The following is a 144179-nucleotide window of genomic DNA, read 5'->3' as shown; positions in this document are numbered from 1 at the left end:
AAAATAATTATTAGTAGCTATTAGTACGACAGCAAATCAAATGATCTCAGCAAAAACTGATTCAGCCTCCATCACAGTTCAGTGATTCGGCTGTGCAGCACGTCACACTGGAGGTAATGGTGTGACGTCCCATTTAGCAAATAGGCATCGCGTCACTTCCTTCATCTCATTCTCGAGTCTCTCCGTCGCGTCGTAAGGTGAGATACGAGGTCAGGAGGCGAGGAGGGACACACTAAAGACCTGGAGAGGCCCAGACGCACACACACACAAACACACACACATGGCTGAGGTACAAACATCTGACAGACCAAAAACACAAATACAGACGCGGTAACGTGCATATTTTCACACAACACACACACACACACACACACCATGCATGCAGTATCTCTATTGATCTGTGACCATAGAAACCAGCTGGTCGCAGTCAGTTGCTATGGAGTGTGACTACAGTATGTTGTGGAGATTCTCTCTCTCTATACTCTGGTTTTTTTCTTACACATATAAACTCTGTCTTCTTCCCCCCGCCTCCTCCTTTTCTGTACAAAAAAACAAAGCTGTAACCCATTTTTCATCTCTGTCGGTCGATCATCATCTCCCAGCCGCATCCTCCCTCCTCCTCCAATCTGACACTGTGGACGTAGAATCAGGAGGGGGGGAGAAAAAAAAAATGTTCCTGCGAGGATGACAAGATCTAAGCCGGATCAGAGGAGATGGAGTTTCTGTGAAAGTGTGACAGCTGGTGTGAGAGAGTATGTGAAGTGAAGGAAAGAGAGGGAGAGAAAAGGGGGGAGGAGATGGAGCTGAATGGGGCGGAGGATGACAGGAGGCAGCTTCACTCTGCAGGTCATGTGTGGGTTTAAAATACAGCTTTTTTATAAACCATCTGATCCTCTTTTCCTCTATGAACTGTTACTGCACAGACTCTTTAAATGTAATTAAAGGCAGGCAGATGAAGGAGGGCTGAGGTCAAAGGAGAGCTGAGTGTAAACCGTCTCATTTACCAGACGAGCCTTGAATCCGAGGTGTTTTCCTCCGGTTTTCACGCTCGACACATCCACCATGTTTAAACAATCTTTGCAGTTGGAGGTTAAACAGTCAAAGCCTCTTATTTCTCTGTTTATTAGTCAATATTGCCGCCCTCTGGACCTCCCCTGGTTTAAAAGCTCCTGATTGATTTATATTAACTAATGTTCAGTAAGAGCCTTTAATTGACGCAGTGTTAGCAGGTCACGCTTCCTGTATTTGTCCTGTCGAGGTTCATCACTGATTGTTGATCTCAAATTATCTGTTTATATTTATATCATTTACTATAGATGTTAAATATACATAAACTAATACCTTTTTGCATTTTAAGAGGAAGCTTGTTGAAAATGTGCGTCTGGCACTGCATCCGTTCAGCTCCATGTGTCATTGCCAGTGACTAAGAGATGCTAAGATGTTATGTTAAGATGCTACCAGCTCGTAAAGTTGCACTCACTGATTATATTTAAATCAATATAGTTTAATCTAGCTGGTGAAACAACCTTTGAGTTTGAGTTTTGAAACCAAAGCAGGGCTCTGCAGGTCTTACCCCCCATAATCTGAGGTTCAAGGACTGTGTCTTCTGTGTTCTGGTGACATTTAAAGAACGAAAGTAGCAACAGAAGTCAAATGCAACAGCATTTTTACATCAAATCAGTTTAATCTTCAGAAAACAATGCAGAATAATTCACCCTTTCATGTAAACATGCATAAATCTGCTGCCCTTTAGAGAGTCTGTGCACGGTGCTGCCCTGTTGAGCCTCTCGATGGGGACTGACAGAAAGAAATCAATGTGACAGAATTTACAGCCTGTTTCCTTTAAAACTTCTTCTGAAGTTTATTCAGCAGACCACACACTGCGCAGCGACAGAGACGGGCTGTGATTACTAAAAAAGTTTGACAAACTGGGGGTAATACGGGAGAATTGTGACCCCAGGAGGAAACCGGGAGGGAGCAAGTTCTGTCCAACCCAATAGCAGGTAACACCAATACGATACAGATACTTTGTACAAAAGCTTAATGAAACAGCATTCTGTAGTTGTAAGAATGCAAGAAACTGTTGTTTGAACATCAGCACACAAACTGAAGCTGTCGACAGACGTGAATCACTTCAGTGATGAACTGATCACCTGTATCTCCACCCTCTCTCTCTGGACCTGGATACAAGCAGTGACTGATGGCTGTGCACGTCTTATTACTTTCACCTGAACTTGTATGAAAAATATGCATCATTGATTTACAGTCAATTAATAGTACCCAATGTAAAATATCAGATAGAAGCAACTCCACACATGACAGTGTTTGTGTTCAGCCATCATCATCAACTGCAGCACATTAACAGAGCTGGAGTTTGCTTACGACCATGACGGGTGAAAGGGAAAGAAATCCCTGTGGACCTGTCGGTACTACTTAGACCAGATCCTGGTAATGGTATTGTTTCTTTCCACTGTGTCCCTGTTGATGATAAAATACACGTTTAGCCCAAATTGCTGAGTTTAGGTATCGATCTTTGAATAATTTAGGATCGGATGTATCGATGTTTCTGTAGCAGTCTGCACTTCACTGCTCAGGAGCTGGCAGAGGCAGAGGGGGGAGGTAAAGAGTGAATATTGCACTAACATTAGTCAGATATCCAGAAACACGACCACAGGGAGATGCTCATGTTGCTGTGAGTCTGCTGGATTTGTAAACAGGGAATTGTTTACTAAGACAACAACTTAAATATGTTAGATTTTAATTACAGCTTTTTCTTCCTCAAGTGGCCAAAAAGTCGGTTAATGCAGCTTTAAACTCAGTTAATTTTCAAGGATCAACAGGATTACTGTATAATAATACAGCTGACTGGGATGTTCATTATGAGAGCGTGATGCTAAATCCTTAAAGCTGCAGCTGAGGAGCAGATCTGATGGCTGGACGCTTACAGAGTAACTCCAACAACTTTACACATTAAAGTGGTGCAAGGGCAAAGTACACAGATGGGCTGCTGTCATCTGTCACCTCCAGTGATGTCACTCAGTGGATAGGTTGCATTGTGGGTAATGTAGGCGACAGGTTTTGAAAAGCAGTCTCGTTATGGACAGTTTAAAAAACAAATGATCAGATTGACCACTGAGGGTTAGAAAAACATCAAAACACGGCTGGAAATTGTCTTCAAGATCTCGTAACATTTCCCGTAGTTTGACACTTACAAATATTTAAACGAGGTCTTGGACTTCTCAGCTTCTCGCCTTCTCGCTTAACCTCCTCTCCCACACGTCTACCTCACGATATAAAAGTCATAAACATGTAACGTGAACATGATATGATATGTTGAAATGTCAATAAGGTACATAGTTTTGCAGAAACATAAACTGCCAGCATTTTATTCTGGAGACTGGTCTGAACTCCTTCGGCTGTAGAGGAAAGATGAATGAAGTGAAATGAAATGTTATCGTGCTGACAAATCTCTCATGTCTAACAGATACTTTGAAAATGCAGGAATATATTGATTTGTGTTAAAAACCTGTCCTGCCACGCTGATGGATCGGATCCTGAAGTTCTGTCATTGGTCACAAATGTGACAGATGTGAATATTAATCTCATTCTTCTGTGTTTTGTCAGATTCTCGAGCGGACCGCGCCGACAGACGGAAGCTCTTCAGACATTACACTGTGGGCTCCTACGACAGCTTCGATGCTTCCAGGTGAGACCTCACACCTCAGCCCTGTTTCCACCAAGCGGTCCAGTCCGGTTCAGTTCACTTTAGTTCGTTACACAGAGCATATTGATTTGTTACCTAAAGGGTGGAGCTAGAAACCCTTCAGTCTGCTGACTGGTCGACAGAATCGTCACAATCAAGGAATAAAGCACAAATCCTGCCACAAACCCGCTTCAGTGTGTTTCTCAGCGATCGGCTGCCCGGAGCTTCCAGCGCACGTCCGAGCAATGCAGAAAGCTCAGGAGTGATTTTCAGGAGGATTAAGAACCGCAGCAGTCGAGAGTGTTGCTAATAGATAAAGCTGGAGATGGTTCACATCGCATTAGATATCATGTCAGGTTACTGACGTGGCTGACACACCCGATAAATACTCCGCCTGCTGAGTAAGAGTAAGATCTGTGGTGGAAGCACAGAGCAGAATCTGGGTTTACTGTTCTGATGTGTAACGAACTGAACTGAGCCAAAGCGGCTGGTGGAAACAGGGCTACATGTATATTTATGTGTATATATACTGTTTCTTTAAAGCACTGATTGATATAAGATTTAGTTTCAGGCAGCTGTTTGTCTTTTTAAAATGTTTTGCGTGCAATGAAACCAACGTACAAACAGAATCTACAAACTAATCTGCTGTTCGTCTTTGCGTGGAGCTGAAAACAAACTGGAAACGTTTCCTCTGTTCTTGAGGGGAAAAAAGGATTTAGATGCGATCGTGTCCCGTCTAATGTTACCTGACGTTGAATCCCAAGGTCTCCACCATGCTCTGCTCTTAAGTTATTCTGCTCCACTCGTCTCTTCCCTTCTGTCACATCCACTTCTATACAAGCTTCATTAGAAATGAAGATAGATGTATCCTCCTCTGTTTGTGTGTGTGTGTTTGTGCATGTGTGTGTGTGAGAGAGAGAGAGAGAGAGAGAGAGAGAGAGAGAGAGAGAGAGTATTCTCCATCGTGAACAAATCCTATTTAGAAAGAATCGATCACACAGGTGAGCTGGACGTCCTTGTAGGAGCATGAATATGAATCAGGTTGTGTTTGATTGCACCGGGTCAGCGGACCGACATCATCATTCACACAGCGGTTTGCATGCAGTGGTTTTTAAACCCCTGCATGGAAGTGAGGCAGTTCTGACCTTCCTCCGTCTGTCCTGGACGGAGAGACGGAGCTGCAGAGGATGAAGTGCAGGCAGATTTTACTCCGACTTATAAAAACTGCTTTAATAAGAGATGAGCGGTCTGACAACTGAGCGGTCCGTTCTCATTCCAGAACTTTTAATGATGATGTCACGGCTGTAGCTGATATTTAGTCATTTATATTGATTCATCTCTTTTATTTCCACATTCAAGAAGTGACAAAACATGAAATAAAGTAAACATTTGTTATTTAACTTGTTCACTTTGTGCAGTTGTGTTCTTGTACTTGAGTACACGCTGAAGCACTGGAGTTTTTCCATTCTTTTCCCACTACACACTTCTGATTCACTTTATATTTCAGAGGCTGATATTGCTTTTTACTCCGCTGTATTTATCTGACAGATGTGGTTACTCATTACTTTGCATATTCAGTTTTTATAACTGTGATGTATTGTTAAAGATTAAAGATTAAACAACTGAACAGTATGAAAAGCAGTTTAAAATCAGGCCGCTGCAGCATTGAAATAATAAAAAAGAATCAGTGTAATGTTTTATGATATTAAAAGTGTGCGAAAGGCTTTTGTGTGTAATGAGTTTGTTTATCTTTGATACTTCAGGTACATACTTTTTACTTTAATAAATCATCAGAAGTCACCGCTGACTTTTTGTCGCCTCTTGGATGTGGAAATAAATCAACGTTTTCTTTGCGTCAGACGTGCTCCTTTAAGACATTTGTCGTGTCCTTGTCCGTCCTTTTTCATGATTCAAACCTCACATGTTGGCGGTCTTTCATCAGCTAATGGACGGCTCTAACAGGCTTCCAAAACAACACGCTGATTGAATCTCAGACTGCTGGTTTGGTCTCTGCATGATTAAATAATTTCTTTAGGATCAAAAGTATCAAACATGCTGATTCTGCCTAACTGTATGTGAAAGATTAACAGTGACGAGTGGACACAAAGGTTTTTTTCTGTCAGTTTTAAATGACTACACTGCTCTCTGCACACAGAAAGACAAAATGTCATGTAGTCATATATCACATGTGGACGTGTGGGGTGATAAGGCCGTGAAGGACAGAGTGTTGTTACTCTGCTGGATCTCCTCTGGTCGTGAACATACTAGAAGGTGTTTTTCCAGTCGGTGTCCAGTATGTGGGTCAAGGTGAACCTTCTCCCACCCAGCGCAGGTTGGCTGAATGTGGATTGTGGCTCAGACTAAAGACCCATGTGACATCGGAGATCCAGGGGAAATCTCAGCTGGAAATGAAAAGTGAACCTGGATATAGACTCGTACACGTCGGTCCTGTGCTCTCTGATGGAGCCCACTGTGTCATAACTCGTATTTTTCCAGATATGAGAATAACTGTGTGTATTTCCTTTTGGAAAGCTGACTTTTCCGAGGCACTCACATCACGTCCTTCCTCTGCTCGTTAAAGATTCATAATTGTTTTTTTAAACAGGCAGAGGGTGCCGTTAAATGTTGCATGAGGCAGGAAGTCCCCTGGTCTGTGTGTTGACGGGCAGGAAGAAGGTGCCAAACAGCGGTCTGATCTCCGCTCACTCACAGATTTAAAAGGGAAGATGAGCTGAGCTGTGAGCGCAGACCAAGACTCACTGTGACTCGACTTGGCAGGAAATAAAATGACTTGAGAGCGAGACTTGACTCCGACTTTGGAGGTCAAAGACTCGTGTCGACTTGAGACGTGATGACTCGCCTGCGTTCATTTCATGTTTGAGTATTTGATTTATTTCTGTGGATGGTTATCAAACAACGAGCAGGAACAAGAAATCCTCACACATATGCGGCTTAAGAGCCAGAATCTGTTCAGAACTGAGGGTCTATTTCTGAGAACAGATGGACAGACGGACAGATGGACAGATGGACGATGTGGACTGTAACAGAGTTTGATGTTATGAAGTCTGACCGTCAGTATTTTTCTGCCTAAAAGTGATGTGGAGGGAATCTTTATTAATTATAACACAAATGCAATTCATTGTCATCCTTAAATAAATAGACCAATAATATCATTATCAGACACGTACTAATATCGTGTCTTTTCTCTTTATAAAGATTGAATACTGCAGGTTTGCGCACATGTATGTCCCCCTTACGTACGAAAATAGAAAGGTCCGTCTCAAACAATATAACCGTCACTGCCCACACAGAGACAAGACAAAAGACATTATTTTCGAAATATTGAGCCTTCTCCACAGTGAGAGGAACATTTGGTTGGAAGTAGCGACTCGATCATTCATTAAGTAATCAATATGTTTATTGTTAAATTAAACACATAACAAATTAAACACGCCAAATGTAAAAATACTGGAAAATACATCGTGTAAGATTTAAATTGTAGTACGTAAAGACACGGAGGACATAACACGGAGGACATGGTTTCAGTACATTTTCACAATGTGTCAAACGTTTACGGCTTCCAGCTTCTTTAATGTGAAGATTCGCTGCTTTTCTGACAGTAAATGAAGAGTCTTTGGGTTTTGGACAAGAGAAGTGATTTGAAGACGTCACTTTGGTTTCTGGGAAATTGTGATGAGTGTTTTTCTGATTTTTTTGACATTTTATATTAAAAATAGTATTTTCCTCTCATGTCAGTTTGATGGAACAGATTTGTTTTGGTTTCAGTCAGTTTATTCTTCTACACAATCCAAACTGTGACCAGAGGGTCAATACGAGTGAAAGAAGAGAGCGCTGCAGGATATTTAACTGTCGAGCTTCCTCTCATCAGAGGCGACGAGGAGGCAGGAATCTACTGTAAGTTTATGGCTCATGTTGAATTATTAAGATAAACGATAGCTATCTATAATGATTTACATGAACATACGTCATAATTCCTCCTTCCAGCCAGAATATTTCAAACTTCCATATAGGAGACAGAGAAGTATGTGATGCTTTTGCACACGTTATGTTTAAAATGACCTTTTTTCACATAAAAAACGAACACAGAGTAAAGGTTATGAACATTATGGTACCTATTACCATAATGGATGCAGAGTGTAGTTACAGCAGGCCATAACGCCTCGCTGACAGTTCATTGTGTGCTTACATAAATTAAAACTGTGCTGTGCTGCACCTCCAGGCTCAGAGAAGATGCACAGTCATCCTGACGACAGCGTGCAGCACATGGAAAACTGCTTATATTTGTTTTTTTTTACTGGATTTATCTACGGATCCAGAAAACTCACTGATCCGAGGGGATAAATATCAAAGTCACAGCACGACATGGTCCCACAATGTTTAGAGACACTCTCATGAAAATATTTTGTCATGAGCAGAAAACTGATCTCATTAGTTTTCTTCTTAAAACACATTGTCTTTGCTATAAAAATAAATATAGCAGATTTGTTCATACTGGCAGCGATGTGTTGCTGTCAAACTGTTTGTTGCTGACTCTTTAGCGCTGCGTGTCTTGATGATGGTGTCAGACTAGAAGTTTAGCGCTGAGAGTGTGCACGAGCTCGTCTCTTTTCCATCCGTCTTCAAATCTGACTCGTGGACAGACGATCCCTCCCCGCTGGGTGAGATGCAGAGGGAGGAGAGCCAGATGTGGATTTCGGTACGTGATGCATCAGCTCTCTGCCATCTGAGATAAGATGCTGATGATGCCGGTGCCCGAGGAGTCGTTGCAGAGTCACGTGATTGCATACGGAGGAATGAGAGCGCTCTGCAGAGGCATCCAGAGGTTAGAAGCCCTCGTCCACATGACTGATAGATTACCCTGCATCATTTTCTCCGCCAGCCATCAGTCATGCGGTGTAAGAGCTCGATGACTGTCTAACCACCCTTGAGCCAGACCTCCAAACTCCAATAAAAAGTTTCTCAGCGGGAGATGAATGTCTGACAAACAAACAGTCGTTGCATTGCATACAGAGCCTCTCCTCCAGACTATAAATACACCGCGGCCTCCCACGGTGGAGCCCAGATTGAGGCAGCGTGCTCCCTAGAGTAAGCTTGCACTTTATCCCGTCAGCCTGTCGTACAGCCTGTCCCACATCCTTCACGCTGCATCCACTTTGTTTTGATGAAGTGGACCGTCGTCAGCACCTCGCATCACTTGTTGAACACGATGACACCTCCGATAAACTGTCAGGCCCCTTCTCTGCAGCAGGCTGACCTACTGAAGCTGCCGCCATGCCAGATTTGGGTGATCAAGGTGTGATTACCTGCAGCCGTCCACTATGGACCAGAGGATGTGTGTGTGTGTGTGTGTGTGTGTGTGTGTGTGTGTGTGTGTGTGTGTGTGTGTGTGTGTGTGTGTGTGTGTGTGTGTGTGTAGAGGAATGCTGGGAGATAACCTTCAGTGTGTCAGCAGTGCGGGCCTCCTTCCTCTCTAGACAGATTGCGTTGCTAAGGGAACTGTTGCTAGGATGGCAGTCGCACCTCTCTCTCCGTCTTTATTCTCCCCTCTCTCTGTCTTTTTCTCTCTCTCATCCCACGTGTCTATTCAGTGTAATCCTCTCACCTAATATAAGCCGAGCGATGCACCCTCACGGCAAAACACCTCCGGCATGGAGGAGAGAACTTGGCCTTTTAAGTTGCACCTCTCCTCGGCTCGGTACCCCCGGCTCAGATGACTCTGATCAGTCTCACCACACCAGGCCCGGCCATGATTACTGCAGGAAATGAGAGGCGGAACGTACCATTTCATGCGTGTTCCAGAAAACGGAGACCAGCGGGGGAAAAAAAAAAACTGGGTTAACATACAGGACTGTGAGTTTAGAGGAAGATGTCAGATGAGACGGTCTGATGCTGAGTCAAACTTGGAGAGGTGCTTCTCGTTAGAGAGTAATCCTTCTCCTGTAGCTGCATCACCATATGGAGGATTCCTCACATACACAACTGAAGCAACAACAGTGTGACGACCACAGCTGCTGCTACTGTTAGTCAAAGGCAGGAAATGAGATACAGAACGTCACATGCATTTTTTAATTTTGAAGCCACGGTTGCTGACTGCAGCGCTGTCTCCTCTGTTGTTTAATGAGGATGAATCATGGAGCGTTAACCTGCGAGCACCTGAATTCATTTATGAAATAACTGATCTAAGTTATCAGATATTACCAGATATTTGTTTGTCAGAATGCACGGAGTAAATCTGGATCATACGGCCTCATTTTCATTATGTGTCAGCTGCTTTTTTGGTAATTTGACGACCAACATTTGGGCTGCTTGGTCCCTCGAGCAAATCTGACCCTACAAATCTGCAATCTGTCTTTAGTTGGCCTGTTAAAAAGGGTAACAATTAGGGCTGTAACACATGATTTTTTTTTGGTTATCAATTAAAATGCAGATTATTTTTAAGTTAAGTTGATTAATCGTTCAGTCCAGGGCTGCCCAAAGTGAGGCCTGCAGGCCAACTTTGGCCAGCCATAAGGCTTGTTCGGCCCGACTGCTGTCTGGTGATAAAAATGTCAAACTAACAAAAAAAATGTGAACATTAATCGCTGATTAAGCTGTTTTAATTGTTGTGTAAATCCCTTGATTCCCTGAGATCCTTGCACCACTCTGCATCCTATCATTACTGTGTTTGGCCCGCGGCCCTGCAATCAATGCGGAAGTGGAAAGTTTGTGCAGGAATTAATCTTTTTCATTGGAAGTGGATTTTTTTGTGACCTGAACCACAAAAAAAGAGATAAAGCAAGTGGTGCACGTGTTGCCTTTGTCCCATTTGGCCCTCGTCCCAATATTTATTTTCAGTTTTTGCCCTCCAAACAGAAAAGTTTGGGTCCACCTGGCTTAGTTTATAAAATGTGCTCATCACAACTTCTAAGAGCCCAAAGTGACGTCTTTAAAATTTGGTGTTGTGTTGTTGTACTCAAGATTAGTCTCAAGAAATAATTATAAAGTATAATAAAATAATAAAATAATAGTTTGATACGTACTGTCAGATACTTAATGACGGTTTCTACGGGAAGACGAGAGTCGTCGAGAAAAAACCTGACGCTTGCATAAACCCTTCCCGTCTTGTGTCAGGTGGACAGTAAGACATTGAGAAGTGTTGAATAAAGACAGTTAATTTCAGCTCCTTCCTGTTTGTATTTATTTGCTCTATACGGCAACAAATGAAGAGAATGAAAATGAATCTTTCTTTGTCTTCTGTGGCATTTTATTACATTACATTACATTATTTATTACATTTTATTGTGTATCGTGCATTGTGGGACATGCACTGGTCCCTACTCTGAGGACTGCAGTATACAGCGAGCTCATCGGTCAAATGAAAAAACACTTGAGACACCACTCGAGTCATTTCTTGCACTCTAGCACAATGCATGATGGTATATAATGCTTGGTTAGTGACCATCAGTTGTACACTTATTTTCACGATGCATTGTGGGAAACTATATAGGGAATAATAATTTTCACAATGCATTCAGACAGCACTACAAAATGGCACTTTATAATGGGTCGTGAGTGGTTCCGGACGCAGCCTCGGTCTCGGTTCAGGTGTTCAACGTCCAATTGCTTCTTTTGTCCAAGCAACAGTTCAAAACCCAAATACTTTCCATTTACTGGCAGAAATGACAAAGAAAAGCAGCAAATCCTCACGTTCAAGAAGCTGGAACCAACAAACGTTTGATATTTTTGCTGGAGAAACGACTGAAAGGACCGATTGACTGTTGCTTAATTGGCTGATTGTTGCAGCTGTAGTTAAGATAGGTCACTCCTGTCATAATATGATTTTCTTTATAGGCTACTTTTACCTTCTGTGGTATCCAAAAATATGACTCTCACCCACTGATTTGTGTCTTTTTGTGACAGAGGTGAAAGTTTTTAGGATGAAAGTTTAAATAAAGTTGTTTTACAAAAGTTAAATAAGTTAAATCGATCAAATAATAAATCGATCAATAATCAATTAACTGATCAGTCGATGAGTTCGGCAGACTGGACCATATGACACACACACACACACACGCACACACACACACACCCTCCCCACCAGCCAGTCAGTCGCTTGTGTATCTGTGGTTGCACATTGCAGAGCCGCGCGCACAGACCTCCATCCACACCGACTCTCTGCTGCTCCCTCCGTTGCGCGCTCCCTCCCTCCCTCCACCCCCCCACCAGCCCGGCGAGCCTCAGCCTTCCTCCCCGCCTCATCATGAGCCATTAGCCGCTAACACCACCAGCCCGATGTCGCTTCTCCTCGACGGCGCAGCACTCCCACACCGCCGGCCGGAGCCTCCGCAGCAGCAGCGGCGGGGGTAACCGCGCTGCCGACCCGCGTCTCCGCGCAGGAGAGGCGGCTGAGGGGAGCGCAGAGGAGCGCAGAGGAGAGGAGAGGAGAGGAGAGGAGAGGAGAGGAGAGGGAGGCGCGCCTCTCTCGTCGTCTCCCTCTTCTTTTATTTTTTTTATTTTGGGTCGTCTCTATCTGGAGATGCTGTCGCCGGGCTGTCGGGGCCGCTGTCATACCGTTTGATAGAGATAGAGGCCGGCGAGAGGAGGAGGAGGAGGAGGAGGAGGAGGGGGAGGCGGCAGCGGCGGTGGTGGTGGTGGGGTGGGGTCGGGGTTGCCCTGCCCTGCCCTGGCCGGACTAGCTCTCCTCCAGCAGCATGAACCTCCACTCGGGCAGGGCGTCCGTGGCCATGCTGCGGATGATGGGCTGTGCTAACGGGCGCTCTGCTCGGCATCTCCTCCACAGTGACTGCGTGGTGGACGAGAAGACGGTGGTGCTCCAGAAGAAGGAGAATGAGGGATTTGGCTTCGTCCTCAGAGGAGCAAAAGGTAGGAACATTCACTGACTTTATGTGCTTTTAGTCATTTATCTCCTTTTACCCATTCACACCAGCAGTCACATCTGTCTGTTTTGGCGCTTCCACCACCAACACACACACACACACATCTGCACACTTTGCAAAAATGTACTAAGGTGCATTTTTGTGCAGTTTGTCTCATGTTAGATCATCCTGAGGAGAGAGTGTGAGAGAATGCATCCCCCTCCCCGCCAACAGAAACATGCAAATAACTTCTGCAATAAAAAATACATTGAATGCAACTTTATTGTGAAGCCTCGTGCACACATCACACACACTGCAGGAGCGTCAGATCCATGTGATGTCAGGGATGCAGCTGATTGTAAGAACACCAGAACTTGCCTTCATTTTCTGTGTTTGCAGGAGTTTTCTGCAGCTTTCAGGGCTCAAATAAACATCTGTAACGTGACATCACCTGTTTATCGAGGAAAGGCACTAAAGAAATCCTTTTTTCCTCCCCGCCGCCGTTCACCTCTCCACCACCACATCATCATATGAGTTGTTGTGATCCGAGCGGCCGATCCAGGCAGTTTGATATTTTACCAGGCCGTGAGATTGCCTCTAAAAATAGCCAGTTTGAGCTGCTGCGTCGGTTTCTATGACGATTCTCGCCATGTCATAATCCACGTTGCATTCCACAACTGTGCGGTGCCGTTGGATTGGTCTACGCCATGGTTACTGTCGAGAGGTAAATTTAGTGTATTCGTGCGCCCGTGCTTTTCTTTTTTTAAGACGTAGAGAGAGAGAAAGAGAGGGGGGGAGGCAGAGACGGAGAGAGGGACTGACATGGAGGGGAGAGAGGGAGGAAAAGAGGGATTTGGCTTGAAAAACAAGAGGAATGTTCTAGTCATTCTGACACACTCTGCTATCACCCCGGGGAACTGACCCAGCCGAGCTTATCCCGCACGGGGGTGAACACACACACACACACACACACACACCCACACACACACACACACGAGCACGCAAACACACACCGCCGCTCGAGCTGTCACATAAGCTCACATCCTCTTTTGCTCCCTGCGTTTTTGTTTTTTTTGTGCTCTCCATCCATCCCTCTCTCCCTCCCTGCATCCCTGTGTCAGACACCTAAAGAAACGCAGTCATCACAATCATGTAAATACCCTCGTACGCACTCGTGGACTGTGTCTTCCAGTAGGAGGATGAGTTATAGGAAGTGTCACTTGTCACCACTGGTTTCTCCCAGCCGCAATATTTTTTAACCTCCCCGAGAGCGAGAGAGGAATGGAGGGATGGTGGGATGGTGGGCTGGAGCCATGTGTGGGGGAGAACAGAGTGATACTACAGTGCAGGCTGGATGTTAACTGTGGCTGGAAATGAAAGGGAAACAACATTTGCATTTTCTGTGCATGTTTGGACCGAAACATTGTGTTTATGCATGCTGGTTCTGGTTTCCATCGTGCTTTCTGGCATAAATAACCATCTCTGTTTGTCTCTGTTACTTTCATCACCTCTCTGCTTCTCTTGTTGAACATTAGTGCCGGGTATCTACCCTCAATACTTTATAAGTATCAGCTGAAATGTAGCTCTAGCACTGAGCATTGAAAGCTGTCAGGGACGGAGAATGGTTGGCATTGAAATGTTTGTGTCTTCATTATGTAATCTTTCATCAGATAAATCATAATTTTGCTAAATTTAGACCGTATTGTCCGCTGCTTTGTGTTGAGAAAAGAGACTTCAAACTGTCTCACTTTAGTCAGGGCTGCTGATCGTCTTACTCGTGGACAGACGAGATGATCTCTAAAGGCGAACCCAGCAGATTATGTTAACGGTTAGAGGATCTGTTTGTTCCCTGTGTTGACGGGCCTGGGACAATTAATCTAATCTGACTTTAGTGTTGTTAGCCCAAAACAAAGTTTTGAAAATTGTGAAATGGTACCAGCCCTTATAAAAAACCTTTATGTTCCCTCATGCTCTTCCGTAAAGCACTTTCCTCCATCAGATATCCTGAATAGACACAAAAAATGCTTAAATATGAGCAGAGATTCATAAATATCTTGAAAATCCTATGAAGACAAAGGTTTCCTACTGACACCACAGTCTTCCTTTTAATACATAAGTTATGTTTTATTGTTTAAAGGAACACTTTGACAGAGATAAGAGTGATATTTGCTGCCTGTCTGTGACTTTCTGCGTGTTATAACCAGCTAAACGTAGCTTAGCACAAAGACGGGAAGCAGTATTAAACAATTAGCCTCCATCAAAAGTCGAATAATGACAAAGAAAACCCGTAGAGTCTCTAAAGCTGTCACATGTACTCATAGTAATTCACTAATACTTTAAAAAATCACCTTTTGTTCAACTGTGGCAGCTAGCTAACCTGCTATCCTCTCTGAGGTCACGACTGCTGACATGCTAATCGCGTCCAGCTGGTGGGAATAAATCCAACGTGTGAGCTGATGCTGCTGCGTCCTCACAGAAAACTGAAGCAAAGCTGAGCGTTCAGGCATTTATTATACCAGCTGGTTGTCATCGTCTAATCTGTATACAAAATTAGCTATTGTGTCGTGAAACGTTAACAAGTGACAACAAGGCTCAAACATTTTATTACCTCAGTGGAAAATATTCGCTAATATTGGATTTTATTTAGATTAAAGTGCCAGTGTTGGGTCATAAACAGGAGACACTGTAGCTGTAAAATAATAGTTACAGTCTGCACAATATGACAAAAACTCTAAAGCCATTTCTATTTGTGTTAATTATGCAACATATGAAGCCTATTTATTACTGTTTATTTGTTTGCTATTTAGTTATTTGAGTTCAAATAAGTTCATTCATAACAACGTAACGAAGTAGCTCAAGAAGCACTTCATAATAATATATGCATCCTAACGAAATGTAAAAATGAAAAATAGCAGAGCCTCGTGAAAAAGACTAAACTACTTCACCGTAAACATTGCTTCATGCCTCTGTGCTCAGGGTCAACACATCCCAGCCACGTCTTGGTGATTTAAAATGGTAATAACGGCCGTTTCCACTGCAGATTTGACTTGTTACAGTAGGATCAGGCGTTACTAATATCATTCAAGTCCATCCAGAAACAAAATGTCAGTCGTTTTCTATCCAACTCCATCCTGATGGAAAGCCGGGTGATAGTTCGTAGTCCACAAAACATTTCTGGAGCAAAACAGAGATGCAGCGTTCTCCTGAACAACTGAAGCAGCTGGAGACTAAAAAGTAATCCAAGTCTCTGGAAGCCCTGAGATCCCACATTGATTTGAAGAGACGTTATTTACACCCTCAGACGAGGTGTGCGCTAAAACTTTTAGCTTAGCAGCTACAGTGAAGATTTGAGTTTGTAAATTACGTCTTTATTTAAATCAGTTCGAGATCTGGAGACTTGAATTTCACCAGACGAGCTGTATGGAGCCATTTTATGTTTTGTTGTGCTTGTTTTAGTCCCCGGCCTCTTCACTTGTGTAGGTGCGATACTGTTTTCCTTTCTTCGTCTTTCTGTATTGGTTTATTTAAAACAGCTGTGAAGCTCCAGAAATGTTTTGTGGACGACGAAACTTCACATAATGACTGACTTTTCAATATTTTTGGGTGAAATTTTCCTTTAATTGCATTCAGTTGTAATTGAAATGCAGCCATCAACAATGGTTTGAGTTATTATCTGTTAAACTAAACCATCCTGTCGTTGTCTCCTTGTCAAACCTTCTCCTCTGACGTTGTCTCATCTTCTGTCTGCACCGTTTGTGTTTTGGTTCGTTCTCTTTAATCGTCTCCGTCCTCTTCTGTCCCTCCTCGCTGTGCAGCGGACACGCCCATCGAGGAGTTCACTCCCACACCTGCCTTCCCCGCCCTGCAGTACCTGGAGTCGGTGGACGAGGGGGGAGTGGCATGGCAGGCGGGGCTCAGGACGGGGGACTTCCTGATCGAGGTAAGAGCTGCTTCATTTTACAGATTGATTTTTGTGATATCTGCGTATGTGTTCGGTTGCAGAACCTGGTCCAGCACAGCCGGGAACATGATGAATCCTGAGACTGATTTTAAAGATACTTCTTGTGCTTATTAGCTGGTAAATGTTTCTGGCTTTGGTTTCTGGCTTCAGTCGTTGTTGTTGGATTCTACTGCTGGTTGCATTTTGGTAACCGAGGATGCTGAGCTTCTCCTGCTGCTAAGTCCTTCAGGATGTAAAGTGAAAGGCTCAGCAGCTCTGACCTGCTGCCTTATATTTAGTTTCTGATGAATATTTGTGTTGCTCGTGTGCATCGATAAGCAAAGTGTGAGCTGTGTGAGCTGTTCAGTGGATCTTCTTCAGGGTAATGTGTTCAACTGTATGTGAGTTATTATCATCATAATACTCAGGGGCATTTAAAACGGTTTTAGCAGCTTGTTACTGTGAAATTGTCAGTTTACATGTATGTAGAGCAGCTGCGTCTCCGGCCACCTCTGACTGGAACGTCGACTCGTGGATGGAAGAAAAGATTTTGTCTGATTGGTCACTAAATGAACCGATCCAATAAGATGTGTGTTTAATCTGCCTGAAAGATGACGGCAGTCAGTTAATCTTGAAGTTCTTTTGAATTCTTCAGACATTTTATTGAAAAAGCAACAATTATGTGAATGAAATGTGAACTTTTATTGGAGGTTTAGCAGCTTTACTCTCAGAGGAACGTCTTCTTTTGGATTATAGGTGATTAGTAAAAGTTCCTACAGTGGTCGTGTGTGATACGTTCCCCATGTTTCTGTCCCTCCAGACAGAGACAAACGGATTAAACACGTTGTTATTAGGCGTTAATATTCTCCTGTTGAACGGATTATCAAAGGTTTACATCGACCCTCTCCACCAGTCCGAGTCCAGTTCTGACTGAGGTGTTCATATGAGGCATTTATCAGTCTGACTGGGCCGCGGCAGCTGTTGTCATGTGATGACCGGTGTCCAGAGTGAGTCTTGAGACCTGTGTGCAGTGAGGTTAGCCAAAGCGCCAGTATTTTGGCTCTCGCTGTTCATTAAGCAGCCAGTGATAGTGAAAAGATAGACCTGCAGGGTTTGAGTCTTTTATATATTTATTGAAATGCTTCGGTGTAATCCAGCTGTTTGATGAAACTGTTGTGCTGTTTACATTCACTCCGCTGCGACTTCCTGCCTGTAACAGGAGAAACAGCTGCTAATGAATTGGATAATATAGTTTATATTTAACTGGTTGACTTCACACCCAATGAAAGACACCATGTCAGTGTGAGAAGCTGAGGATGATGAGGAGTTTTAAAGAAGGATTGTCTTTCTCAGGCTGTTGTGTCTCAAAGTAAAACCATCTTTATCTGTGTGAGTGAGACCTCTGTTGTTTTTAATATAACTGATGAATTAGATTTGTGTTTGAATTAAGTACGCCACAGTATTATTAAATTAAAATGAAGAATCCTGTTAATTCATTTGTTCAGTTTATTAGACTCATGTCAGCACCGGGAGCTGTCCCCAGTGTGACGACAGGAGCAGCGTCAGTTTACTCTCCACATGAAGGAATCACTCCTGTTGCGTCACGTTTAGTTTTTATTTTAAGTTGTGTAAAGGTTTGATTTCCCACTAAGGGTCTTCTGTGTGGGGCCACAGTTTGTCAGTAGCTTTTTGTCTCAGAGAAGCTCGTTAGTGAAGTTCATGACGACTGTTGCTCGGGTCTGTCTGAGCACTTACTGCTCATCAACAAAACTAGTTGTTGCATCATGAGGAACGTGATGATTGTTGCAGCTGCATATCCAGAACGGGGGAAGATAAATAGAGTTACACCACTGTTAGACTCTCTGTTGACCACTGGGGATGTTGGCCCGGTAACACCCGCCCACAGAACTGTGTGTCACGGTGCGTCAGACTGGACCTCTCCCTCCATTCATCTCTGTGAGGAACAGGGTGACACGTATCTGCTTCTGGTCATGAACTGAACCGCCATCTTTCAGTTCATGCAGAGTGTAATCGTGTCGACGCTGTTGTGAGTTTGGGTGGTATGGCACAAGATAAGGGACAAAATTAATTCTACTGAGAAGCCAGCAGAGGCTGTTTCCCAGCTCCTGATCTGGCCAATGATAAGCCGGCGCTGCTAACGGAGAGGCCATCGGTGGAAAATGAGACTCGTGTCCAACCTACTAACCCGCTGGGTCAGGTCCTGCCCTGGTTGGACATTAGCGTTCCTCAGCTGGTAGCTGCTTCTGATGCTAGCTACATTAGCGTTCGATCGGGTTTTCTTCCTCTTCTCTTCCTCACCAGCCTCTCGGTTACCAGTGCTGGCTTATCATTGGCCAGATCAGTAACCGGCCTCTGCAGCATCAGTTTTGTCCCTTATCCTGCACCGTAGGGGTTTGACAAAATATTGATACGGAAATATATTGTATTGCTTCTTCTGCAATACGTTATCGATACACTTTTGCCAAATATTGATATTTGTATTAAAAAGAATGCATGAGCTCTAAACAGATGTTTGCCTTCCAATGTATCGCAGAATCACTGTATAGTGATACAATCGTTATTGTGCACAGCGTGTCATTATAGTGTCATATCGTGAGTTACTCTGTGATTCCCACAGGCTCTCCATTGTTCAGCCATTTTGAAAGACGGGCTTTGATCGTAGAGCGCAGTCGATACACTTTATTGTCCAAAATGACATCAGTGCACTGAAATGGTGAACTCCACTGGGACTTTAATAATGATAAATTACCCAAAGCATCTTTTTCTGCATTATGATCTTTAAAAAAAAAGCATATTGGACAACATATACGCCATTACCAATGTATCCATGATTTGGTCGATCGATACTGGAATGAAATGAAAGCAGCGGAGAAGGAAAAAATATTAGAAAATTAGAAAATATTCAATATCTCATTTTGTCTCTTAAACTTTGTGGAAGCTGTTGTTTGCCCACTAGCCACATTAGCTCCTCCACCATAAGAACTGAGACTGGAGAAACATAACTCAGAGTGTCAGTCACAACCTTAGTAATTGAAACATACAATGATTATTTTCACTGTCTATTAATCGATTAGTTGTTTGGTCCAAATAAAGTCAGAAAATAGAGCAAAAAAAGGCGTCAAAACACCAAACAACTAATCGAGTTCAGGATTTCTGTTGTATGTTTACCTTTCGTTGTCATTTTTTGTTGTTGTGACATTTGTTCATTTCCTCTCTCTGATCTCTGACATTGTTCGACAGTTGATATATTTCAGAATAAATCTAATCCTTCATCTTAAAGATAGATTTCCTGCGTTTATCAAGGTTTTTTATGAAGCCTGCACAAATGAGAATTACACTGTGTTATGTAACATTTGATCTCCTGGGTTTATTTTCCAAATGCCTTCATATTAAATACTTTTTTTTTTTAATCCAAATAACTGAAAATCATCTTTAGTGCTGCACAGCGTCTTTATCACTGCTCATGTATCAGGTGAAATGTCATGTGCTGAGTGCGATTGTCAGGATTTCAGTCACTGTTGTTTCCTCGCTTATTACAAATCATATCACAGCAGCTGAGAGAAAAAAACAGTCAGAGGAAAAATCACATTGTCTATTTTGAGCTGCACTTTTTTGCTCTTCTTATACGACTCCATAACGACTGTGTGTCTGTAAGCAGCGCTGCGCTGGGGACGGCTTTATTTTGTGTTTCTGTTAAATGGAGCATCAAATGAGGAGAGCAAACTGTATCTGCAGCTCGCTCTCCCTCAGCATCACTCACTCCTCAGCTCTCATTTGTTTTATCTCAATATTCTGTTGACCCCTTTAATCGTCTCATCAGTCTTCTGCCGACTGAAGTCAAAACTGCAGAAGCATCAGAGAACGAACATGTTTACTAAATGCATCACAGGGATTGAGGATGTTTGACGCTTTCACAGCTGCACAGCCTCTAGCTGCTGGAGTTAGCCGTCCACAGCTCATACTCTCTAATGAGTGTGAGCAGAATATCACGCTGATTACAATCACTGTGGTTTGAATCTGGACCTCAGACTGCAGTTTAAGTCTAAATATTTGTTGAGAGATCCGTCAGGACTCTTACAGTCGCCTCAGAGGAAAGTTTCTGTGGCGCTGTTTGAGTCCGGCCGTCCTCGAGGTGCAGCTCAGCTCCCCGACAATAAATCAGGACCCTCTTTAACGTGATGAACAGCTCGTTCCTCTTCCTTCACGTGTCAGTCCTCGCCAGCTTCATCACTCTCCTGTCCTCGCTCCTCAGCTCCTCCTATTACCAGTAGGAGATGCACGGATATGATGGAGGACACGACACACATGAGCGTCTCAGTCCAGCCTTGTTTTGAAGTGCTGCCAATGAGCTCGCTGCACAGCTGTCTCACCTGTCTCACCTGTCACCGGGCTCCTAATGGATTGTACTGTCGTCATTTAGTGTTGTGATGTGATGTGTTATTGTAATGGCCGCTGTGTTCTGTCTGTAAATCAGTAGACATATTGAAAAATGTGTTGGAGAAGTGTAAAGTTGAAGAGTTATCCAAAGACAGATCAAATATGTGCACGATCTGATACTGCCCTGTTTTTTTTCTTTACTTGAATGTCCGTTTTTGTAATGTCAAAGCTGTGCAACAATGTGAAAGTATAAATTTGATTCAAACCATTTATTCCTGAACCTAACTAAGTATTTTAGTTCCCTATCTCTAACCAGTCAGCCAAAGAAAACTGAAAAGAAATGGAAAATAATAATAAAGTAGTGTTGTTACGATACTGGAATTTCTAACTTAGATCCAATACTTTGAAAAATATCGATATTGGAAAACATGTTCGAGGGCAAAACGTCTTTAGATATTTAATAAAAGATAAATATAACAAGGCTTGTGTTGTGTGTGTTGAGCACAACAGCATTCAGGATAAATGACTTCTGAGCGTTTGTCAGAAGAATGAGAGGAGGCGGCTGCACAGTATGGATGCTGTGGAAACAGTTTCAAATGTTCAGTATTGATATTTTTCCACATTTTGATATATTTTACATCACTAGTTTAATGTTGTGAAAGTACTGTATATATTTGATCCAAACCATTTATTCCTGAACCGAAACCAAAGAGACAGAAAACTGAAGAGAAACAGAAAATAATAAGTGAACAGTGTAAAGATTTGATCCAAGCAGTGTGTCGATCCTGAGTGACAGTCCGGTACCTGACCCACTGGACCACGACAGCTTTTCGTATATTCAAATGATGGTTGTTAAACATTAATTATGATGTTTTAGGAACAACACGGTGATCAGATAAACCTGTTTTATGGTGATCCAGAACAAACCACTTTTTATTGGATCGCTGAATGTTCTGTGATGCTTAAAAGGACAAAAAATATTTCGACACACTGATGATGTGAATCCCTGACAGTGAGATGAGAACTATGATGGATCTGGGGTTCATACGTAGATCACACATGGAGTCACCACGTTTCACAAATGATGAGTCCTGGACGACTCACAGTGGGCTCAGACTTACATTACAGAGACTGATAGTGACAAAAACACAGTATAGAGCATTAAAGACCTGTTTATTGAACCGAACAGCAGAAGATAAACAACTTTAAGTTGTCTTAATTAAGTCTATACTAGATTAATGATAGTAGTAGACGAGCAGCAGCTGACAGCTGACATCTTGCAATCAGTGCATTCAGATCATGGATTTAAAAAAAGTTTGTTCAAGTTTCTGGAGGACTTGTTTCAGCCTCGATCTGTATCTCACCCTCGATGAATGCGTGTTGTTTGTTATAGCATCGTGGTGATGATGCGGTGACAGTCTCACCTCTGACCTGCAGGATTCAGCTGCTGGACAGATTTTAAATGAGGAGATGTTTGTGTCATATTTCTGTGACAGGTGATCTCTTTATCTCCATTAGTCTCATCACACGTGTACATTACATGTCTGGATAATTGATTTCCATATACAGATACAGCATCATCACTCTGAGCTCCTCTTAAAGTCTCCTCTCCTTCTGATGCATTTAATTAAGTGGGACATCCTCACAGATGATGGATTTTCACAACGTGAGTTAAAGGACAGGAACAAAGATTCAGTAAAAAGAACGAGACAGAGGCCTCGACTACCACAAAAGATTTGTTTTATAGTAGTAAAGGAACTGATGTGAGTTAGCATTGTGGAGCTGTACCTGGCTAACGTGTGTATGTGTGTGTGTGTGTATGTTTTAAACATCTGTTTTTGTGTCTGCATGGGTGCACATGTTTCCCTCCTACTGTACATTAGCAGAACATATCCATTTGCATGCATGATTTAGGGCCTGGCTGAGCATCAATCTTTCATTGCCTCTTACAGCTTGGCATGAGGATGCATGCACGCACTTTTCTGCACTCATACACGAGCACTCAAATCATTTGCCTAAATGTGTTTAAGTGGGTGCTTGTCGTAGTCCCCATCAATAACCGCCATGCTTCAGCGGTCTGGGCTTCATATCAATACAGCTCGTTGACTTTGAGTAAGTGAGACGAGTCAACGAGGGGAGGCTGCGGCGTGTGACGAAGGAGGAGGAGGACTCGTTATTGAGATCCTAATCACCTGTCTGTTGCACTCCAGAGGCTGAAAGTCAGAAATCAGAAGATCAGAGGTGATTGTGATGATGCAGACTCGTTCCTCTGCTCTCAGAGATGGACTGCAGCTCAGTGTCCTCTTGGTCAGTGCGTGCTGCAGCAGAGTCGTTCCCGTGGCCACAGGAGGTGAACGGTCATCATAATTACGTGGTGTCCATTGGGATCGTCTCATCACTGCTGATTAAGCCGGAGGCCGAGTTCATGGCAGGACACTGTGGCTCATTTTCTCTGCTTCACGTTACCCCAACATGTTTGTGCAAGCGACAAAGCCTCAGTGTTGCTTTCAGTGTTCAGGAAATTAGAGATCCACAGTCACCGCTCACAAATCCGTCTTTAGTCTTGAGATGCATCTGTGTTCGTTCTGTCTTTAATTAAATCTGACAATAAATAAATGTGTTGTGAATTTGTCTAGAGCTGCGACTCTGCCACTGATTTCTGATTTGATTAATTATCAATTCAGTATGAGATATTTCAGCTACAATACCACATTTTTCTGGGATATGAAAGAGATTCTGAGAGAACTGATGTTGTAGATTGTACGAGGAACCGTCCTGCCGGGTTCAGTATTAAAGAACATTAATGTTTACATGAAGAATTAAATTAAACGGTTTCTGAGATTTGTTGTTCAAATCTGCCGATGGAGAAACGATTTGAATATCGTGATGATTTTAGCTTCTAAAACTGAATAATGCTGTAATAGCACAGTTTCTTATTATTTTGGTACCAACATGTATCCGTCAGTGTGGTGGAGATTTACTCGCCAAAAGAAAAATCTTCCCACGTTTGATGCTGGGGTGTTCATTTCGGACCCTGACGTTCATCCACAGGAAAAGGCAAACGGTAAAAGAAAAAAGATCTGATGAGTTGATATTGGATCATTTTTTAAACCCGGTTTTAAAACCTTTAAATTAAATTTAAATAGTAAATACTGCAGCTAACCGTCTGCGTTCAGTCTGAGCTGATGATGAAGACAGATTAGAAAAAGAGAGAGGAAAATATTTTTGGATGTTTGTTCGTCACTGTGGAGACATCTGTGATTACATCTGATGGAGTGTGTGCAGCTGTTTCTCCGAGTGCAGACGACAAGAGACATTCAGTTTTTAAGAAGTCAAAGAAATGAAGTCAGTAAAAACTTGTGAATAAGAAAAAAAGAAATGCTGAATGAAGGCTGCAGACAGACGTGAGTCAGTCAACACGCAGCTCAAAGTGTTTTTTCAGTTTTTCAGACAAAACTTTTTCCTGTTTTTCTCGTGTCGCTCTCAATAATATAAAAAGGCTAAATGACCTCTTGACAAAGGTCAGATCCATTACACAGCACGAGATAATATTTTCCCTCATTCAGTTTCTTTGTCTGTAAATGTGACAAAAAAACATTTTAGCCTTCGACCAACATAATAAACAGGTGGTGTTCACGACGGGCCGCTGCGCTGATTGATTAGAACCTGACTGAGGACGGATCGTTGAGGCCAAACACTGACGTTGATATTTGAGAGATTAAAATGATCCAAACAATATTAGCAGATATTTAATGTTCCTATACCGTCACATCAAATCTTCATCCAGTATCAAAGTTGCTTATTGAATCAACTCAAGTTAAAAATACTGAAAAAATCAAAAACTCAGGTGAGCTCAGTTCTTTTTGTTGGCAGAATAGATGTGAACATATTTGAGTTCTGGCCTGAATATACACACTTTTTAGATAAAACCTGAAAATGAAATGTTTGAACTTATATTTGCACAACTTATATTTCACGGGATTCGTGGATATTTTAGCGGGTTGTTGGTATATGGTCAGAGAAAACAACCAAATCATTAAAAATTTTGCGATGTATTTTTCAGATATGTTGAAACTTTGTGTTTCTTTAGGTTCAATTTTCAATCTTATCTTGTGACAATGTTTGGCACAAAAATCATTGCTAGTGTTAGAAAAAAGTGTTATTTTGGCTTAAATAATAGTTTTAGTTTCCACAAACACATCTGGAAATTGTCCCAAGCTCTACTTAAAAGCATCAAGTGGCGTCATGGTTACAGATGTTGAAACCCAGCTGTAACTTCACCACCATCGCCTCGACCTCCCGACGTGAAAGTCAGGTCATAAACATGTCATGTGAATTTGGCGACGTGTTTTGTAGAAGTGTCAGTGTGTTCGCAGAAACGTTACCTGCCAACAGGTCTACTGCTGACTGAGCTGTCAGAAACCCGACCTCCTGATTCAGAAGTCAATCAGCAGACATGATATGAATGAAAGTCAAACTGTGAGACTCGTGACCCTGACGTGATGCGATCAGCTGTCTGGTTTCAGTGGAGAGGACTCGCTCTCTGTCAGCCTCACTGAACTACAAAACCACAGTCGGCTTCATCCATCCGCTGCGTTGATGCCTCCGTCTGACTCCATCATTGACCATTCCATGAACCCCTGCAGAGGGACGTACGTACACTAACGGCTCTCCCAAAGTTAAAAATATACGCTCCTATCCTCGCATGTCCTCCCGGCTCAGTGTTGATGTGTGAAGCTCAACCGTGAACCGAAGCACCGACAATGAGCGGGAGGACGTCGGGGCGCTCAGGAGGTCTGTGAGGTCCAATAACAACATGAAGTGTGTCTTTAAAGAAGAGAGCGCTCGTCACAAAGCTGCTCTGATTGGGCCCGGAGACAAAATTATATAGTAAGTGGTTTACTAACTGTACATAACGGGTATAAAAAGTTAACGTCCTGTGTGTGTGTGTGTGTGTGTGTGTGTGTGTCTTCTGTGTGTGTGTGTGTACGTGTGTCTTCTGTGTGTGTGTGTGTGTAGTGTAGGTAGATGGAGTAAAGCACTTAGTTTCTTATATAACACACAACTTTGGCCAACAGAAGGATGTGTGACCAGTGTAACATGCAAATGCATCTGCCTCCCTGTGCCCTCAGGTGTGTGTGTGTGTGTGTGTGTGTGTGTGTGTGTGTGTGTGTGTGTGTCTGTGTGTGTGTGTGTGTATATGTGTGTGTGTGTGTGTGTGTGTGTGTCTGTCTGTGTGTGTGTGTATATGTGTGTGTGTGTGTGTGTGTGCGCTCTTGTCCTTCTGTCAGATCTCTGCCTCTCTGCATCCCTCTGAGGGCTGCAACACAGCACACAACTGTCAGTTGTGCAGTGAACTAGCACAGGCAGTCCTCTGCTCACCATTTCTTTCTCCAAAAGCTCTTAAAGAAAAAGGAGGAGAGAGGAGGAGGGAGGAGGAGGGAGGAGGAGGGGTTGTCTCTTACTGCCGTGCAGCAGGACTAACTGACTCTCTGGCCGAGGCCGAGCGATGATTTTTCCTCCCAGATAACATTTATCATAAGCACATGATGTGAAACACAAAGAGATTAACGTCTTCCACAGTTAGTTTTTAGGTGTTTTCAGCTGAGGAAAATATTCATCTCAGGGATCTTTTAACAATGTTATCATCAACTTTTTGTTCAGAATAATACTCAAGTTTCCTGAGTAAGAACTGAAACCTTAAATGTCGGGCTGCGACTGATCTCTTTTGGTCGGTCAGTTGTTTGGTTAGTCAAACGTCAGGAAATAATGAAAAGTGTCCGTTTTGCTCTAAAATGTCTCGCAACCCAAAGATATTCAGTTTACTGTCATAGTGGAGGAAAGAAACCAGAAAATATTCACATTAAAGAAGCTTTTTTTCTTAAAAAATGACTCAGATTGATTTAATAGTTAATCAGAATATTTGACCATTCATTTAATAGTTGACAGCTTATCAGTTCATCTCTGCAGCTCTAATAAAATGACATGAAACGTGATGCAATGCCAATTTTGAGTTAAAATGTAAAATATATCTACGAGATACTTTACAGAAGTACCCCAAATTTTACAGTACTACAGTAAATTGTATCGTTTATTCTAAATTTTGATACCAAGATTTTATTTTTACTGTAAATTTACATCCAGATATTGGTCATCGTATCAGTCGATCCATAATATCTACAACACTGTCTATGTCCTCGTATGCATGTAGAGCATCCAGTTGAAGCTGTCATAGATCTAACTTTTATCTTGTAATGTCTAACTTCTGTATTTTAAAGATTTATTGTCGTACAAATCTAACTAACAATACTTCATTCTGGTGCCTGACGTGATCCTTGTGACGGTAACAGACATGACGTGCCGTATTCAGAAGTAATCTTCCTCTTAGATTTGGCCAAAATATGCAAAAAGCATTATTTCAAATGTCACTATGTGTCTTTTTCCTCTCTGTGTCTGTCATCCTGAAGGCAGAAAGCTTTAACATGCAGTTAAATATAGAAGAGAAAAGCTACAGTTGGAGTCCGGGGACACGAGCAGACTGTCAAACGTCTGGCTTCACTTTGGGTTTGTTCCTGTCTGACCTCTTTTTTTAGATCTGGATTCAGGTTACATCATCTGTTTCTGTGTGGACAGACTGATCTCACTTTAAATACCAGTTTAAAACAAAATCCTGCTACCTTTTTGTTTCTAACACTCGGCGTCCTCTTGATGGATTACAGGCATTATTGCTCTTGACCCACTTCTGGTCGACTGGGTCGCCCGGTGGCTGGTGGCAGCGCGGCTGACCGGAGGGTTAGAAGGCCAACTGTGGCCGCTTGTTGGCTTATTAAACAAAGACTTCAGTTCCCCTTCGGGATTTTCACCTTCACAACTGACATTTTACTTCTGCTACATGAGCAAATGTTTTAAAATGTGATCAACAATGACTACAGTGACTTTGTCCAGTAATGTGTCGCTACTTGTAATTTCATAAATTGTTCACAGATGTTTTTCAAAACGGCTCATAACAACCTAAATTTTAACTTTTGTCAGTATGAACCTGCTCTACATGGTCAGATTAGTTAGATTCTCCACAGTTCAGTCGTTTAAAGTGGTCATAAAGTCCTAATTTGTGTCCTGTCTCCAATGATTTGTGTTCCTTTAGTCTGTAAGTGTCCACTGATAACAGTTGTGAATATTTTCCTGTGAAGTCCATCGCTCACTGTCGGCCCAACGAAACAGAACTTGTTCTGACAGGACACATACTGTCTCTTCTTCCTGCCCGCTGTGTCGTTGAGTACGTCGGTCTTTCTTTATGTTGCTGCCGACAACATGAAGGTGTCTCCACCTGTTTCTGTTGGCCAGCACTCCCAGTTTGGAGGTCCGATCGGCTCTTTCTTGTGACTTTGCTGCCATGTTCGAACGAGCTGTGATTGGCTATCAACAAATCAATCACACACGACTGTCGCCAATCATTTTGCCTTTCCATCGGGTGTGTCGGTTGCCTGGGAGCCGAGCTATTTTTTATTTTTCCAGTTGTTTTCTGAATGCAGCTGAATGCATGTTTAATAGTCAACAGAGACCAGGCTGAGGCTGTAGTAGAGAGACAATATTACCTTCTTCCATTTTATAATGCTGAGTCGCCATTCTGCAGTTTTTTTTATGACTTTTAGATAATAGTAACTAGTAATATGTAATACATTACAGTCTGGTTACACGCCTGTCTGAGAGGTGCAACATAAGGAGGTGTCGTTCCCTCCGTGATCCGTGACTCCGACCTCGTAAGACTAGAAACCTGCACATTTATTACAAACTGTGTCTAAAGGGAGACGACTGGCAATATTCTATATTTTTGTTGTTGTATGTAAACTCAATGAAAAGACAAAAAGCAAACAATGAAGTGCTGTGTGTGTTTATCAAAGCCTCGTGTATCGTCCTCCTCTGAGCCACACAGATTCATTGTTGTCCAAAAGCAATCAAACCACATCAATGAGCCACACTGTTGCACTGTGACACGATCATTCATTACCATGAACACACACACACAAACACACACACACACACACACACACACCATCCTGCTGCCATGAAAGCACCGAAAACACAACTGAAAAAAGTCCCCGACAAATTCTCTATTTACTCCTGCGTCAGTGTTGTTTGCTCTGCAGCCCCCAGCTGTTTTTGGAAAGCAGCTGGATCTGAAATGAATTATTTAGCCTCTGGATCTGACTCTCCTCCAGTCGCTCCGAGCCAGTCCACCTAACACACACACACACGCGCACACAGGACGTTCAGATAACGAGGTAATAGTTTTTAGAAGATGGCAGAAACGTGACCCGTGATGACTTCATTAATTACAACCGTACGTCCGCTCAGACTCTCATGACTGTGTCGACTCGAGGTCATCCCGAGGTCATTCTGCAGACTGTGAATCATTTCAGTCAACAACATTATGAGCCACTCAAAGTTTCCCCGTCATCCTGAGACCTTGCAGAGAAGTTGGCCTGCAGCTATTACATTTCCTGTTTTCAGAGTTTCAGTGAAAAACCCACAAGAGGAAGTGTCTCTGTAAACATAATATAATGCTGTGGGAGTGATAGAGTAGACTGAAAATCACACAGAGGAAAGATAATAGAGGAGAAAGTGTTCAGAGCGTCCCTCCAGCCCAGAGCAGCTCAGACAGATGGCCAGTGTGTCCTTGTTTGTGTGTAGAAACTGTGCTGTGTAGACATGTTTGTGTGTCGACACTGCATCTGCATTTGTACATTTGTACACCTGCGACCAGGTGTGTGAGTCTGACAGGACCCCTGCAGCGGTGGATTCCCCTCGCTGGACATGGACAGTTTAATGTCCGGTTTGCTTCTGCAGTGTTTGTCTTGAAAGTCCGTCTGAGAGACTGAAGCTGCCCGACCGGTTCCTGTCCCCACGTTTACATTTATATTTACCTGCTGACTTCAGCCCACAGGGATGTGTGTGTCTTTTTCTATAAACTAGAACGATTATTCTCATGATTGATTATCTGCAGATTATTTACACAATTAATTGATAAATTGTTTCATCTCAAAATGTCACAAGACACAAGTTCTCAGAGCCCAACGTGACAACGTCTTTAAATTGCTTGTTTCGTTCAACCAGCAGTCCAAAACCCAAAGACTTGCTTGATAAATGAAACAATTCATGTATTACCAAACATTCTGCAACTAATTTTCTTTTGATTAATTAGTCTGCTAATCGTTGCAGCAAAATCTAAGATGATATCATCTCATACTCATAACTGATTGATCCAGTCATCCAGCTACAGCTGACGTCTTTTCATCCTCTGTGATTTGAGATTTTTTCTGCAAAGTAATAGTGACTGAATGTTTCAGTTTCAAGTTTTAAGGCTGCAGTATTCAGTATGCTTAAATGAACAATGGATGAAACTGTGCAAAGTGGAAGGTGTCGCTTGCAGTGACAAACTCAGAGAATGATCTGTTTTGGTTTAGTCTCACCAGCTTCACCTCCGTCAGCAGTGTTCGTCAGAAAAGCTCTCATACACACCAGTCCCTCCAGGAAGATGCAAATTCTTCACCAACATTTCTGCAAATTCGACCAATCGTCATACCGATGTGGTGTTTGTGAATTCTACACGACGTTGCAATGTTGTCCAGAGATTGGAAACGGCAACATGGCACCGTCCTGCAGGAACCGGTTCACCACCTGCTCAGCACCAAACAACGGGCTCAGTTTAATGCTCGCTGGTAAACAAAAGAAACAGATGATTTTCTCTGGAGTTGATGGAGAGCGAGCTGAGTGGAGGGTAAATATTGTACTTACATTCATCAAGTGGCCAGAATCAGCACTCCAGATGAATGCTAATGCTGCTGTGTGACTGCTGGATGTGTAAATAGTAAGTGTTTGCTCAGACGTTCACCTCATCAGCTGTGATAATCGACATCAACACAAATCAATTATTTACAATTTCTGAAATCATCTTATCGTCCATACAGGATGTTTTTTAGTGACATGACATGTGACACGTCTGAGCTCAGTCAGGTTCATGTGTGTCTGATACTGAGTATTGATTCTTGTTGTGGGGACCTCCGGGAAGGCAGACGGAGAGTTTCTCTGCTGGTCGCATTCACCAGCTTCATCTCAGCTGCCTGTCCCAGTCCAGGCTCCGGCCCGGTCCGTTAAGATGTAAAAACAAACTAACCGATCGAGGCGGCAGTGGACCAGCAGCGCCAACGTTCCAAGAAAAATTACTGTTTTTATCAAAGTAGTCTGGTGGATTTGAAGAGCGCTCAGCTTCAGATCCAACATGTACAGCAGTCTGTCTGTGCAGGGAGCCGTCGAGGTCACCTTCGTCAAATTGTCTTTATATTTTTGTGTCCTTGGTCATAAAATACAGCGTGACGGCATAAACAGTCAGCAGGTCACGAGGTGTGACATGACGTCAGTTTCCTTCAACCTGATTAGTTGACGCCTTCATTTGCAGTGAAAAAAAATCAACCTTGTTCTGAAAAAAGTCACTTTTTTCGCTGTGTAATACTCTGTGTGAAGGTACTCGTGACAAAAACAACACATATTGACGTGCGAATGAATCACACAAATTAAAACACCTCCAGTGTGTGAAGAATGAAGAAAGGCCTCCATCGTCATCATCAGCTCCCCTTTACTCACTCTAACACTTTAACACTGATCAATACCTCTCTGTGGCCTCTTTTACACAACCCTGCAGGAATCTGTTGTTCTGCTGGCAGCTGAGGAGGCAACAGAGCCAAATCTGCATCTGTGTTAAAAGTGTGAGGCGGCGTGCCAGGAGCCGCACCAGACGCTGACACTGTGATGTTACACGTCACGCCTCTTCCTGAGCGTACCTCTGAAATCACACGCTGCAGCAGCATTACGCCGCCGTTTGTTTGGTTGAGTGTAAAAAAGCAAAGCTGGTGAACTGACAGCTCTTCTCTACGGCCGTGTTGCAGGATCTCAGCGTAAGAGAAACTAGTGAAGGTCAGGAAGCTCTCACACATACAGCTGTGTGCACACAAACCCCACAAGTCGACGCGCATACGCAGAGACACGCAGTGAAATCACATGACGCTCCGTCTTAAAATAACACAGAGTGGAAGCGTCGTTTCCTATAAATAATTTATTTATAGGTACAGCGCACAAAGAGCAGCGTGCCTGAGCCCACGGAGCTCAGGGAGCTGCTTTTTATTTTTAAAACAACCACATCGCAGCCCGCTGTGAAAATATGGCATGAGACTAAAACCTTTAAGATGGCTGCAGCAGGAGGAGGAGGAGGAGGAGGAGGAGGAGGAGGAGGAGGAGGAGGAGGAGGAGGAGGAGGAGGGGGGAGGAGGAGGAGGAGGAAATGGGGCTGAGATGTTGACGAAGCGCTCCATTGACAAAAGAGGAGCTTGGTATCAAATGAAGTCCCCCTTTAATGATGAATGGTACGATCCCCCCCACCACCAACACTGATAACATTCTCAGCACCACTCCCACCTCCAGCGGTATCACACGGCAACTGTCGCTTAGCAACCGGGAACATGTTGTGGCTTACTGTGTACACAGTGATAACGCAGCTTTTAAGAGTAAAGCAGAGACTCAGGAGACGGAGAGACTGAGGGGACGGAGGACATGAGGACAGAGAGGAGACGACCAACAGACCAACACGAGTCTGAAGTCTTTGAGCTGTAGATTAGTTGACCCCGATTTTTCTGACGCTGATGAAATGTATTTTTTGTCCTTGTTTCTCATTTGATCGCTTGTTTAATCTCATTGTTTTAATTTGTCTGTTTTTTTTAATTTTTTTGAATGGTGCTGTTTAAATGAAAAGCTTATTATTATTATTATTATAATTGCTTTCCGCTTTGTTTGGCTCTAAACGTATACGTCCACCGCTCTCTGACTCTCTGACTCTCTGACTCTCTGACTCGGGCTCAGGAGGAAAACATCCCCATTCTTAATCCCATCAACTCATTTTGTTGATGAGCAGAGCACCTGACAGATTTTGAATTGCTAATTAAATCAAACTGATGTGAGTGAAAGTTCAGAGGTCTGGAATCGGGTCAGAGCTGGACCTACATGGCGTTACTGTCCTGATGGGGAGAAGCAGATTTTATAGGATACTGTTGATTCCAGGTGTTACCGTCCACCAGCAGGTGATTCTAGCTTTCATTTCAGGAGCTGCTAAAGATGCTGAAGTGCTTTCAACAACAAATCCTAACTGACTGTGCCAACAGCTTCAGTTTTTATGTGCCAGAGCTCTGAGATAAACCACTTCTGAAGTCAGGTCGCCTCCAAACAACAGAGATTAATAGAATTTGTTTGTCACTGTTACTCAGCTCAACTATGTCAATACAGTTTCCACAGTTGGGGTGAACTGACCCTTTGAGTTGTAATTGTAGTGTGAGCTCAAACAAATTGAACACAGAGATTTAAAACAGACTGTGTGTGTGTGTGTGTGTGTGTGTGTGTGTGTGTGTGTGTGTGTGTGTGTGTGTGTGACAGGGTGTGATGCAGACGTGGGTTTGTGCCTGTCGACTGTCTGGATGTGTGCCAGTAGGGCAGAGCGGTAGTTAACCGCCACCAACTATCCATTAGTGTCCTCCTCTGTGCTGCATGAGAGGCTTATCTTACTTCTGTTTGGCCATTGGCTGACGGCTCGGTCACGTGACTCCTCTGGTGATGCCCGAGGAGAGCCAGCAGATTCAACGAGAGACGATACCTCTCAGTCAGACTGTCACCTGGGCGTGATGTTTGTGCTGTAGGAGTGTGTTTCAGCAGAAGGACATGAGATGAGTGTGTGTGTTGAGGGTGGAGCTGATGTGCAGGCCACCACTGAAGAAACTGCATCCAGAGTGTGTGTGTGTGTGTGTGTGTGTGTGTGTGTGTGTGTGTGTGTGTGTGTGTGTGTGTGTGTGTGTGTGTGTGTGTGTAGAGTGTGTGTGCGTGCCCTAACATGTGCTCTCATCGTCCGTTTGATATTCAGCCACATGATTCATCAGAGTGAAGACTCCTCTAAGTAGGACTCTGAGTCATCAGAATCAAACTCTCGTCTCCGTCCCTGCTGCCTCCCTCCTCATCCTGTTTCAATCCTTTACTTTATTCTTCTTTATGTTTCCCTGTGTGTCTCTCTCTCACACACACACACACACACTGTCTGTATATTTCTGTATTTAATGAGCCTGCTTTGATGTACTCCAGCTTCCTACAAGGGGAAAACACACACACAGGATTCAGAGAGCTCTCACCCTCCCGCCTCGATGCAGATCAGCTCCAATGTTTCAGATGCTGATGAACGCTGCTGCTTTCATGTGTGGGTGAAGGTTTACAGCCATACACAGCTACCTGTAACACGCCTGTGTCAGTGTGTGTGTGTGTGTGTGTGTGTGTGTGGTCGCGTGTAGTTTCATTGCGTTTCATCACTTCTTCTTTTTTCTTTTTTTTTATTATTTATGTTTTTTTTAATTTAATTTGTTGTTAAACGTCTTTTCCTTGTGACTGACGAGTCAAAAGACATCAGATGTTTTACGGTTCAAACAGAACTCATTTTGGTAAAAAACTGGAGGATTATGTCTGGATTTTAGAAATACTGACGTTCAAGTCAACGATCCACCAGAAAAATGTGACCAGAAACCATCAATTAAGTCTGAATTCTTTCATTATTTGGATAACATTTCTATTTGAATTTTTTATTTATGTTTCCTAACATGTGTCTGTCCTGCAAACAACTTGTGTTATTATTATTATTATTATTATCATTATTATTATTATTTCTATTAACGTTAACTTTTTGTGAGCTATGGAAAACTATTTTCAGCATTTTCAGTGAGAAGACGTCAGATGTTACTGTTGAAACTCAACTTAATGTGGTTGAAGTGGAGGATTGTTAGACCTTGTGACTGTGTATTATCAAAAAAATCAATCAATCAAGTCTGAATCAAATCAAACACCCAATAATCAGAATCAGATTGTATCAAGTGATCAAGACTCACACTCCTAAAAATGCTTTTTGAGATTCACTGGGAACTATTGGACCATTATTCAAAGATCGTGATATTTCCATGTGACCATAAAAAAACAAAAAGGTTAAAAAAACAATATAAAAACAAAAACACGGTTGCAAAAACTATTCAGATCTTTAATTATTGAGACAAAGACACAGGGGGATTTTCTCAGCCCATAAATAAACACTGATCAGTCCTTGATTTGATTATTCATTTGTATAAAACGGCTCAAATCCGCTTGTAAAACATCTAAAGGAAAGATTTACAGCAGAGGTGACCTCAGTGTCCACAGTGGTTACTGCAGTCATGTTACCATAACATTTAGATGAGTATGGATTCAGTGATCTGATCTGATCCACTGGATCAGTTCGACACTGACCTTCTTAAGCGGATTTGGTATCAGCATTTAAGATCCATAATTAAATACAGCTTCTTCAACAATGTCGTCATACAGCTCGGTGTTTCTGTGATCGGTGCTGCCTGTCAACGTGACCTGGAAGATTTAATTTCCTGGAAAATGGGAGAAAATCCAATCAAGTATTATCTGTGTTTATCACATTTAAATAAAATACAATAACCCAAAGTCGAAGTATTTGACAACCTGGGAATGAGACTGAACAATCAACACCTTTTTCCTGACATAGTCCCAGGCAGGATACAGAACAGGTTTTAATATCTTGATATCTGATCCTGATCTGTGGATAACCTGAGCTGAGGTATCGAAATTTGTCTACAAAAGAAAATATTTCAAGCTGAAGTTAGGACCTGATTCACACTGATCAACAGGTCTGCGGACACTAAACCTTTACGTACACACCTTAAATAAACTCATGATTTGTTAAAGTTTTGTGTAAAAATAAGACTCATGAATTAAATGTGTTACTTTGAGAGAAGACCTCATCTGAGTGGAGCTGTGTGACCTCTCTCCATCTGTTTTCTGGTGACTCGTGATAAAGAGTGACAGCATTAGTCATTTGTTCAAATGCCAAAACACAACCTGTGTTCACGATTATCTGAGGAGAACGAGGTGACGGATCGGTTTGTTGGGAGGACTTGTTGGTTTTCTTCCACCGCACAGATCTGGTTGGATTATGGAGTGAGATCAAGATCCTCCGTCTGCTGCAGCTTCTCCTCCACATGCTTCTGTATCCGGCCTGTGGTGAAGGACAGAGGTGATCTTCAGCGCTCACGTCCTACATTTATCTGACCTTCAGTGTCTCTTCACCTTGTTGTCCCATTTCTCTCAGCTTTTCCATCTTCTCTCTCTCTGTTCATTTGTATTTCATCGCTGACATTTGCTTTTGTGCACATTCAGCTGTTCGGGCCGGTCTGACATTCATCTTTCATTTTATGGTTTTGGTTTACTAAATGTTTCACTTTGAAACTACCAGAAGGTTGTTTTTACAGCAGCCTCATCCTCTGCCAGCACCTTTTCAATATTTAAGCCAATATTAAACCCTAACCCCAAAAAATGTGGGACGATTTGTAAATCATAAATAAAACAGAATGTGATCATTTGCAAATCCTTTGATATAAACTCAATGAAAAACAGCACAAAGACAATATATTTAATGTGTGACCTCATCGAATTCATTGATTGATTTTGTAAATATCTGCTTATTGTTTTAAACATGTTCAGACAGGAGCAACAAAAAACTGAAGTCCACAATTAATTTGATTCTAATTTTAAGGTCACGATTCGATTATTGATTTAGAAATAAATAAATAAATAAATGATGTCATTGTTAGACTCATGGATGAGAAGGATGAACAGATCTTTGGTTTTATCCCCTGATTAATGTCTTTTAGAATTTAAAATGGTTCCTTAAAACAATATTTTATGTATTTATTTATTTACAGCTTGATGTTATCCTGGTGGCTTTTTGCAGGTTAGGTTCAATAAATAAAACCCTTCAGTGACTCAAGAATAAACAACAAAAGATACAAATTCAGTTTGTTTTTTAAATGTTCATTTTCTCAAATCTGTCCCGAGTAAACCCTCTTCCCAAGCAAACCAATAAAGGATCTTTGGCAGTGTTATCTGCTTAGTTCAGTTCAGTCCTTTCTCCACAAGTGAACCCTCCTCTCAGAGAAACCAATGAAGGAGCTCTGGTCTGGTCAGTCGATCGTGCACACAGGATTCGAGAGGGCAGCTGCAGGCTAATGCTAAGCTAGTCGTGTCTTCTTTGACGTGTTCTTACTTTTGGATGCAGCCTTTGATTTAGATGATTGAGACTGAAAGCTCATTTTGATCCATTTTCCGATTTAGAATTGAAATCACGACATCGTGAGTGTGACGGGGGGTCTTTGATCGGCTCAGACAACTCTTTAGGATCAGAGTTGTACATAAATGAAGATTTTAACGGCCTCTGAAAACAATTAACTCATCGCTGTTGTTGTTGTTGTTGCTGTCATCCAGTGTTCTCTCCTGCAATAAAAAAGCAGTACAGCAGGTTCCTATTTGAATCGCAGATTTGGCGTCTTTTATTTACTTGTACTTTTATTGCCTCCTCTTTTCCAACACCACCCGATCCTCAACCCGACAGCAACAACACAATGTATGAATTATGTATTCAGTGAGGTATTGCAGGTGTAAACAAAGATTTATGTTAAATACTCGTGTCTGTATTTATATTGGTGTAGAGAGATGAGCTCAGCGCGGGCTTGTTAACCCCTCCCGGCTCTGACGGGCTGGATTAGCGGCGCCTGTGTGGGTCAGATTATAATTGATTAATCAGATTAGCGACTGTCAGCGAGCGAGGAATATTTGCCTGAGATGAGATCGAGCGATCAGATAGATTCTGGGCTGCCTGTGTTCTGCTAAATGGGCCGGCTGATGCTTAATGTTGTGGAACTATTATAATGGTTATGATAATGATAATGGCTTTTGAATAGGCTCCTTCTGCCTGATCTGACAGACGGATGGCTTTTACATGCAAACTGTACCGGAGGCCCGGTTTATCTTCTGCGTTTTCCATCTTTAAGTGTATGTGTTTGTCTGTGTGTGTGCGTGTGTGTGCGTGTGTGTGTGTGTACTATTGATTAAACTGTTAATGTTCAGGCATAAAGCTGCTGCTTCAGTGCTGTTTCTCTTTCTTGTACTTATTGGTTCAGGAGTGTTTGGGCTGTTTATGGCCTTCAGGCTTCATCTCTCACTCTCTCTCTCGCTCGCTCACTCAATAAACCACACTCATGTGTAACCCATGAGTGTCAGCGTTCGATTGGCTGCGTTCACACCGGTGTCAACGACCGCAGAAGTTAATCAATACCACTAATCGACTGCATGTAAGTGATAGCTGACGCACTGATTTGCTCCCTGGTGGCCTCGTCTGACCCGTCACACACAGCAGAGCTCCATCGGGGGGGCGACTTCTTCATTTTTCATTTCCATTCGTACTATTAATGGTTAAAATGGTAAATGGGCTGTATTTAAGTGCTTTTCTACCTCAATGGACAAAGAACTTCACAATTGTCCTCTCACTCACACACTGTTGGCGTCGGAGGTCCCCTGCTAGTTGCTATCCTGCCCCCCAGGAGACACTCAGGGCCCGTGTCCACATAGTGTCCACATAGTGTCCACATAGTGCCCACATAGTGTCCACATAGCGTCCACATAGTGTCCACATAGCGTCCACATAGTGTCCACATAGTGTCCACATAGAAAAGCACTTGCTGTACGTTTTGGAGCGCTGAGAGAAAAAAACGCTGCACGTGCTTCTCGTCTCTTTAACAACAATATCTTGACAACCGCTGCTGTATGATCGACACTGTCCCTTTTTGCAGTTTACTATCTGTTTGTTTTTTATTTGACATCAGGACATCAGAGCGGGGAGGATGTGGGTGATGACATGATCCATAGGAGACAAAAATACGGCTCTAATGCTGAACAGTGCCGAGAAGGTGGAGGAAACTGGTCTCGCCTGTTGTTCCTTGCTGAGTTAGCAGCTCTGTACTAACTTGCTTGTGGAGTTAGCTGACAAGCTTTGTGTCACCGCTGCTGATGCTAACTGAGCTTGGGTTCTAGCAGGACCTCATGTTGCTGCTGTAGAGAGCAGTTCTGTGGGCCGGTTGGACCTGCAGCTGGCAGCTCTCTGCAGCTCCTGTTGAGCCCAGGAGAAAGAGTAGCTCAGAGGGCGGGGGGCCCTGGAGAGAGAGAGAGAGAGAGAGAACAAACAGCGTTTTTTCCACCAGCACTTTTGGCCGAGTCAAACTGAGCCATCCCGATTTGCTTTTCCATCATGGACCTGCTCCGGGCAGAGCCAAGCCGCATCTGCCCCGCCTCCAAGCGGGCCGTGGTGACGTCTCGCGACTGAGTGTTTGTTGCAAATCAATACTGAACTCATGTCTGTGCAGGAAACCTGAGAGAAAGAGGTTTTATAAAGCCAGTGTGTTCAGCTCTCAGTACATCTGTAGCTGCTAACTGAATCTCTTTAGTTTCTCTCGTCCTGTTTGTTCTTTCAAACATCTGCTGTGTTTCACTGTTTCACCATGTTCACTGTCAGCTGGTTCATGTTTAGTTACTGCTGCTGAAAACACAGCGTTTCCTGTGATGCTGCTTCATAATAAAAGCTTTAAAATGACTAAATAACGGAGGGCTTTTATTGTGAAGAAGCTGAAGGAAATGAACCAGGTTTGGAGCAGAATTAGTGTTGAAAAACCCAAAAGGGGCCGCTGGAGTTTTGTTTTCAGGGGGGTCTTGTGAAGACGGGACTTCTGGGGGACTGAGTTCAGTTCAGAGTCCATTTTGAAATCAACGATGAACATATTAATCCGTGGATCCCGACAGAAATAATCATTAGTTGCAGCCCGAGTGGGCAAGTTTTATAGTTGGGTTCAGTTTCCTAAGTGTTAACTGTGAAATGAAAATCCAATTTTTATGCTTCTATTTTTCAGTGGAAAAAAATAGGTCAAAATATTTTTTTAAAAATGTGGGAAAATGAATTGACAAATGCAACAATGGATTCAGTTTCATATTCTGACAGCTGTGAAGTGAGTAAAGAGAGTCAGTGGAGAGAATCATTCCTCATACTTTCAGATGTGAACTCAGCCCCCGAAGATAAATGTGTTCTCAGTTTTTTGTCAGCGTGTCAGACTCATCTCTCATCCTCGCAAAGGCCTCTCCAAAACCAGTCTTACACCAAATCCAAGCTGGCTTTTCACTCTGAAGTTGGCAGAAGAAAATATTCATGAGTGTGTGTACGGTCACATGAGTGTGTGTGTGTGTGTGTGTGTGTGTGTGTCCATCCTTCACGCGTAGTTACATAATAGGGTGGACAGACAGAGCGGATTACATAAGGCCACCCCCCTATATGTGAACCAGTGTACTGGATGGTATCAGAGAGGCTCGGTGTGTGATGGAGCCCGATGGAGGGAACACGAGGTCACAGTGAAACAGCTGTTGGGGCATTTCTCTCTAATTATCAAAATGTCCGCCCTCGTGACGGCCGGCCGGCGTCTGTTAGATTAAAACCACGAGAGAGAAAATATAAAGTCTTTCTCTGCGTGTCGCCATCACTTCCCCTCGCCGCCGTCACTCCATCGTCCTCTACATTTTCCTCCTCATTCCGCCCTCCTGACATCCATCATTCGTCCCCGTCGCTCCGGGCCGGTCTCTCTTTTCATCCCTCCATCTGACCCCTCCTCCGTTTGTCTGGAAGAAGAGAGGAGGGGTGGAGGAGATGAGAGGAGCGCTGCAGCAGGGTCCATATTAAATTAGACGAGCAGTAATGAGATTAAACCCTCCTCCATGTGGGCACGCATGTACGTGTTGAAAGAGGAAGTATGAAATATATGTGTGTGTGTGTGTGTGTGTGTGTTTAAATCTGATATGAGCATGTGGGTGTGTAGCGTGTTGGGTATCAGCTATATTCAGATGTTAATATACAAGCTGCCCGCTAGTGTCACACACACACACACACACACACACACACACACACACACACACACACACGTCACCTTTAATTATAATCGAATCGTGGCTGAATTTTCAGCAGCAGGATTTTTTTTGGCCACAAACCAACTCGCTCTGATTGTCTTTGAAGGCTGACTGTGAGGGCAGCGGCCGCGGCTCCCTCTCCTGCCGCCAAACATGAATGCTGCAATTATGAAGATTGGCAGCAGGACGGGAAGAAAGAGCTAACACCCAACCAACCAGCACCGTATTTGCATATCCATGGTCAGGTTGAAAATTGCATTTTTCAGGCTTTTTCCTTGAAGTCTACTTAGTGCTGGGAGACATTACCTGCAGGATGAATCAAAGGATAATTCGAACTGTTAAAGTCACAAATTTTCACCATAATGGACAAAAGCCCCTGCGTCCCAATAATCCTCTGCTCGTGTTGTCCAGAAAACCCAAAGACTTTTCATTTACAGCCATTAATGAGAAAGAAAAGCAGCAAATTCTCACATTGAAGGAGCTTCAGCTAATCAGTGCAGCTCTAAAGGTTCAGTTTTTTTACCATGAGACAAATAAAAGTATAGGAGCTGGATTTATAATGACAAATGACGTTTCCTGTCTTTCTCTAAGATGTCAAACTTTTCCTTTTAAAATAAAAAACAAAAATGATGTTGATGGTGTAATTTGTCCAACCCAAAGGTTGGAGGAGGATTAGAGGGAAGTCAATCAAACGGTACTGTGTGACACAATGTTGTACATCTCTTTACCCACCCTCGAAACATTCAGTCAGTGTTAACACACTGTGTGTAATCGGGACACATTTTATCATATCGAAGTGTACCATCAGTCCCTCCCTCTTCCTGTGGTCAGTCGAGTTGATGCTGCATCATTTGTCAGTCACTTTGATGAGCTGTCTATCTGGAAATAGCATCAGGCCCAGCGTGAAGCCACCGCAGGCTTCAAGTGAGAGTCAGCAACTGCTGCAAGTCTTTGAATGTCTTGTCTGCTGCTGGTTTTTTCATGCTGTTTACCACCATGAAGGTTCTGGATTGTTGCTTTAAATTTGCTTTTCAGAGATGTTGTTTTTTTTCCGTCTTGTGTAAACAAACATCGACAGTGAAGTTTATTTTCTCAAAATCACAATCGGACTAAAAGGACCGACCAGTTTTGCCTCTTGACCCGCTGACATCGATCATACATGTCAAATTATAACGCAGATAAGATTATTCGTTCCAAACTTTCCAACAATGTGAGTCCAAGTCCCGCCATTAATGACTCCACTGATGTGTGTCCACGGCAGGTGAACCAGGAGAATGTGGTGAAGGTGGGCCACAGACAGGTGGTCAACATGATCCGCCAGGGAGGCAACCGGCTCCTCATCAAGGTGGTGACGGTGAGCCGGAATCTGGACCCCGAGGACACGGCACGCAAAAAAGGTACAACGACCTCAAATTATACTTTTCACATTTCTACACCAAAGAAAACCTATAACCAGAGTGAGATATCCTGTCCAGACTGGGGTAGAAATGACTGACAGTGTGAAACAAAATCATACATGGATTAGAAAATAAAATAATATTGAGCTGCAGCACACAGCTGGTGTGAGAAACCTCCTGCTGCACGGCTCTGCTAACAGTTGTACCTCCTGTATTAAAATGCCAGAGACTCTGCAGTAAAGCAGTGTGCTGACTGATGATGTGTTATGTAATAACATCCCTCAGAGGCAGACAGAAACCTGACTTCCTCCACGTTCACAATGCAAACAAAAATAACAGCAGCAGAAGTTCACATGCTTCGCTGCTGGATGTCAAAAGTCAGCTGAGTCTCTGGGAGGAAATGAGGCGGCGTAATTACAGCTTGTTAGATGTCAGATTATCAGAACTTCATTTAACAGTTCAGAACCTCAAAGTTTTAACTGCCCGTCAACAAGAAGAGTTAAAGGAAGCTTACAAGATGTCAGGAAATGGTGAAAAATGTCGATCAAGTGTTTCCTAAAGCCCAAAGATAGTCAGTTTACCGTCACAGAGGAGGAAGGAAACCAGAAAATATTCACATTTAATTTAATTCCAAACAGAGCGTCTCAAGTTATCTGGTGAAAATTCACGTATTTTTATAAATATTTTTGCTGTATGTATCACAGAAACCAAAGTATCACAGTGTTTTTCAGCCCTGATTCTAATTCATGAGCATCATCTGTGAGAAAAGTCACTTCACACTTGAATAAAACAAAATAACATGTCTGTGTTTCGTCTCTGCGTCCCTCAGCTCCTCCTCCACCTAAGAGAGCCCCCACCACAGCCCTGTCCATGCGCTCCAAGTCCATGACCTCTGAACTGGAGGAACTCGGTAAGGTCTCCCTGGTTTGACTTTAACTCAGCATGTCTTCAGGAACTTTCTGTCTAACAACTCCTCTCTCTTTTGTTCCCCTTTCTTACTCTCATTGATTGTTTAATCTCTCTGTAGTGGATAAAGGTAAGCAGTTAATGCTGCGTAACCTTCTGCCTTCCATTTCGCTCAACTGCAACTTCCATCGGCTCGCAGCGGCTGAATGAAGCGTTTGTTCAGGCTGATGCAGTTTAAGTTTCCATCGTTTGATCATTTTGCTTTGATTTGACTCTTAAGAAAATATTGTTCTGTTGTTTTTTTCTTTGCTTCTCCTCCCTCCTCATCTCCTGTCCTCTTTGCCATTATGCATGAAGGACTCTTGCTTCTAAAGACCCACGCATCCATGAGCTGTCGCTGTGGCTGCAAGGCGCAAATGAGTCAAAAAATATGACAGTAGTGTGACAGCGTCTTCTCTGTTTTTGTTGCTTTTTATGTGTGTGTGTGGTGAGGACCACATCAGAGGACCCTGTGTGTGTTGCGTTATCAGCTGTAGCGTCCTGATACTTTCTGACAGACGGGACAGTCAGCGTTTTCTGAGACACGCGGACAGAAAGAGAAGCCACGTCGGTGCTGATCAGGAAGGAGAGAGAGGTGGAAGGACAGGAGGAGTGAAGGCTGCATGGAGGGGAGGGCGTATGTGACAGAGAAGGAGAAAGTAGTAAATACTACACCAGGGCTTTCCCTCAGGAAACCGTCAAACAAAGGGTGCTAAGATCCTGACACATGTGACGTCATCAGTTCAGTCAGCAGCTGGCAGCCGACACAGTGATCGCTCTCGTTAAATCCACTGTGTGTCTCTTCTCCTGAAACGTGTGCTCATCTATCAGGATGTTATTTATTATGTTCAAGTTGTTTCCCTGAGAGTTCAGTCCTGGCTGATTTGGCAACGCTCGTGGTTACCGTGGTAACAGCAAGTGCAGTTTAATACTACAGCCAACACGCTCCTCGAGCAGCTACAGTCCAACAGAATCAAACTGGTCCGTCTGTTTACAGTGCAGCCAAACGCTCGCTCCAACAGTCAGTCAGTAATAATTACAGCTTTGATCTGACTTCAGTGTAAGTAGTTCAGCACACAGCAGCAGGACGCAGTGAAAAGAGCTGGAGGTGTGCAGCCTGTCACCAGCTCACCGTGGCTGCTCCATTACTCCCTGACAAAAATAAAAAATATCTGTTTTGTTGAAGCAGTCAGAGCTGCTGACCACGGTGCCAAAGAAATCACACATGTCCTGTGACTGCTTCACAATAAAAGCCACCGCATGTTTAAAACAGTTAAATGTTTTGAATGTGAAGCAGCAGAAGTGAGGCCAAAGCGGTGTGACTCCATGTCTTGCGCTGAATAGTTATACTTGTAGTTAAAATATTTCAACTTCTAAAAAGCACAAGAAAAACGTGTCGCGCAGCAGAAGAGAAGACGGTAAGCCAGGCACTCCATACCATAATAAACACTGGATATCTGGATGGTTTTCAGTGACACATCTCGGTGTGATCGGCCTCTTAGGTAGGCAATCTGAATCTAGCGCAGGAATGCCGGACTCCGCCACTACCAATAAGAAAGTACACACAGACACATTCGACTTTAAACCGTTTTTATTAACATGGTAACCGTCTAAAATTGTGAAATAATATTGTTAAAGTCTTACTGTGTCGACTCGTTACGAGAGAAGCAAGCCTGAAGTACTCTCAGGAGGAGTGAAACCGAATCGTGCAAAGGAATTAGTAGCTTTTTTTGTTTTATAAATGGTAATAATTTTATCAGACTGCTTGATTCAAGCTGTCAGCTTTATAAATATACTTATACTGAGATAATTACTGAGGGTATTCTGGATGTTGCGGCTGTTGAAGAAACACGTCGAGCAGGGCTTGTCTTTTTTTTTGGCGAGCTGGCCGATCTCTTTTCTAAAACTCTGAAAGAAATGTTGATTAAATCATTCGTCAAAAAATGAAGCAAATAATGTTTATTTTGCGTCTCTTTTGGTTTGTTTCATTGTAAACTGAATACATTTGTGTTTAGGGCTCTAACAATTAATCGATCAGTTGTCAGCTATTTAATGAATTGCTGTTATCAGGAAATAAAAGTCAAAATTCTCTGATTGCTGCTTGTTAAACCTGAATATGTTCTGGTTTCTTTCCTCCTCTGACAGTAAACTGAATATCTTTGGGTTGTGGAAAAAAACAAGACATTTCAGGACACATTTGACATTTTAGGGAGCAAACAGCTGATTAATTAGCCGAAAAAATAATTATAGAAAAATAGATTATTTTAAAAACGACCGTTAGTGGCAGTGTTAATTGTTTTTTGGACTTGTTGTTCATTTCTAGCTGTATTTTGTGACAATAGAGATTGAATGATTAATAAAGACTCATAAAAACATCATTAGCTGCAGCCTGATTGGTGCGTACATTGTTCTGTATAGCAGCTTGTGATTCAGTGTACGTACTTCTGGATCAATCAGTAATAATTGCAGCTCTGCGGCCGGTGTCAGAGGTGTGCAGAGAGCCGGCCGGGAGATGAAAGGTGAATGAATAAATAAATGACAGCGGAGGGAGTCCACTTAGATTACAGAAAAATGCTGACAGAGAGATTCCTGCGGTCAGCATGTTCTTTATAGAGCTGCTTATTTGACACATTTGCATTTCATTCTTTACTTTACTGCATTTATAGTAGTGATAGTATGGCTCGGTAGCGTGTGTGCATTATGGGATGCACTACACATATGCATCAGCTGCAGCAGGACAAATTTACACAGATTAAAAACAAGTAGATTTGTGTTGATCTTGGGAGAAGGACTGAGTCTGTGTTTGTGCTTCAAAGACTCAGAAATCTTTTTGTGTCGCCCCTTTAAGCAACTCTAAGGAAAAAGAAAGGTGGTAAGTTCCTGTAGGCATGTTTCACTCTGATCCAATGATTGATTCCTGCCACGTATCTTCCCCACCCACTAACACTGTTGTACATGTTGACAGTTTGTTTCAGTATTTCCACAAGAATTTGATTTTGATATTTGACTTTCAGTGCAACTGAATGGTGTTGCCCGTAGTGTGTTCTTGCATGATTTTTAAATTTTTTACTGCAGATGTTTTGAACTTGAATGTTGTTGGTGCATGGTTTAATGTTGTAGTGATGTAGAATAGAAAGATGTCTGAACTCCTCTGTCCCTTGTTCACAACCACAGATTATTTCTTCTTTCTTTTGACTCAATATTGCAACCGCGTGGATGCTGAGTAGTCCTTTTGATTCACGTTTGAGTAAAAGCTGTAGTTCAGCTCAGGGTGCTTCCTAAACCCTTCGTGCAGGAGCAGGAGTGAGCCCACATATTTACTTTTCTGGGAGCTTCAGATGCAAAGGAACACAGCAGCAGATCTTTAATGAGGAATTACAGAATGTTTTACTCGTGCGTCTTTGTGTCTGTGAGTGTTTGTGCGTATGTAAGGAAAAAATGTAAAATGAAAACAAAACACGGTCGCTGTAAGTCAATGTTTGTTCACTTTACCTGAACTGTAAAGGTTTGTCGTGTCTCTTCTTCACGTGTGCCTCTTTTTTTTCCTCCTCTGTTGCAGGCTTGTGTGTGTGTGTGTGTGTGTGTGTGTGTGTGTGTGTAACTGTGTGTACGTGTGTGTGTGTGTTTTTGTAAGTGTGTGTGTGTGTGTGTGTGTGTGTGTGTTTGTGCGAGGAGGGGGAGGTTTATTCCAGGAAATGTTTCACTCACAGATAGGTTTCCAGGGCAACCGTGTTGCATGTTGTCTGATAAGCTGTAGCTGCAATCCAACTGGGAGAGCAATCGGAGAGAGAGAGAGGAAATGTGCATTTTTTCTGTTCTGTGTGTGTTTTTGTGTTTTAGCTCTGACTGTAGTGAAGGTCATTGATGTTCCTTTCCTCCCCCTTTCCTCCCCTCCCCACCTCTCCCCCTTTCCCCACTCCTCTCCTCTGTGTGTAGATGCGCAGAAGAAGAGGATTGTTTTCCAAGTCACTCTAAGTAATCACTCCCCCTAATGCATGGAAGCTTTCTACATCCTAGACAGAGCTAGGGGAAGCAGGGAGGTGATAGAGCGAGGAGGCTAGATCAGGGAGAGCATGTAGCTTCTGTTAGCATAAACCTTGTAGGTGGACTCTTATCTGATGGCATCATCACACGCCAGAGGGAAGTTCAGTTCTGCCAAATTTGCCGTTGACACCTTTCCCACTTTGCAGGCTCAAAAAAAAAAATCAGACTGAGAAAGATAACGGCAAACTTGACAGACTTCACATTCATTGCTCATTTTACATTCAATGAGGGAACGACCCTGAGAGTTAGATGATGCTGCTGAGTCGGCTGTTTGGAAAGAGCTTGCACGGCTTGCGAGGCTGGACGCACCCTGATGCATTTCATCAAAGTCCTCCTGTGCCCCCCCCTCCACAAAATTTTCTTTCAATGTTTTTTGTTTCAGTTTCATCCGCAACTCAGTGTGGACACACAGGGAAGGGTCACTGTGAATGATTAGCTTGCGTTTGGCCCATAAAAACCCTTCGAAGGCTTTGCAAATTAAGTCCTGCCCTCGTCGTTTTTGTTGCTCATCACAGCTCATTTTATTTTTGCAGACAAAGTTGAAGAGATGACACACGCCCAGAAGACCTCACCTGTTGATATGAAGATCGCTACAATCAAACCACGCCCATCCAGTCGCTGTTTGGTGACGCAAGCTGACATGAATGTAAGTGAAGAAAACTGAACTGAACATTTGATTATTTAGTACACAGAATATAAAGTACACTGTGGTGTCACTGTGATTCTGAAGGTGTTGAGCTCTTGTTTTGGGTTTTAGTGGATTATATCATGTAAGATAAGGCGTGAATTTACTCTCTAACTCTTACCAAACAGTAAAGTACGACCGCACACCTTCTGAATTCAAGTCTATCTTCTTTATCGAACTAAGACGAGGTTAATCGCCTCATTAACTCATCGTAAAACCCACTTCATTCAAACTGGACACAAACTAAACTCACCAAAACAGTCTTGATTGTTTTTCCATAATAAAATAAATTCTTCATTCGACGAGTAAGATGTGAAAATATTCCGTCTCTACACGCCGTTTTCACCCGCTGCTGATGTCCACCGTGTCTTCTCGTCCCTGGAGTCATAGTCCTGGTCCGAGCCGCTGTAAATCACCTCTGTACTGTGTCCCCTGTCTTCAAACTGACTTCTGTGGCTCTCAGAGGATGTGTTCAGTCCCAGTCTGCTGTCCATTTTCTTTACTTGGAGGCGGTAGAGCCCTGTTGCCCACAATGACTCGCCCTGTGATCCAGGCAGACTTCCATCAGCTAATAGGGCCACTAGCTCCTCAGCTAGCTACATCCAAAAATAGCTAGCAAAGCTCAGCAGTTAGGTTCCCCCTGTCGTTTTGGAGCTCAAATTCTGGCCATATTTTACAAATTAAATCTTTAAATGCTGTTACAGAGCCGATGATATGTGTGTTTCTGGGTGTGTCATTAACAACATTCTGGTTTGCAGTCCTTGTATCATGACCGCCAGGGAGTAGCAGTGGTGCCACCCACTGTGCCAGGGGCCTTCCTGGGGATACCTGAGAAGGGGACGATGAAAAAGCAAAAGTCCATAGGTATGATGTGTATACAGTGTGTATACAGTGTGTGTGTGTGTGTGTGTGTGTGTGTGTGTGTGTGTGTTGGAGGGCACAGTGTGTGTCAGCTTGAGCTTGAGTTGTGAACTCCAGTACCTGGTGCTTTTAGCTTGTTGTAATATTCTATTAATGCTCGGAGGACTTGCTCTGTGTGCTCAATATTAAAGCTAATTATAGATAAATTAGAATGATCCAGTCAGCAAAGTGTGCTTTCAGGCGATAATATTGGAGGTCATTAAGCATATGCTGAGACCTCATTCTCACTGCTGAACTAGAGGGACGTCATGCAGGCTAATGTTACTCACAGCTCTTTTGATTTGCAATGCCATCATTATTATGACAAAAATTGAATGCCTTTTTTTTTTATTTTGCTTTAACTGCCATGAAAGCACTTTGAGGTTGTTCTTGTTTGATGACACTCTGGGGAAAGATGACACTTGGGAAATGCTTTCATCTGTGAAGTATATGATGTCACTCATTGACCTGAGCAAGGTGCTTCCTCCCCCAACTTTAACATTTAAAGAATTGTACATAGGAAAGGAAGTAAACAAGCGTCTTCTGAAAGATGGATGAACAGCCATCTACTCACGTCTAGATACCCAGAAGGCTGCTTCAAATCTGGATGTATCTTAGTTTCTGAGAAACAAAATTAAACACATGTACATTTGTGCAGGTCATGTTGGTCTTTAAATTGAGATAACTTTACATGACACCTTTTTAATTTATACAACTCCATGGCTACTATTCGGAACACATCTCGATTCATCATTCGGCCTTTAATCTAAATGTTTATTCTTGTCCTTGTTTCCGTTTTTCAACACTTCAGTTGGAGGGTAATTGGTCAAATTAACTCACCAGGAAATTCCCACTTGGTGCTGCACCATCTTATAGTTGGCCACTTTTCTCTCTGGCCTCCACCAATTTCAGGAACCCCCTGCCTGGATAAATAAAGGTTAAGAAACAGCTCACATCAATGAATGAGACATTTCCTGTGGAAAGAGGAGGCCATGCTGGAAATAAAAAAATAGGGATGTCTCCCTCAGGTCCTCACATAATTTTTCTTTCTGCTCCACTTTTCCCAGATACATCGCAGGATGAGAAACAGGGATATCTTACACCTCCCCTACTCAAGTTCGCCCGCAGCCTCTCTATGCCTGACACCTCAGAGGACATTCCTCCTCCCCCAGCCATTTCACCCCCATCGCCACCTGCCTACAACTCAGCTGCTGGACCTACACCCAAGAGCTACGGCACCACACGACCCAGCTTCACCCAGAACTCACCCAATGCAGTGACAACCATTAGCCGAACCACAGATGTCGGTACGTTAAGGCGTGGCTACTTCCGCCAGAGCTCAGAGCATTTTGAAAGCACACGCACCCGAGGGCGCACGCCAGTGCCAGAGAACCCTTACTCCGAGGTGGGCAATAAGACACTGTATGTGCCAGCAAAACCAGCGCGAAGGAAGGGAATGCTAGTAAAGCAGTCCAATGTTGAGGACAGTCCCGAGAAAACATGCCACATGCCATCAAGCCCCTCAGGCCCGGTTTCCATGCCTACCACGCCTGTAGAACGAACATGCTCCTCCATCCCCATCCCCACTATCATTGTTAAGGAGCCCTCCACCAGCAGCAGTGGCAAGAGCAGCCAGGGTAGCAGTATGGAGATCGAGCCCACCACCCCTGAACACCCACCCCTCACGCCCACTGTAGGTGGAAGCGGTGGTTTGCGTCCTGAAGACCCTATGTCTCTAAGCAACCCGTTTGCAGCAGCTATTGCCGGGGCAGTACGGGACCGGGAGAAGAGGCTAGAGGCAAAAAAGCACTCAATTGCCTTCCAGTCAATAGACATGGGGGATGATGAATTCAGTAGTCCCACACCGACCCCTCGCCTTCGCCAGTCAAAGTCCATCGATGAAGGCATGTTCAGTAGCGACGAGCGGCTTCGAAGGATATTGGCTCCTTCAGCAGCACAGCTCGGGCCCCCTGTTGGGGGTGGCAGTGGCAACATGACAGATTTCAACACTCCTGAGCCCACAGTGGTGCGGGAGCCTCTTAACACCAGAACAGGCCAGTGTCCCAACCTGGACAGTCCTGTAAGTCTCCCATCCACTCCTCCTAAGAGCCACTACAGGGCCAACGGGACCTACCTCCATCCTGTCACCGGCAAGCCCTTGGACCCTAACTCTCCACTAGCTCTGGCCCTGGCAGCTCGTGACCGGGCCATGAAGGAGCAACAGAACCATCCTCAGAATCAGCCACAAAATCCTCCTCAGGTTCAGCAACCCACCAAGCATGAAGCCCAGTCCCTCCCAATTCAGCCAAGCCACAAACCAGACCTCAACCAACCGCTGTTTATTGACACCAAACTACGCTCTGGGATCGAGACAAGTTTTGCTGCGATCTCCACTGCGACCATGGGGCGGCCCGGCCGAGGTGGCCTGCGGAGACAGATGACAGAGCAGAAGTATGAGTCTGACGGGGCACGGGAAGAACGGCAGCATCAGGCAGTTGAGGAGAGGAAAAGCGCACCAGCGGATGTGGCAGACACGTCACAGCCAAAGTCAGCTGGGCTGTTGATGGTCCACACCACAGATGCAAGCAACAAGGTGAACAACCAGGAGGAGGGGCAGGACAGCAACAGGCCATCAGAACTGAAGGACCCCAACCAACCCGATCCTCTCAAAGCTTCAACTCTGTCCGCCAACCCCCAGCCGCCCTCGTTGCGGAGGAGGAGCATTCCCTTAGGCGAGTCCTTGGATGAACCGGTCAAGCTGCCCTTCCGCATCCCCCCTCCCCCTCTGGCCTCAGTTGACATCGACGAGGACTTTGACTTCACAGAGCCCCTCCCCCCACCGCTGGAGTTTGCCAACAGTATTGACATTCCTGATGATCAGGCTAGTGCCATTGCAGAGATGCTTCAGCAACAGAGACGGAATGGGGGACCTCCTCTACCCCCATACCACGCTCACGCTCCACCACCTGTCACTGATCAACACAAACGGGTCGCAAACAACATGCCACCATCATACCCTCCTCCTCCACCGGACCCGGAGTCCGGGGTAGGTGACTCGGGCATCGAAGAGGTAGACAGCCGCAGTAGCGGGGATCCTCAGCACATGGAGACCACCAGCACCGTTTCCAGTATCTCCACGCTGTCGTCAGAGGGAGGCTTCTGCGACAGCACTCTGGAGAGCCTCTATGCCACTGCAGACGGGCATGCCTTCCTGGTGGATCGGCCTCCTGTGCCACCCAAACCCAAGGGCAAGTCAGTCATCAACAGAACATCGCTTTATCATGACGCTCTCATTGAAGAGCCCCCGGAGTCCTATGGGTCACCACCTCAGGCCCCTCCCCCTCCCCCTTCATCCTCTGAACCTCCTAGGACTCCTACACAAAGGACATCCAAACTGTGGGGCGATCAGCCCCCTGAGCTGCGCAGCCCTCCATCTACACCAGACTCCAAGAACACCGTCATCACCGAACTGAGCTCCATTCTGCAGCAAATGAACCGTGACAGGCCAGCCAAGCCAGGAGAAAGCCTCGACTCCCCCACGGGGACCAGGGGAGCCTTCGGAACAAGGTACGTCATCTGTATCTCTAACAGCTATGGGGTCCTTGGCCTGAAAAACGTTGAAGACCCCTGCTTCAGGGCAAGTTAACCTCATGATTGACAAGTCCTCTAGTTCTCAGTCAGATCCAATCAGGATATCCTCTCCAGCTCCACTGTCTCATCCAAATGTGGTAACTTCCGAAATTAAACTTGAGGTTTCCAAACGGTAGTCCATGTTGGAGGGTTTACTCTTACTGAAACGTGGTAGCCGTTTTTACAGGTCGTTGTGTTACGGAGTCATGATCCACAGATAACCTGCTGTAAGTTCTTAACCTGAAGATCTGATGAAAAACACTGTGGGGAGCTGAATCCTCAGTTTATAATGTAGCACATGTGCAGACATCACTTATCATTCAGCTCATCCTCTCACTACTTTATCTGTTTGACATTTATTCACACTGTTTTCTGTCACATTGAGAACAGTCACTTTAGGCGATAAATATGAACATAAACGCTGTTTACTTGTTGATCGGCACAGTGTGGTACATTAAGTATAACAAGATTGATTCCTTGCCTAGCCATGTTTGAGACTGTCCAGGGCACGCAGGAGTCAAATTTGCAGTAACTGGGACAACGTTTTGGTGGACCCTGCACCTGAACCAGCTCATCTCATGGTTTTTTAAACTCACATTTCCCGTGTATGAGAGGGAAATAAAAAGCACAATAAATAATTCACTGCTCACATGCATTTTGTATGAATGGTCCCATCGCTCATCAGAGAGGTGTAGAGAGCAGAGGGAGAGAGTTGATCCTCTGGGTTCCTGCTTTCTCATCTTATAGACACTGTTACATCTACACTGTTACATCTACACAGTGACGTCTAGTTGTGGTAATTACAGTGAGATGGCTGGCAGCTGCTCTGGTCCGGCCTCGTATACGCTCCTTCACGCTTCACGCTTCAAGCCGCATGCTATCATGTTATCCTCATTTTCCTCCTCTGCAGTTCAAAGTCATGTCTGTTGACCTTTACACCTTGTACTCATTTCATTTTCAGCTCACGCCTCTCCATCTTCATCTCCATTCTCTTCAGTCTCCCGTAGTTCCTTCACCTCTTCTTTCTTCATGTCCTCTGTGTCTCCCATCTTCACAGGTACGTTCCACCGGCTGCCACCACGTCACACCACAACCCTTTTTCCAATTTTGTGTGTTTTAAATGTGGACGTCAATCCGTGCCATGCCACATGCTTTTTAGGAAATTAAAGAATAAGTTCATCAATAACTGAACATTCAGTCATTATCTCCTTCCCCCCATACTGATGGGAAGTCAGGTGAAGTTTCATAGTCAACAAAACATTTCTGGAGCTTCACAGCAAAACAGGGTTGCAGCATTTTTCTAAACAACTGAAGTAGCTGGGGACGATAGTACTGTTCTGGTATAGGCTGATTTCAGCCAAACTAAATATCAGTCGAGCCCTTTAAAACCATAAAACGTCTCTGTATAGCTCGTCCAGTGTAATCCAAGTCTCTGGAAGCCCTGAGATCCCACATTGATTTTAAAAAGATATTATTTACACCCTTTTTAAAGCCAAAAGCTTCACTGTAGATGCTAAGCTAAAAGTGTTAGCGTGCACCCCATCTGAAGTAGTTGCAAGAGTACGACAGCATGTCAAGGGTGCAAATAACATCTTTTCAAATCAGTTTGGGATCTCAGACTTGGAATACGCTGGACGAGCTGCAAGGAGCCAATTTATGTTCCTTTTGTTTGTTTTATACCTCCACCAAGGACGTTATGTTTTCACGTGTCTGTTTGTTGGTCGGTTGGTTTGTCAGCAGGATTACACAAAAACTACTAAACGTATTTCCGTGAAACTTGGATCGAGGATGGGTCACCCAGAATAGACCCCAATAACTTTTCTCATGTTCTTTAACATTGTGAGATTTTTCAACATAATTCATGGATCTTGATGAAAAAAATCAGGCATATACAGGTGGCTGGTATCTATTAGTGAGAACAAAAGAGGACTGTTGGGCCTTGCTGGAGGTATGCGCTCCACTGAGTGCCATGTATTCTAGTCAACGGCAACAACTTCAGTTGTTTAGGAGAATGCTGCAAAACTGTTTTGCTGTGAAGCTCCAGAAATGTTTTGTGGACTGCGAAACTTCACCTGACTTTCTATCAACATGGAGGGAGGAGATGGTGACTGGATTTACATTTTTGGGTGAACTGTTCCCTAACTGTTCCTTGGGTGACGCTCTTGTTATAAATGCTTCTCCTGTCGAGTAGATTTGATTTAGATCACTTTGCAGCATGAAGTTGGATATAGGTGAGGAAAAATGTGATGTATTCAGTGTTCAAGATATCCCTTTATATGACACCAAATACATTTTAATGCCACCATATGTTAAGTCAGACATTTTGGCAAAGAACTTAAGCAGAATAAAAATATAAATTATACACAATGCATAATGCATAATGAATGAGCTTAATTAATAACTTCATTACCACAGCATTGTATTTAAACTCACAGTGATTGTAGCTTCACGTCTTTTCCTATAAAGCAAAGAGTCATCTGGTTGTCTCTTTCTGCTGTTAGTAGTTTTATGATGTTAAGGTATCAGGTGCATGAAGCTGGCAGCTTCTCAAAGTAAACTATTTATTCCCCCCAAGCCATGCATTCACAGCGATCTCCTGTGCTAAGAGGATTGTTTGGCTCAGTGAATTTTCTCATGATTTCTAGAAATCAGACATTTTTATGTACTTCTTATTGCAATTTTAAGGTCATGTGACTCATGTCAGATTTATTGAAAATTTGAGCTGCACATTGGGAAAACTCTTGTGCGTCAGTTTCCTGATGAAAATTAAAAGAGAGATGTGTTGGATCATTTTTAAGGTTCTGGTTTTTCCCTCTTGGGCTTTTGAATTGCGTAAGAATGGGAGTTGAATTCACAGAGCAGTCAGAGGAAAAGCAAACATTACACATACAGTATAGCAAATTTTAAACTCAAAGTTATGCGTGTGCTGTGTGAAAATGTGTCAAATCCTTAAAAAAGAAAAACAATGATTAAAATGAGGAATAAATAAAAATAATCATCTGCATACATAGTAATGGTTATTTTCTAAAATTTTGCATTTTGGAATAAACGTTCATGGGAACATTTATCGAGTGTGCGGACTCTGGTTTTATATGTTGACTTAATTTGAAATTAACACAGCAGTAAAGACCCTGTGGAGTTTAGTTCAACATAACTAGAGAAATACTTACATACACATATTTTTGCGACTGATGCACACCTTTCAACATCAGGCCAGAAAGTCTCTCATACTTCATGGATAAAAGAGAAACCCCCAGAAGGATATGGGTTATGGTTCGGGTTTGAAGAATCCAGCACTGTAGTTGTCTAGTTGTCACTCTAGTTTTATTCATACTTTAGGCTGAGTCAACATCAATTAACCTGCCGATCATTATAAAGGACATCAAAACACCGCAAAGACCCCATCACCTGAGACTGTTTGGCAGTATAGTATGTCTCAGCTAAAATTAGGTTTTTATGTATATTTTACAGTCTGGTATAAGTTTTATAAGCATTTCATAAGTTGGATAGATATCCAAGACTGAGCTACAAAGTAGACCATCTAAAAAATGTCTCCTGAATACCATCACTTAGCTTACATAAAGGAGGTCGGCTATTGAAACGAATATTAAAAGCCATTCTGCAACATTTTGTAGGGAAATGCTCCCGAAACCAAACCAGTTGATGGCCCGGTCATTTGGGGTGTATTCTGATTGGCTGTCAGTGTTTCTGTTCATCAAAGTGAGCCCAAAGATATCGTTCCCCACTGTGGTTTCCATCCATTTGAGTTAGAACGATTTTTAAAACTATCTATTTATCGTTCTTGTGTGGACGTCCCTTCAATGTAAATAGGGATAGAATTACAGTAGCTGGATAGAGTCAGACTGATCAGTGATTCACATCAGTAGTCAATTACCTGAAGTTGCAGTAATGGGTGGTGTTGTAATTTCCCAGTGACAAAGCTACACCCACAGACTTCAGTTCCAATTCGTTGCAATTTGTGGTCTGAGCTGGTGCTTTTGTGAGGTGTAGGAATCTCAAACTTGGTTTAATATTTCAATATTTCTGCCCACATTAAAGACAAAACTCATCATAGTTGTCCCCAGCTGCTGAATATACAATCATACACAGCTGAGACTCATATAAAGCAAATGTAATTTACAGTTCTGTGGTTGCTATTTACTGTATTTTGAATCATATGCTTAAAGAAACAGGTCTCTTGGCTGCCTTTTTATCTGTGTGTGTGTAGTTTGAAGTAATGTTGACTGGTCTGATGAGCTCAGTTCACTTCAGTAACTGGTTCATAACAGGATCAAACAACCAGATGTCGTCCTGCCTTGACGTAACTGCAGCGTTCGCCCCTCGTTCCTAAAGCGACGCCGAACATCCCGCTGAAATCTCTCAGTCTCTTGTAATCTGGTCTGTTCGATTGTTGCTCTGAGGAGTTTGTGTGTGTGTTTCTCGTGTCGGATGAAGTTTTAAACCCTACTCACTCGTGTGCCGCCGGGGTCTGCGATTATCTGCCTCCGTGCTCAGAGGGGTTTTTGAGTTGTAGCCGTGTGGAGAGGGTTGCCAGGCGCGGCGGCAGAAGATAAGGTTGTAGGCAGCGAGAGGGCACCTCGTCATGTGAAGAGGCCTGCGGAGGGTGAAGGTGGTCCTGCTTCTGAGGCCGTCAAACAGATGGCAACAGAGATGCACAGAAGATGGCCTAGATTCACACATGCTCTCCCTCTCCGCCTCGCTCTCCCTCCATCCTCTGCTCTCCTACTCTCTCTCTCTCTCTCTCTCTCTCTCTCTCTCTTTTTCTCTCTCTTTTTCTTCCTCAGTATGTTAGAATGAGCCTCATCACCAGTGCGAACATCAGATTTTCTTCTTTGGACATTTGTGTTTTCTTTCTCTGTTCTTCTTCTTCTTTTTTTTTTTTATCCCTGTCTCTTAGCCTCCCAGATTAAATGTGCGTTGGTTGTGCCTGTGGACGAAAGGGTTGCCTAGCAACCAGCTGATGAGAGCAGCCTTGAGGCCTGCAGTGATGTCAGTCTGAGTCGGGGGAGGGGTGTGTGTTCGTACATGTGTGTGTGTGTGTGTTTTGAGATGGAGCAAGAGGATGGCGGGCCTAACCCTCAGCAGAGTTCAACATCATCTCACGCAGGTCACGTGCCGCACTGCTTTAGTAGGCCACCGTTATGTAACCCAGCACAGCCGAGTCAGTCCGTATGAGTGAGTGAGTGAGTGTGTGTGTGTGTGTGTGTGTGTGTGTGTGTGTGTGTGTGTGTGTGTGTGTGCGTGCATTCAAGCTTCTATAAATAAAGGCAGCATGTGCATGCATGCCAATGAAACGACCCTGTATGCGTGAGCCAGTGTGTGCTAGAAAGAAGCAGGGAGTCATGCGATGTGTGGGCGTGGCGAAGGCGAGGTCTCCCACCACTGATATCAATAGCTCTGCATCACTTTCCTTCAACCTGCTCAGCTGATGGAGGGCGAGCGCTGTTCCTGCTGAAGTGAAGGAGGCCAGCGAGGGACACGTGCTAACGTTACCTATGTGTAGTGCATTTGTGGTACATTTGCAGAAAGAGGGCTGCTGGTTTGAGACTGTAACTTCCACAGAGGACGGCTCGATCCTGCAGTTTAAAGCTCTGTGATGACTTTTATTTTGTATTTTTGTTTTGTGACTTTTGAAGTAACACTTAACAAAACAGACACACTGACCTTGAATTATTATCATTATTATACTATATTGTGATCATGATTTGAGACTGTGCTGTATAAGGTCTTAGATTTTGGATATATTGACATAAGTGTTTTTTCTTCCTGGTTTTAAAGACTGCATCACAGTAAAGTGAACACACCAGACTGTTCGTCTTGTTCTAATACTTGTCTTTACCTACTTGGTATCTGAAAACTGTTAAAAATGGCCATCTCAGGTGTCCTATAACTCAAATTGCTCATTTTGTCTAACTAACAGTCCAAATCCAAAACATATTCAGTTTTGTAAAACAGACAAAAGCAGTAAATCCTCATATTTGAGACGCTGGATCCAACCAATGACCACATCAGATCTAAAATTAACACACAGGAATTTATTTAAATAATGAATTTTACACAAAATCTTGTCTAAACGATGAAACATGAGTTATCCATTTTGTCCAGTGCTCAACCCAGATAACAAAATTGTTGCCCAGATCTGGCCCACACCAGACGTGTTCATCCGGCCCACATGCAGCATGGAGTGATGGCGCTCAGTTCGCTCCTGTTTGCCAGAACTGAGCCACAAGCGAGCCAAATAAGCCAGAACTGGCCCAGATCTGGGCCACAGTTAATTTCTATTTTAGTGGTCTGGATCTGGCCCACATGTAGGCCAGTTCTGGTTTATTCGGTTCGCTCTTGGCTGACACCTGACACCATGTTATGGTCTGCTCAGATCTGGCAAACAGGAGTGAATCGCCCAAGTGCCATCACTCCCCGCGGTGTGTGGGCCAGATGAACGCGTCTTATACAATTTTGCTATCTGGGATGTTGTTTCCTGTGTTTCCTTTCAGGGTTTTAAGTAATAAATAAACCTCCTCAGCCTGCAGTTAAAAATGAAAAGTTAAAGTGTTGCTTGTAAGAATTCTTAAGTGACTCGAGGGATGACAATGTCAGGCGAGGCTGCATCACGTGAAATACCTCTGAAACTTTTGTACAGACTTTAATCCAGAAGATGAAGTCTGCTGACTTTAGTGAAGTTTATCATTTTCTGAAGCTGCAGCGATTAGCTGATGAATCAAAAGGAAAATTTATAACAAAAAAGTATTCAAAAGATTTGGTTAAATTTGAGGATTTGCTGCTTTTCTTTGTCATTTCTGATAGTAAATGAAGAGTTTTGGGGTTTTAGACGAATGAAGCGATTTGAAGACGTCACTTTGGGCTCTGGGAAATTATGATGAGGACTATTCACAATTTTTTTGGACAATTACTAGACTAAACAATTAATCAATTAAACATGAAAATAATCGTTAGTAGCAGCCCAACAAGTTTCCATTAAAGTATCTCCACATCGACCACGTATTATGGCACAAGATGATGATTATCAGATCTAAATTTCATCATGTCCAATAATTTGGTTAATGACCGAACGCCTGCAAAACAAACAACACTTCATCAGCTCTGTGTTTGATGCTAATTAACAAACTAAACTCAAGTGGTGACCCTGGTTAAACAAAATAACTGCTTAACCTCAGCATGTTAGCGTGCAGAAATGATAAAAACTTCTGTGCACAGTGCAGGTGCAACACGTCACTGACTGAATGATGACTGTTTGGATTCCTGCCTGGACCTTCTGTGTGTGACTGCTGCTGTTAAAGTGACGTCTGAGCGATAAAGATTGTGTTTGCAATCAACGAACAAACATATGATCACAAATCATCCGGACGGCTGAGAGAAACTCACAGCGTAGCTCGTCCTCTTTTTGTCATACGTGACTCCTGGTGGCTGCAAGAAACGGTAATAAGGTCAGAGAAGCTAAACGAGGCACTGTGCTAATTAGTCTAATAGGCAATTACATACTTTTCACATCAATTTGAGTCCTGTAACAAAACGTGTTTAATAGAGGATGAAATACCAGAATACCAATTAGACAAGTGCTTGACAGATCTCAGGTTAAGTATTTTTAAGCATCTGTGCTGTTGTTTGGAATCAGAGTCGGTTCGTTTGTTGTCGGGTTTGATGAAGATGAAAATTAAAATGTGACCGAGGAGCACGAGTCCACGTCGTACAGCAGAAGCGACAACAGGAGGCAGACTGATGAACATCCCTTTGTTTTCTTTTATCTCACGTCATTGTTTGTGTGTCATGTCGTCCATCACGTGTCTAACATCGTCCTCTGTCTCCATCTCATCCATCAACACGACTTCCTGTGGAGAAGCTGGTGTTGAACAGTGAAGACTGTAAGTTTTTTCGGGCTTGTTGAAGGCAGCACTTTAACAATGGCCCACTTCCATGTTGGCAGAGCCGACCCCCTTTAGTCCCCTTCACTTCCCCTCGGGCTGTTCCATATGTTACAGTAAGGAAAGATCCAGATCTGGGCTACACGTAACCTCGTGGTGGTTTTCTGCCCTTGTCTCAGTTTTTCTCACAAGAGTCAAGATCAGCTCGATTTTTGAGTTGAAGATTCAGTTTATTAAAAAAAAATCCTTGGGGGAAGTTGAAGGAAGGTGTGATCATTCTGCATGGATTGGTGTGTGTGTGTGTGTGTGTGTGTGTGTGTGTGTGTGTGATGTGGTGTCACTGCATCATCACATCCCTCCATCTTGAGTGCAGCAGGTAACATGAGGGTGACTCTCTGTAACTCTCTGATGTGTCTCCTGTGTTTCTTCCTGTGGTGGTGGACTTTGTTTTTTAATGCAGAACTGTCTTGTTGGGGCTTTGTCTTGTCTTAAAGGAACAGTTCATCTAAAAAATGTTTTAAAAATCCAGTCATCATCTCCTCCCTCCATGCTGATGAAAGTCAGGTGAAGTCTCGTAGTCCACAGAACATTTCTGGAGCTTCACAGTGAAACAGAGTTGCAGCATTCTGCTAAACATCTGAAGCAGCTGGAGATGATTTAAAACATAAAAGACAACCAAAAAAACATCAGATGGCTCCATACAGCTCGTCCGGTGTAATCCAAGTCTCTGGAAACCTCAAGATCCCAAATTGATTTGAGAAGACGTTATTTACACCCTCAACGTGCGGTCGAGCTCGTGCACCCACTTCAGTCGGGCTGCACGGTAGTTTTACCAGGATAGTCTCTGAAAAAAATCACTTGGTTTCAGTCTTGTGGACCACGAAATTTCACCTGACTTTGAATCAGCATGGAGGGAGGAGATGATGACTGAATTTACATTTTTGGGTGTATTTATCCTGTAATAACTGGCTCATGTTCAACCCTCCTGTTTAAAAGCATCTTAACACACTTTATTAGGTTTTATAAGTCAGTTGTTCTATAAATGTCAACAAATCCTTGAAAAGACCAAAACCAACAATGTGTTGTTTGTTATAAATAATACCATCTGTGGCTCTGAGCTCCAAGCTCATTGGTTCCTACTGAAGACATAAATATTTAAAATGGCTCACTAACAGCACCAATATAGTTATATAAAGTATTTTTTAAAGGTTGTGTAAACAGCTGCTCAGTGTTTGTCAAACATTATTCAAACAGGAGGAAATGGTGCTTTTCTTTGGGACTATTTTCAGTGGCGGATTAATCCACATTTGGTGCCCATGGAGTTTGTCTCCAACAATGATGGAATGTAACTAAGTACATTTACTCCAGTACTGTACTTTTGTCAAATTTGTTTTACCATTTTGAGTTATTACTCAGCATTGCTTAGGTATTACTACTTTATTCTTAAACTCACATTCTGGAGACAAATATTTAACTTTTTTGCACTGCTAGATTTTTAAAGAAATTAAAATGTATTTTTATCAGCAATCGGATTTTTTTTTTAAAATACAGTTTCTGATAAAATGCTGAATATCGATCCCACACATAGTATACAGAAGGTACATTACATGCATTTAATATATGTAAAATTTACTTTTACTTATCATACATTTGATACTTTCACTTTTACCAAAGTAATATTTTAACATGATATCTTTACTTTAACTCAAGTAACTCTAACACTGGTATCCGTCCCAGAGGTTGGTTTTGGTTTTCTCATGGGATTTTCTGACAATAAGAAAAGTTACAGAAGAAATAATAAGACTAGACTTGTCCACTAAAATGAAACGGTGTCTGCTTGTGACCTTTTATCGCAGGTTGTCTTTGAGCTGTGAGCCGTTTAAACCTTTCGAAGATGAAAAACTGACTGTACTTCAAAAACAAAGCAAGGGAAGAAAGACCAGGAAAATGTCAGAAAAAAGTCATTTGTATGTTAATTTAAATGTTTCCTGACTCACTAATCAGATTAATCTTGTGAGCTCTTCCAGAGAGAAACAGCTGTGCTGCAGTTTAGCTGTATTTCTTTTTTGTTTAAATGAAATGCGAGAAACGTTTCTTTGCTGACGATATCCATCTCTCCGAGGGTGAACAGTTACTTCAGTATTCTATTACTCTGTTCCCTCTGGTAGTGTGAAGGCTATATAAAGGTTTGAGTAACCTTCCCCCTCCCCGTGAAGCCGTACACGTCCATCCATTAGGAAACAGGCTTCCCTCCGGCCGTGGTTCACTCAGCAGGCGGCGGCTGTGCTTGGACTTTGTTGCGACCACCAAGAAATAAAATCCTTTAAAATCCTGGAAAATCCTTTAAATGTTGTACATTTTAGGGAAAACGTGGCGAAAGGTGGAAGCTTCATTTCATCTAGGAAATAATTATTTTTAGGCTTTTTTGGATAGAGTGAAAATATTAAAAAATATTTATCAGGATTCTTGAATTGGCGTGATTATGAGTAAAAAATGTCATGTAAAATCCCGACCAATATCGTGTTTTTCCCCAAAAGAAGACGGCTTCAAGTTGTTAAATTTGACTAAATAAAATCAAGGTTTGATCACTGAGGTCCATGTGAATCAGGGAAGATTGTTTTAATAATCCTGTTTTAATCGTCTGCTACATTTTTCTTTTAAAAAATAACCAAAAAACCTATAAAACTTACTTCGTACTTAACAGTTAATCAAATCCAAGGAGAATATCATTAAACTCTGCATGTTAATCAATACAAGGTTCAAATAATTATTATGATTTTTAAAAAAAACATCTAGAAATTCACAAATAACATGTATCTTAACATATGTAAGTTTAAATTTAAAAAGAAAATATCCCTTTAATGTGTTTAACTGATCATAACCTTTAATCTATGTTTTAAAACAGGTTCCTGTATGAAGTTTAAGGGGTGGAGTGATTCCCATTTCCTTGATAATTATTCCATTGATAAATATTATAGTAAAAAAATAATTTTATCAAAAGGAAATTAATCCAAATAGAAGTGACACGTACAAGATGACAGCTGACAGAGAACAGTAAATATGAACACTAACAGTAGAGTACGGTTACTGTAACTAAACAGTCTGGATGGAGATTCAAACCAAACGGCTCTGACCTGATTTAACATCCAACATGTTTCATCAGCTGCTGCGCATTTGGTCGAAATGTTTGCCTGTGATGCCACCTACTGTTCACTGTGCAGCATTACATCATGAGATCCTTCAGCAACACGGTTTAATGAACAATAAAGAGACTTTTAAATCAAACCTTCAGTCTTTCATTCAGCTCTTCGTTACACGTCTCATGACCTTCACATCGCTGTCGTATGTTTTTAGGATTATTTCCAACCTCTCAGGTGTGTGTTGGTTTCAGATCAGGACAAAGAGCTACAGAGATCACATTATTATAACATCTTCTGTGTTTAATCTTCTAATTAGATTTTTATATTTACATTTCCTACAGCTCCTTCCCCACCTCTCCATCATCCTTTGCGCTGCGGCCAAAAACATCAAGTAATGCAGGTTTCAAAGGATGCAATCAGTTGTTGACTGATTATTATTGCCTCTCAAACAAGTGATGAATTAAAACCAACATTTATATTCTAGTTATAAATTCAGGGGAAAAGCCAATTACCAAAATAAATGTTGGCAATGTATTTTATTTTTTTTGCAAAACCACTGATATGTTGCAACTTTGTTTCTTTAGATTCAATTTTCAATTTTATCTGCACTACAATTGGTCCAGTTAGGTTTAGGCACACCAGCCACTGGTTCAGGTTAGGAAAACATCATGTTTTTACCTAAAACACCTGTTTCTAAATATCCGTTTTTTTGACCAGACAAACAGCCCGACGTGTCCCAAGGTCTCGTCAAAAACACCCAGATTTGTTGCCACGGAAACCAGAAAAATGTTCTCGAGGTTTACTTAAAGATATCCAGTGGTGTCACACTTACAAATGTTGAAACGCAGTCTCGAACTTTGGTTTCAACCTTGTCAGCCGTGTCACCTGTAACTCCATCATCCCCTCCACCTCCAGACATGAAAGTCAGCTCATAAACATGTAACGTGTCTTTATGAGAATCTTTGGTTGAACTTGGATCAGTCTGTGTTTGTCTCGCTCTGACTGACCTGTCGTCTCCTCTGTCCTCCTCAGGCCTCCCACTGAAGACTCAGGAATGCGTAACAACGCTGCCGGCGCTGCTGCCCTCACCTCCACCCCTCCCAGCAGCCTCCCATCCCAGACGCATCCTTGCAGCCCGCCTGACTCCGCCTCCTCCCTCACCCCCTGCTCCTCACTGCCGCCCTCCGTGTCGCCCACCCTCACCGACGTCTTCGGTCTGCCCACCCCGCCCATGGGCAGCGGCGGCGGGTACAGCCTGAGCTCCTCCTGCGGCGGCAGCGGGAGCTCGCGCTCTCCATCGCCGCTCACGCTGATGCAGGCGGTTGCGGCCTCGGGCAAGCCCTTCGCCTCCAAACCCATGGAGCTGTGGAGCAAGCACGACGTGGCGGACTGGCTGGAAAGCCTCAACCTGGGGGAGCACAGGGACGCTTTCCTGGACAATGAGATCGAGGGCGCCCACCTGCCCTCGCTGCAAAAAGAGGACCTGATAGACCTGGGCGTGACAAGGGTGGGCCACCGCATGAACATCGAGAGGGCCCTCAAGCTGCTGCAGGACAGATAAGCCCCGAGGAGACGGGGAGGAGACGCGTGGAGTCCAGGCCGAGGAGAGGGAGGTGTTACCGATCACTTTTACCAATCTCTTCATCAGACATAATCTCAAGTCGTGGAACTGGGTAGAAGTTTTGTCCAAGCTGATGCTGCCTCTTGCTGTTTTTGTCCTCTCTCATCCTCTGTCGCCCTCATCTCAGTGCTCCGGTCTTGTCCGCCCTCTTCCTCCTTCCCACCGCCCTGAGCATCAGGCGATCATGGGATGTCGGCGGAGCTGCAGGGGGAGAGAGAGAGAAGAGAATAGCTGCTAAGTCACATGAAGGAGAGAGAGAAGAGGAGGCCAGTATGAAGGACTGACCAGAAAACAAAAACTCTGGAATAGCGTGTACTCAAACACTGGAAAAATACTTGTCTGGAGGTTTATTTCACATAAAGACTCGTGCTCACCCAACTGCTTTGGAATACTGAAGACTTTTTCCATACACCCGGTGTGGGTGCATGAAGAACCAGCTGAGCTGGTCGTTGCTCCTTTTCTATCTTTGCTAGAGTTTGTTCAGAGAATAATATTTCTTCACTAGAGTCCTACCGGAGTTATATTTCTGGGTGCATCTAAGGTTGTAGAGAAAAATTTGAGATAGACTCCATTTTTTTGCTTTTCACCTGTTTGTGTCAAAAATAAGAACGTTAGCTGACATGTTTAAACGAATACTAAACCATATCTCATGTCCGTGCACACACAGACACACGCACACACATACACACACTTTATGCAGAGTGCCACACACTGACAAACGAGAACACATACTGTCTTCACACACCCTAAGCATGTATACACACACCGATACTGCGATGGCCTTCTTCTCCTGAGAGAGAGCAAAGCGTGGAGAGAGGTGGTCACCAGAGGAGGAGCTCCGCTGTAGCAGGGGCCCCGGGGCCCCTCATCAGTCTACACCCACCCGGTGTCCACCTCATCATACGAGGAAAACCGAGGCGAGGACACGAGGTACAAGACGGACAGACAAACGTTGGACCAGAAATATTCTCACCTTGAAGTGGTTTCAGCTTGTCTGTCTGATAAGGGCGTCCTCTTGGCTTTTCCTTCAAGTGTTGTGTGTGTGCGTGTGTGTGCGTGTGATGGTTGACCCGAAATATCACTAAGGCCAGTTTAGCTCTTTCCTCGGACCCGCTCTTTAGGCCACAGTAGGTAAACTAGAGCTGTTCTTCGCTTTTGTACTTTCCTTTTCCTCACGACGTCAGATCTCCTTCGCCTCACCATCAGCAGGTCAACACTCGGCGTTCATGTGGCCCCACAGCAACGCTAAAGCATCCAACACCCTGTGTGTACGTGGTAGAAGAGGGATAATCAGAGAGAGCATTACAAGGTTTAAAGGAATAGTTTCACAGTTTGGGGGAATAAACGTACTGGCTTTATCGCTGCGAGTTAGAACACTGATAGCACTCTCGTGTCTGTGCACGAAATATGAAGCTGGAGACGATTAGCTTAGCATTAAGACTGGAGGCAGTTCAACATGTTATATCTCACCTGTTGATTAGTGAGCTCTGGAGGAGTTTGCAGGCAGATTTTTAGACACGCTAGCAGCTCCATGCTGTCAGTGCGTCCACTGCTTCAGTCCAGACATCTACAGCTACTGAACTACTGCCCAGAATCCCGGCTGGATAAAGCCCAACTACCCCCTGACATTTCCTCCTGTCGAGTGCCACCATGAGGTTATTACAACATCTGGATGAATTCCCAATTAAATTTCTTCAGGATGAATTTTAATAACTTAACCTTTCATTCAGCTCCATCATCAGGTAGAAAATAAAATTTGCCAGGTATAAAAACATATTTATATACTCATGAGGTTCCCATCAAACTCAGCTGTACTTTTTGTTTACTGCTAATTTGCTAAGTTAAGCTTGCTAACCTGCTAAACTAAGATGCTTACCCAGTTCAACATTATACCTGGTATAAAACATCAGCATGTTAGTATGCCGATGTTAGCATTTAGTCCACAGCTAAGCTGCTGTGACTAGTAGGGATGGACATTTCAAGCAAAAATGATATTCTATAGTCACCGGGAACTGTTCGACGATCGTTCAAAGATCTGCTGTTTGTATGTACTGTAGCATACAGAGGCACCAAGGCCTGTAATAATGTGATACCACCAGGTATGAGGGAAAAGACAATGGCAAATATATATTTTTAGACAAAACTATAGTTACATGAACTATTTGAATATTTCTAATTTGGATAAACCATCACATCCCTTCAAAATTATCCATTTTGATCCATTCTGGTAAGAATGTCTGGAGGAGCGAGACGATTACATCATTTTATTTAGCGAAGGGTTAAGCTGAAAGTGTCAGTGGAAGTCTCCGTCCTCCGCACAACAATGATGTCGGTAATTTTATATCCGGAAGTTGAACTTTCTTGGCTTCATGCATCACAGAGCAGCTTTAATTTGAACGAGGCCCTGACACAGAAGCTGTATCGCTCTTGAATACTTCCATGCTTTTCCCTGTTTCCAGTCTTAGTGCTAAGCTAAGCTAATCATCTCCAGGCTTTAGCTCCACATTTACATAACCGTGGTATCAATCTTCTCAACAAACTCTGAACAAGAAAATTATAAGTGTATTTCCTAAAATGTCGACCCATTTAAAGCTGTCACCTGATAGTATTTTACTGAATCTGAATCCAGTGTTGAATCCCTTTGGATCCCTTTTTTAGCTGTCAACAATTTTAAACAACACAAGTTATAAGTAACCTGATATTTAAGAACTAAAACTCAAGTTTTGCCAGAGAAATTAAGATCTTTTCTATTTATCCGATGACTACCTGAACATTTTGTACATTGTTCTTTGTTAATAGAAAAAGAGCAAGGAGATTAAGACTCAGTGAGATTTGCTAACGTCAAGCTAACTCGAGCTCAAGTCCAACCAAACGGCAATCTCAAACTGCACAATCCTGTGATCTGGAGTCAAAATGAAACCAACTTCTGTTTCAGACCAAAACAGCCTTCAGTGGTTTTCTTTAATAAAGAAGCTGGAGACGCGACGCTGCGTTAACGAAGCTGTTGCAGACCGACGCTGGCAGAGTCAGGTCGATTGAGTTTGAAGATTAAAAAAAGATCTTGTCCTATAATTGTACATATCAGCAGGTTAATACTTTGTAAAGCGACTTCAGCCAGATGACATGAAATCTCGGCGAAGCGTTTTGCTTTTTGGAGCAGATGGAGAATCCGAGGCTTCAGGGTTTTATGTAGAATTACGTGTTCACGTAAGTCCTCATGCCTCGTCCTGCCCTCTAACCACTGTGCAAAAAACACAAGCAGAGAATAACCTGACAGAGCCGGCAGATGTTCGTCAGCGTGAGCCCTGTGTGAGATTAGAAAGGGAAAGAAAAACGTTTCTGATCTGGTGCAGATGAACTCGACTGGACAAAGAGCTTCTCCGAGCTTCTCCCGTATTCTGATCCGGTCTCGCTGCAGCTCCGGCTGAAGAGACGTGATTTAAACTTTGTTATAAGGGTCCAATTTAAAATTAATCAGCATTTATAAAAGCTGGACATTTGTATGTGTTTGCTAGCAATGATACAGGCTGGTCAGAAGTAGAAGTGCAGTATGTGTTGAAATGTGTGTATATAAGAGTGTTTAACAGGATAAAAATGTCTATTTGATTCTATGTATAGCTCTATTAAAAGGTTTAGAGTAAAAAAAAAAAAGAAATTCTATGAAGGTTGATTTATAGTTGCCAGAGCTGACCTGAGGACCAGCGCAGTGGTCTCATTCACACCATCATCCTGCAGAGGATGCCTTAAATAGCTCCCCTCCTCCACTACCTGCACCACTGTCGCTCTGTAGAGAAGAAGAGCTCGTGTTTTTATCCTAAAGTAGATTCTTTCAGAGCACACCTCACGTGTGGTTTGATATGTGCTCGACAGTAACCCAACGTCTGGAAATATATATATATATATATCGTTTTAGAGCAACTTCACCCTCGTTTGGTTTCATATCACACTCCGCAGCTTCATGCAGGTGCAGCTTTCGAGGAGACAAAGTGAAACATACACAAGCTCTGTGTTCTGTGAACATTAAGCCGTACGGAGGCTGGCACGGGACGATGCTGCTATAACGCTGTTCCTGTTTGAACATGTAACTTATTTTAAAAACAAACAGTGACGTGTCGGAGGGGCAGAAAAGCACAGTATTTTTAAAGATTTGTATAGAGTTCTATGAAATTTTATAGAGGTTCAACACTGACGCGTGGATTGCCAAAAAACAGAAATACTATATAGATAAAAACGTGGATATTATTAGACTTATGGGTTATGTAAGAAGCAATATTTATTCTGAATGAATCTCCTTGGTTGTGTTTTATTTTACCATTTTAAGTTACATATCATGACGCAATCACTTGTCAGTGTTTTTAATAAAGTGTTGCCAACCCAGTCGCCAGAATAAAAGGTGGCGACGTACGTTTCTGCAAACCACGGACACGTTGAGACTTTACATTTCTCCCTCTGTTACGTTGTGACGACGCTGTAGATCACCTGTCTGACAACACACGTCCCGACTGCTCAAAAACACAACACATCTGTGTTTTCTCACCACAAACACGGCTGGAAATTGTCCCAACTTCCCATCAAAAATATCAGTTTTTTGTAGCTACATACGATCCAGGACATGTCCCTTGGTCTTGTTAAAACACCAGGTTTTGTCGTCACAAACATGACTGGAGATGTCCCAACTTCTCATTAAACAGTCCTTCCAGAAAAATGCGGAACATTTTTCAACTTTCTGCGAAGATATATGTGACTTTTTTGTAACGAAAATGCGGGGATTATGAAATCATGCAAGCCCCGCATATTTCATGCATATTTCGCGCATTTTGGACAGAAATCGGTGATTTATGTGGCCAAAGTGCAGCGTCTTTGAAAAAATGCGTCCCCTGCATAAATGTGCAGACTTTGGCTGATTATGCGTTGAATTATGCGATCGCATAATCGCGTTTTTCTGGAGGGACTGATTAAAACTATCCATTTTTTGTCCTCACAAAAGCAGCTTGAGATTTCCTGATGTTTCGTTAAAAACACCCAGTTTTGTCTGCACGAAACACGGCTGAGGGTTTGTCCCTACTTCTCATCAGTCACCAAAAACGTGGTCGGAGACTTCAGGACTTCACATTAAAAATAACAAGCTTTGTCGCCACCAAGGCCGGTGATGTCCTGACTTTTTTGTGGATGTCCACAGGTCTCATTAGATACACTCATACTAATACTTTGAAATTGGCCCAATGTCTTGTTAAAAACACAAGGTTTTGTCGCCACAAACACGGCTGGAGACATCCTGACTTCTTGTCAAAAACATCTGGATTCGTTGCCACAAACACGGCCAGTGGTGTCCGTTAATAAATGCGACCATAAATGCAGTGTCATGACTCCAAATGTTAAAAAGCAGTCCCAAACTGCGTCCACTGGCTGGACAGCCTTCACATGATGTGACACGTTTGTTGAAATGTGAATAAGGCACATATGAAACGTACAGATGTGAATGTGTCAGCGGTTTGCAGAAACGTTCCCTGCCAACATTTCATCCTGGCGACTGGGCTGCGTGTTGCCTAAAGTAGATAAACTCTCTTCTGCAGTAGAATTAAGATTTCTTTTGGCCAATCAAGTGACCACAAACCCAGGTATCTTCTGACGACCACCATCTGCCTGACTCTCATCTCCTGAAACCCCCCGAGTCCAGAGTGTGTGTATAAAAAGAGCAAAAATCTGTAAATTAAAAAAAAAAAAAAAAAGTATATATCCGCAGGCCATCTTGGTAGGAAACTATATGAAACCTATATATATGTATACATACATAAATCCACCACAAAGATTAGCGGTGGCTGCTGTGTCCTCTCTGTGGATCAGCAGGCCACTGAGCAGTTTTCTCTGTGGAGACGTAGAGCTGAGTAGATGTAGTAGGAATCTTTAAAGAGCATCACCAGGCCGTGTTTAGGACAGGCATGGCTCACTAACCCACTTCCACTCCCCGTCAAAAACACTGCTCCCACCTTTATCATCGTCCAACATTTGGGTAACTGTTTCTTTTTTTCTTTCTTTCTTGATTAATTAATTTATTTTTCTCATGAATAGATTTTATTCTTTGATTAAGTCTTCATAGAGGCTAAGATGTTTTTTCGGTAATTTGTGCAGAGACTTGTGTTCATGTTTTCTATGTTGCTGTAATTTTGTGCTACTGAATCATCATAGAGTCAACTAATTACTGAAATGAAAAGAGAGAGAATTTTCCTGTAACTGCACTCTTCCTTCCCCCCCTGCCCCCTCAAATCCTCAAGACTTCTTGTATGGCAACCAAAATTCACTGTAAGAAATAAATATAATATTGCACTAGTGTTGTTTCCCTCTCAGTCTTTACAGTCCACGGGCCTGTCGGAGCTGGATCGGCGCCGCTCATCACACCTGAACTCACAAACTCAGGTCGTCAGTTTGTGTCGACCAAAATAAAAATAAGCGACACTTCTTAATGTTTTTAAAACTGAGAAAAACTCATTTATTTTATATGCTTTTTCTTCTCAGCATCTGTTAACACTTCATTTTACAGGTCCGCAGGTTTCATGGTGAGTAACATTTGAGATTTCTTTGAGATGACCTCCCAGCTACCGCGATGAAGACCTCAAATCTTTCTGAAAATGAGCCCAACATGATGTAATAATAATATTCTGCTATTTTTCCATAAAGCAGTTCACACTCAGTTCATTTAATCTCCTGCTTTAACGTTTACAGTTTTTATATTTCATGAGCTCTAGTTCAAAGTCTGCTCTCTGTAGTTTAAAGATGATTTAATGGTGAGCCACCTGAAAGTAAAAGGCGTCTCACTGCTCACAAGCTTTGAAATAAAAAGAATTGTGTTTAAATTGTTCAAAGAAACAGTTTGTTGTTCATTTATGATCTTTTCACTGTGGTTTTGTTTTTACTTTCAGTTTTGTATAGTATCATTTAAAAGCAAATTAAATAAATGTACAGAAAAATTAAACACTACAAGTTTGTGGACAAACTTCAGGATTATTTCCTCCATAATAAATAGCTCCAGTATTTCAGTGCTGTGAGCAAAACAACATAAATTTCATCCATCTCCATTAAACGTGGCTGGAGGACCCAGAGAGGAAATAAATAAAACAGCATGAATAAATACAACTGAAGATTCACGTGCTCTGATATTAAAGTGACTCTTTATTGTTGTTGAATCCATCAGTCACCGGTGACGACACTTCATATGAGAGCAAAACACCTTTCATGATGTCACATTAATGTTTACCTTAAAATGTAACTGTATGCAATAAAACATGTATCATTTTCAAATCTCAATGACGTCATTATTAGTACTTAGATGAATATTATATTTTATTACATTATATTATAATATAATTCATCAAAGTCAGTTAAATGTGAACATTGATGCTTTTTATTCAGAACAGTTGTCACATCTTGTATCTGCAGGGCAGACCTGCCACATCCAATATGGCGGCGACGTCGACGCACAGTGCAGCGCGTCACTGTGACGTCACGTATAAATGTGTCTGATAAAAACGACCTGTGACGCGTTGAGTCTTCACACAGACACGTGATGACGTTAATAAAGCAGCTCTAACAGGCAATATGCAGATTAAAACTACATTTCCTGAGATTTATTTTTAGTGTGTTGTTGATAAACACAATCTCCCACAATGCATTGCGCAACGGAAATGGGGCAGCTGCTCACAGGTGGACAGAATTAAAGCTAATTGATGGTGATGGTCGAACAAAACGTAAGTTGAACAAACATTGTGATGTTTCTGTTATGAAGTCTGATTATTAGAAGTGTGAGACGTGAGTTTCAGTTTGATTCATGTGTTACATCATTTCCTGTTGGTTCACAGGTGTGTTGATGTATTCTGTAACACCTGACAGAAACACTGCAGACTGTGACTGCGTACACCTGAAGGATCTGGGCTACAGTTCAGAAACACCTTCAGTCAGATGATCGTTCACAGTTTACTCTTAACGAAGCTAACAGATACACTCAGTGTCCAGTTTATAAGGTACACCATGCTAAAGCTTCAGTTCAGTTCTGAACTGAACTGAACTGAACTGAACTGAACCAAGCTAAAGCTAATGCGGCTAACACAGCAGTCCTGCAGTGGATCCTGCCCTCGTGATCATAATGTTCAGGTGATGTGTTGATTCATCTGGATGGAGGATGGAGCTGCTGCTGCTGAATTATTACATTACAGGCTACAGAGAGGTGTTTCTATTATTTTGTCCACCCCATTTATTTCACAGAGGGTCAGATTAATAACAGAAACTACTTCCTCCAAATGAGCAGACACCTGGATTATACTGAGGCAGATGTACCTGATGATAAACCAGAGCTGTTAAAAGTAAAAGGGACAGTGTGCATCGATCAACATGCAAACAAATGTAAATGAGTGAATTTAAAAGTAAAAGTTGTACAACAGATAAAAAGCTTTTATATGTGATTATAAAAACATTTAGGCCCATAATACAGTTAGATTGTCGGCTTCATTAGTACATTTAATGTCAGGTACTTCAAGACTTTTACTCAAGTATCTAAAGTAATTTTCTGGCAGTAACTATATGAAGTATCCAAAGTACAAGAAAAGTAAATTTTCATATATTCACATGTATATGGCTTGATACTGTATATTATGTGTTGACAGGCCAATTATCAGATCACATATTATTAATATTCTTGTTTATATTGGAATCAGTGTTTTTGTTTTGTTTTTAAACCTGGTACAAGTACCTCAAAGTTGTACTTGAGTACAGTACTTAGTTACATTCTGTTACTGTGTGTTTGAGTTTGTCCAGCAGAGGGCAGCGACAGGCTCACTGCAACTGTGAAGTGACCAACTCAGTTTATATCCTGTTCAGAAATAATGGAAACATTCACGTTAACAAAATGTTTGTTTTTAATAAACAAATACATATTTATTTTAAACTCTTAAATCTCCGTCAGGCTGTAGTTTACGAGCTGCAGCACTCAGCAGTGAAATATCTTCACTCTTCTGTAATAAATGTTGTTTCTGTGAAAGTAATTTTTGAATTTGTGATTATTTACCAGACATGAAACCTGCTGCTGAGACAGATGTGCCAGAGGAGACATCATCATCATCATCATCATCATCACCTTCATCTTCATCATCATCATCATCACCTTCATCATCATCATCGTCATCACCTTCATCTTCATCATCAAGTCCACTAGACGAAAGCATCTCTTCATCAAGGTGAGACGGTGAGACAATTTTCAAATTGGCACATATTTAATTAGCCTTATTTGCATATGTAAACATAAAACAACAAAATAAAGTGCAGTACAAAACAATAATTGTTAATATAAGTAAACAACTGATGACGTTTCATGGTGATAGCAGCTGACACTTATTTTTCTCTTCGCCCTGAAGTAAAAGTTCTCAGTCAGAAGGCAAAGTTTAGTTTTGTATTATAAAATCAGCATTTTAAATCCTGTAGCTCGTCAGAGGAGCTTATTTAAAAACACCACCACCAAAAGCTTTATTAGTCAGTCAGGAAGAGAAAACAAGACACTGGAGCTTCCTCTGGTCAACCAGTGAAATGTTGTGATTCCTTTATATAGAAATAATATTAGTGGTCATAAGTCTGAATGTTGTGCAATAAAAATACCACAGATCAAATATGTGGGAAGGAAGTTAAGTCACAGTGGAAGTTATATCTATAACAAAAATAAAGATTATAAAAATATCAGTTTCGTGGAAACAGCAGAGCTTCACAGGTCTCTGTCTGAAGTTCATTAAGACGATCACCTCCTCGAACAGACTCGACACTCCTCCTCTGAAGGCCGTCGCTGCCGTGATGACAGTCATGGAAATGAAGTGCTGCAGGTTAATTAACCTTTTTGGTTTTTTAAAGGATCATTTGTGGTCTGCCTGTCAATCTCTGAAGTTATTTATCAAGTCCATCTGCACCTCTGACAGACGGCTCCACAAACAGAGACTCAGTGGATTTATAAATGTGATGCTCTGCTGTATCCACCAAACAGATCTCAGTAAACCAGCTCAGTCCTCTCATTGTCCCGGTGGGAGCGTCTGAAGTGAGCCCGTGTGCATCCTCCTCATCAGTGAAGCTAATTTAATGTTGATGCTAAACTGATAGCAGTTTGTATTTAATGCCACATCTCACCCTGCAGTGTAACAAGTACCTCCAGCTGTTAAAGTACAGTATTTATGTATCAGGAGAATTAAAATTAGCGTTGTGGCGCCCTCACCTGGCCAGTTATTTTAATGACGCTGTCACACTTTTGTTTAATGATTTAAAGTTTGTTGGATTCCAAATTTTCAAAAACAGAAAATTCAAATAGCACCAGACAGAAAAATAAAACAAAAATAATATTAAATAAAATGTGTAAAATAGACTAATACTGAAAGAATAAGACAAATAGACAATAATAAAATAGTGAATTAAGGATTATCAAAAATAAAAGTATTGTCAGATGTTCACTTGTTTTTCCTTTTAAGATAATTTTATTAATAGCGCTTTATAAAGTGCTTCACAGAAAAGAATCCACAGCAGGTAAAAACGATTAAAGAACTGTAAAATTATGAAAGATTATTGGATAAAACAAGGAATAATCAGAGTGAAATAATAAAACTGAAAACCTCTTAAGAATTCATAAATGCTTCCTATAAAAAAGGTTTTAAGAGAAGATTTAAAAGTTGCAAATGCCGCCCGCCTGATTCCTAATCTGAATAACTGAAGCTCAGTTTGATGAGCAGTGTAATTTCTTGGTGATAAAAGTTTAGCTTAATGTTTTTTAGAGTTTGAAGGTTTATCTCTGATTCAGGAAATCACGGCTTGACTAAAAGAAAAAAACCAAAGACAAATCTGTTGATTTTCAGCTGGAGGGAAATGAAACAAGGCGGCAGCTCATCGTTCATAGTTTATTTATTGAAACTAAAAAAAAAGAACAAGCAGGTAATGATGTGACTCAAGCAAACAGAGGTACAGATAAAAATAATGCATTTGAAAAGGTCACTTTTTTATTATAAAACCCCAAAGATGGATTTAATGAAAGCCCTCACACACACACGCTCTCTCAAACACACACACACACTGTTTAAGCTACACTACTGCGATCCACAGACGAGCTGCCGTCTGGTAGAAATAATTAATTAGTGTTTGGAGAATTCACCACAGCGTCTTCCCTTAACAACAGCCTGCTGTCCGTCTCCGCAGGCCGTCTTTACTGCTGAGAAATCAAACCCATTTATAAAGGTCACTCACTCGTTTGGTCGTGATGAGGATGTTCGCTCACGTGTGCACGTCAACATTTTATGACACAAAAAAAAACCCTCCGAGCATTCACGGCAGAAAGACACAAATACACATCCAAAGAAAACCACAGCGACGGCGGACAAAAATATGTTTTCAAATCTCTTATTTCTCAAAGCATCATAAATCAGATCTCTCTGTACATGATTCTAAGCTGTTTAATGTCTGACGATGATTAAAATAATACTATGAGCTGTAGTGCTTTTGTTTAGCTTGTGATTTGCCACAGTGGAGAAAGTCTTTGATATTATGGCCCCGTTATTCTGCGAACAATTTAAACATCAGTAAAGGAGCAAACCTGATTATTGATCATTTATCAAATCAACCTTAAGACTGATGCAAGCATTCAGGAAAAGGACTCGTACGACGAATTAAAGTCTAACGGACGTTTAGTTTCCCACCGAGAATCGAGGGGAATTTAAACTTGACGGACCAGGAAGCAAAAAGAGGTTTATCAGCTTTTTGGTCCACACTCGCTGCACTGAAAGTATTTATCCATCAATATACACGATAATCCAAAGTTTAAACTCCCCTGCTGACATTAAGGTTGAGCTACTTCGCAGTGAGCACCGTGAGCCCCGTGCACAAGACTCGTCTGAGACACATGTTCAGCTCGTTGCTGTCATTACTCTGGTCTTTGGTGAGACTTAAAGAAGCAGCGATACCTGATCAACACCATGTGAGCTCGAATATTGTTTCTGTACAAACAAAAAGCTTCAAAATGTAACACAGGAGTCACCTCAGGCCTGAACAGCCACGATGCATTCTGCAGCTTTAACTAATACAAAGAAAGCTTTGTGCCTGTTTTTAAAGGAGCTTTATGTAAGAATTATAGTTTAAAAAATTATCAACAGAATATGGAGAAATAACTTTAACCTTGTATATGTGTGTTGCAGAGATAGCTACAGAAGTTAGCATGCTAACCAGCTAGCTTTGGCCCATCCTGTCTCATGACACCAGTCCAACATCAGAGGATTAAGATGCAGCGCTGCTCTGACCACCTGCGTTTTGCATCAAAGACAAGAAGTGTGGTAAGTACAGAGGTTGATGCTAACATTAGCGATGTAGCGATAGCTTAAAGGGGGCTAATAATAACATTACTTATGGTGTTAATATGTGAGTTAGATGAAAGAAAGTCCAGTTAGTTTGGAGTCTGAATTTGACAGGTGGCACATTCTTACATATAGCACCTTTAAGCCCAGACAATGAGTTCTGTTTCTTCTCTTGGTATTGAATCACTCTTGTACAACTCATCCTGTCCTCTGCTGCACACAGGGAAACAAACTTGGACTCTGTAGCGACGGATGGAAAAAAGGAGCAACAGAAAGAGAGCTGGGAGACCTGAGGACGTCTCACAGTGTCGAAGCAGATGAGGTGAAGAGAGAAAAGAGTGGAAAGGAAAGAAGAGGATTCGTCTCCTTCCTCTTTTTTTTTTTTTTTTTGCACAAGGACGGGGGACACAGGTCGTCTCAGCGCGGCATCATCATTGTCGAACCTCCACGTAGTTGGCCGGGAAAAGGCCGTAGGCGCCTCTGCACACGCCTCGCCACCAGCCCTCATCGATCATCTCAATGTTGGTGATGATGTCATCAGGGTCGAAGGATATCTCGTCGTCGCCGGCTGAAACGGGAGAAGACAGAGAGGTGACGAAGGAGCACGAGGTATTTATAGAGCTGAGGTGATTAACCAATAATTCTATTCGTCAATCAATAGAAAATTAATCAGTTACCTTTTCCCAGCTCATGTCATGGATTTTCTTTAACAAGGAATCTTGTGGAAACTTTGACCCAACAGGATCCCAAAGCTGTACTCCAAATACTTTTTTACGTTCTGAGTTTTTGAAGTTTGGCCCTCAGAGCTGATTCTCTGTGTGTAATCTGAACCCGTCCGTCATTTTTCACCGGATTGGGTTGAAACTTATCCTGAACCTCCAAGAGACCATAAGGTCATTCTGTTATGAGTGTCACATATGTTGTTAAATTTAGCTTGAGAGCTGAAAACTCACTTTTAGGGTTATTTTGACTGCAGATTTCCCCAAGAAGGATAATTTAAAATGAAAACATTCAAAGATGTTGTATTAATCCTTCACTGGTTATACAGTTTTAAACTGGCTGTGATGTTACATTCAGCAGATTTTTGTTCTGTGTTGATTTCACAGTTTTCTGTCTGTCTGATACCTGTTGAGCCTGTTTTTCATTGGCTTCTGGACATTTTAAAGTTACAGCTCATGGTTTGGTTTGTTGCGTACTAGATGATGTCATCTTGTTCTCTGTGTTGATGCACATTATTTCACGATGCCAACTGATTTCTGACATCTTCAGCATCGACTACACTAAGTTGAAGTTTCAGAACTCATTAATGTCGTCAGACACACAGGACAGGATGACATCATCTGTTATGCAACAAACCAAACCATTTTAAGATGTAACGTGCAAATTTCCAGACACCAATGAAAAACAGGCTTAATAGGTATCAGACAGACAGAAAACCTTGAAGTCATCACAGCACAAATATCTGATGAAATAAAAACACTGAATGGGACTTTACAGACAGTGAAAAGTACAAAAAAAAGTGCTAATTTCAAGCAATTATAAAGGATTAATCTAACATCTTTGTTCATATATATATATATATATATATATATATATATATATATATATATATATATATATATATATATATATATATGCAATTTTCAAGAAAATGAAAATAATCCTTTTTGGAGAAATCTACACTCAAAATAATCCATAAAGTGAGTTTTTATTTCAGCTCTGAAGCTATTTAACAAGTTGTGACAGAACTACATTAATAAACAGAACCAAAATTCAGTTGCAAGAAGGTAAAAACTAGTGGAGATATGAATTTCTGAAAATGACAGATTCTTCATTCTGGTGAAAAAATAAATGACTTCCTGTTATTAATTTGATTACTGTAAAGTTTCCTTAAGGTTTGTTGGAAGTTCAGGACAAATTTCAACCCAATCCAGTGAAGACGAGTCGGGGCTCTGAGTACACTTCATCTGAAGAATCACTACAATGCTGAAATTTAGCTCCGAGAGCCAAACTTCAGAAACACCCATGGATTCAGTAGAAGTTTCAACATCCATGACCTGAACTGGGAAAAGTTCTGGGTTTTGGGTGGGTTGTCCTAAATGACCCATAAAGGATTTTGTATGAAGTCAGTGAGATATTTGGACACTCAACCTTTCAAACAAAACTTGTCTGGCTTTGTCTGTCTGTTAAAGTGGTGATTTGTCATTTGGTGCACGAGAGAGCGCTTCAGCCTCACCTGCTTGGTAGTCGTACAGAGCCACCGCCGTCACCCCGAGGTCCTCGCCGTAATCGTACTGCTGTCCGTCTGCAAGAGAACGGCTGCTAGTAAGAGACGACAGACTGACTCTGGACACAAAAGGTTCGTATGAAGTCATTTTTCTCACAGGATCGTTTCTATGAGACATCATTTAAATCTTTTCTGCAGTTTTGGGTGCCAGTGTTCTGTGTTTCTTGGGTATGCCAAGCCAAATCTAATGCAGTCTAACACAACAGTCCTGCAAGAAATCCTCCCTTCATGTAGTTAATATGTTCAGTTGTTGTTGAAACAGTTTGAGAGATGTCTTCATCTTCAGGTGTTCATGACGGAGGATTTATTACAGGACTGTTGTCTTACACTGCATTACTTTAACTAATAAACTGAGTGTAAATTTGAATAAATTGCCATCATTTTTTCACCTTTGTAGACAATAAAGTTTTACTGTATTCCTGAAATCTTTGTGAGCTTTTCTGTAAGACTTTGAAGAGACGTCTCTGATCTCGTGTCAGCAGATCTGCAGCTGGAATCATTAACTGATCAATCCACCTCATAATTAACCCTGACGAGTTATTTATCAATCATAAACATCAACGGTCACAAATGAAAGCAGAGCCTCACCTCCTGCTGGTGTCTCCTCGGGGGTCTGGTACAGGTCCTGGTCCGGTTCCTCCTGCTGAGCAGGCTGGCTCTGTGGCTCCAGCTCATACAGCTGCTCTCCGTTCTCCTCCGCGGCATCGTGCGACACTTCCTCTGCGCTCTGACGAGACAAACACAATCTGCTTTAGGGACATCGTCTTCTGCAAAGAACACTGATGGAATAAAATCAATTATTTTTACATGTTAATCAGGTCACAGAGTCAGTGTATTACCAAGTGAAGCTAAACGCACACAGGCAGAACTGAGAGCTAATTATGCATTTAAGAGTGAAAAGTATGTCAAGTGCAGCAACGATGTGGTTTATTAACAACATATTAAAACAGGAGGACAGACTTTTTATATATCTCATGATTTAGATGTAATAGTTATTAAGGATGACGCTTTAATACTTTCTGATCATGTTTTAGCATTTTTTGCATAACTCTACAGCACGGGGAGGAGAAATGTAGCATACTATAGATAAATTCATCAGACTTCTTTTTTATACTGTTGGTTTCTGAGCTGGATCAGTAAACAGTGTTTGGTACTGCTGTGTCTCGTGTCTAGGAGGCTGTGTTTGTGGGGCATCACCTGCAGCGACTACAACAAAATAAAATGTTCATCCTGTCATCACCAGTAAGAGGTTAACATTAACCCTCAACAAATTAACACAAGCTACGTCAAATCATCATCCAATATTGTTTGGTTTACTTGTAATTTCAAACCGAGCACCTGTAGCTTCATTCATGCTTCTATTGCAATATTTTTGAAAAGGTTTAAGTCTTAGAGAATAACTTCTTTGCACTTCTACCTGAAATGTGCATTTTGTAGCTTTGAGCCAACAACACAGATATACAGTTAAAGTGTTCCTACACCTTTTCTAGAGTCCAGTTCAGTCACTTTTCAAGCACTTTCAAGGTGCATTTTCAAGCTTTTTCAGCACCTTACAGCTATGGTAATTTACAAATGTATATACGTACACACTTAAAATACTTATTTTACTTCATCACATTAAATCAAACGTTATTGTGCTACAAACAACCAAAATGATGTCTTGTGATATCATGGCTCTGTCCTGAACCTGGCTGAGCTGATCACTTGAACAAGCGATTTATTCGAGGAGCATCAATCACTTTATCCAAAATTTAACCCTTGAAAACGCCTCATTAAAAGCACTCGCATGAACCCTGCTGTAACAACCAGCATGACTCACCTGGTATGTCGCTGCAGCTGGCTGGACTGGTGGAGTCGGGCTGGGACTGGGACTGGGACTGGCAGCAGGGACGGGAGAAGGGGCCTTGGCCTTCTCTTCGATTTTACGGCGCGCCTCCTCTTGCTCCTGCTTCTCCTTGGCCTGTCGACGCGCTCGCTCCTCCTCGGCCCTCTTCCTGTCCTCCTCCTCCTTCTGCTTGGCGATGTTCTCAAAGCGGGCCTTGATGCTTCCTGTGCTGCTGCCGGCTGGTGAGTGGAGAATCGGAGGATAAAGAAATGAGTTCACACGTTGCTTTAAACTCTGACTGACACACAGCTGATGTTGACAAACTCACCAGCCTCCACAGGTTTGGTTTTCTGGTAAGATGAGGTCGGCTTCTCCACCTCATCAAAGGTCCCTGCACTCTGTCGAGACAAGAGACAAAGACGTGACAAAGAGCTCTCCTCATCATTTCACACACACAAACACACAAAACACTCAAAACACTCCTCACCTTATCCATGCGATCATTCTGGACTCCAAATTTTCCTCCAAATCCTTTAGAATAATCTGGTAACAAACAGGAGAAAAGAACATTTTAAGTTTCTGTTTCACATTAATGACTCAACCACAGTCCGCTTCACCAGAACCTGTTTCCCACAGCGGACCTTCAAGTTTCTGTATTAGAAGCTTCTCAGGTCTGCTGAAGTTCAGATGAGGCAGACTGTGGTTGGTTTCAGGAACTGATAAACTGAACTGAAACGAGCTGCTGGGGGCTGATGAGCTCATGCAAACCTGTAGAGAGGAGAAACAAAATAAACTGAGTGCAGACAGAGACAGCAGGAGGACGGACAGGAGAGTCTGAACATAACAGAAGGCAGACAGGTGGGGTGAAGCAGCCATCTTGGCTCAAACTCTGCTTGAAGATCAGCCGTGTCTGTGAGCTCACAGCAGGAGGCCGCTGTGGTCGGAAGACTTCATGCACAAAACAAATGCAGAAGCATACAAACAGCTTCACGGCAGCTACAAACAGCAGGGGAGATGATCAGGGAGGAGCAGGGCCGAGGTGATATACAGTCAGAGATAAATACTGCTCTATTAATATGTCATCAGTTCCTTCATATAATGATGTAACGTATGGGCCACGCCACAGGAGGAGCTCTACACGTCTACAGCTAACTTCTGTGTAGATTATTTACATGAAGCTGCACACTGATTAACATCACCTGACCCAAAACAAAAGCTGTTTGCAGCAGGGAACGATCTGCACATAACAAAAATAAATAAAAGAATAAGAGCAAATAAAAAGGCTGGCAACAGAAAGTTACCACGCCTGAGCAGCACAGAAGAAAATATAGAAATATTACAGGAACTGTGGACTTAATTGTTTCCTTCTACAGAGAAGATCAGTCAGACTAAAGCTAAAAGAAGTCGAATAAAAACTCATTTCTCTCCAATTAAAAAGGGTCAGTTCACCCAAATAACAAAAACATTTTCCCAACTGACTCTGGTGACATTTTCATAACTGAGAATGATGACTTTTTATCCTTTAAAAAATAACTGATTAATCGATTATCAAAAATAGTTAATTTAAAAGTTGGCAGTTTATCGGTCAGCTCTAAGCTGAAGTCTGCATTTTCTTTAATCTGTTGTCCGAGAGGTTCATGAGGTCTCCAAAGTTAACATTAATCAAGGTGTTGTTATTAATGAGAATTAAAGTGGCAAACGTGCATTTTAGATGAAGAACCAAGAACAATTATAAGTTGATGCAGGAGTTTACTACCCAGTTATTGTAAACAAACATTTTGATTGGTTTATAGCTGTGTGGTGTGCCTCCAAAATCAAGTGTGAACTTTGATCTTCATAAAAAATATAAATTTTTCTATCAAACAAAATGACACCAGAGGCAGGTGAGTTTGTCGTCATTTGGGTGGATGAGCTCGTCTACAGTGTTCATGTGAACTGTTTGGTGCTGCAGAGGTGGAGGCTGTGTAACAGTGAGGGGTTATCTGACAGGAGGGGCGTCCTTCACTAAAAGGAAAACAGCCATTGCTGAGGACGAGGAGGATGGAGTGAAGGACGCAGTATCAGGCTGGGAGGAAGCGTTTGGGTGAGGATTGTGGGGGGAACTGAAATGGGAGGTGGGGGAGGTTGTGGTGTTCTGGGGGTATCTGTGCCTTTCTGGGACTCGTGCTTGGCCAGGCTCTCCTTGTGCTCATAGCCCAGGGCACACTGGTCCTGCTTCTCCAGCTCTACCCCATACCGCCCTCCAAACCCACGCTTATAGTCTGCAACACAACACAACACACACAAACACACACATATATGTGGACAGATAAACACACACAGACACACACATATATATACATATAAATAGACAAACATACAGAGACAGTGATACACCGGGCAGGTTCAGTGACATGAAGGAGACACGTCGTGGTTTAAAACAGGAAATTTGTGGGAAAAATCTTCATTCTTCTTCACGTGATGTTGAATTCTTGTGATCAGAATCACCGCTGAGCTCTTTCTAAACATGATGGAGGTCAGAGGTCAAAGCTCTACAACGAACACTGAGCTCTCCCCTCATCCTTCTCCCCGGCCTCTCTGTACCTGCTCTCTTTATCTGGCTCATTTCTTTACTGGCCTCCTCATGTAACATTTAGTGACCGGATGCTTTCCCAGTGTCCCCCTCGTTCCTCAAACCCTGAGCCTTTATGGACTGAAGTGTCAAAATGGTATAAATAGGACTGGGACAGCAGTTTGTGACATTTCACTTCCCCTTTGTGGGTTTGGGACTTTCGATTTTACGTTTTAAAATATATGACAACAAAAAAAGAGAGAACACATCAAAACAAAACAAACCAGAGCAGCAGCTATCGACCACTTTGGTAATCGAGTATTCTGGCGAGTAAGTAATGAAGTAATTTTCATTAAATTACTTTTGCTTTAAGAGCAATAGTAATATCCAGAAGAGAAAGTAAGACAGGTCTCTTAAATGAACAAATCATTGATTTCCTTTTTTGAGAAATTAAATTAAATTTGTAAAATCTGTCACAGCAGGAGTTCAGAGGAGAGGCTGCAACAACGTGATCACAAAAACGACTTTAGTAATCGAGTTAATCGAGGAATCGTTTCAGCTCCGATAGAAACAAAACAAGGTCCAGAATATTTTCCAGCTTGTTACTTTAGTTGAAAAGGCTGAGATGAGTGATTTGAGTGAAGAATCAGTTTCAGGAGAAAATGTCAGATCTTAACATTTTTGTGCTTGTGGAATAATAAGATTAACCAAATAATTAAGAGCGTCATTAGTAGGATTATCAATGGTTTTTTGGGGTTTTTTTTTAGTTTAAGGGCTTTAAAAACACGACAACGCTGTGAATTGTGGGTAATTCCTTCAGGTAAAGGACTTGTGGCTCATTTCTGCTCTGGCCGCGACTCAAAACTGAATCTAAAAATTTTTAGTTTTAGTTTTTTCTCCTCTCGTCACTTCTCTGAAAGCACACTGGGTTCATTTCTCTGTTCAGTCACTGCACAAACTGACCTTTGCTGTCTGATAATGAGCTTCAGGAAGTTAGAAAGTTGCAGACCTCGCTGCTCGACCTTCAGAGAAGCTTTCCTCAGCTTTGAGAATGTTTTTAATAGGATAAAGGGCTTTCTGTTTTATTTCACAACTGACCTTATTTACTCTGAATGACAGCAGCATCAGCAGACATGCAAATCTAAATCTGAGCTGTGGTTTCACTTCCTCTATCTGAAACGTTTTTCACCCACAGATTGAGGAAGTTTTCAACCTTTGAACGACCACATCCAAAGCCACAATCAAACCACATCAGAGCTGAAGAGCAGGGCCGAGGAGGAAGAAGGCTTTTTACAGTGAACACACATTGTTTGCTAAACTCAAAGCAGACAACTTATAAAGGCTGACATTTGGTGGAAATTCCCCCCAAAAGGAGGGTTTGATGTGCAACTTAAACGAGACAAATATCCAGATTTTATTCCTCTTCACCCATAATTTATAATACATTTCTTACTTAATCTAATTTATTTACAATAGAGAAGACAAAGACTGTTTTATCAAGTCAAGTATAAAAACAGCCAAGCTTCAGCTGGTGGTGATTAGTGTTTAACAGGGGTGGATTTTCCCCTGAACACTGAAACAATCAGATTTGACATCATCAGTCTGGAGGTCTATATTTTCGGTCCCTATAACTGTAGATTTTTGCTCAGACAGATCGTGTCTTCCCTAAAAACCATAGAAATCAGAACCAGTACCTTTCTGGGACTCGTGGAGCTGCAGTTTCTCCTGGTGGTCCCATCCCAGCGCCGATTTATCCTGTCTGTCCGTCTGCACACCAAACTTGCCCCCGAAGCCTTTGACGTAGTCTGCAGAGAAACAGAACACACGGGAGAATCAGACGTGAACACATGAACATGTTTCTGGATCCTGATTTCTTCCTCTGGTTGAATTACCTGTGTTTATGTCCGTTACATTTCATCATAAAGAGCGTACAACTGTGTCCTACAAAATTATTACAGGTGATCATAATGTCAAGAACTGGGTTTTAAATTTCTGATTATTAAACTTTATCTGCAAAGCAAAATCTTTCAAAAGAGAATCATGATGCATTAAATAATTAATAACTTCCCCCATCCGTATAGAAAAATCTGATGGGAATGCTTTGGACTATTTCAGTTATTTAACATAAAGCAAATATCCCATTAAACACTTCTGCTCACTGATCTGCAACAACAGCTGCATGATGTAAATATTTAGAAACATTATCAACATATTGTGTGAAGTATCAGGGATGTACGATATACACTTATATTATCAGTCAGTCGCTTTCATTGACCAACAAGCACAGCATCTACACACTCTGATACACTACGTGGCGGTATGCACCTTTAAAGTGGGTTTGCGATCTGCCAACAACCACAGAAGACAAAGAAGCGTCGGACGCCGCAAACTGCTCCACCTCGTAGAGCCACAAAGTGTTGACCAGACAGCCAAACATGTTGCCAGTGTTTTATTAAAGTTTGAGAGGAAGACGACATGATTGTAATTTGCAAAACATGTTCCAGAAGGATTCAGAGAGGGACAAAGTTTTGACACAAACCTTATTAGAGCTGTGAAATATTAAATCATCCATCTGTGCTCAGAACATCTGAGCCTATATTATCCGACAGTGAGCATAAACCACAAGTTAGGAACGTCTTTTTAAGAAATTATTGATTATATTATCAGTATCGGCCATGAGAAACGGGTAGTTATTGGTTATTGTATCATCTGAAAAAAACCTCATCCTGTTTCCTTGTGCACAGGTTGTTTTATCACTGGTGCTTTAAAAAGTCTGGTCCTGTTATCAGAGCATGTGACCCAGTTATCACAGCCTACATCACACATGCAAACACAGCCCAATGCATTGTGGGAATTCTTGAGGTCACCTGCGCCGTCGACATCATCCCGTATATTTAAGCTGCAGTTGGCCAACAGGCAGTAAAGTCAGTCAGACAAGAAGCTACAGGTAAAGCTGCTCTGCTGTGTTGCAACAGAGTCCAGACAAGTCAGGACACACATGAAGGTGTGACTCAGTCACTTCCCTCTGGACACATAAACCCACTGATAACACATCAGCAGCAGAGAGTTCAGGGATCAGAACAAACCACACCTAAATATGTTGATGACAATCTGATGGTTGGTAAATGGACTATAGCCAGGTGTCCATCAGAACTTATGCGAAGCTTCTTCAAATTTTGCGATCTCTATCCCACTTTTCTAATGTCAAACTTTAAATCGCTAATAAAATACATGGACGTAAACAGCTTATGTGATCAATACACATTATCACCACGTGGGAATATTCGTACATGACCGCAGAGGCTCAACTGGCTGATATCTCTACACATATAACACATAATACAGTGTGATGTGATGCGATGCGTCTCTGATGGTACCAACCTTTCTGTGACTCGTGCCTCTCAGTTTTGCCCTGGTACTCGAAGCCCACAGCGCTCTTGTCCACCTTGTCGGTCTCGACACCAAACTTTCCACCAAAGCCTTTGGCATAATCTGCCGATGGCCAAAGCAAAGGAGGAAGAGGAGGGAGAGGAAAACACAAAGTTAAGTCAGGAAGAGGTGGAACAGAGGTAACCCACGACCGATGAGTCTTTCACCACCAAATATTTTTCTCCCCATGCAACGAAACTGGAGATATAAAATGAGATCCAACTTTATACAGATCTATAATTTTTTGTATATTCATTATGACTCAATATAGTTTCTCTAAAAGTTATCACAGTCACATGTTTCTTCTGTCAAACTCTACATTTTACATGAGACATAAACTAAGAGGTCATTATAATCCCTCTGAAATACTGAAGTGAGCCTCTGAGCATATTTCAGTTGTATATCTGCATTTTTAAGAAAGAAAGAAAGAAAAAAGAGAATAAGTGAACAGGAAGAAAACCGATGCCTTCACAACAAAGGGCATGTTTATCAGGCTGAAGCCACAGACTAGAAGGTGCTGGCGACTCCGAGCCAGTCACCTGAAACCTGAGACGAGGAGGAAGCAGGAACATGAAAGGAGAGTGTTTCAGAGAGGAAATGGCCTCCTACGTCTAATAAGACTTCAGAGTCCTTAACGTCCTCTGAGGCAGATGTACCGTGTGTGTCATATCTTACAAACAACATAATAAAATGTTTTATTTGACACTGAGGCAAACAAACATCACGTCACACACGCAAAGAGAGTTAAAAGAAAACAAAGCCGTGGTTTGCAACCTTACATAAGCAGGCTGAGGAATGAAGGAAGAGGAAGAAATGCAAAATAACATGATTTGTCAGGACCTGCGTGGAGCTGTGCTCAGTCAGGACGTGTCGTTTTGTAGAGGTTGTGTGTGTGTGTGTGTGTGTGTGTGTGTGTGTGTGTGTGTGTGTGTGTGTGTGTGTGTGTGTGTGTGTGTGTCTCCATTATCCACATTTCTCCATACCCTCCGGGTTGATGGGAATTCTGCGTCAGGAGATCTAAACAAACCTTTCTGGGACTCGTGTTTCTCGGTTTTGCCCTGGTAATCGAAGCCCACTGCGCTCTGGTCGACACGATCTGCCTGCACGCCGTATCGCCCCCCAAACCCAGTGGAGTAGTCTACACAGCAAAGCAGGGGAAGGGGGGGTCAAGGGTCAAAGGTCAGGGTGAAGCAGCGGTCACAAAGCAGCCCAATTCCAAAATTCCCCATAACATTTATAAAATGTCAGCTGTCATCATCACACACCTGTCATGCTGTTCTTAAATCCTGTTCACCCCAAAATCAACAATACATATTTTTCCTCTTGTATTGCTTTTCATACATCTGGATTGTTTTGCTGTGAGTTGCAAAGTTTTGGAGATATCGGCCGTAGAGATATCGGCCGTCTCTCCAATGTCATGGAGCCAGATGGCACCATAAAATTAGATTTAAAAAAAAACTCAACAGCAATGTCTCTTTCCAGAAATCATGACCTGGTTACTCAAGATAATCCACAGACAGAAGACAACATGCATCAAGGACGAGAGGCTCTTGCTCTTGACAGTCTAGGATGTAAACATTAATGGCGTCCTCCTCGGCTGAGCTGTAATGTCAGCCAGCCTCTCGTCCATGAGTGAATGTACACTTCCCTCTGGACAGGTTTTGGTGGATGCAGTTTGATAGAAAGAAAATAGTTCCTACATGAATCTTCTGGGAAAAAAAGGTCTATGGACAATCTGGAGTAACCCGGTCATGATTCCTGAAAGAGACACTACTGTTGAGTCAAATGTATTTTTTGGTTCCATCCGGCTCCATAATGAGAGAAACAAACCAATCCGAGGCCCATATCTCCAAAGCTCACCAAAAGGATCTAGATGAATGCATTTTTGATTTGGGGATGAACAATCCTTTTAATGAGATACACTTAAAAAGAGAAATATCTGCACTGTTGTTAAATAGTGACACTACGGAGGAATCATTGGAATTGGGCAAATGTGCAGCACTCCTGTGCATGAAACTCTGGAGGGGATGGAGCAACACAAAGGTGATGACAGTATGAGCTCATGAGATCGCAGCTTTAAATACCAAAAGCCCAGAAGCCAGAGTGGACTCCAGAGCACTGAGGCCACCGTTCACACTGTACACAGTGCAGTGGGTAAGTGTTGAGTAGTTTTGTTTCAGCTGTATTCCAGCACATCAGATGTTAGAGTGTTGAATTTAAACTTTAATCTGTTTTTTTCTTAATGTAGAAACCACAGCTCCATTTACATCCTCACTGAGGGGCAGAAGGGAAACAATTCAACACTGCTGATGAGTATCTACAGCTCAACGTGTCAGTTCAAATGCAATGAACTGACTGTTTACTACAAAGTAACATCCCACGACCATAACACTTACAAACTGCACTGTTAACTATGAAACGGCAGTAAAACAAATACAAAACAGCAGCTTCACTAGCCAACAACATTAACACAGCTTCCAGGCGTGGTGTGTCTGTGCAGGACATCCTGGCAGAGCAGAGATCAGCCAGCCTCTGATCAGACAACAGCAGCGCACATGGTGCAGCTGGCCACCAGCCAGATGTTCATCAAACTGTTTGTGCCTCTAAAATGTGTCTCCTGTAGGCAATTTACAAAGCTAATCAAAACCTAACAGGCTGATAAAAACATAAACATTTATTTGTGTCCCCTGAACGAGGAGGTCAGCTCCATGTCCTGGATTAATGGCGACATATATTTATTCAGAGAAGTCTGCCAAACATAACTGCAGGTGATCTGAGGCTGAAGCAAACGGGCAAGAAGTCAAGTTTGTGACATCACCTTTCTGCGAAGCGTGTTTCTCCGTCTTCCCAGCGTACTCGAACCCAACAGCTGACTGGAATGAGAGAGGAAGATTCAATACAATCACTGCTGCAACATCACTGCACTGATTGTGAACATTTTCTGGAACAGTCTCAGTCCGGCTGTGTTTCGTGGAGGAGTTTAACATTTTATGCATCAACAAAAACCATGTTTAAAATCAGCGATACATGTTGTTGTTACTCTAAGTTGTGGCCAGGACAGGAAATACCTGGTCAACACGGTCAGCCTGCACTCCAAACTTCCCTCCAAAGCCCTTGGAGGTGTCCGTCTGGGAGCAGTGCTTGGACAACTTGCTCTGATAGTCGTGACCCACAGCAGACTGTCAGCAAACACACAGAAAAAAGACAATCTCAGTACATAAAAAAAGAGCAGCGAGGGAGCATCTGAGGAGGGGAGAGGTCAGGAAAAGAGCAACACAGCTGGAAACACTGCCAGCGGTTTGAAGTGGTGACACCTGACTCATCACAGTGTGGTGTAAACAGTGCCCGGTCATCACATTCACGCTGCAGTGACCACACAGCCCAGAGAGAGAAAGGTGTGGATGGACGGAGCTGCTTGCCAGGAAAGATTATCGAGTGTGAAACGGTCACAACTGACTCAGCCTGTTCACGCACACACATGCACACACACACACACACACTGAGAGGAACATTAGAGAACCTGCTGAAAAGGCTCAAAGGACTCGCAGGTGATTTAGGTTTGTGAAAATGTTCTAACCCTCTTTGAAAAAATGAAAAGCTACAAAATGGGAGATGTTTAAGAAATACAAACCGGATCTAACAAGCTGGTTTATATTTAGCTACAGCTGCAGGAAACTGGTTTCACACCTCAAAGAAAAGTGGTGAAAAAACACAACAGCAGGATAAGATTTAATCTATCCGTCCACGTATCAGCTATAGAGAACTCACTGTGCCATAGTGCAGCTGTGCACAGGCAAGATATTCACAATAAAGTGAACAGAAGGTACATTACATTAGAGGAAAGCATCCATTATTGATCCAGAGATCAAATAACAGTCAACAATGAGCACTACAACCTAATACAACCTAATCTGGGATAAATGTCTGACACATAATGTTACACTACACTGAGGGTGATAATGATGATGATGATGATGATGATCACCTCTTGAGAGACCAGACAAAATGATTTCCTGTTGGATAAGGACATCAGAATATGATGAAATACTTCATTATCAAGCTCGGGCTTGTTGACAAACCGGTTTTGTTGGGCACATAGATTTTGCTGCTTTCAGGTCTCACTTTCTAAAACACACAAACTTATATTAGATCAACAGGCAGTTTACAGTAACTGCTGCGTTCAAAGACCTCAGGCTGACAAGGTCCTTCTTCAAAGGTGGAACGAATTTAATGATTTTGGGATGTTCCCGTTTCAGGGCTGCAATCCTTTTTGTTATTTATAACTCATACTGTTGCCAGGTAAACCAAGAAATCTTCATTAAAATAAAATAACAGAACTGTTTAAGTCATTCAGCATCACCAGGACCACACAGAAACTACAGCCGCAGAACTCCACACATTTTCCCAGATTTTAAACAAGTACAGTCGCTGCTCTTCAGCCTCAGATCATTAACACATCTCCACCCTCATGTGCATGTGTGGGACAGTCATGTGTCATACAGTCAGCGTTAAGATCAAAGATTGTGGTGCAGTGTGACGATATGTCAAAAAACTGGATTTACTGCTGAAATAAAATATGTATTTTGACCTGCTTGAGATAACTTTAGGTTTTTTAAATGTCAAAAACAATGTTTGTTATCTGAAATGACTGTTGTATTTCACTTTAACATGTAGATATTCATTCTGGATCACCGCTGAAAAGTGTGCAAAAATCAGCAGATTCGTTGGAAAGAGCACAAATTCAGTCAAACAAATTCATGAAGCAACCTTTAATATAACCTGATTTTACACAACAAATATCCTTTTTTGGAAATAAACTGCTTTGAATGCCTTTTTATCCAGCTAAATAACCAATGACAAGAAAATTAAGGACTTACAGCCTTACAAACTGACGGCAGAGATGTCACGAGCTCATGTTCCTGCACAATTGTTGTAATACAACAGATAAACATCAGTGATTGAAATCTCATCTGCCGACATCGGTCAACAATGAGAATAAAGGTTGATACCGTCATTCACCAACAGCTCAGTGCATCCTTAGATATGATACACAAAAAACAAGTTTGAAAGTTTATTTTGTACATTGGAAATATCACTTGCCAAAATAATCTCCCTGTGAGGACCACTTAGAGGTCTTCACAGGGACATTCATCTCTCTTACCTTGTCCATGCGGTCCTGCTGAACTCCAAATTTTCCTCCGTATCCATGCGAGGCTTTGGGCATGGTCTCCAACTCCTTCTGCTTCAGGCTGGTGTGCTCCGTCGACACCGTCTCACGCAGCCGGTGGATACTGTGCCGAGGGAGGACAGAGTCAGGTCACACATTTTAGTGCTTTCTACGTCGAACTTAATACCAAATGAAAAATGATTCGCTTCCTCACTCTATGTGCTCCTGATGTCCGGAGCCCGACACCGTCTTGGCCCCCCAGCGCTGCTCCTTCTCCGATACGTCATTCTAGAAAAAAAATGGCAAGAGCAAGAAAATGGCGATGAGGAGAATGAAGGATGGAGCTGAACTTTAGAAGTGGAGCGAGGAGAACTAAAAGGGAAACAGACGAGTGAAACGTACCTCGAAGTCTGGGTCAGTCTCCCAGTCGTCTGCCTCGTCATTTACAGCCACATTGACTGACTGTCCTGCTGCTGCCTTCCACATGTTTAGAGCAACTCACACTGAAAAACAAAGAAAGTGAACTTGAGACAAACAGAATTTAAACAGGCAGAGAGATCAGATTCAGTTCTTCAGGATAAATTTAGATCTCTTCAAATCTAAACAGGGAAAACAGTCGAAAGCTACAAGACCAGTTTCGTCAGTGGACCGTATGTTTTAATGTTTTAATATTTACTGCAGTTTGTGTCCCAAATATGTTAAACAATAATCACATGTAGAGTTGTGATGATGTAAACTGGCAAAAGACAAACCATTACTGTTTACAGTAACCAACACCTCAAAAGATATGAGGGCATGTGGGTAGGGTATAGAGCTGCAACTAACGGTTATTTTCATTGTTGATTAATCGGTCAAAACTTTTCCCGATTAGCTGTTCGGCCAATAAAATGTCAGAAAATGGTAAAAAATGTTCACCAAAGCCCAACATGTCGTCTTCAAATGTCTTGTTTTGTCCACAACCCAAAGATATTCAGTTTACTGTCACAGAGGAGGACAGAAACCAGAAAATATTCACATTAAGGGGAATCAGAGAGTTTTCACTCAATGAGACTCAACTTGGAAGTCAAAGACTTGTGACTTGACTTAACTTAAGACATGATGACGTGAATGACTTGTCTGGGTCCATTTTGTGTTTTCAGATAGTTGTTTAGTCTGTCAGGGTTTCACAGCTTAAAAGTGGTGTGGAGTGAATGAATATTTGTTTTTGCATGAGAAGAAATTAAGAAATAAGTGAGCTTTTATGAAGCTGTTTGTTTATTGATTGATTACATTAATTTGGAATACAAATTTAATTCATTGTCTTATTTTTTTTAACAGGTTACATAGATTGACCTTGAGGTGAGACCGAAGCATCCCGGGAGGGGAACTTGCCTTAATTAAAGACTCGACTTGACTTGCACAAGAAAAGATTACCTGCTCGATGACTTGAGTCACATGTCTGGTAATTCATTTAAGAGTTGACCACTAATCAATTAAACGTTGCAGTTCAAATACACTCAAAATTAGTTTGGGATATTTTGTTATTTCACTTGATTGTTTATCCTGCGACATATCTGAATTTTAAGTTTGTGAATATGTTTGGTCCCCACAGATAACGTGAAACTTTTCATTTAAAGGTGCCATTTGTAAGAAAAGCTGATTTTTGAGTCCCACTCCCAACTCATCAGATAACGATGCTTTGGGATTGTAGGACGGGTCGGCCACCGTCCCACAGTCAGTTTTTGACTCGTTGGGAATGAGACTCAAAAATCTACTCATCTTAAAAAAAAAGCAGTACAACTACTTTTTAGAAGTGTAGTGTATTAATATAAACTTGAAAACTCTCCTTAATAAACTATCTTAGCACAACATGCGGAGTCTCTGCCAGCTCACATACACCAAATCCTGCTTGCACGCTCAAGTACACCAACCTGCAGAACCCAACAGATTCTGGATCTTTGGGCCTGAAACCAACATCGGAAGGTAAAAGATTTCAATGTCAATATACACTGATCCTCCAAATGTGGTTCAACTTTATATTCAAATATATGTGTGACAGTCCAATGTACTGGATCAGAGATGCGGCACAGCTAAATGGTGTTTATTGTCTGGCTGGTTCTGGTTCTGGGTGATCTCCGGTGATCTGCCCTCTGACTGGAACAAAAGCGTCCTGTGCTAATCTTGATTCCTGACTCAGCGCTGTGTGGTCAGTCCCCATCTGTGTTGGATCAGAGGGGGCAGCAGACGTGGCTCCGTTCACCTCAGCAGGAACAACAGGAGGCTCCTCAGACCCGGAAGCAGCCGGACCGGTCCAAACTTTCAGCGTGTTGGTTACACGACCGAGGTGTCTCCTGCAACACAACCACACCCATCTGCTGCTCACATCCACACACTCACACTTCAAGTGTTTCTGGGGAGGAAAGCTTCGGTTCGTCGGTGCTAATGAGTCGGAACCACGGGGAGCAGCTAGCAGAGCCAAGTTATCCCGACGCGTTAGCGTGATTTCCGTGAAGTTAGCCCGTCTGACGTCACCCCAGCTAACGTTAATGTCGGTCAGTTCGCTCCAATCAAAGTGGGTCGGGTCACAGAATTAAAGGGGATCATGTCCGGAGGTGAAACGCAGTTAATTAGACGGTTGAACCCGTCTTTCCTCGCCCGCAGACGGGCTGTGGAGACGGGATGAACACCTCGGAACCGGATCTGTCGACACATCGGGGTTTAAAGCTGAGAGATGAGGAGCGGTACCGCGCTTATTCCAGCTCCAGAATCAGAACAGTGTGTGTGTGTGTGTGTGTGTGTGTGTGTGTGTGTGTGTGTGTGTGCGTGCCTGGCTCTGTGTGTGTGTGTGTGTGTGTGTGTGCGTGCCTGGCTCTGGCATTTCCTGTTCCAGTTTTCCAGTTAGCTAGCATGCTAAAGCTAACGTGCCTGCCGGGCTGATTAACTGACTCAGCGCGCGCTCGGCGACACAGGTAGACATTTTCCTGAAATAGTCCAGTTCACACTCACCGTCCGACCGCGAACACAGCTCCGACCGCAGGCTCGACGTCGATTCTCCGGTCCAACCTGGTGGATGCAGCCCGTTCACAGCTCCAGCTCGGATGGAGAAGCGGCTCGCTGGGCTCTGCTGGGTCTCTGCTGGGCTCTGCTGGGTCTCTGCTGGGCTCTGCTGGGTCTCTGCTGGGCTCTCGCTCCCTCCGCGGCTCCGCTTCCGGCTCTCCCAGCGTCCCGTCCTCCGCCAGCGCTGACGTCACAGGTGGGCGGGGCACGTAAACAATATTGATTAGTTAAAAAATAAATAATAATAATATTAATAATAATAATGATTTAGTTAAAAAATAAATAATAATAATATTAATAATAATAATGATTTAGTTAAAAAATAAATAAATAAATAAATAAATAAAATAATAATAATAATAATGATTTAGTTTAAAAATAAATAAATAAATAAATAAAATAATAATAATGATTTAGTTTAAAATGTCTTTAAATTATAAGATACAAATAGAAACTATGAGATACAAAGTCATAATTATGAGACGAAAAATCTAAATTATGAGGAAAAAGTCGCAAAAATCTAGATTGAAATAGTGAAAATGATTTAATTTAATGTAAAATGTAATATAGTATAGAGACAAAAAGTCAATAATGAGATTTAAAAAATTAAATTGTGAGATAGTCATAAATATGAGACATAAAGTTGCAAAAATTTAAATAAAAAGTCAAATATGAGATGAAAAAAAGCAAAATTATGATAGTCATAATGACATTTAAAAAAAATCTAAATTATGACCTAAAAGTCACAATGAAAGAAAGAAAAGAAATCTAAATATCAAGAAAAAGTCAATATTGAGACATAAAGTCGCAAAAATTGAGATTGAAATAGTGAAAAATGATTTAATTTAATGTAATTATGAGATAAAAATAGAAATTATGAGACAAAAAGTCTATGAGATTAAAAATCTAAATGAGATAAAAATCACAATTAAACAAAAAAATCTAAATATTGCAAAAAAATCATTATGAGACAGTCGCAAAAACTGAGAAAAAAGTCATAATTATGAGACATAAAGTCAAACATTTCAGATAGACATAATTCACTATTATGAAAAAATCGAATTATGAGATAAATCAAAATTATGAGATAACAATAACAAAATGTATCTGATAATTATGACTTTTTATGTCATAAATGTATTTATTTATTTTGTAAAATCAAGGCTAAAGTTTTATTTGGGCTTCCATATTTATTTTTTTCTTAAAATTATACCACAACAGAAAAAGCCTCGTTCTCAAAAGGTTTTATCCTTGAATCTAAATGGTTTCAGCTCACACACAGTTGTGACAGACTGTAAAAACAAACACTGACTGAATACTTTCTGCAAATATTAAACAAAGCTTCAATAAAAATACAGTTTCGTTAATCTTGTTAGGACTGAGTCCGTTTGTGTGTTTATACGACTCAGGAATGTTTTTCTGTCACCACTTTAAGAAACTTGAGGTGAAAAGAAAGCCTGTTTACGTCTGATCCAGTATCCGATTGATCCAGAGTTATTGATTTATGGGGGGAACAGAAAACATTCTCAAGAGTGATTCCTGAAGGAGACACCAAAAGTACTGTTATACTAAAAGTATATAGAGGAAACACTGATGACCATGCCTACAATTAAACTTTACTGTGTAGTGAAAGATAAATAACCTCAGGTTTCCACCTGCGTGTTAAAAGTACCAGTATTTTGGTTTGGACACAGCTGTGAGGTAACAGGCAGAACAAAACGCAGCTGTAACTGTGCATGTTTTGTTCTGTTCAAGTAGAAGTAAATACAAATGCCAAATGTTGCCAGGAGCACATGTTAGCAGTTACATTTTCTGCATGTGTTTCAACATTTGTAAACGTGACGCCCCTGAATACTTCAGAGACAACCTGGGACATTTTCTGGAGACTAAACCAGGTGTTTTAGAGACACCTCAGGACATCTGCAGTGTTTGTGGTGACTAAAACAGCACACTGTTTTTCTGACCAAACCAAATGTGTTTCTGTGCTTAAACCTGAAACTTTGACAAGAAACAAACAAAACCTTTCTTTAAAAAAGTATTACTTACTATGGTCCACAGCACCACCAGCACCACCAGGCCCAGAGGCTCCACAGACAGGTGTGTGAGGTGCAGGTTGATTGGCAGTGGACCAAACCACTGAGCGGCACACGGAGGGTGGGAACCAATCTTTAGAAACTTAAAAACATAATTGTTTTTGCATCTTTAATTAGCAAAAAATGTTTTCAATGCATCGTCATCATCATCATTATATACTTTTTTACTTTTAAATTATTTTTTTTCGCTGATAAAGGTTATTGAGGAGGACAAATCTTTTTTTTTCTGGACCCTGTCCCCCCGTGATTTCTGCCTATGCCAACATCATTAACTGATAAAACTAGAATATTGTGTTCAGCATTTTCTCCATCTGCTCTGAATTTGTCAGGAAACAGACAAGTAGAAAATAAAATCTGATGAATTAGACAAATTAGTTGTTTTTTACTGTCACATCCTCAGTTGCAGCTGTTGAAAGATGGATTATGTTGCCAATTACACAACTTTTAATTATAAAAACAATCCTTAAACAAATATTTTCAAAAATTCACCTTTTTCATTTTATATTTGTTTTTGTTCAGCTGACCTACTCTGCAGCACCTAAACACTGTCTGGTTAAAGTAGCAAATAACAAGGAATAATTTGTTTGACAATGCCTCAATTTTCCTCTAAAGTTAGAATCAAAGTACATTGTTTTTTTTTCCACAAAACTTCTGGGAAGTTACAGCCCGTAAAATAAAGTGTTTCTTGACCTTTTGAACGGTGCTGACTCATCGCTGCAGCACTGCCTAAAACTGGAAGTGGAAAACAGAAAGTTTCCTCAGGGGATCCTGAGATCGGTGAGTAAGGTTTTTCTCTTTCACATCTTTTGTGTCCTTGCAAGTCATTTCAGTTTAACATCCTGATCTTGAATGCAGGGAATTCCTTCATCTTCTGACCAGCGGTTACCTAAAGAAATAATCCCTGAGGCAGACGATTAATGACACATTTTAGATGTGCACATGACGAGCATGTGATCGACACAACATAGTCTTTACTCCACTTTTTGTGAGTGTCAAGAAACCAAAGACAGAACCAGGAAATGGCGAGAGATTGTTGAAAAGAAAAGCTTTAAGTCTGTTTTATCTGCAGTGGAAAATAAGTTTCAGTATTTTATTGAAAGTAAGCAATAAATAATATTGTGATAAAAATAGTTTATAAGTACTCAGACTGTACATCATTGTTACAAGATCAGAAGATTCAATGGGAAGAGCAGGAATAAAACAACAGCAACATGATTTGTGCATAAATGACTAAATCACAAACAGAAAAAAGAAGCGTTTCTACTTTAATCTTCAGCTACATGAAGGGTGAAAGAAAACTCTTCGGTTCCTTCTCATTCATTAATGGTGGAACCTGTGTTGGGAGCGTAGACGGGACAAACTCAGACGTGAGGAGCGTTGCTACATTCATAGGAGCAAACTATGAAAGAGTAACTGACGAAACACAACGTGGATGAGTAACAATAAATAAGAACAGACGACAGAGAGGAGTTAAGAAACAATAAGGCTTGATATGAAATCTTCGTACAAAGTGTTTTTAAAAAAGGGCTGTGGGGGGATCGCACCGCCTTGAGGGGTATCGAGTCACAGCGGGGATCGACTGAGGCCTCAGTGAAGTTGGTCCATCGAAGGAGTTTCCACACGTTCGACTCGTCTGTATGTTTCAAGTCCTCCTGTACAGGTGAGCCTGTGTGTTCCTCCAGAGGTGAGGGAGGTTTGTTTTCGTTAAAGGGTGTCGAGCTGTTGGGGTGTGGTCGGGTGGGGATAAGTGGAGAAGTTTCTGCATGCAAGGTCAACAAGAGAGAAACCTCGAATTCTGTTTTCACTTGCATCCGAAAGAAGCCCTCTGTTACGTTTTCGCTACGGTTATATGGCTTAAATTCTTAAATTCAAGAGTTTCATTTTGGTATCGCAGATATGAAAGAAAAAGAAGAGAAAAGAGAGAGAAAAGGAAAATATACTGTGTGTTTCACATGATATGTGTCGTCACCATCACCTGGCTTGCCAGCAGTTATTTTAACGGCGATGGATGACTCACAGTGTTGAGCAGTTTGTGAAACAGTCTGACAACTCCAGCAATTTTGTCTGATATTCACACATCCGTAGACCTAAGAGCTGCATTTACACAAAATCACAGGTAATAAGCTACAAAAATTACAACAGTTAAAAAGGGCAAAGGATATGAATTAAGTTATATCACATATGAAAGTCACTTAAGCATAAATTCAATGATTAGAATTCAAATCAAAGAGAAGAGGGGAAAAAAAACATACATCTGGTCAATAGAATCAGGATTATAAAAAAGATTAGATAAAATGTCTGTTGGTAGAAATATACAAACTCCAGACAGCTGAAACATTCAGTTACATACATCTGAGAGCTGAGCTTAATACGGGCACAGTGGAGAAATGTTTCTTTTTAAAAAAGAAGGTTGATTAAGGGGATAGAGGCAAAAGGGATTACATAGAAATTCTAAAATCAATTAAAATGTCCCATTGGTTTACATAAATATAATAACAAATGTAGATAAATCTAGAAAGTTTCCTCTAGGGATACTGAGATCGGTGAGTAAGGTCTCTCTCTGTGATGACGACAAAAAACAAAACATCTTTTTAGTGTCCTTGCAAGTCATTTCAATTCATCATCCGGGTCTTGAATGCAGGGAATTCCCCTTCATCCTCTGACCAGCGGTTACCTATAGAAATAATGAGGATAAACTGAGAAGGGGAAGAGAGAGATGAGCGGGCACGAGAGGGGAAGCAGGACAGAAGAGGAAGAAGAAGAAGAGGAGAGGCGTAGATCGTGCGTTATTAAAGCCGAAAAAACAAGACAGCTGCTTTCTGCTTGGAGAGAGAGGAGCAGAGTGCAGTCAGGTATCAGCCGTACTGAATGCTCTGAAGTTACAGGTGATGTGTGTGATCTTACCGTTGTGTGTTAACAAGAGTAGGTCCTGACTGTGGCAGTGTCCAGCCTCTGTATAGACTGACTTCCTGTGTTTCCATGTTGGTAGAATCACATGCAGAGACGTGCCATTAGTCACAGCAGAATAAACGAGCAGCAAAGCCATTCAAGAAGAATTAAGAGTTCACGAGGAGTCTGGGCTCTTTAGGACCCGTCAGAGAAGTATTACTGGAGTAAGTAGCAGCAATGACAGAGATATCACACACACACCAACACATTCACGTGCACTCATTCCTCAGCTTACCCTCCATCGGGCTCCTCTTTGGCTGCGTGGAGGGAGACGACGCGCTGCTGCTGGTCACTCGGAAGTTGGCAGGCAGGGTGTCTGACGCACCCAACGACATCCCCCTCATGTCTTTGGGCCTGAACTTCTTCCTCCATGAGGGAGCCCGGCGGAAGTTCTTATCGTCATCCTGAAGGAGGAGGAGGAGGGTGGGGAGGAAGTTGGTTTCACATATAATTCCTCAATCAGTTGTGTGGTGATAAGTGTGTTATGTGTGTGTATGTCACCTCTTCCATTCTCCTGTCTGTGCCAATGGCCAGCAGACTGTTGTATTCACGCTCAAGTGTTGCTCTGGCCTGGAAAGAAAGAAGGACAGGCTCAGAATATTACTGAATTCTAACCTCTTTACATGAAATAATCACAGCATCTCTTTGACTTTCAATGGACACATCAGATGATGTTAAAAAGTGCAGCAAGTTGGTGAAACGGCTGACGAGCTGTGTGTACCTGTGTGTTCTGTGTGGGGATCTGCAGCAGCAGGGCGAGAGCGTTGTGATCGAAGGTTTCGTCGAGGGCCATCAGCGCTCCGTGGACTCCGCTCTCATAAAGGTTGCCACTGTACTCTTTCAGCCCGATGGCCTGAACCCAGCTGATCACACGCTCGTTACTCCACACCAACACTTCTGAAAGACATGTGACGTGTGACATTGTGTCTTACAGTTTCATTTAAACATATAAAATATGGATGTGGATGGTCCTGTGTTACTGAATCTGCAGAATTTATAGTTTTGGTCACAAATCCACAGGATGTTTGTTACCTTGAAGCTCCATCTGAGACTCTTCCCGTCTCCTCTCCAGCTCCTTCCTGTCATAGTTGAGCCGCCTCAGACTCATCACTCCACACTGAAAACTGTTTCTGTTGCACACACAAAAAGACAATTATTTAATTGGATCCCCATTAATTTGTTATCTTGGCAAATCTACTTGTATAAATTGATGAACATTCTTTCTTCTGTATAAGTGCCTCCCAATGAAACACTATAGCCCCATCTCATGTTTAACAGTTTAAAACCATAGTTATACTTGGATCGTGTTGTTTTACCTGTGGAAGCTATCCACCATTTTGAGCTGTCCTCTGAGGTCCTTCTTGGTGAGGTGGTCAAGCATGCGGGCGTCCACCAGGGACTCCATGAAGTAGGAGCGGTACTGCGGTAAACCCAGACTGGGTAACCACTCGTTACCAATCCACTCGTGGTTCATGTCTCCATACGCGAGAGTCTACGGTCAGAGAAGAGACGGCTCAGCAAGTGTTTGTGAGTGCTGAAAATATGGACATTTAAATTTTAAATTTTAAAGTGCCACGATTTTTTCTTACAGGAGCTTGAAATATTTGTTTTGTGATAAATACAGTTAAACTTCTTACTAACTTCTCTTTTTCATGGCAAGTAAAAATATAACCTTACATCAGCCTCACACACTGACCTGGAGGAATCTTTCAGTCCTAATACGACCATTGATTCAAGTTTTTTAAAGGCAGACAGACTCTAAATATTATTAATCTATAATGTTTATATAAACAATTTATATAATCTATATGTAGTTCTATCATCAACTATTAATATAATATAAATATTACAGTAAATACAGTACATAGAAATAAGTATTCTGTCGGGTACCAGTGCTTTATTAGAATAATAATAATTTATGGAACCAATGAGAATCTTATTCACCCAGAATCATTTATGAATCACTGACAGGATTCGATAACTGGAACTATGATATTAATCTTAATTTAACAGGTGAATGATCAGACACAATTTATTAAAAGCCATTCTAGTGAGAGTACAATGTAAGTTAACGTTTATTTGATTAATCAAAATGTTCAGGAAAGCTTTCACTGTGTGAGCTACATGTGTGTGTGTATTGTCTGAGTATCTTCCAACACTATCTGGGGTTTTAACACAGGAAACCAGACTTGCTGCACAGAAACCACAAGTGACAAAACCTGTGATGAGAAAGTCACCACAGGTTTCCTTCTGAAAAATTCATCCCTGCACTTCAGCTGGACAACCACTAGATGGAGCCAATGAGTCGCTGACTAAAAAGTCCAGCGCCGGGGTTATGAACTGCACACCACAATACATTATTATAATAACAAGCAAAGAAAACAGAATTATGGTTAAAAGATAATTCATGTGCTGTGTTTGCAGCCTGTCATTTTATGTTATTTTATAAAAATAACATAAAAAATAACCATCCGCTCTGGTTTTTAACTTGTCTCTGTCCATTCCTTAAAAAGTGTATTTTATAGGGTTTAAACAACAGCAGAAAGGCTTGACTTCATCATTTATGCAGCTCTTGTTTCATTTGCATTATTAACCCTTCTTTCTTGTACTTCACCTCAACTGGCTGTGTGTTGAACAACATAAAACATCTTGTTCTGGGGTTGTTTCCTGCAGCTGGTTTGTACGATGCTCTAACTACTAACAAACACACCCACAGTTTTGAGTATTTTAGTACAGCACTTTGGTCAGCTGTTGTTGTTTTTAAATGTGCTTTATAAATACATTTTGATTGATTGATTGATTGGCTGATAGTGAGAATCTTTAAGTAGTTCGACTGTATAAACGAACCAAACTAAAGGGGTAAAACTGCACAATTTGAATGGATCATTCCAAACATGCTTGTTGTGAACGCACCCTCAGTGAAAAGTGATTGGAATTAAACATAAAGGGAAAACTGTGACATCTCCTCTATGAGTTAAAAAGTAAAAAACACAGACTTAAAGATAGTAGAATCTAGAAGGTGAGCAAAGGTGAGTTTTTGGGGGGAACGTGTGCAAACCTGGGCCCAGCTGCCCTCGTCATCCTCCTGGTGTTAGCATGGTTAGAGTGAGCATGGTGAGAAGAACAGAAAGGCGAGGGGTTAGTGAGGCAGCAGTGCCGGGTTAGAGCAGCTTCATGTGGAAAATATCATTCAAACTAAAATAACAAGACAGACAAATTAAAGGAAAGGCGTCGAACAGGAAATAAAAATGTGGACCAACGAGAAATTGGCGCAGTGGGCGATAGATAAATCCTCTATTATGGGTTATTATTTGATTATGTAATTGTATTCATCCATATCAATATAGTGTGTGTGTTTTATGCAAATCTAGTCAATTTAACACCAGACAAACATTAATTTAAAAATCTGATATTGTAATAAAGCAGCAGATGTTGCCGTGTTCCCACTGCACGGTACGGCTTGGCTCAACGCACGTTTGGTGCCAGGTACTTTTTTTGATTTTGTTTTCTCCAGCTGCTGGTTCCCCCTCGGTGTAGGTGGGATTCTTGGCTGAACGTCATAGCAGCACCAGGTGTAACTTAAACACGACGTAACACATAGAAACATCAGCGGATATCCTTTCTTTTTCAGATCCTTTCATCAGCAACTGAACAGAGAAACGTCTGAACCACAGTGTGGTTTAGTGGGCTGCCTTTTTTTTAATCTGCGTCAAGTGAATAAAACTGGAATTACCAGTCAGGTCTCTGTTCCTGAGCTTTGGTATTGAATAATGGCCTGAGCATTTTGTTTTACATAATGATGTAACAGCGAAGATGACCTTTGACCTCATGGATATAAAATGTCATATTGCCAAAAATGTCCATTGTGAGGTTACAGTGACCTCAAATTCTAACCGGTTCCTCCTTCAGTGGACATTTGTGCCAAATTTGAAGAAATTCCCACAATACATTCTTGAGATACTGCAATCACAAGAATGGACAGCCTGAAAACATCTGGCCACATCTATCGCTGGCGTGGCGCTACATAGAGATTTCGGTCAGACGTTATGTGGAGTTAAGTGAGGATGTCCGTGTCATCCTGGTGACGAACATCTCCCACCAATCAGCGGTCTGCAGTTTCACTCCATCATTTAGTATCGGTTTAGCTTGCTTGGACCAAGAACCAGGTACTGTCCGCAACTTTTGTCAATGGAAAACCGCACCATGCAGTGGAATGAGGCACTTGTTTGCACACAGTGGTGTAATATAACAGATATGAAGACCTCGGTATAAATGGTATCTGACAAATTCTTATTGTCTTGTTTCATATAATCATATTGTCCAACCCTAATAAATTGCAGTGTTACAGACACAGTTTATTAAAAAATAAATTAAAATGAATAAATTAATAAGGGTTAAAGGTGAGAGCTGGAGGGAGTCCTTCGTGCATATTTTCAGTGTTCTTCTGGTATTTAGACACCTTGTTCTGGCTCAAAATTATAACTTATCTTATTCAAATATAAAAACATAGAAACTGCAATAAACTTAGCAGCAGGTGTTTTCTCTAAGCAACTATAAATGACCAACACAAACACACATACAAACACTAAAAACTAACTAATATAAAAGCAGAAACACACACACAGTTTATAAGGTCTTAAAGAGGAGACGACAAAACTACTAAAGCCAACAAGAAGGAAAGTAAAATACAAACTACACGACAGAATAAGATCTTGTTCCAAGTTGCCTGCTGAGAGTCCATGCAGCCAGATTAATAATGGACTGATAAACCACACTGACGTGTCAAATAATAAGCATGCAATGAATGAGGTTTGGTGGCTGTGAAGGCAACTTGGAACGAGCCTCTACAGTCACCACAGAAGCGAGAAGCCACCAGCGTCCAGCCAATCAGGGTAGACTAACCGTGGGAGGTGTGGCTGCCAAAGTTTCCATTTCTTCATGTGTGACCCAAACGTTTCCTGTGGTCTGATCATGTGACACCCCCCAATCACAAGTGAGAGAAGTGTGTGAAGAGAGAAGAGCGATGAAGGACAGAAAGAGAGCAGGATGGAGAGAAGGTCAAGAAAAGTTTGTTTATTTATTGTTAGAAGAATTCAGCTAAAATCAAAACGAGTTCAATCCCATTGTTAGTGCAGGTTAAAGTAGTTAAAATGTTAATGCAATAAAGTGTCATGCCCAATCAGATGACAGGATTGTGTAGACAGAGAGCTAAGAGGGAGTGTGTCTCAAACAGCTCCTGCACAGTTACCGTTCTCGAGGTCGGCGGGGCAGATGGGCTGGTCAGAGACATGATCTCCTGGATGGCCAGGCGAAGCTTCAGGCGATGTAACGGGTTGCTGATACCGATCTCCCTCTGGATCTCAGTGTCTGACAGCGCTGACATGATGGCTCCACTCTTCACGTTGGCACGGCAGGCAGCCACGTACCAGGCTGGCATGCCCACCCACAGCTGACAACAGGGGGGCAGGTCAGAGACATTAGTGAACCTGGATAAATGCTTACAGACAAGTTACTGGTTTAAATGGTTTTCAGGTCATCTGTGTGTGCGCCATACCTCCAGCCAAACCACAACAGTCGGTCCGTCCCACTGGGCAAATGGCAGGCCCTGCATGCGAGCCTCCTCCAGTAATTCATGCCTGACACACAAAATATATATTAAAGCACATATACAATAAAAGTTCACTGGCCAAAACACACACACTTGCACAGCCACTAGGGGTTCACGATTTCGATTCTAAATTGAAATTCATTCAAAATGAGCTTTTAATTTTGATCATTAAAATCAAATTTTTCCAGTAATCTTATTTCTCTCCACCTCCGCCTACTTGAGAGCGACTGAAGGGTAGAAAGAACACAAAACTTCAAAGACAACACAGCTAGCTTAGCGTTAGCTTACAGCTGCACTTCCAGACACGTATCCTGTGTGCATGAAGACGATCAACTGACCAGTACCAGAGAAAACCCTGACAGCGTCGAAGATGTTGGGTTTATTTTCTTTATCAGAGATCCTTTGTTGATTTGTTTGGGAAGAGGGTTTACTTGGGACAGATTTGAGAAACTGAACAAACTGAATTTCTATCTTTGTTGTTTATTGTTCAATCACTGAAGGCTGGTATTTTTTGTTGAACTCTGGAATCTGTATTTTGGGTTAATATTATCTAAACGTGTCTATCCTGGCGTCTTTTTGCAGATCAGGGTTAAAATCATGCTGTTGCTGTTTACAGCAAAGATTCATTCTTGATTTGGTTTGAAAGAGGGTCAACTCTGCACAGATCTAAGAAACTGAACTCCGTAAAACAAACAGAATTTCTGTCGTCAGGGCATAAAACCAATGATCTGTTGATCTTTACAAATCCAGATGCAAAAGTATAACTTTGGCATAGCCATCAGTGCTGGAAAAAAAAAAAAGTTTAAGTAGAACGTCAAATCGAATTGTGGTTTTGGAGAATCGTGACACCCCTAATAGCCCCACATCTAGCAAGCTCAAACCCACAGAGCCCGTCGTAACTCCCAATATGCAATCCATCCAATTCACCGTTGGAACACACACATACACAAACCCAAAGACATCAACCAACATGCACACTCCAAACAGAGAGCAGGAGTTTGAGAGAAAACAAAGAAACTGAAAACCAGGAAGACTCAAACAGAGACATGCTCATCTGGAAAACCTTCACATCAAACACTGGCCTTTAAAGACCAGAAGAGTAAAAACATCCTCAGTATTTTTCAAGCCTCGACTGTCCAGGTTTGACCAGATGGCTCTTTAGTTAAGCCTCTGAGGGGTTACAGCCGCCAGGGCTTCAGGAATGAAGACCTGACTATTAGTCAGTAGAGTTTTCTCCCAGAACCAGTGCTTTGAGAGTCCACTGAGGAAATAACTTTAGTATGGATGCATTCCTCTACAACTGTAGGGGTCATAACATGCATAGAGGGAAGTATTTAAAGCAGGAAAACCTTCGAAACTCTGTACGTCCATCTCATGCACATTCTCAGTTTGTAATGAAGGAACAATTGGCAGAAAATCGCTGCAGGTTTCTGGAGATTTTGGAAGGTAGTGTCTGATTTAAGTTCTCTCAAAGTTGATCCAATTACCGGGTCTTAACTGATGTTATAACATGAAGACAGCAGTGGTATTTGTCCACTTGATGGGGCTGTGTGCCACAGATCACTGATAGAGAACAAGCCCATCCTCTGTTTGGCAAATCTGCCACTTTAAAAGGCTTCAAATATGTTCTATTAAGAAAGTAACTTTAATTAAAATTCTGATATTTACAGCAACACAGTGACTGTGCTCAAGTATATTATGTGATTTTTTTTCCTGCTTGGACAACAAAATGTCACTATTAGTCTAAATTCTTCCATTAACCATCTTTTGTGTAGCTGTGGTGCATAACGTCATGCTCCAATAGGAAAACTGCGAGAGGAAAATGTGCCACTCACTAAATATCAGCACACACACATTCCTGTTAGTTAAGCTCTGTGGAAAGCAGGGTAAAGAGCAGCACGGAAAAGCCATCAGACATTTGGAGGGACAGTTGTTCAGGGTCCTCAGAGTTATTGGTGAGGTCAACATGAAGCCAAGTGTGGGAAGAAGATAAGGCAAAGCAAAAGCAACGTGAACCAACTTACCCGGTCTTTGGACTACACATGGAATGAGAAGGGGATGATAAAGAAAAGGGAGGTTGGCAAAAACAATAAAGAGAAAGAATGAACTAATGCTAATTTTAGAGCTACATGGAAGCAAAGCAACATTTATGGTGTTTGTAATATGTCTGCAATTAAATGAGAATAAAGGAAAGAAAACATAAAAGAGATGTGGGAGATGACTGCGATGGAAACAACTGGGTGGGGAATGGAAGGAAGATGAGCTGACTGGAGGGAGCGTGGGTCAGATGGCGGGGGGTGAGCGTGTGAGCCAGCCCTGGACTGCAGCAGGAGTGCCAAGGACTTTTAATTTATTAACACATCAGACATCCTGTGTAGTACCGTGATATCTCATCATCTTTAAACTTTTTTCTCAGTCTACATAAAAAGTGGAAACAGCAGAGGGTGGGAAGATGTTAGAGGACACTTACTTCTTCTGCAGCTTCCTGTTCTTCTCTGCAGGGCCGCCCAGGGTGCCCATTCCTAACCCATCTTTAGGTGAGCTCTCTGCCTCAGGAGTGCCAGCTAGGAACATATACAAACACCTTGTTCAGCGGTCTGACAGGGCCAGGAACACAGCAATACTGGCAGCGTGCATTACATTTACATAAACACGTGCTGCAGTGTAATAAAACCAGACCTTGGCTGGGGGAGTCCTTGCCGGGAATGCTGGGTCGGCCCTTCTCCTTCTTCCCAAAGAGACGTCCAATGGAAGACTTGATGCTCTTCTTCTTAGCTGCTTTGTTGAGGGAGTCCTGGCTGCTGTTACTGCTGCTGGGGTTACTGCCCTGGCCGTCCTGCAGGCCTGCCAGACTATCGATCCAAAGGGTGATAAGATGGAGAGAGAATAAAAATATGAATGAAGGCCCCCAGGAAGAGCGCCAGATTTCTTTTCTTTTTCTTTCTTTTTCTTTATCCCTTACTTTTCTTTTTCTGTATTTTTGATTGCAATGTACCTGTCCTGTTGTCTGACTGCTGTACTCGTTTACATTTAAAAACAATAAAAAAGTTGTTCACAAAAAAAAAAAATCTTTTGTTTTTTCTCCCATGGATGAGTCAGAACATGATACACTAGCATTGGTTTTCTTTTTCAAGTTGGACCTCGGTCACGATAAACCCCCACGCCTCCTGACTTAAGAGATTCGTTGTTTCAAACCAGCAAATTGTTGGTGCCACTCTGGAACCAGTTTTCCTGGCTGAGAACCAGTCCTTTGGCTGTCGAAATGCAAAGAACTGGTTCCAGAGTAGGCACTGGCTCTGAACCAGAACCTGAACTGCCTTGGTCAAAAAGGGGTAATAGTGTCCAAACCATGTATTTACGTCCCGCAGTGAACTGGGCTCAAAAAGATTTTTTCCTATAAGCTTAAATTATAATAGAAGCAACTGAAAAAAAAAAATTGAGTGTCACAAAATGATTAGATTTTGATCCATGTGGTCCAATAACATTTGGAAAGTCTGCTGAAGTCTCTAGTGAGCAAACTCTACTATTTTGGCTTCATGTACCAAGTAGCTTTAACAGGAACTAACAGGGCTCTGCCTCTGATGCTGGATCCAGACTGTTCTCTTATTAGATTCATGCATCAATGGTAGAAAAGGAGAAAGATGACGATAAAGGAAAATTTACAGGTGTTGCAGGTCTTACCCTCGAATGTCTCTGATGTCCTCATGGCTTGCAGCATGCCCTGCCTCCCTGTTCAGGCGCATGGAGCGTGGAGTGGTGGGGGGTGACGTTTCACATCGGATAGTGGCCTTGTCATCCTGAGCAGACTGCAGAGCAGCGGGAGGGTTACATGTTAATGAGGTGGATCATTCCTGATTTTACTCTGTACAGACCATGAGGTAACGACAAAACCCTTTATCATGATTTATCTTTATCATGATATCATATCAATAGGATATAGTGCACAGTTAATATTGAACTGTCTAACAAGTGCAGCTGTATTGTTGCTTTGCTATTGACAAAAAGACACAGAAACACTGTTCTCCAAAACTAGAAGAATTAATTCTCAGAATTTCTGCAAGCAAAGAAACAAACATCGTAGCAAAGCAAAAGTATTAGTTATAAGGTGCAAAGAATCAGGACTGACCAGGAAAAGACCTCTAAGCCAGGTTATATGTCTCACAATAACACTCTAGACCTTAATCATTGGCATTATGTTCTTGTTTGTTTGGTACAGAGTTGATTTTGACTTCTCTTCTTGTTTTGGAACGGATGCAACAGACGACAACAATTTGTGAAAACCAATTAAAGGATCAAAACGCTGACCCGGTGCCAAAACGTCGAGTTATAACTGGTCGTACTGCTTTAACTTGTTGGGTGAAACAACCTCAGTGTTTTGAAGTGTTAATCATCATACACCTTTAGTCACTTCCTCAGTAATGATTTCCTGTCATACATTTTTTATTTTCAGTATCTATAAATCTGCTATGTTATGTTATGGATTCACTGATAATAGTTTGATCTATGAACTGTCAGAAAATGGTGAAAAATTATTTAAATTGTCAATTACGCATGTTTGTTTTGTCTGCCCAGCAGTTCAAAACACAGATATTTTCAATTTACTAAGATGTAAGACTAAAAAGCTGCAAATCTTTACATTTTAGTTGTTAACCTAGCAAATGAGTTGCTTATTTTTTTATAGCCATCAAAATTGTTGCAGACCGATGTTTTTCAATGACCTGAGCAATCACTCTATTAATCATTTTAGCGCTAGAATAACATAACAGAATGACTTCTGTACGACACTGTGTTGGTGGGAAAGCAAAGCCCCTCAAAGACAACAAGAATCTCTGAAGATCTGACTGCAGCAACTTTGTATGTTCAGTAAAAGAGTGTATACATTGTGGATTTCACTTGGGGGGGGATAATATGAGGGTAATATACAGGTAGATGACAGAGCCCAGGAAAGCAGGTCTCTAGTTTACCTTCCTGCGATGCTTGCGCAGGTCACTAGGCTGAAGCATGGCAAAAAAGGAGAGAGGAGAAAAGCCGTTAATGAGACGAACAACAGAGCAGCGGTGGAACCAAGCCATGCACAAACACACACGAGCGGGAAATCAGAACAAGATATACATTTACCCATGTATACTGGTACACAGAAACACACACACAAACAGTGAAGACAAAGAGAAACTGTCGGTTTAATTGCGCAGTAAGACGTGCAGTTCTTGGGAAACAGGAGAATCACCGCAAAACAACCACAATGAAGGTTGGGTCAGGATGGCAGGATGGGTGCAGCCTAGCTCGAGGAAACAGATAAAGAAATCAGAGGGAGAAGTGCAGACTTCAGTTGAATCAAAGCCTTGATGAAATCTATTTGAAGAGTTAACTGAATAAGACACCAAGCAGCGAACAGGTTACTTCTGATTAACATCGGAGTGCTGAAATCACAGGTGACGACACTAAGCGCTAGTTAGCTTCAACGTTTACTGGGTTGTATTTGGCCACGGGCAGTCTGACACCTGAATTTATGGAGCAGAGCTGTTCGTCATATTTTCCACTGTGCATCTAAAAGGGGGGGGGGGATTTTTTTCCCTGCTGCATTCCTCACCGGCCTGGCATTAGCAGAGCAAATAAACCACCAGCGTGCCACATTTCTACAGGAGTTTCTCTTGCCCCCAGGAGGAAAATACCTAATCACTCATTTCCTTTCCTCAACTGACACACGGAGGCCCGGGCAGGGAAGAGATTAGTGAGCTATAAAAGGGAAACAGGAAGAGGAAATTGAGGGGGTGAGCAGCAAATTAATTTAATCGCCCAAAATGTTCCTTTTCTTCGAGTGTCTTCTTTTTCAGGAATTAGAGGATATTTTGACAAGTTTCACAGATGCTTTGCACACAGATGTGATAGTTTATCAAGGCAAGATTGAAAACAGAACGATGTTAAGGCTGACAGTCTTTTCTCAGACACTATCTGCCAAACTACAAGCAGCACTCCTTTCATGTCTGTAATGTTTTACAGTCCTACTTCAATAAACTTCATGATCTGTCTAAATCCCTCTGTCTCTGCTCTGCAATCGAGCCATTGCATGAGGATTTCATTTTTTATTCTTAACTTCAATAAATATGACATTACTGGAAGTGCTTAGTGATTGGTGACCTTTGTCTTCCAGAATTCTTGCAGGACTGAACAAATGTAAACTGCTTAAAAGTGAATTCTTAAAATCGCAAGATCACAAATTCCTGAAAGACAGACGGATGGGTATCACCAGCGCCGGTGTTAACAGGAAAACAAATGACTATTCCCCAACATGTGACGGCTTGAACTACCAAACAGACCAGGCGAAGAGAAACGCACGACGGACAGGAAGTTAAAGCTAAAACAACGACTACACTTACAGCAACTTTAATTCAGCTACATTACGGCTGTTAGTTTCATAAAGAAGCCGTTTCTTCACAACAAAGCCATAATCACAATTATTGTCGAAGCAAAGTGATGTGTTTGGAGATGCAAAAAGGAACAGAACGGAGAGAAAGTGGCAGACTGCACCCATCTGCGAAGAAAAGGAAGGAGTCATCCAGAGATCTACAGGTACCTGTAAGTATGGTGCATAGCTATAGGCCTGAGGGGGAGGACTGAAGCCAGCTGCACCATAGGGCAGGTAAGTTACAGTCTGCTGGGAGAGGGAGCTCTGGATGATGTAGGGGTCATAGCAATAATGCTACGGGCGGGGGGCAGTTACACATACACATGGTTACATTCTCTCATGCACACATACAAAACATTAGTGCACTAATCACACTGGTGAGTGGAGACAGCTTCAATACACAAAATCAACATGACAAAAGAGCAAGTTAAAACACAGAGGAAGAACGGACAGTACAGTCTTACATCTGAACTACAAGAAAATTACAAAACAAAAAACAAATTACAAAGGAAACTATAATCCTTACTTATTAGAGTTACTTAATGGTGGAAACCAAAACTAGTGGCATTACCAAAAGGAAGTTAAATGTGCCTTTCAGTGCACTTGTATGATCTGAAAGTAAACTAAGCGTTACCAAGGTCATGACACCCATTCGGTCCAGTTCTCTGTTGGGGCTGCGGGGGATGCGTCTGGGGGTGGAGTGGCCGGAGCCTGGGGGCGAGCCTCCCAACGAGGAGCCCGCACACAGTGACGGAGGGATGGAGCTCATGGAGCGGAAGCGTCCTCCCAGGCTATCGCCGCTGCCCACCCGGCACTCGATCTCCTCTGCCCGGATGGCTGTGCTCTCCTTCTCCTCCTGGATCATCCTGCAACGATAAAGGAAGGAGATGGTGAGGTTCATTTAACACACAACAGTCCCTGACATTTTTAATGAAAAGTATTAGAGCTACAACGGCTAACCGATTAAATGATTAGTAGTCTTATATTAGTCTAAATTCTCGGATTCTAGCTTTTTAAATGTGTTTTTTTTTTTTGTTTCTTCCCTCCTCTATGACAGTAAACTCAATATCTTCAAGTTGTGGACAAAACAAGACATTTGAGGATGTCATCTGAACACTAATCAACACTTTTCACCATTTTTTGGCATTTTATAGGCCAAACTACTAATTGATGCCAACAACAGATTACTGGACAATAAAAGTAATCGATAGTTGTGGCCTTAAAGAGATAAGGTTTTGGTCTGCCATGTAGCTGCTGGTACCTAATTTCATTGTTGATAGCGTCCAGCTGCTCCTGCAGCATTAAGGCGAGGGTCTGTGCGTCAGCCTGGCCACCAGGGGACAGCAGGTCCACTGAGCTGAAAATCGTCTCCCGGTCCTCCTCCAGGTCTGAAGCATCCATGTCGCTCTCAAACGCCTGGGCAACATTCGCCAGAACGTTGGCCTGCTGCATGCGCTCCCACTCCTGCTCATTCAAAGTCTGCACCTGGATTAAAACAGGGAATGGAGAGGAAATGGAGGAAGGGTATTCAGACAGGGAAAGCAGATACAGAAAGCAGAAAAAGGATATCAAAGAAAAGAATAAAAACACAAAAAGAGACACAGAATGAGAGGCAGCAAACAGGCAGGAAGTTAGCTTGATACTTGAGCATTGAACATTAACACACCACACTGACACTGTTATCTCCAACACACTGACTTACATGTCGCTGATGTCCAAAGCGGAAGCAAACAGAAAGAAATGAAGAAGAAAATCATCAGAGAGAACTCAAACATTAGACTGAAACAGGTAAAGGAAGGAAAAATGCACACAATACAAATAGCGCATTACGAAGAAGACAACCCTTTCTAGAAAGGGAGAAGTTTTCATTTTCCTATTTGATTGGAAAACATGAGTCATTGTTTATGCTTCACAAACTATCTGGGCTGAAAAAAAATAGCAAATGTTTTGACAGACTGCAATTGTGGTTATCAATTGTCACGATTTTAGTGGGATCATCTCTGCAGCACCACAATGCTTCATTTATAACAATATGTTGAGACACCTTTTACCTTAATTCGAAAAATGAAGCTTCTGCGATTCAGATACTGTGATTTTAATAATAAATGAAGTAATTGGTCATCCTTACTTTCTACATTGGAGTGTCAGCCTAAATCACTGGGGTTGATACAACAGTGGACATGTAGATTATCCCAATTTTTAGATAAGTGTTGCATGTAAACAATAAATAAGCCAGCAGCAGAGGAGCTGGGAGCTCACCTTGGATGGTTCGTCCCGGAGCGCTGCCATCCGTCCCTTTTGAGGCCGTCTGAGCACAAGAGCGCTACCATAATGGTCTGAGTTACTGTCCATCATTGAGGAAGCCGACACTGGATACCTGAAATCTGGAGTGCTGCCCAGCTGAGACCGTCTGGGGAAAACATTAAAAAAAAGAACAATCAGAAAGACTCTGAGGGCCAAGGTTGAATCTGTGAACTCTTAAAAGTTGAATGGCTTACCCGTGTAGTAAGGAGTTGCTTCTGCTCCGCCCCTGCTCGTTCTCTGCTCTCATGGTCTCAATCTGGATCAGGAGTTGCTCCTATAGGAGAGGACATTCACAGACATAATAATTATTATAAGGAGCCAACATTCCCCCCAAAAAACACAGATTTAGGGGGAGATTCAGTTTAAAACGATCCCTCACCTTCTCATGGTGAGACTCCTCGATCAACTTCTTGGTGTGATCCAGTTCTCTGATCAGGGCATTCTGAAGAGAGACAGGAAGAAGCTGACACGCTGGCAAATAAACAGTGACCGAGCTACTTACCATGCACCATGACATGCCATGCCATCATTAGGGATGCACCATATTGATTTTTTTTAACCACTGATAAGATTTCCTATAATTCTGTGTTTTAAAAAGAAGCTTGTTACAGCTATGAAATTTATTTGGCATTATAAACTAGTCATGGGACACACAAAGTGGAGGAACAACAAATGTCTATATTGGTACAGAATTACTGTCCTCAGCTTGTTTGTCTCTTTGTTAATCTCACTGACTTTTGATCACATTTCTGTATTATTCACCTTATCCTCCAGAGCAGACATCCTCTCTTTGAGGTGAAGCTGAAGTCTCTCGTTGGACTCTGAAAGGAGCTTGTCCACCGTCTCAGACAGTCGCTTATTGTGCTCCTCGTTCATCTTCTCTCGCTGTCGTGCCTTTAAAAACAGAGAAACAAACATTTCAAAATGTGCACATGACGAGATTGTCTCTGTAGCAGTGAAAGCATGAGGCGGAGGTCTGGTGTAGTGACAGCACATTTGACAGCACATTTCCACTTTCCCATCTTTCTCACCCTGAGCAGTTCCTGATTCTTCTCCTCCAGCTGGGCCTCCATCTGCCTCAGTCTCTCCTCCACATTTCCATGACGTTCTTCTGCCTAAAAATGGGAGACAATAATTAAAACCTTTATCTTCTCTGTACCAAGATGTCCAAGTGTCTCAGCACCAGTGCTAGGCCTTGATCTCCCCTAGAGTTGTTTGTAATCCATTCTGGAGAAGGACCTCGCTAAGAAAGGCCTAAACTTGGCCCTGTTTGAGGTTGTGTGTGCAAAGCTTAAGTCCTTCAGAAGGATGGAGTCATCAACATGAAAAGCCAGATAAGCAAGCATCTCTAGCAACTTACAGCTAGAGGTAATAAAATCATGCACCAGCAGCACGACCCACAGAAAGACCACAACAAATACAGCAGAGAATATTTCCCTGAATGCAAATCTACTACAGAATCATCACGGTTCTACTGAGGAGTACAGACGTGTTTATGTGAATAATGATTACTGTCTCATGAATGAACAGATGATAAACGAGTGTTCACTAACATATTTTATCAGTGTATTGGCTCTTAATTAAGAGTCAGTAGACTGGTAAACATTTTTCTGTGGCACAGCCTGTTCTAGTTTTCAGTAGCTCTAATAGGCAGGGTCCCCTTTGAGCTGATCAGCTGGCACTTCCTGTTTGTTAGACACCAAACCAAAGCGTTTTCTGTGTTTAAGAAAAAAGGAGAGGTACCAGCATGACTTTCCGATCAACACGGCTCACCAGCACATAAAGCAGAAACACACAGAGGCGTACAAGGAAGATTATGATATAAACTGTAATGATGATGAAATATTGTCTGACACTGCACTTAACCAGGCACTTCTCATGTAAAAGATGTGAAGAAGTTAGAGATCTTGGTGACAATGTGTTAGGAAATTTTCACTATTTCAAGAAACAACAATCATTTTCCCCTCAGCTGTTCCAGAAATACTCCTCACTAAAACTTCTATCTGCCTGGTTAAGCTCAGTAGCAGAACACAACTGAGAATGTTCCAGTATCCAGTGGGACGGGTTTTAGCTCTGTGAGTAAAGCTGATCTACCTTCTTCTGAGTCTTAGTGCCTTTAGAGCCACACAGAACACACTAGGGGTTTGACAGGGAGGTGGTGCAGGCAGCATGAAGATCACACAAAAAGAGCATGACAAAGAGACAGAAAGACATGAGAAAGAGGAGAGAACAGGGTATACGTTTAATGTGAGCTTTAGCACAATTAAACTGTGGTTGGAGGGACAAAGTGAGGACAGACGAGGTAGATTCAGCAACGGAACATGACTTTGATGTCCGTTGTCACTTCCATTCCTAGCTTGAAGACAGAACAGGTAGACAAACAGATGACACACTGTGTGTTAGACGAGGAACAATGTTGCAGACAGACTCTGACTGAACGATGGATGATGAGACAACTGCACTTTAAGCTCCTCCAAGATTGGGAGGGTGGAGAAAAGTGTGGATGATTTATGTTGATGTCTTGGAACTGCATTGAGGCGATATTAAAGAAATACCAAGCACATCTGTCAGTCTGCTGTGTTCTATATGCCAACTATGTGGCTTAGGCTGTAGCCAAAGATAATTAAAAATACCTTATCTATGGATATATCTAAGATAAGACTGAAGAGTTACAGAGTGGGGAAAAAATATATTTTTTAAAATGGAGGACAGAGCCACGTGCTTCCTGATGAACTTCAAAAGACTCAGCTGAGAATAAGAACGAATGCTAACTTAAATATCAGATATGCACTGTGAGCCAGTTCCTACACTAATAAGGTGCTAAAATGCCTGTGTAGGTTCGGCAGCATGCGTTGTCCAAGTCAAAGACTCAAACTATAAATGGACAAAAACATGAGCCAAATCTCTAAAAATAGGTCCCTGTGGATATTTGGAGTAACATAAACAATGGCTTCCCCAGCAGCTTCCGCAGGAGCTGCTGGTTGCTGCGATGTAAAGGAACTAATCTAACAGTCTGGGTGACTTTATGTGTGCTGGTGCCCAGTGGACGCTTAAGTTACAATCATGATTTGAAGCAATGCAATTTTTAGTTTATTCATTTAAAAAAAAATTCACAGTTGCAACCAACAGATATGCTTATGCAGGAGGCCCCTAATTACTCAACATTGTAATATGTTAAGAGAAGGTGAAGGTGGGTTGAGAGGGACACAGGGGGGGGGGAAGGTGCTGGTACCTTTGTGAGGGCAGCTACCCTCTGAGCGAGCTCGGCCTCCACCTCAGGCAGAGTCTCGGCCTTGCGGATGGTTTGCTGCAGCTTCTGCTCAGCCAGCTCCAGCTTCTCTTGGAGTTGTCGGTTTCTGTCTTCAGTCTATAACAAACAAACCAAAAGCAAACAGTCATTGGCAAGCAGGCTGAAGACTCGTCTGTGCTACATCCTGGCCTCAGGGTTTTTTGCTTTCAGTTCCACAAGGTGAAGAGAGAGGCAAGAAATAAGACTGCAGGTCAGGGAGTTAGAGAGAGGGAGGGAGACAAAGGGAGACAGGGAAAGGGGATGGGTAAGGGTGGGGTGGGCAGGAAGTGAGGAAGAGAGCATTCATAATGACACAAAGACGGACAAAACCCATAAGAAAAGAGGAGAGCGACATCTCCATCTCAGTGAGTACATGTAAAGAAAAAAGACAGTGTCTTTGAGGCTTCCCATTCAGAGCCTGCTGCGCTGGTCAGTGTGAATACAGCAGGAATTCATTAGCAGGGGTTTGGAAACTGACAAGGGGAACTGCAGGCGATTCCTGCTGGCAGACAACTCTGAGACGCAAACACCAAAATATACACATGACTTATCAACTCTGAGTCAGATTATAACACAGATATGTGTCGATGTTAGGAGTGTGAGGATATATCTAATATCTTATATGATGCAGTGAACAAGGTAAGGGATTCACAGACGAATCGATGCAGGCTTCAACAACTCTGTGATTAGACGCTAGTCAAATTAAGAACATGGGACTTACTTGTCTGAAGAGAGAGTCCTTGTTGGCCACTTCATTCTCCAGCTTGTCGTTCAGGTCGTGGACGGAGGTAGCCTCCCGCTGAGCTGCCAGGTAGCGCTTCTCCAAGGTTGTGATCCTCTCCTCCATGTCTTCCTTCTGAGCCATTGACTGCACATACATAACATTAGCATCAGTGTCCTCATATGACTGGATAATACTGTACAAGCACAAACAACGGCTGACAGAATTTTTCTCAAATATGCAGGTAATGCTGTTAACATTGTTCTGCAGTATATTGTACATAAACAGCATTCTGATATCATCTACTGAATGAAAATAAGTAATGTAAAGGAAAAGAAAAGATAAAAGAGATGTGTCTAGATGTTGCTGCTCTGCTCACACTAACCCACCTCTCTCAGGTCTCTCTGCAGCCGCGTGTTCATGTCTTCAGACTTGATGAGGTCTTTTCGGGCCGTGTCCAGATCCTCCTCCAGCTCACTGATACGTGAAACCATAGCAGCCATGCGCTCCTTCATCTGGCCCAGATCAGCTGTCTGACGGTCCACTACATCCTGGAGCTCGCCGACCTTCCCGAACACAGGCCCCGACTCCTCTTCCTGACTCAGCGAACCATCCGATGACCGCTGTGGGTGAATTAACATGTTTTAGTGAGCTCAAACAAGATGTACAGAACAAAGGCCAAATCCAGCAGTGATTTAATTAACCTTATTCAAACATTTTCTCGAGGGAGATGAGGCAACAAGCATAAACGTAAGAATGGAGGAATGATCAACATGACAACACTGAAGTGGAAAGAAATCAGAAATCAGCAAACCAAGCTTGAAAAGAAATTTCTTCATAGTATATACAGTACGTGAAAAATTAGAGCTACTCAAGTTATCTGGAGGACATTCCTGCTGTTTTGTTTTTTTTCATATCGCAATATATTTAGCAGAAAATCCACATAAAATATGGCGCAGCCGTCAGATATGTTGCCATTTTATATTAGGATTAAGTTTATCATGCACATAATGATCATGAGAACTTTCACGCTCACTCTAAAACTGCAGTATGTCCCAGCTTAAAATGATAAAACTCTGACATTAATTAATCAGTGCTTGAGGAAAAGCAGAACGAGCTGTCAGCAGTAACCTGGACTATTTCAAGGCTGCTCACCTCTTCCATTCTTGTCCATGCATGAATATAGACAACATAGCATAGTACAGTTAATTACTACGTGCCAGGACAGAAATGTTAAATTTTTCTCAATAAATGGAAGGAGGGAGAACAGAAAAATACATGCATTATTAACATGCAGAGTTTCTGCTTATTCTTATTTGTTTAAACAGTTTGTAATTGTGTTTTCATCAGATTTACGGACTTGCAAAACATCCATAGTAGACACAGTGCATATATATCCTGAGTTTATTTAATCAGGTCAGATTTTATTTCATTAACTGAATAGATGCGAGACACGTGTCACACACAAACAACTGTGGCCTCGTCTCCCGCTTGGACTTCACACATGTACAATTTAACATATGCTGTTGAGTAACCTCACCTTGCCATTAGTGCTTGGTGTGTTTTCAGAGTTGTGGTTGACCTCGCTCGTTCCATCTGCCAGCCCTCTCTTCTGGCTGTGCTGCTCCCTGAGGTAAGCCAACTAGAGAAAACACCAGTTTGTTAACACCTTCTGCAGTCATTCATCTGACGGTGATAACCCTCTAAACAATTATCTGGTTGACCACGCAGCCAAGAGCACTAAAACTAGTGAGTTTCCTTTTATCATCTGTGATGCTTTTTTTTCCATTTCGCTAAAGCAAGTACTCAGTGTGTGTGAGTGAGTGTGTGTGTGAGTGTGTGTGTGTGTGTGTGAGAGTGTGTGTGTGTGTGTACATGGGACAGATACACAAAGAAGCGCAGCCAGCAGCTCTCAGTGCCCAGAGCCTTGACTTCAAACCACAACTATTCTGGTTGCACACTCACATGAATGAGCTGCAGTACATAATATTCTCTGTGCCACATGGTCAAACTGTGAGAAAACAAAACAGCAAAAAGCCGCCTCGCCTTAGGATGTAAGGTTACTAATAAAAGCAAAGAGTGGCAAGTGGTGGATTTAATGTGTTGGGGTGTGTGTGTGTGTGTGCGTGTGTGTGGTCCCAGGCTGATTCCCGGGAACAAAAGATGAGTGTAGCATGAAGAGCTGTCGCATGAAGCAGAGAAGAAATCTAGGACACTTCCCCAAGATCCTCTGGGCCTTTTGTCAATCTTAATCCCACTCAGCACACAGTGGACTCGAGACTCTCTGTCCATTTGCATGCATGTGCACATTTATGTGTGTAGGAGTCGTAAATCTCTTTTTATTAGATTCAGTGTGAACTGAATGTCACTGCATTTCACTGACATGTTTTGATAACCGATATACACTTTATTCACTTTAGATTTCTATGAAGATGTACAACCTAAATTAATTTCCTAAAGGAACAGTTCACCCTAAAATGAAATTTCAGACATTATCTCCTTCCTCCATGCTGATGGAAAGTGCAGCATTTTCCTAAACAACTGAAGTAGCTGGAGACTTGTTTTAAAACGTAAAAACAACCCCCCAAAAAAAACATCAAATGGCTCCATAAAGCTTGTCTGCTGTAAGCCAATTCTGCAGACGCCCCAAGATCCCAAACTAACGAAACTTCACCTGACTTTTCATCAGCACGGGGGGAGGACGAGATAATAACTGAATTTTACCTTTCACGGGGCCTTTGAATCAGTACATTTGGGACACCTGACTTGCTGTTTAAATGTGAAAATCTACCAATAAACTCCTCAAAAATAATAAAAAGATAGGGACAACTAGTCCTACTGTGGAGAGCTTCCCAATAAAGCATAAATACTGCTCCTGAAGTTCAACATTTATGACAGCAGCAGGGACAGCAATTTTTGGGAAGCATCTATTTCTGCACTCAGATTGTCTATGTTCAGTTTGGTGTTAAATTTAAAACTAAATGTATCACTCACCAGGTGCACATATGCTACGCAGGAAATAACTGAGAATAAACAAATGTAAGCACGCTAGGTGATTTGAATTTATTACTTTAAGCTGTCAAAGTGTTCTGGGAAATATTCCTATATCACCTGTGCAGAATATGACATACAACTTGAAAAGGTTGTATTGGTATTGAGTTGGAGGTTGCGGTTAAGAAAATTTCTCTTTTTTGTTCTGTTTGCTTACTTCTTTGTGTGAGATGGTGAGTTGTTCCTCCAATGCGCTGCATCGTTCCAAGGCAACACGAAGTCGCTCTCTCACCTAGAAAACATGTCAAACAAATATAAACAAACCTCAACTTTACAATTCTTTATGTCTCTCCTAAGTCTTTGTACACGTACAGTATGTAGACACACCTACTTCAATCACTCCTTTCAACGTACCTTCTCATCGAGGGCTTTGTGGTGTTCGAAAAGTGACTTAAGGGCTTTGAGGACCTCCACCTCACTTGAGACTCCTGCTGGAGACTGGGCCTGTCTCTTCACCACCGTCATTCTCAGACTACGCTCATGGCGAGACACCAGGCACTCCAGGTGCTCCAAGAGGAGCTGGACATACACAAGACAAATGGGTTAGAAACCATTCAGAATAAAACTTGCACATTTGAAGTCACATTTGCGAAACCTATCCTACCACAATAAATCACTATAAAATGTTTTTATACAGCCATCGTAGAGCTTTGGTGGAACTGTGATGAGGTTAGTGCTGTTGGATCAGGAGTCCAACTTTGAATAATATTTTTGAATTACTCATCTTGCATGACTGACGCTTTTCACTGACCTATACTATTATGATTCAGATAAATAGGCAAGAGATTGTTCTATGCAAAGAGCATGCAAAGAGTAAACACAGTCACAGAGAGACAGTACTGACTAATATCAAACACTCTCTGAGTTATGGTCCTGCTGCGTTTCAGCACAAACAGCTGGAATCTGTAGTGAAATTTATAGTCAGCGGTTGAAATATTTTAATGATTGAGCAATTAGCAACGCCCATGACTTCTGACAATGGTTTGGATTATAGGACAGAAGCTGATTAGTCAACCAGTGTTATGACAACCATCTATAACCAAAACAGAAACATGCAGGAATTTGACGAGCATGCAAAAAATGTTCCTCATTAATGGTGGATAGTGGAGCTTGTGTCCTGTGTCAATGTGTCATACTTGTTTGTGGAACTTTGTCCTAAACATTGATGGACAACTGTGTGTGCGTGTGTGCGTGTGCGTGTGCGTGTGTGTGTGTGTGTGTGTATATACATTATACGAACCCGTGTGTTGTTTCTCTCAGCCTTCAGCTCTGCGATCTCCTCCTCCTTCTCCAGAAGCTGCTCCCGGCACACGTTCACCTCCTTCGTTAGTGCAGCAAACTCCTAGAATAGAAATGTACAAATACAGTATCATGTAACCGCTGCTTACTGAGCTCAGTTTTTTCCTAAGAAGCTGTGCATGGGAAAGTCTAAAAACTGTTGGTAATGTAGAGGCAGGGAACTTGCATAGTTAAAGTTTAAAACTTCTACAGTGAGAAATCGATTTTAAATCCAATGCAGAAATATAACGTCTGATCCTAAAAGGTTTGTCAGACAGCTGCAAACCGTTTAGGATCAGACGTCTTTGTTTTCTGGTCCACATCAGATCATCAGACTTTGGATCTGATGTTGCCCCAAGGCAGTTTTTCTTTATTAACATATTTGTTCTGCGCTGGTGTAAAATACCAGTAAAGGTAGTTTCTACATCACTCTTTTTGTTTGGACGAGACTATGGTCATGTTTACATCGGAAGAAAATTTAGTTCAGAGGACTGCTTGCTGTGTGAAAGTGTGTTAAAGTGTGTTAACTCTTTTCTATTGGCACAATATATGACTTTCAAAGTAGTCAGATTGCTGTATTGATCACACAATACTGGCGGCTCCAGGAAAATTGTCCCACTGCTGGCCTCTTTGTCAATATTGTTAGACATTTAAATCTTTTAGAGCAGATGACTTACTCCATACAGCTTAAAAAAGTACTGGGAGAAAAGCGATGGGAAAATGTTTTTGTATTTTTAGCCAAATCGCTATATTGTATCATGTGTAACTTTTTATTTTAAAATAGGCACATTTGCCTTAATTTAATGATTGTCCTACGACCTCGTGTTTATCGTTTGTATTTGTTTTTCCCCCCTTATTGTCTTTTTGTGCACGGTTCTTATAATGTGGATAATGTGAAAAATGTTCATAAATAAAGACGTGTCAGAAGGAGAAATCTCAGGTAAGTCTGTCTGATCTACAAACTCCACTTGGCCAACAAAACATGTGAGAAGTGACAGGGGACTCCTCCGCTGATATTACCCACGTCCCGTATCTCATTAGCCTAACAAAACAAATTTCACACGTTAGGATTTTGACTCGTAGACGGGTCCATCAGGACATCTCTCAGATCACATCTTTGTCAATTCAAACATGGTTATCGATTCTCATGGGAGAAAGCAGCGATTTGCCTCTGATCTGGAGCGTTTGTCAGCAATCTCCACAAACTGTGTAGAGTTAATTGTGTAGACCACACAGACTTAACACAGACCAATCATAGCAGAGTGTAAAACATACAGCACCAAGGTTTGATGTTAAAATAGAAGAAGAGAAGATCAAGATGGTGAAACTCCATCAGAGAGACTTCTGACAAACATCTCCAAGTCAGTGAGAAATATGAAAATACAGTAAATATAATCACACTCCACTTTTAGAACAGACTTGTTCAAATAAACCTTATATCACTCAAAGCTTTCTCAGGTTCTCTTTGAATAAATGCAGCTGTGCACACACACATACACACTCTCTCTCTCACACACTTGCTTTTATGGATTACATGCATGGTTGGACCTAAAGAATGTGCCATCCTGATTTTTTGCCCCGCAAAAACCAGCACAGGCGCCCTGAGTGCTGAGGCCTTCTTGCTACGTTTCTGTGTGTGTGTGTGTGTGTGTGTGTGTGTGTGTGTGTGTGTGTGTGTGTGTGTGTGTGTGTGTGTGTGTGTGTGTGTGTGTGTGTGTGTGTGTGTGTGTGTGTGTACAGGGGCTGGGGGGGCTGGAACTGATCGTTCTTTTCAGTCACTACCACAACTATTCTCTCTTCCCTTCACTCCAGCCTCTGAGCTTTTCCAGCGACTGGCACAGAGTCTAAAGAAGTGAGGGGGAGTTTGCTATTGGCTACGACCAAAGTCTCCACTCTCTGCTGGCCAATGAGAGGCCGTTAGAGGCAGGCCCGGGGGTAATTACAGAGTGGCTTACTTCCTACATTCCACAGCAGACGCTGAGGTTGAGTTGTACAGCAGCCTTGAGATTTCCCTCTGCTTCTATCTGCCATTTATGACCCTCTTTGTTCTTTAACTCATCATTTATAGAAAAAATTGTACGGAGCAAAAACAAATGGGAGTGTGTACGGAGTTTAAGAGTGTGATGTAAAATAAAGCCAGACAGGAGCACACATAAGACGCTCACTGGCTATCAAACCTAGTATATTGATGCAAAGATATTAGTCATTATAATTAATCAATTGCAAAAAATATTTATTTTGACTACGGACGTTTAAAGTTCAAAATAATTGTATTCGTTACACGGTGAATTTGTAATACCTTCACAAAGGAGGGAGCAGATAAAGAGACAACCTGGACCTTCAGTGGACCATCAAAACCAACCCACAGTCACTCCCACCCACTACATAACGTATACATATGCCAACCCACTTCACAAACTGGGCACATGCCCGACAATACTAACATTAAACATTTTAATTTTAAGAATCTTGACTTTCACTGTCATGTATGGAATCCAGACATCAAACGTAAAATCTGAGTGTTCATTTGTTTCAAACGTTCAACACTTTAATCCCAAAATAAATACTCTAAATGTAAATATGCAGATTGAACGCAGCAGAATCATAAGCTGGTATACATGCGAATGCAGCCATTGGCATTCGAGCTGATCCCATTTCTCCCTGCAGCAGGGTGAACTGGTGTATGGCTCAGCAAGAGTAGACGAGCGACATGCTGGTTAGAAGTGGACTGAGCTGCTCTGTAAGCCTTAGAACAGGGGAGGGGATTAAGGGGGGGGGTACACGAATATGTGTGCCAACCTATTAAAGGAACAGTGTACCAAAACACAGAGGAACACACAAAAGCTTTTCAGGGATGACTGTATGGTCATTTTCTGCATTCAGCCTCACGGAGCACCAAGACGGAGACTTATTTCTGTATTATAATATAATTAAGAAATCTGCCTGATTTGATGTGAGTGAAGGAAAATGCGAGCACAGGAATGACAAAAATGAGTAATGCTTCAACACAGCAATAACATGTTTCCCTTAGTTTTCATATATAAAAACTAGGGCTGCACAATTAATCGCAAATATTCTAAAAATCGCAATATTGACAAGCGCAATATCCAAATCGCAGAAGCTACAATTCTTTGATACAGGTGAAATAAAGTAAAAGGGCGAGAGGCGGAGATGTCCTGGCCTACAAATCTTGTTCTCCATGTAAGAAAATATGTTTGTTTAGCACACACCACAACATCATCATGATTTTAATAGTTTTTGTTCAGTGAAAATTGTGGTCCTAAAATTGTAATAATCATATCGCAATATCTTGCAATATATTTTTCAACCATATCATGCAGCCCTAATTATTACATATTGTGTAGGATTGCTAATTCTTTCCACCACAAAATGTTTTACAAAAAAAGAGTTTTTGTTATCTTGTTTATTCCATATTTAATATTCTTTTTTGTAATATAAATATCCAGCAGTCCCGAAGAAATTAAGACTATGCATCCATCATTATACTACTCAGAAAACAACACAGTTTCACAATGTAACACAATTATGATTATTATAAGCTACATCAGCCCTTAAGGGCCAAAGATATCTCATATTTTCTGTCCATATAACAATGCCTTTTTTTTTTTTTGTTGGCAGATCAGTTATAAACAATAGGAGAGAGGAACGGACTCCACTGCAGCTCTGGCTACACTGATAAATGATGGAGGAAGATCAGGAAGCAGTGAGGCCCCTCTCTGTTATGTCAATATAAGGACAAGAATGTAAAACAAACTCCAAATGACAACATACTCGGTGACGCTAAAGGTCGTTTTGTGCGCACGTTGAATACATGTCGTGTCTGCCATCGCTGAAGGCTCCTGCCAACACTGCTCCATCACAGAGCTGCAGCCGTTCAAACCTACACATGAGCATCTTTTTCATTTTGCAACAGTCAAAAAAACAAATTTACATTTTGTTTCAGACTTATTCTGCCTGAAAGCACCTGTGCTTAATGGATTCTCAATTTCATCAAAGCAAGGCTGCTGATGAATAACTTCTTTTTACTTCCTACAACATACCGTCGACAGACTGTGCTGTATTTGGAGCTGAGATCGGAACCAATAGGCCTTCCTCCTACATAATGACTTTAGCCGTTCTTAAAAGCTTATAGCGTGTGCTGAAATCTGACACTGTGCAGAGGGCATCTGTTCTCCTGGAGGAGGACTCACCGTCAAAAACTAATTAGACACCACAATGGCTCCTATTCAGAGCTGCTCAGACTGCTGCCCAAACACACACAGACAAAGTCAATTTAAAGGAGCTGACCGAGTGATAGTTTGGACCACCTCTTCCTCAAGTCCCCCCTGTTAAGAGACATCATCATTATGTCCCGTTCATCAGATGTCTTGCAGGAATCCAGCCCAACACATGTTGTTATATGTGTATCGTAACACTTATTCTGTCAAAATATTAAAATGAGCATTTAGGGAAACAACATTAGAGGTGATGCAAGTTCCTTCTAATCCACCATATTGTATATTTGGTCGAGGCATTATCTCGTTCACTACCTCAGTAGTTTACCAAATAACTATAAGGTGAAACAAAAAGAGGGTGTCACAGGCTACCTCCAGACAGGAGGTTCCCTACGATTCTCTAATATGTGAACAAAAATTACTACATTAATTCAGACTGAGGATGAAATTAAGAGGTATATGTCAATAAAATATGTACAGTTTTGTGACTCTGTGTTCTCCCCTCATGTATCTTGAGGATGCACCCAGAAATGTGTAAGGCCCCATAAAGGTCTGTTATTTGCTGCTTTGCAATCATTGTCAGGATTTTATTTTTAAGTAGCTACAGTCTCCTTTAGCCTTAAAAGGTGCAATATGTAAGAACTTTAATTGAAAACATTCAGAAATTGACTAAATCTATCCACAGAATGTGAAGAAATAACATTATTGACGTAATGCGGCTCTGTATCATGTTGAAGAGATATCTACTTAAGTTAACATGCTAACCAGCTAGCCCAGGCCCATCATGGTCCAAAGCTCCCATGCTAGTGGTGCTGGCATCAGCACTTCCCTGGTGCTCCAAGCTCACTGTCTGTACGGCAAGTTGCACAACTAACTGAGCTAAGTAGCTCACAGCAGCTACAGTAAGCAGCAATTAGTGGTTACTGTGGTGATAAGCTGCCCTCTATTTGTTTTGAGTATGAATTCGACAGGTGGCCAATTCTTACATATTGTACCTTTAACTAGTAATATTAGTGACTCCTAACTCCTCAGAGTGTTAAGGTAGGAAATCAATGTTATATTGTGCACATGAAATTACATTTTTGACTAAATCCTTTTAATACGAGTTAGTAGGACACACTCTCACTTAAGAGGCGAGTAAAAGAGAACTTGAGAACACAAACAGTGGCGTGGACACTAAAAAGGTTGAGGTTATTTTCAGTTGCACTTCCCTGTTCTGAAGAGTTTTCTCATCACTTGCCTCGTCCTAACTGTCTTTTCACACGGACTAACAGAGAAATTAACTTCCCATCTTCACTGAGAACCAGACAGGTCTTAATCTTGAACTACACTCCTTATTCCTAGCCCCCAAGATACCTTGTACGAATTAGGAAACTTCAGGTGCGCCCTGTCACTGAACCAGAAGCGGTATTTTCGATGCTAACAGGATGCTACTGTTCTTCTTTATCTAGTGAATACTACTGACATTATTTTTATTGCTTAGCCCACTTAGCTAAGCTGCCGGTGCCTCAAAAGGGTCATCATTCAGTTGGATACATGTTTGTCAGGTATACATACATGTAGCCTGGGAAATTATAACTTAAATTTTGTTTGGCAATCTACCTTTATTAAACAGTGAAGCTCTACTGAGACGGTGAATAAATTGGTATTAAAAAGGTGCCATGTATCAGCTGCTGTCTGAAATCTGGTTTACAAAGACAACAATATTAAGACTGTATTACTGATCTAGTTGTATCAACATGAGACAGTTTGCAATGAAAAAATGATAAGCTCTGGATAAAGGGCCCACCATCTTAATCTGATCAATTCCTCTAACACAACATTGTGCCTTGCTGCAAGAAACTGCTTCACAAAAACGGCTTTAAGGATCTTTGGTGCAGCTTGTGGGAAGTTAACAGCAGAGAGCAGTCAGCTTTAAGGCCGAAGTGAACTGAGGAGCACGGCCTTCACTTCCCTGTCTTCGGTCTGTTCCCTTTTAAGTTTCAAATTCAGCTCACATTTGGCAAAAGGCAACACTTGCACTCTGTCACTTTCATGTCACTGTGTGAAACAAGTCAGTCTTTGTCTCCGTCTTACCAGTGTGCACTCTGAATTCATGCCATTGTGCCACTGACTTTGGTCAGTGTGGTCAACTGGCCCCTTCTAAACCATGAGCAAAATATCACAAACAACTTACACCTGTGATTCTGCTTTTAAATCATGAATCAGAGAGATCAAGTTTTTTCTTCTGCCACACAAACAAAAGTCACTTTTTTGCCTACTACACCGGATGTTTACCAAACCACAACCCCAATACTGAGGTCTCCAAGTCTATTTTCTACCTCTTTAGCTTTTAACAGCACGGAACAGTTTCTCATCTTGCACAATAGCTTAAGATGGAGAACAGGACATTTTTTTTAGCCATACAACATTGCAGTTTGTTCATTCAGCAAGTTTAAAGTTGAAGGCTCAAGGACCGAAATACTTCCCGTATTCACTTTCATTTCAAATCAAACAGATTTACAGACAAAGCACTGCGCTGGTCAGTCAGATAACAGCTCGATTGTCATTCTGCTGTGCACCACACAACTGATAAAATAGCTAACACAGTGCTAACTTTCTAAAGTTGTTGTAGTCTTATAAACCACAGGGTTGTGGTATCTGATAAGCCCTCAAACTCCTTAATCTGTACAATACAGAACATTCATTTGGGAGATGCTTTTGTCCAAATCAAACTCCATGCAAGACGAGAGCTAAATGTCCTCAGAGGAAAGGGAGCAACTTAAACTTTTATCAGTGCAATAGAGGCCTTTTTTCCATTTATTAAGAAAGAAGGCGTTTGCTGGCACTGTGTTAGTAGAGTGTGAGTAGATTTTCAGCTTGCGGCGTGTGATGGGCAGTGATTCTGCTGTGACTTCAGTCAGGAGTTCGTTTCACCACTGTGGGACCAGAACAGAGAGGAGCCTTGACCGAGATGAGCGGCGACAGGGTCCTCACAGTGACAGACAGGCAGGGGTTTCATTACTCAAACCAGCCTCATGGGTTGTATTTCATCTGCTCACTGGTACCTGAAGCAAGAGCCACTTGCATTTTTTAAGGCAGTGCTGTTTATGGTCTGAGCGTCTGGTGAGACCCTATACACACAAAACATGAACCTAGTAAAACTAGTTAACCCTTCTGTTTTCATTCCTTTAAGGATAATTGTAATTGACAATAACACTATTAATTTTGTAATGTTTGTAATGTGAAATCTCATCCCATTGCAATCCTACTGCCTATAATCAGTATGGTCATCTGCCCCAAATATCCAGTATGAGTCAGCCTCTAGTTCACAGTGTCACTGAGACAGTATGTTGCTGGACTGTTGTACCACACGCAGCTTATGTGCAAGTGCAAAAAAACTCTACACAGAAAGTCCAGTAAACTCATTAAACACAGACATGACAGGATGTCCCGTTAGCTTACACATAACCGGAAAAAAAATACACAAAATATGTCTAACTACACTGAATTTCCACTTAATTCACATGTTCGACAAAACAATATTATTTTCAGATTAAGATTTACATTTAGAATTGCACCCAAAGGCAATAGCCCTCACCAGACATCACACTGGAAACAGCACATCAACATCACCATGTGGAAAAGTCATCAACACAACTGAGCCCATGACAAATGGTCAATGACACCTGTTTGTTTGTCCATATGCTCAGATAGTTTCCTTCGTTTCATTCACACTGAATGTAATACTGACATATGAGAGAGTTGTGCCTGATAACGTCATGTGGTCGTGGTTTTGGCCGGGACTTTTTGCTTTGTCTACAGTGAGGAGTTGGGAGAGGAAAGCGGTCACCCAGAGCGTCACCTGACAAATGTGTGTGGGAAAACATAAAGAGGCAACACCAAGCATTTAGCTTACTACTACCACTTATTTTACTACTTTTACTGCCTTAACATCTTCACAGCAGTTGCAGAAAAGCAGCTGGAAATTCACTGCCAGCGGACATAAACCCAGTGAGGCCCACTTCAAGCAGAAATATTACAAGCCTTGGCTGACACAGAAGCAACGAAATTGTCTTCGCCGCAACATGTGGGCCCTAAAATTGGATCACTAAAGAAATCTATCTGTGCACACATAAAAACTGGAGTCAATGAACTTCCCACAAGACAACATTTGTTGTGGGAGTGTCGGACCAATTAGGCCTGCACACTGAACACATACTGTACAGCAGAAAGAGAAAACAGAAAAAAGAAGAAATAGGCACCGTTCAACAGGGCGCCGCTGGGGTTTGGAAAAGCTGTTGACGTGTGAGCAAGCTGCCCTGGAATGTTTGTGCATTCCAGTCGAAGGGTACGCTCACCGGGAGGGAGGGGACGGCCGGGAAAACTGCACCTCCCCTTTACCTATCTACTCCGGCCTGAACACTCAGACTCTCCCTAATGCAATCGTTCAAGACAGCACCAATTTCATCCGTTAACATCTCTATACGGTTACTAGAGCCCAATTCGAACAGGACTAGTATTACCTGGGGACTTCTGGTAATTTCTTATAATTGCAGAACACGTCTGTGATCTTAATCCTGTGCAAATCTTCAGACATGTCCGTAATTTGTTAAGTAAATATTCCACTGCATACTAACGACCATATTTTGCCAAACACAGAGGTCGTGTGATAATATTAGTCTCGTGAGAACAAACATGTCAGGGATTTGGAAATGTATTTTATGTAACATACCAACTGAAGCAGCCAACATGACATGCCACTTCTGAATATAATATATTTAAATCACACTTTTGAGACAAAAATGTAAAAACTTACTGAACTTACTTTAATAATGTCCAGGACAGTATCAATAGGCTAATGCTAAAGCAGTGGGTCAGTCATTACAAACTCTACTTTCTAAACCAAATAAGTAGAGGTCCTTAAAAAGGTCCAATGTGTGTTTAGGAGGATCTATTGGCAGAAATGGAATATAATATTCATAACAGATGTGCTGTCAGATTGGTTGTAGTGACGTTTAAAATAAGTGATGAAAAAGACGGTTTGGAGCAACAAAAGGATGTCGTACACAAGTACAGCCACAAAGCATCTGTCACTCAATATAAATGAACTGCAAATGTGTATTAATGCTTCCAACATGCGAACACATGCAGAAAGTGGGAAAAACAACAATACACTATGTAATTAATCTGGCTGCTGACGAACAGATGCTTCAGACACACTGATGGTACGTTGATGCCTTCACATCATATCCGGGGGATAATGTCAGTAAATTGGAGTAAAATACACTTTAAGATACACGACATTTGCACGGGATGGTGGGTAATTTTTCAATCACATGAGGTTCCCTGGTAATACTAGTCCAGTGCGAATAGGGCTTAGGGACGTATCTCAGTGCAGTCCTCAGGCTTTTAGTTGTTCTTGATTTTATGTTCCCTTTGGTTTACATATTCTCCAATTATCTTTCATTGAAAACGCTTCTTGAAAAGTGCTTTCTTCACATTGAAGTGCCATCTTCAATCCAATATTTATTAAGTCTACAAATCGAGATTCACTGGCCAAGTGTGAATCAATTAATAAATCTTTCATCTATGAGGGATGAAATCAAGACAGAGAAGAGATCTCAAGATAAAGTTTGAGCTAACACAGCAATACACATCCAAGACATGCAATACAAAGCAAATTAAAATTCTGATGGAGCATTTTGTGTAAGAGCATCTGGTTAAGAAATCCTAAAATAAACTAAAAATTATTGACAAATGTTTAGATCTGGATGCTGTAATTGGTCTGCCGAGATTTCTTTAAATCTAAATAATCATAATAGATATTTAAAGTTAGGATTTGACTGATGCACAGGCCTGTTAACGCAAGTGGTCCTGAAGTCTTATATAAGGTTTATAAAATATAAAACACTAATGAGTGGAGCTGTAATGATTAATCAATTAATCGATGAGACAATTGAGGGAAGGATTTGCTGCTTTTCTTTGTCATTTATGTTATTAAATCCAGAGTCTATGGAATCTGGGTCGTTAGTTGAAGAAAAGAAGCAATTAATCAGCAGATGCATCGATCATGAAAATAATCGTTATCTGCAGCCCTACTGACGACGTGATCTAATCCTTCAGTTACATGATGTTATTAATCAATTAGCGGAATTAAGTGAAAACAGCTAAAAAGGGGTTTTGGATTGGTAATTTACACGCAAACTGCACTGAAAACAAAAGAATGTCACAGTGTATTAACACCAGATTACAGCATATAAAGTGCTTCTACTTTTTTTAACAGCTGGATTTTCTGGCCTTCCAGATACAAATCCCAGGAGGCCTGGCAGACAGCCAGATAATCAGCTGAAAACACCAGCGCAGCATAAGCAGCAGCAGGCATGCACACGTACGTACGGACACACAGCGAAGCACACGTATGAACTCTGATACTTCTCTGATGAATAACAGGAATATAATAGAGTGAAGGTGAAATACAGACAGAAGTAGATTGATGGTGACTGATTACCTGTTAGACTGGATTAAAAAGTGAGACTTCATATGCTAACAAAATGATAACAGACATCACTAAAGTAATGTTTTTTGGGGGGATATTTCGTGCTGTGCGTAAAGTGATGATGAAAATGATGCTCGTCAATGATTTTTCCCCAAATATATACACTTTTATCCCTTCAAGGCAACGCGATGAAGACAAGTTTGAAACACCTAAACATGTTGGATGTTTGTGAGATGGCCCTGCGTCGACAGGATTACAGCTTTAATATCTTTAGCTTTTAGCCTGAATAAATCCTCGATTCATTGTCTATAGCTTACCACAATTGATTTTCCAGTTTCAGTAAATGATTTGACTGGCTGGAGATCGGCTCCTCTGAAATATTTTTTGATGATATTTGACAGATGAGTGTCGTACACACTGGCTCCACATGCATCCATCTTTTTAAAATCGACGTTCGGCTCGCAGGCCTTCGTCAAGATCAACAACTCCTGGTTGTTAAGAAGTTCACCTCCAATGCTGTCATTAATTCAACATCCATAAACACAATAACTTGTGAGTGCTAGTGATGACAACGCCACATATTTATTCTGCACTACATTAAGTGTCAACTGAATGAATCAGAGTGCTAACACTGTGTCTGAATGTTTTCACTATGGATGTAGTTTTCCTGGCTGTATAACACAGAGCTGCAAATAAAAGCCTTTGCGTCCCACAAGTGTGTTTAACATCAGCTGTTACCATATGCTGTTCCAGGAAAGTTTGTATACTATCAGTTAGACTTCTGTGTAACCTGTTCGGCTTTCTTTATGCAGTGGTCCCTCACAATCCACAGGCCCCTCCGCTGTCAGTACTGTGATCTGTAATCTGTCATATTCTGAGCTGTGATCGCTCACAGCCTCATGGCTCCCTCACACTCATCTAATAAAGAAACAAACGCTGACAATAAACAGCGTCTGAACTTTATACACTGAATGCATATTTATCAAAACTACAACAACGCTTAACTGATAACGAGCCTCTTATGCATTATTAAAATCTGGAAACCTGATCGCTTTGTTTTACCACGGCGGGTAGAAACATGAGTCATTAATATAACAAAGACCTGCACGCAGATGTACAAAGTCGGGATCGCCGTTCGTTCCACATTACGTTATGCAAATAGAAGAAACGGAAGCACGGCTATGACAACCTAATTACTGTAAGATTCTTACGTTTTAATTATCTGCACAGTAGGACTGAATGGCATTTGAGAAAGAAACATTTTCTTGTTTTGAAAAGTACTTGAAATAATTGAAACACCTTGCATGGCAGCTCCATTTGGACAGAAAGAAACAAAACACTCCATGTGGCTCCTCATCACAAAGCAGACCACTCTCAGAACGACTGTGATCGGTCACCATGTTACTCATTAGTGAAACTACTCATGAAAAATGAGAAATGGCTTTCAGCAGACTGTGTAGGGCCTAATTTTATTTTGTGCACACCCCACTGCACCTTTCAATCAGTCGGCCATACAGGTACCCGAACCGCACTACACTCGGGTATCACTTTCTCTAATGTAGGAGCCAAAGATCTTTGAGAGTGGTCATCTAAAGGTGAGATTTAGACTTAGGCTGACAGTGCAGCAAGGAGCCATACAGGAGGATTGCTACGCAGGGTGCTGGTATTTTTTTAAACATTACAAATGTTCATGATGTGAAATAGCAACAAAGACATGTTAGTCTTCTTGACCTTTACATCCTGAGACCTGATAGATATTCTGGACAGCTTAGCAGAAGGGGTGTAACAATCCATTGATCCGAACGATCCACTGTGACATCGATCCATATCATCATTTTAAATATGCTGCTTTATTTTGAAATTCTCCTGACACGTCCACGTCACCCTGTCTGTCCTAGATCACATCATTTGTTAACAGTCATACAGTGCTGTCACCAGGCAGGTTATAACAAGAAGAAGATGAGGAGGATATTTACTCGCCTGGGAATAAATCAGATAGTGGAAATTTCTGGATTATAAAATGAATCACGATCGCGATGTGGACAATAAAGCCTCAGCTGGACAATAAAGTTACGTCGCAACTTTGCTCCCATGCTTTGAATTGTGGGCGGACATTAGCCTAACGTTACTTATGTAGGAGGTATGTCGGAGGGAGGCAGAGACCATCTGCAAGAGATAAAAAACTCTGAGTATTTTTTTAAACAGACATCTCTATGAACTTGCTGGGAAGTGGACGAGACTTCTGCTACACAACAATTATTAATCACGTTAGCCATTTTCACACGAAGATAACGTCTGCAGGCATGAATAATAACTGTTACAGCTAGCCCAGCTAATCAGCCAAGATCTGAGGAGGCGTTGTCAACTTTGCCGTCCAACTCAGAGAGAGGTGTGTGCAGCAGAGTCAATAAATGACTTATCTCAAAGCTGCCATGTCAAAACAATCTTACTGTAGATAACAACTAACGTGTGAGGCGCTGCAGATGGATACATGTTTTGTTTGATGCATTGAAAAGATGCAGCTTTTATTTTGTAGGATGATTGATAGATTGTTGAGGATGCCGTACACTGAGATGCATCGAGAATCGTTTTGCTTTTGAATCGTTGACAGCTGAATCGTAATTGAAACGAATCATGAGGCCGGTGAAGGTTCACACCTCCAGTGGGAATATGTTGGATTTTGGAAGCCATGTTTTTTGTGTGTTAGTGGAGTCAGTTTAAAGTAAACTTTCCTGCACTAACCCTTACAATTATTTACTATTATTTATGAGTTGTTTTTGTTCTTTAATGGCCAGAACCAGAAAGGAAAGTGGTGGCAGCTTCTACTGTGTTAAATGGACATATGATATTGTCCCTGAATTAAATTTAATTGATTATCGTGGCAGACTTTGTGACAAAGGCAAATGTCAAATAAATACATAAATAAAAAAAGACATGTGATTTACAACCCTACTTTGTACAGGATGGCAACTGCAGCTGATAAATCTCTCTCATCTCACAGCACACATGCTCATATCATCCCACTCCGCGGCTGAGTTTTCTTTAAAAAAATAAATAAATAAAAAAGGTCTCTCTCACTTACTTGTGGCAAAGCAGTGTTCAGTTGTCTCTGCAATGAGTCTCTTTCATGGCTGACTTCGTGCAGTTTGCCCTGAGTCAAGCCGAGATTCTCCTGAGTCTCTCTCAAAGTGTCGAGAAGACGATCCCTCTCCTCCAGCATGGACACCATCAGCGACTCGAAGTGACCCTCCGAGTCCGACTGCAGTGGAGAGCCAGAGCCCCGACGACCACCGCCGCCTCCCCCGCCAGGCCCTTCGGCCTCGCTGATGGTGGGCATCACCTCGCACATCATCTACGACCACGGATCAGCGCCAGAGGAGACAGCAGGGGAAGAAACAATTTGGAGTTAGAATGGAGATGAAAATGGTGAGGGCAAGAAAATCTCAGGAGAAGAAAAGACATGTGATGAAATGCAACATTTCAGTTTTTAAACATCTGAACTGTAAAGACCTTTAGCCTTTTCACAGCCAGAGTGAATAAACCAAAACCTTTCCAGGAGTATTCAGATTGTGTTTGGAGGGACTCCCTCAAGTCTGCCATGCAGGTCTTCATTCACAGTCCTCATCAAAAGACTTACCAACGTATCCTTTGATATAAACTAATAATGAACATTTGAAGCCATTTCAATACTCATCGATAAACCAGTATGAGCGCCGCTTTCCCTCTCACTTTATTTTTAAAAGGTCTAATATCAAGAGAAAAACATGAATGTTTCTAAAGCAGACGTCCTGACATATTTGAGATAAAACAGAAGACGGCAAGTTTAAAAGTGCATCTCCGAGGTGATTAATCCACATACTTTGCAATGGCCACTACAACAGCTTATTGACTGAGCAGAAGGCAAAACAGCTGAACGTGCTTACTGATTGTTACTAATGGTTAACTACTGCTGGCATATACCTGCCCAAGGTAAACGGTCGAGTTAACCTACACAGGTCCTGTTTAGAAAACAACAGAGAACCGTAAATGAATGACGGACAACAAAAAGAGCTGTGTCGTCTGAAGCTGTCTGAGTCGTGTTGCATCTAACAACAGCTGGGCAGAAAGGTCTGGGGAATTAGAAGCAACCTCCACACCAAGGAGCTTAGGTCCTGCAGACAGACTGTTAGACAAAAAGCCAAGAATCATGTGAGCTGGATTTAACATACCTACAAGGAACAACAATTTACAAACTGGAACAAGTCCAGTAGGAACTTGGTGGCAGCCAGAGCAACCCCCTTCATCTTATTCTTTGCATCGCCTGAGATGCCAAAAGCCATTTGCTTTCAGAAACCACTGCGTTCGGTTCAGTGCACCAACACTTAACTGTGTCTTCCAACAGCGGTGTTCGATGGCTGGAGCGTACCTGTCACATGCGAGTTAACCGGACGAAAAACAACCTGCAATCTTTAATTGACTTCAATTGCAGATTGCCTGTTTTGGATGGTAAACACTATTTTTGGTGGAAGAAGCCAAACATAACCTAATTTATCAAAACCAACGCTCCATATTGAGGTCAAGCCACTCAGGCTCGACAATGTTTATGAGGGGGAGGGTCACACAGCATCCACGAGAGGGTGTGACAGATGGTGGGTCCAGAGGAACTTAGCACAGACATCCTGTGCGTCAAAAAGTAAAGATGACAAACCGTGATCTGACGGCAGGACGCTTAAATAGACCTGGACATAAAACCACTTAATCCACTTAAGTACAATTTTGGAGTATTTCTATTTTCTGGAGTGTTTTCTATTTTTGGAGCATGAGGCAGAGACGATGAGCGAATATCAGAGAAGCATGACAGAAGACTGAGGCACCACCACTTGTGACTCGGTTAAGATGAGGAGTGGGACAAAAAATCAACACAAAACATCCCCTGACAATTTGATTTACCAGAGTCACTACTTCAAACCTTCTCCGTGTGTAAATGTCTGTAAATCTAATTTACACAGACTGAAAAAAAAAAATTGTAGTTGCATCTTTCCTTTAAACATTTAAAGTCCAGAACTGCTCTGTTTTCTGGCACTTTTACACTGAAACGAAGGCACACGTGGAAATAAACATGTTTAAGTCTGTGTGTTTGTTAACGATGCACTGAGCTACGAACCTAAACACTTTTTTATACTGACACCACAATGCGGTGATTAACTACATAACTCCTGCACTTTGTCTTTTAGGGGTATTTTGTATTGTTTAGTGAGTAACACATCAGGATATATCCTTACAGGATTGTCTTGCAATGTAAAAATTATCGCAGAATTGCTGTATCGTGATAATATCGCTATTGGGGGCAACAAATTGTGAATCGTATCATATCGTGAGTTACTCTGTGATTCCCACCCTTATTTATAACCTGCGTGTAAACTGAAAGTTCATCTTATTATGAGACAAAGTTGATCAACTGATGTCAGAGAAGCAAATCTGTCTTTACATCACACTGAGGACATTGACACTTGTGACACAGTTGAGATTTGATGTGATTTATGTAATTATAATTGCACTTGCAAGTGTCAAACTTATGAAATATTAAGTTTATATACATTTGATCTGTCCTACAGGGAAAAAGGTCAACTTAATGCCAGAAACTGAAGTACAGCTCAATCAGTGCTGTCACACACAGACCAAAATATGTTTCTGACACGAAACTAATCCACTTTATGGCTGAAGTTGATAAGTGTTCACGTGTGTCTGTATCTCACCTTTGAAATATAAAGTTAGTCCAGGTGCAGGTGTAATCCAAGTGTCTCTATGATGCCAAGTAAACAGCAACAAAGTCCAGGTCCTCCAATTTATGTCACAACCTTGTCAAGCTCCACAAACATCCAGAGTCATTAAGCGGATATAAACTCCATTCAGATGCTGGGATGCATTAAGGCTTTAAAAAAGGGTCTTCTCGGTGGAAAAAAAAGGGATAATTTCCTAAAGGCCTCAAAGCGAAACCCACATAAAGTGAGCAGGGGGCAGTGCTCCAAGTTTGGCCGGCTAACTCAACGTTAGCAAGCTAGCATTAAGTAAGCTGGTGATTCGATGATTGCATATCTGGATTTGGAAGTAAAGTGTCTATCTTTGCTTATCAAAACAAACGGCCATCCTCTGACATAAAGTTCAACACGCCGAATAAAACATTTCATAACAGCTACACATACGATGTTACAGCTGGGTGACGTGGAAACAGTGGTAGCCTGGCTAGCGTTAGCTAATTTGAAGCAGTTCTTTGGCTTGAAGTCAGTTTAAAGTCGACCGCTAGCCAACGTTAGCTACTAGCCAGCTAGGTAGCTAACACTTGCTAGTTTCATACACTAACTTAGCTAAGATAACGTCAAGGTAGTTATCTAAGGATAAGATCTGTTTCGTAAAAAAGTAGACAACATGGTATAATATCTCATTACTATCTGTCTTACATTATCGAAAATACTAAAAAATAAGTATTAAAAATCCTGAAGTAGGTCTCCAAAGCTCTGCCGAAATGATTAATCTATCAAGTAACGTTAGCGCAGCAGCTAGCTAGCGTTAGCTTCCCGTCGACTCGGCGGAGTCGCGTCACCACATCACTGCTCGACCCGAAAACTTCCAGCTAACGCTGCACGCCAGCGCGGTTTTTGGTCCGTTTTGGGAAATCCAAACCACGAACTTATATTCCCTTCGTTTCCGTCCGAGTTTCCGCAGGTTCTCTCGGTATTTCCACCAAAAAAAAAAGGGTCCGTCGGTCCGGTCCTTCCCTGTCGCCACTGCCTGCCAGCCTCGGCAGTCGGGACAGCCAATGGTTGCTCCGCGTCGCCTGCGCTGCTCGTGAGCCGGTCGGTCCGCGGGAGGAGAGCAGCTCCTCGGCTGCAGCAGGAGGGAAGCTCAGTTCCTGTCGGACCGCACAGCTGCAGCGACACACGATCCCATCAACGATGCACTTATTTAACACCCACCGCCTCGATACAGTCACATGGACCAATCTATGATGTAGGTAGGCCTATTTAATGGTCTTTAATAGACTAATAATAACAACAGAGGCCGAGACATGTAACACTTAATAAACACTTTGTCCTGATTTCCTATTTAATTTTGTAAACTTGTTGAATGCATTTTTTTTTTTTTTTTTTTTTCAACAGCCAATTTAAAAAAATAACAAAAATTGCAGTTTAACACGGCTGAAAACAAAATTGTGCTTTTCCCCCCTTTGGATTAAAATTAATATAACTGGAAAAAATATATATCAAATTTAAATAAATAATTGAGATTGCACTCTTTGATATAATTAAACAGTAAACATAATACTGGATCATTTTTTTTACAAACAATATATTTAGTTTAATTAGCGTCACAGTTATTTAACCATTTCACTGACTGACCTACATTCACATGAAACTCTCATGCAGGACTCACAATAAGCAGAATAAGGGCGCCATCTTGTGCTTAATCAACACAACACGCCTCTTATTTATAATGCAGAGTGTAAACTAATGTGAAGTCTTACCAAGGAAATACAATTACACCTTTTTATAATTAAAGTGAAACACTATAATTTCAATCTTCTGGCAGGATTTGCCATTATTTGTATGTCACATCTTGGAAAAAGATAGGCCAAGAATAGTTTAATGTAATCTGATTACAGGCATTACTTAGCCATTGGATATAACGACTATTACTGATGATTATTTATTATTGTGTATATATTTTGAGAAAGTGACAATAGTCAAAAACACCATGATATTTGATTTTTGTCCACCAGTTGTTGCATTTATGAAGTGCTGATTGAGATATACATTGTGTAGCATGATATAGCCCAAAACATTTGCAATATTGAGAAAACAATAAAGAGATATATATCACCAGTTGCATATGAATGAAAAATAGCTGGGAAAGAGACTTGGGTATTCACCTAGATGACCAGACCTGGCGCAAAGTTTTGTATAATGCCAAGAAAATTACTAGATCAGACAAATCACATGAAACACAAGATAAGATAATTAATAAACTGCATGTGACTCCTGAAATACATAGTAAATATGATGACTCGTGTTCTGCAGCATGCAGGAAGTGTCAAAAACAACTAGGCACTTATTTTCATGTCATGTCCATTGATTAAAATATTCTGGTCTACTGCTCAAACAGAGATAAGGAACTTTCTTGGCATTCAGATAGTGATGGATCCTAAACAGTGTATTTTTGGTATCAGCCCCATGTCCTTGTCTGGTCGAACTGTAAAATTGTTAAATATCATGTTATATGCTGCACGCCTTTCGATCCTGCAGGGTCGGCTTGATGTACATCCTCCTACAATATCAATGTGGTACAATAAACTACTATCGATTCTTCCTGAACGGTTATCTCATGTACTGCAGGCAACCCTAGAGGATTTTTTTAAAGAGAGGTCCCCCCTTAGTATTTATCTTGGTTGTGAGTGGCCAGCAATAATAAGTATGGGAGTAAATTAAGATTAAGCATAAGCATTCACTGATATAATGAATCAAGTGACAGAGACTGTTCACCCTGTTACAGGACACTGAAGCACCAACGTGATTGTGACGCTGTGAGTTTAAGGTTAAAAATGACAGAATGTTTCTTTAAGACATGTTAAACACTATTTGTTTGGTGCACATTTGCCATACTTGAACTCATCCTAACCCTGCTACCAGTTGCAGTTAATCGAAAAGTCGTACAATCTGCATCTCTGCACCAGATTACATCTGAATACATTTTAATTAACATGCTCTTCTTTCTCAGTCGTATTTCTATCATAAACTAATGTTAACTTCTTTACATCCAGTGTGTATTTCACGACATATAACACCTTTTACAGAAGGTGAACAAAAACAATGCAACACAGACGTTACACAAAGATTGAATCTTTATTTATTGATATTTGAGAGATCATTGAGGTCACCCTCATTTACAATCATATCAAGCAAATACAAAGCAAAGAAAAGGAGTCACATTTTAAATCATCAACCCGATAAGAGACCGATTCATTACTGGCTTTAGATAGAGGCTGTTCTTTTAGATAAAAGCCTTCCTGTACAGAAAACAATCACATGATGTATTCTGATGTAGACATTTATGACTCTACCTACTGTTAGCTTGTCAGCTCAGTTAGCTGTGCAGATAGTGAGAGTACCAGAGGAGTGTTGGCGTTCACACCGCTGGCACAGGAGCTTTGGACCGCTAGAAGAAAGACGTTTTCAGATCTCTTAAACACAATAAACACGTCTTTTTAGTTTTGAACAAAAATTCTTACATATTGCAACTTTAAGCAATAAAAGTTAATGTTTTAAATTTCTTATCATGAGAATACTTTAATTTATCATTTAAAAAATATCCTCACTGATTATTGTTTATTGCATTGTGTCAACATGAGCAGAAATGATTACTTCATCGACAAACAATAAATAAGAAACTATTTTAAAAAGTGATTCATTGTTTGAGTCATTTTTCAAGAAAACTACCAAACGTTTCGTCTTGTTTCTAATCTATTACATGTGACAATTTTTCTGCCTTTCTGTTTTATGTCTTTGACCCAACAACAGTTATCTGGGTCATATGGTGCAAAGACCTGTCTCTTACTGGAAAACAGCTGATTTTTTTAGGCCAAAGGTCCAGGTGAAGGTGTGTATTTAATGATGCAATAAACAAGAGTATCCTAACTGACTTAGATTGAGCTGTATAGGTCTTAGACATATAATGATGTCCTTTGATGCAGGTATGATTGGATAAAATAAAGATACTTGCCTGACATCATGCTGTCATACATAATAGTAAAAGCAGCTGTGAAGCTAAACGGGATCCCACAACAGTAAACACTGAACCTGAACACCCAGCAGCTGAGGTGCCAGCTGATCATCTTTACAGCGATGACGAATATAAAACCAAAAATAAGCTTGAGAACTTCAAATGTAAATAAAACAGAACTTGTGTTCTGCTCACGCTGCTGGAATGCTCTCACGTGCGTTCAAAGGTCGGTATTTGACCTCTGACATTTTGGTTTTGTACATGACCACTGC

General features: G+C 41.8%; 4 protein-coding genes across 9 annotated transcripts in view; 1 reads left to right on the top strand and 3 right to left on the bottom strand.

The window, feature by feature from the left end:
* The first annotated feature begins 2386 nt into the window (after nt 1-2386).
* LOC140994315 (SH3 and multiple ankyrin repeat domains protein 2-like) lies at nt 2387-65031 on the top strand. The gene is made up of 13 exons (XM_073463885.1): nt 2387-2426; nt 3625-3706; nt 12504-12586; nt 16395-16519; nt 42090-42225; nt 43055-43135; nt 43253-43261; nt 46019-46042; nt 47107-47145; nt 47748-47860; nt 48658-48763; nt 49867-52366; nt 64503-65031. The coding sequence occupies exons 1-13, from the start codon at nt 2387-2389 to the stop codon at nt 65029-65031; spliced, it is 3867 nt and encodes a 1288-aa protein (XP_073319986.1).
* Nucleotides 65032-75990: 10959 nt separating this feature from the next.
* cttn (cortactin) lies at nt 75991-97824 on the bottom strand. 2 transcript variants are annotated; one of them, XM_073464095.1, is made up of 17 exons: nt 97789-97824; nt 95692-95926; nt 93109-93209; nt 92921-92994; nt 92701-92830; nt 90608-90718; nt 90358-90412; nt 88567-88677; nt 87492-87602; nt 85805-85915; nt 83710-83820; nt 82047-82102; nt 81888-81957; nt 81554-81798; nt 80323-80461; nt 79684-79752; nt 75991-78015 (listed from the first exon to the last, which is right to left on the bottom strand). In XM_073464095.1, the coding sequence occupies exons 3-17, from the start codon at nt 93190-93192 to the stop codon at nt 77879-77881; spliced, it is 1614 nt and encodes a 537-aa protein (XP_073320196.1). In that variant the 5' UTR covers nt 93193-93209; nt 95692-95926; nt 97789-97824; the 3' UTR covers nt 75991-77878. The 2 variants fall into 2 exon arrangements, with proteins under 2 accessions (XP_073320196.1, XP_073320197.1); XM_073464096.1 differs by lacking the exon at nt 83710-83820.
* Nucleotides 97825-98911: 1087 nt separating this feature from the next.
* On the bottom strand, nt 98912-141040 carry ppfia1 (PTPRF interacting protein alpha 1). 5 transcript variants are annotated; one of them, XM_073464059.1, is made up of 30 exons: nt 139890-141040; nt 137237-137506; nt 123404-123505; nt 122518-122682; nt 122321-122395; nt 120653-120754; nt 119502-119735; nt 119113-119259; nt 118335-118469; nt 116134-116217; nt 115865-115996; nt 115482-115544; nt 115297-115376; nt 115058-115208; nt 114060-114283; nt 113433-113664; nt 111357-111386; nt 110074-110198; nt 109072-109244; nt 108863-108956; nt 108417-108428; nt 106339-106420; nt 106033-106233; nt 102101-102276; nt 101817-101914; nt 101506-101681; nt 101286-101354; nt 101020-101188; nt 100740-100804; nt 98912-100531 (listed from the first exon to the last, which is right to left on the bottom strand). In XM_073464059.1, the coding sequence occupies exons 2-29, from the start codon at nt 137504-137506 to the stop codon at nt 100749-100751; spliced, it is 3657 nt and encodes a 1218-aa protein (XP_073320160.1). In that variant the 5' UTR covers nt 139890-141040; the 3' UTR covers nt 98912-100531; nt 100740-100748. The 5 variants fall into 5 exon arrangements, with proteins under 5 accessions (XP_073320160.1, XP_073320159.1, XP_073320162.1 ...); XM_073464058.1 differs by lacking the exon at nt 100740-100804 and having other exon boundaries at nt 98912-100509; XM_073464061.1 differs by lacking the exon at nt 108417-108428.
* A 3058-nt stretch (nt 141041-144098) lies between these two features.
* Nucleotides 144099-144179, bottom strand: part of LOC140994314 (ZP domain-containing protein-like) — a 2805-nt gene continuing 2724 nt past the window's right edge. The window contains exon 6 of the mRNA XM_073463884.1: nt 144099-144179. This exon is cut by the window's right edge and continues 68 nt beyond it. Within this exon, the coding sequence (XP_073319985.1) occupies nt 144099-144179 (81 nt within the window).

The sequence above is a fragment of the Pagrus major genome, chromosome 4, assembly GCF_040436345.1.
Source record: "Pagrus major chromosome 4, Pma_NU_1.0".
Classification (NCBI taxonomy): Eukaryota; Metazoa; Chordata; class Actinopteri; order Spariformes; family Sparidae; genus Pagrus; species Pagrus major.
This window is presented reverse-complemented; position numbering and strand designations above follow the sequence as displayed.

Excerpts from the sequence above, each read along its gene's own strand:
- LOC140994315 (XM_073463885.1), top strand. The coding sequence starts at position 2,387 with ATGACGGGTGAAAGGGAAAGAAATCCCTGTGGACCTGTCG. Across the intron at positions 2,427-3,624 it reads AAATCCCTGTGGACCTGTCG|ATTCTCGAGCGGACCGCGCC; the intron begins GTACTACTTAGA and ends GTGTTTTGTCAG. Across the intron at positions 47,861-48,657 it reads TGACGCAAGCTGACATGAAT|TCCTTGTATCATGACCGCCA; the intron begins GTAAGTGAAGAA and ends TCTGGTTTGCAG.
- cttn (XM_073464095.1), bottom strand. The coding sequence starts at position 93,192 with ATGTGGAAGGCAGCAGCAGGACAGTCAGTCAATGTGGCTGTAAATGAC. Across the intron at positions 85,916-87,491 it reads GAGGCACGAGTCACAGAAAG|ACTACGTCAAAGGCTTCGGG; the intron begins GTTGGTACCATC and ends GTTTCTCTGCAG. Across the intron at positions 83,821-85,804 it reads GCTCCACGAGTCCCAGAAAG|ACTATAAGCGTGGGTTTGGA; the intron begins GTACTGGTTCTG and ends GTTGTGTTGCAG.
- ppfia1 (XM_073464058.1), bottom strand. The coding sequence starts at position 137,506 with ATGATGTGCGAGGTGATGCCCACCATCAGCGAGGCCGAAGGGCCTGGC. Across the intron at positions 115,377-115,481 it reads AGGAGTCTCACCATGAGAAG|GAGCAACTCCTGATCCAGAT; the intron begins GTGAGGGATCGT and ends CCTCTCCTATAG. Across the intron at positions 110,199-111,356 it reads TGCGCAAGCATCGCAGGAAG|TCTGCTCAGGATGACAAGGC; the intron begins GTAAACTAGAGA and ends GCTGCTCTGCAG.